This window comes from Archocentrus centrarchus, chromosome 15, assembly GCF_007364275.1.
Source record: "Archocentrus centrarchus isolate MPI-CPG fArcCen1 chromosome 15, fArcCen1, whole genome shotgun sequence".
NCBI lineage: Eukaryota > Metazoa > Chordata > Actinopteri > Cichliformes > Cichlidae > Archocentrus > Archocentrus centrarchus.
In genome coordinates, this window is record NC_044360.1 from 26,521,285 (window position 1) to 26,665,463 (window position 144,179).

Sequence of the window (144,179 nt, forward strand, 5' to 3'; positions counted from 1 at the left end):
TGGTTTGTTTGTTTGTTTGTTTGTTTGTCAGCAGAATTACTCCAAAAGTTATGAACGGATCTCGCTGAAATTTTGTGGAGTGGTTGGAAATGACAAGAGGAAGAAGTGATTAAATTTTGGCACTGATCCGGATCACGATCTGGATCCAGGAATTTTTTTAAGGATTCTTCACTATTGCAGGATGGGTGGTTATTGTTGTCTGGGAAAGATGAAAGATTATTTCACAGGATTTAGATACACATATAACAGCGTCAGTGACCCTGTGGCCTTGGCGGAGGTTTGCGCTCTCTGAGTGCTTCTAGTTAGTGTATAGAACACAAACACTAGATCCATGAACATGACCATCTTGTCTGTTTGTTGTCAGACACAAAAAAAAAGAAAAAAAGAAAAGGTATTATAATTTTCTCACCCACTATGAATACAAGGTGAGGATGCTCCTGAGATGTCTTAGCAGCAGAGAGGCTCATCTCCACTTCTGCCTGAGCTGAAGGGGTGTGCAGTCTGTCCTTTTAAAAAATCTGAGGAAAATGAACAAGTGGAGGACAAAAGAAGAAGTGGCAGGCCTAAAAAAAAAAAACTATCCATAGCAGATGAGCAGTAGCTGAAATTCATGGCCTTAGGAAACAGGAAAAACAAATCCTGACACAGGGCCTGAAAGATGTGTCTGGCCCTTTATTTGAGCCATCTACTGTTCACTGAAGTCTCATCAGAAATGGTCTCAGTGGAAGTGTGACTGTAAAGAATCCATTCTTAAGGAAGGCAAACAGAGAGAAAAGACTGAGGTATGCCACATTACACAAGAACTGGACTGAAAATCAGTGGCAGCAGGTCAGTGATCAATCAATGCTCAGTAAGTAGGGAGGAGGTCAGGATAGAAGTAACAGTGAGTGTCTACAACCATCTGTAAAACACACGTTGGGAAAAATGTCAAAATTGATGGAATTATGAACACAGAAAAGGACCATCAGATTTTGATCCATCATGTAATCCCATCTGGAAATGGTCTGATTGGCAGCAGCTCCATTTTCAACATGACAATGATCCCAAAACCACTGCTAATACAGTAAAGCATACCTAGATAGAAAAACAGTGTGGGATCATCTGGACAGAGAATGAAAATAAAATGCAGCCAACATCCAAAGAAGAGCTTTGAATGTCCTTCAAGAAGCCTGGAGAACTATTTCTGAAGACTATTTAAAGAAAATACAAGAAAGCTGCCTCAGAGAGTTCAGGCTGTGCTGAGGAATAAAGAAATGAGGGGTGGCTCAAGAGTTTTGCACAGCACTCTATGTTGTAAATGCAGTTGTGCATAGATTTATGTATTCATTTTTCATAATTTTACTGATGTGCCTTACCCAAAAATAGAACCAGTAGGGTGTCCATAGTCTGAAATGTGGTACGAATGCGCTGCCGTTCAGAGATAATTAAGAGCATCCTACAGATAATTCTGTAGAAGCAGTGTATCCATGTAGTGATGGAAATGAATCAATAGCTGTCTGCATTCCCGGTTTAGTGAACTATGTAGCAAAAACTATGCAGTAGATTAGTGGGTAAATGAATTAATGGACAGTTCACACACAGCCATAGTTTATCCATTTGGAATACCATTTAAAATTACATACCATACCCAAAGTCCCATACAGAATCAAATACATTTGTAATTACAAAACACTCCTTTGGGTTGGTGGTAAATGTTTCTGTATTTGTTGCCACCATCTTTAACAAAATCCTTACCAGCTGTTACTTTGCGTATGAGATTAATAGCTAATTATGCTGTAGTTTTTTATCATTTAAAGTTGACACGATCTCATATGGCACATTTAATCAGCTAGTAAAAAGCAGCAGGAGTTAAAAACAACGATCTTCAGTAATTTTCTCAATATCACGTCAAAAACACGAACACGCACATCAACATGCCTTCATTCAGCTGTTTACGCACCCAGTAAATTAACCACAATGAGCTCGTATTCAGCTCACAGTAAAAATCAAACTGTTTACTGGAACAATATTAGCAAGTGCACTGCCAATGTGCTTGTTTTCCTTGACAAACAGGCCAATTAAACACTATAATAAACTGAGGCAAATGCACAATTTGCCGATGGTCTATGTAGGATATCTTTTGTTGCCGTGGCAACATTCGGAATATTCTGATCTCTGCAGGGATATCGATGAAGAGGATGTGAAGATGCTTTAAAACAAATTGCCCTCGCTCTGATCTTTGTACAGACACTCCAAGCACCATCAATAAGAAGCAAATCGCTGCAGTAAGAGCCTCCGTCAGCTCCACGGGGCCGTCTGCTGTACCTGGACTTCTGTTTAAGCAGCATTTGCATTTGAACAAATTTTGGCACCTCCATAGCATTCGTGTGACAGAGTGGAAATGTTTTCCACCTCTTTCTATATTTGCTTTATTTACACACACACACGGTCTCTCTAGGCCAGTTAAAAAAAAAAAAAAAGCTAAAAGACTACGGGAAACAAAGATGCCAGGACCACAGGCTCACAGGTGCATACATTATTCAGCCAGGCTGCAAGCCAACCACACACCTCCAGCTACTCAACTTGAAGTTAAAGCCCCTTCAAGTAAATAATAAGCTGCCAAACAATAAATATATATATATATAAAAATCTCCAGTCATCTCATGCTGCATCTGTAAAGAAGTCAAACATTTCTCAGGTTGAAAATAAATATTTCAACCTAACAAGCCTGTTCAGGGCTTAAGTGTAAATAACTCTATTCTTAGTGACTGAAAGTTGCAGCTGAATTGAATGCATAGAATCAAAGACCTCACAGCTACTTGGCACAGAAAAGTTTGGTGCATTTATATTCTCCTTGGGGAAGGGGGGGACAACTTTTTTTGATGGGCTTCTGGCACATACAGCAGGATAGTTTGTTGCAGGCACACTGGTTTTCTGTGAGATAAACAGGAAGAGGGTACCAAGAGACGTGTTTAACCAGTGGTCAGCTACAGGGTCAGCTGCAAACACACACTCACACATGTTGGTTGCATCATGCGCTGGCTACACATTGTGTTTTTGAAAACCGAAAATGAAAAGTTCAGATCGGGTCAGAATAACAAGAGACTGCTGCACAGCGATTTGCTTTGGCAGCTAACCAACTTAAATGTTGTAGAAAAACAGAAGCTCAAACCACAGCCTTGACATAATGGACCCGTCTCTGCATTAGCCATGCAGAAAGTTTTACAACTCATAAAAGCTATTGTTTTGAATTGCATTATGGAGTAATATCCTCTTGCCTGCTCAAACATTCAACCTAAGGTCACACAGAGGTGCAGGTAACACCTGTGCAGAATACTAGAACCTCCATAGACTTTAATATACCTCATAAATCAGGAATGGGCCATGTCTTACACCAGGGATCATCGATCTTTTTCTTGTACTAGAGGCTGTGTTTTATAATGCGCAATAGGTTTAATACATACTATACTGTAAAACAGTAGCCAGCAAACTGAAATCTTTCAAAGATATCTGGTCACATGTGTGAACAAATCCTTACCCACATTATAAAACAAACACAATAATAATTTGCTGAAATCTTAATACAGAGTGAACATCACAAAGCACATGCATGGCTATTCATTTCTGAGTGAGGCAACTTTGAAATGTGAGCATAAATCAGATACGGGTGTAATTTTTTTTTTTTTTTTTGGGGGGGGGGGGGGGGGGGGGGGGGGGGTTGTCCAAGTGCCTTGCTCTGAGAGTCTTTGGGAAAGGTGCTGGCAGACGTAGTTAAATGAAATCATTAAATGATTCGATACCTGATCTCACCACTCCTGTGCCAATTCCATATCCACCTCTACACAGATGAGGCAGTAATTACTCCAGCGAAAGCACATCATTCAAAATTTGACTTTCTCCATAAATTCTCCAGCTTACGCTTCATGTCAACTTATAAATTATGCCGTAAATGCTTATTGTTTTTTTGTGCATTCAGTGATGGACCACGACCAGCAATCTGATATTGGCCACTCATGATCTCATTAAAAAAGGCTGCATTGTTCCTGGTAGCTTGTTTGGTATGACTGGTAGCTTGAAGTGGATGGTAATCTGGTGCTATAATGCAGGTGACTGAGAAAGTGTCCTTACTTTACAAATGCCCACATTATTCCTTAACTGTCACTTGTAGCCATTGTTAATATATTTTCTATAATGGAAGTTCTAAAGTTATAAAAACAAGTCTGTCACACAGTCGAGAGGTGACACAAATACGAGTGCTTGTCTATATGTATTAGTGCTGTGACAGACAGGTGAGCTGTCAAGAGTGCTGTGACAGACTCTTAATGGAAGTAAGCCACTAAAGAAAATAAATAGATGGCTGAGACACCGAGGAAATTAAAGAATGTGATATTATTGACACAAACAGAAATAAAGGATCCGGGCATAATGGACGAGTAGTTAATCCTTGACTGATGGTTGATGATGGATGTTGCAGCTAAACCCGAATTATTTACACACCTCTCCACAGTCTGCTTCAACCGTGTTAGGGGAATTTCTGCTCTACATTTTTACGGCTGTAATTAGGACACGGTTTTGCATAAAGTGTCACCATGAGGGAGGATCCATCATTCTGTCTCTGTCACTACGCTGTCAACACAATCACATCACGAGAAAAAAAAGGAGGGAAGGGACAGCCGAGAAACTATAGAGAAGTGTCCCAGTGCAAATAATCCCATGCATCTGGGATACGCATATGCCAAATTTAGTAAACCGAGTACAGTAACAAATCTCAGAATGTACATGCGTATGTTTACATATAAGTGAAAATGAACTTATTGACAGGGGCAGATTATAAGCTTTTAAGGGTGACCTGAAAACATTTGATGAGACACAGTGAAATGGAAGCAAAGGTGGTGACAAGAGGGAGACAATTAAAAAGGGAAACACTTTTGCCTGGCGCTGTGTAGCTCACTGGTTGAGCAGGTGACCCATATGTTGATACGCTACTCCAGAGGCCCAGGTTTGACCTGGGTGATGTCCAGCATGTTGTTCCCCCTACTCTCTCTCTCGCAACAGATGCAACTGAATGCTTTAAAAAAATCCTAATCAGGGGGCAGGTTAGTCTAAAATACTGAGTTGAATATAAAAAAAGATTTTACCTTTTGACGTAACTCTATGTCTCATTATCTTTAAAAAAAAATATGTGTATGCTATTTAATTTATGTTTCTTGCTCGCTACATTTGCTCTTCATAAATTATATATTCCCAGCAAGTTTAGGCTATTACGCCAGTAGCCATAGCATAGCCTTTAAACTGAATACTCAGGTAGGTTTGCTGGTCACCACCAAATTATTGGGTTATGTTTTAACTCTGCTCTTGAGCTAATCATTGTGGACAAATTTATAACTAGTTTTGTACCCTTTACATCAACACATACACACTATCGCCCAAAGTATTGGCTTGTCTTTCTTCAATCACATATGAACTTGAGTCACATCCCATTCTTAATCCATAGGATTTAATATGATGTCGGCCCACCCTTTGCAGCTGTAACAGCTTCAGCTCTTCTGGGAAGACTTCCCGCAAGGTTTAGGAGTATTTATGGGAACTTTTGACCATTCTTCCAGAAGCACATTGGTGAGGTCAGACACTGATGTTGGATGAGAAGGCCTGGCTCACAGTCTCCACTCTAATTTATCCCAAAGGTGTTCTATCGGTCAGGTCTATGAGGTCAGGACTGTGCAGGCCAGTCAAGTTCTTACATACCAAACTCATCCATCCATGTCTTTATGGACCTGCTTTGTGCACTGGTGCAAAGTGCAAAGTTCCTTTCACTAGAACTAAGGGGCTTAGCCCAACTCCTGAAAAACAATCCCACACCATAATCCCCCCCTCCACCAAACTTTACATTTGGCACAATGCAGTCAGACAAGTTCTCCTGGCAACCACCAAACCCAGACTCATCCATCAGATTGCCAGATGAAGAAGTGTGAGTCAGAAAACAGAAAAAACAGCTTCACACCACTGCATCCAACACTTAGCACTGTGCTTGGTGATGTAAGGCTTGGATGCAGCTGCTCGGCCATGGAAACCCATTCCATGAAACTCTCTATGCACTCTAGAGCTAATCTCAAGGACACATGAAGTTTGGAGGTCTTAAGTGATTGACTCTGCAGAAAGATGACGACCTCTGTGCGTTATGCACCTCAGGATCTGCTGACCCTGCTCTGTGATTTTACGTGGCCTACCACTTTGTGGCAGAGTTGCTGTTATTCCCAATTGCTTTCACTTTGTAATAATACCACTAGCAGCTGACTATGTACGGAACCCCACAAGAGACATGGGGAAAAAAAAACATGAGGAAAAAAAGCGCTATTACAAAAGTACATCTTTTTTTTTTTCCTCCCATGTTTTTTTTTTCTCTCATGTCCCTTGCGGGGTGCCATAACTATGGAATATTTAGCATCAAGGAAATTTCACAACAGGTAGGATGACACAGGTGGCATCCTATCATGGTACCACACTGGAATTCATTGAGCTCCTCAAAGCGACCCATTCTTTCACAAATGTTTGTAGACGCAGTCTGCATGCCTAGGTGCTTTGGTTTATACACCTGTGGCCATTGAACACCTGGATTCAATGATTTGGATGGCTGAGTGAATACTTTTGGCAATATAGTGTAGGTTTATTCCACAAAATCTATGGCCTATTGGTTTGCATGAACAGAGTGGCCTTAGATAAGACTTCAATTCCCAGCCTGAATTATTATTTCAGTCCACCCCGTTCATTGAGGTTTGCATAGTGCACCGCTAATAAATAGCTAATAACCTCAAGACCCACAGCATGGATTCCTTCTCCAAAGCACACCACACAAAGCCTAAGAGTACGTTGTTTTTGCACCATGTATTTGAAGCTGCTTTTCAAAGTGGCTAAAAATGTTCAAAGTTGCCTAAAATAGTTTGTGAGAGTATAAATATGCTCAAAGCAAATGTGAACAATTAAAGTCTCATTGTAGAGCCTCTTGGTTTAATAATGTAGCACGGTCTCTGTTCATGTGGGTCTCTCTGTGGATGTGTAGAGATTTGAAGCCAAAAAGGGATCGGAAGCCTTTCAAAAAAAAGTAATTGTCTACATGTCTGTGAAGTATGATTAATACCCCACACGTTTATAGAATGAGGGGACAGGACTCTTTGTTGAGTGTATCTTTGTGACTTTGTATAGCAAGCCCTCCCAAAAGCTACACATACGAGAAAAAAACGTTTTTAATCACCAAAAGTAGATTATTGACCAAAACCATTCAAATTAACACCACTTAGTTACTTGGAGGCATTAGCAGTTCAGTAGAAGTTCACAGGTAGAGACTGTGATTGGCTAAGCTGTATTAGAATACAGTATTAAAATAATATCTCTTGACCTTTTCAAATAAGCCAACAAAGACTCTTCAAAGTGGTGAAAGAAGACGAATGAATCAGTGAGTCTTTTATACTGCAGCCCACTCAATGAATACTCCTCTTTTCCTGTCCTTTGTAGATGACACGTCCAATTAGAAAGATGATAAATTTAACTCAGTTGTAGTTTATCAAGGCTAAATTTGGATTCAAGAAAGAAAGAAAGAAAGAAAGTTACTTAAACTTGTTACTTCAAAACACTTCCCTCCTGTAGGAAAATGTAGGTTACTTATATACCATACATATATTTATATTATACATGGGTATAATGTCACCCAGCATTTTATTTTATGGGATATCATATCATAACCATAACAATGTCCACCATCTCTGTTGAGCATGTCCACACACTAACATTTGCTAATTAGCATAAAACATAAAGTAGGTAACAGCTGATGTCATGAGGCATTCGTTTTGCAGGTATTATGTCACAAACCAAAGCACTGGATACATTTCATTTTTGGCTGGATAAAAAAAATTAGAAAAATCACAGAAGTTTTTCCAAGTTTTCTTGAGCAGAACATGTGAAGAACCTTCCATAGCGAACCACGTGGCTAAAAGGTGACGGCTATTCGAGAAGATTTGGGAACTCTGTTGGGGGGTTGGTCAGTACAGGTGCAGATAATTTAATGACAGACTGAAGGCAAAACTGAACTGAGGACCCACTATTGTATAGCCATGCATTTACTTATGTTGTAGCTACTGAAGCATTAAATATGTGGACATGCCAGTAAAGAAACTCACACTGGCTACTGCTGTGTCATTAGCATACTATGGTATGCTAAGAGGAAGTGAACGCATGAGGAAAAACTGTGCTATTTTTCCTATCACTACTGTATGTCTCATTTTAATGTTGAAACCAATGGCACTGTGTCTTTGATGAGTAAAAAGATGTACACGAGTTTTCAATATATGGCAAACTGCACAGAATGAAAACACAAGAATTTTTCAAATTTCTTGATTGCTGGGGGGTGGGGGGTGGGGGGATCAGGCATTTAAGCCTAGCAGCTGAGTATGAAAGAGCTTTCTAACCACATTTCCATGCACGGCGTATCGCCTTGTGTCAGCTGTAAGGCTTTTCTGAGATGTAGAATTATTCTGTATTCAACACACAGCTTCACAGTCTTAATGAACCAAAGCGCATTCAATAGGAAATAAAGATCTGTAAGCATTTGAATTCTAAAGGAGGATGAAGCTGTACGTGCCCTTAATCTGACCTATGGAATGTTATGCACATTACAGAAAACACCCACCACACACATATTCTTAATGATTAAGTACAGAAAAAAATAGCATATAGGCAGATTTAGAAAAGAGCTTACTATAGCGATATAGTGCCAATGTATCAAGTATAGTAATTTACGCTTCAGATGACATACAGCACTGTACTTTTTCACCTTAATTTCAAAAGCGCGTGTAGTGTTCCAATGAACAGGTCCTGAACATGATTAGGGGTAAGCTGAATCAGAACAGTACAGAGCATGATGGCTGTGCTTTTATTTTATTTATTTTTTTTGCCTTTTTTGTTTTTGATTTACATGATAATATTTTCTGCACTCCCTTTGATCCATATTTCCAGAAGGTGCTACAGCTGCTTTGGGTATACCATTTGCTGTGTCTCCCTATACTATAAAGCTCAGTCTGCATCATTAGGGCTAATCGAATAAGATGACTGGCAGAGACTAGTTAGATTTGTGCGCTGTGTTCAGCTGGCTGTTGCTCTGGCTGTGATTATAACAGCTGTGAGTATGGTTAGAAAGCCTTGGCTGTGGCTGTAGCTGTGATTATGAGGGGACTGCTGTTGCTGTAATTATGGCTATGATAATTATAGATGAGACTGTGGCTCTGGCTTTAAAGATTACTAAAGCCATGACAGGCTTTGTGCAGGTGTAGTAAACTGGCATAGTTCTGCTCTTGTGAATTATTGTTCCGGTATTCCTCCCAATTTCTATAAAGAGAAGATATAGACATTTCACACCTAAGACATCACATTAGGGAGTGCTTTAAGTCTTAGCTTATAACCCCCGGAATACAGGTAGTCCTTATTATCTCAGTTAGCATAGTCAGAGTCATTCTGAAGCATAGAAACAGGCAGCAACTTCCCCAGAAGTGCCAAAAATGCATGGCTACTTAAGGCTGGCTCCAAAAGGCAGTCATCTCTATAGACTCCTGGATTAAAATGCACAAATTTAGAGCAGATATAAGCATAGTACAATAAACAGTTTAGGTCTGTGTAACTAATTTCATCACTCAAGACAAAAAAAACAAGGGTTGAATTTCCTGCTGGGGTTCCTATGAAGTGTTTCTTTTTCATTCACCTCTTTCTAGTTTGTTTTTACTCCACTCTGCATTTAATCATTAGTTATTATTAATCTCTCTCTCTTCCACAGCATTTTTCCACAGTCTTTTGTCCTGTCTCCCTCCCCTCAGCCCAACCGGTCACAGCAGATGACTGCCCCTCCCTGAGCCTGGTTTTACAGGAGGTTTCTTCCTGTTAAAAGGGAATTTTTCCTTCCCACTCAGGGCACTCTGCAACTTCCCTGTCAGTAACACGCATTTGGAACACCACAATCACAACAACCAGCTGATCCAAGAGCATAAATGACTAATCCATGACTTGTGACAATAAATCAAAATAATTTTTAAACTGCATTGTCATGTTTTATTAGTAAGGACTCATGACTATGCACAACAAATGTTAGGGAAATCTGTTTATATTAAGCTTGTGGGGAGAAAAAAAAAAAACGTAAGCTAATGATTTGGATTCTTAAAATCACCAAATATTGGTATCGCTCTTAAAAATCTGGCTCCAGGCTTTAGTCACACTCACAGACAGGCATACATAGTCTTAGCTCAAGTCACATCTACTGTCAAGCTTTAGCTTTTTTTAATATATGAATGAAAGGAAATTGAATATATATTGAAGTTAACACAGAAGCATATTTCAGGGTCACCTTGGAGCTCCAGCAGAAAAAAGTACACAATCAGACATATGGCTTTCTTTTAGAGGAGACTGTGCTGTTTCAGTGTTTCTCAGAAAAAATCAAATACATAAGAAGCTGTTACAGTATGTGCTGCTCCTATCTACAGATATCATAATCATCTCCCCAAACCTGGAACCTAAAAGTAGAATTTTGTCTCAGTATTCTGTAGAATCTATTACTTACTGTATATGAAGCATGAAACGTATGGTTTATTGGTTCAATCCAATGGGCTGATTTAAGTCTGCGTAAACCTGCATCAAGTGTAAAATGTATTGCCTTGCATTGCTCATCTATCATGCATGCACCATCTGTCTGGGGATTCATTCCATTTTTTTTTTCTCCCTCCTCAAATGCATTGTCTCTCTCTCTTTCACCGTCTGTCTCCCTCACATTGGGATGCTGTCTTTTTAATATCAGGATTCTGCCAGTGATCAGGTGACAGGGGTGTACACCGTGTCAGATTAGCAAGTCTGCCATATTATCCAGAAATGTGTGGGAGACTACAAAGCCCTGTCAAGTGCCAGAGAGGCGCACTGTATAATCTCTCAGTACAAACTCTGCCGCAGGACACGGCAGCTGCTTTTTCTGTAACGCCACCAAAAAAACAAAAAACAGAAGACAAACCATATTCAGATTGAGCTGGAGTGGTTTTATAAATGCAAACGACCATATATAACAGCTTACATGACCAGAGACATGACAAAAGACTAGTCATTAGAAGGGAAGGGAGATATCATGAGCAGGCGACAAATGGTACCGAGTCAAATGTCTCTCAGCTTCATCTAACTGGTGCAGCTGTTACTAGACAAATCCTTCCTGTGGGAAGGGAGGACAGATTTAGTTTAGACTACCGCAGCATTGCATAATTTTTTCATCCGTACATGTTGGCAAATTATGCGGCTAATGAGTTGCCCCACGATGGAGACAGTAACACCATTTCTTCACAGTGTTTCCTCAAGCAACATGCATCCTCCCTGCTGGGAGTCCACTTCCACAACAATTTCTGCACTTTGTGTTTCTCCAGCACCGTGAAACCCACTGAACACTTACTCCTTTAAAAACAAGGCCTAATCAAAGCCAAAGAAGGAGTGGGAGAACATCGGGAAAGTTCACGTTAAAGACACGCTACTGCTCAAAAACACCATAGCCTGACTCTTCAAAGCTCAATGGGTGACCCACTTTTGTGCAGCCAATTATATTATTTCTCCCTCTTGCATTTTTTTTTAAAGTGGGTCAAGAAATATGAGAAATCTGAAAATAACTGAACAAAGTTTGGGAGTTTGTACACAGAAGGTGCCGTATTTGTTCTTCTTTTTTGACTGATGATTAATAAATGTCTTGGGTTGTCAGCATCAATTAAATATGTTCACATAAATGGAAAGATGTCTGAAATGATGACTCACTGAGAACTGTAAGGATCTGGGATAAACTGAGGACATCAGCTCATGCTGTATATCTCTTTGCAAATGTATCTTCAGGTCATACAGTACAGTAACTACAGCGTTGCAAAAGACGGTGCTTTTTGGAGCAGTCTTGTGTGGTAACTTGTCTGTGAAATCAGATGAATTCACTTTGAATTTTCTTAAGGAGGCAACATTGGGATCCAGAGCACGTCAAAGAGAAAGACAGATTCGTTCTCGGATCATGAACGTCCATGATAGCGGAAAAGCTGGCAACCCCCAGAACAATCTGTTCTGAAACAGTTGCCTGGACTTGATTAATAGGGGTGCAGCAGCTGACAACAAAGAACCATCTGAATTTAATTGAACCTGCACGAGTTTTCATATAGAAACAACATATTTGGTGTCTGGGCTTTTGCTCATGTCGTTCATTGCCACATGAAAAAAAAAAACTCCCACCTGTTCTGTGTACTGCTCGTTTATCACCTGGTCTGCCTTGCCAGTCCACTCCAATACATACACTTCCCAATCAACTCCCTCAGGATTTATAACCGTGGTTCACTGTGCATCGGTTGACGTGTTGTTTAGTTGTGTAGTACAAATCTGGTCTCCATTTTCACCTGCTCCCTCTGATTTGTTTGCTTACCTGGTTCCTGTAAGCTTGTAAGAAACTGTTGTCTTTGATGATATGCTAACATGAAATAAGCTACCAAGCATGTTTTTAGGCTTTCTATAATATTTTGTATTATATCTTAGATAGTGGATAGTGACATGCACATAGATATTGGTATCTTCTTTCAGAGTTGCAAAAAAGAGTTATAAAAGTGTTCAAAGTTCCTGTTGGCATGCAGTAGCAGGCCAAAAGGAATCACCAAAGTGATAATGACTTCTTACTCTATTTGTCATTTGAAGTTGTATTTGTGGCCCTCTGATGAATTTAACTCAGCTGTAACTAGCTGTTAGCTGCTAGATGCTTCACTACAGCATGTTTGCCACTTTGCTAACTAGCTTTTCCAGTTGGAGTTGAGCAGGGGAAGCACTGTCGTTTCACAGCAAGTCTCCCTTGTTCTTTGGTTGCTCTTCCCCCCACAGTCTATGCTAGGTTAATTGGTAATTTTATATTAGCCATCGGTATGAATGTGCATTGTCTGTCTCTCAGTGTTAGCTCAGTGATAAACTAGCAACCTATCCAGGGTGTCCCCGGCCTCTCATCCTATGATAGCTGCGATAGGTCCAGCCTTCGTGCTTACCTTCAATTGGATAAGCGGTTAAGAAAGTGGATCAATGGATGGATGAGTGGGTGGAATTGAGCAAGTAATGTACAATCTGTTTATGACAAAGCTGACTGAAGCTGCAGGCTATAAAACCTAAAACAATTGGCTTAAAGCTCCTAAAATGTTGCAAAGACCAAGCCAGTATATCATTACTGCGGGACTGATCGCTGTAAAAATATAGTGCTTTGAAATTGTTAACACAAAGATTATGTTAACTGATAAGTATATATGAAACATTTTCATTAACTTTAACCATAAATCATCCAAAAAAACAAACATATGTCAATGTTTTGAAAGTACTTTCATCTTTTAGTAAGCTACAACAACCTGGTGTTAGAAAATAACATGTTTTGCCCATCCTAACACCCAGTTTATAATGCATCAGTGGCATTGCACAGTCATCGATCACTAAAGACTTGGTGTCTCTTCTTTATTAGAATCAGAATGCTGTTTACAATTGGTACAGACATCACTGCAACAGAGTGGAATGTGTGTATTATTAAAGTGGGCTAAGTGGCTTTCTAGCACAAGCCTAAATTCCTCCCTCTCCTGCTGTCATTCTCAGGCTTTGTAGGAAGGCATTAGGATAACATACAGTAGGACTACTGGGAATCTGCTAAAAAGGCCAAGAATCATTTGGCACCAAAGCAGTAAGGTTCTTTTAAAACTCCATTACTGTCCACAGCACCAAGAAGACATGAGACAAACAGAGGTCTGAGTGCTGAGGTGAGCTGTGAAATGGGATAAAGCTGCTGAACAACTTGGACAGCTTACCCCTCCCCCACAACAAACTAGTTATCCTAGTTTATGAGGCATATTGTCTCTATTCCAGCATCCACTCTGTGTCATCGCTGACTACATTTCCAACTTTTCTCTTCTGAGACAGTTTGACATGTAGCAGAAAATAGGTTTGAGACACAGGCACTCTTAGAACTGAAGCTGCTGAAAGTAATAAACCTGGCCATTTTCATGACAAACTACAATAAACTAGTAATACTTTTTTTTTTTTTTACTGGGGGAGTGGATGGCTTAGTAATTTGGGTGACCTGGCTGACTGGCTTGAGCCACCCTCATCTCTTTATATTTTCCTTCGAGGGCATTTTTGCAATTGTTAAAGAGGTTGTTGAGTTCTCCTTTCTGAAGGACTTTCAAAGGTTTTCTTTGCACATTTTTCACTTAGCTTCAGTCCAGTCCCTGTACCTCACCATTTTCTTTTTAGAGGAATGTTTTTTTGTTAGTTAAGCCACTTAACACTGACCTACGAATCATCCAAACATTAACAAGGTACCTAACTCAAGTGATGAGCCAGTGTTGTGTCTACATATAACAGACAACTGAGCAAAGAATAATTTTAAATTGTATCTTTAGGCACTTAGTTATGAGCAGTCTGTCACAAAAACACATCATTTGTTCACATTTCTTTAGTTGAATCTATAAATAATATCAAAGATAACACAGTTTGACAGGAATAAAATAGTATTTTTACACCAACAAGGTGCTTACCAAAGAGCTGTTAGCTTAAAACCTGATATTTCTTGGAATAATGTGCAGTGTGTCCTTAAAAAAAGCTGAGGAAACTGAGCAAGTGGAGGACAAAAGTGGAGCATCTAAAAAAACTATCTACAGCAGATGAACAGAACCTGAAAGTCATGTCCTTAAGAAATAGGAAAAATCCAGTGAAGACCCGACACAGGACAGAAATGGTCTCACCTTTTGCACAGTATTGTACCTTAAATAAATCTTTAATAATTATCAGGCAAATTTGCTGTTTGTAGTTTTGTCTAAATCTTTTTGACTTTAAAAAACAGCTGTGCCAGAGCAAAGGACTACATGTGTCACTGTCACTGTGTGTGAAGGCTTGCATATCAAAGGTATAGAAAAATAAAGGCTATGAGTTACTGTTCATGTCATGTCTATGATGGTAAAGATAAATAGATATGAATAACTAAATTACTGCTGTTGTGCTACATGTGTAAATGTGCTATGGGGACACACAGATCCTGTAAGAAATGAAGTGTGTGTGCTTGTGTCTGCACCTCTAGCACTTAAGCATGTAAACTGCATCCTCTGCACTCTGATATTTATGTGATATTCATTTTCTTAGCTGCTTATTCAATTGAGGGTTGCAGGGTGGCTGGAGCCTATCCCAGCTGTCACAGGCCAGTCTTGGTGGTGAAATGTGGAAAATCTTTATATTAATTCTGTGTTACTGTTTTTTTTTTTAAAAACGGTTTAACTTAGCTGTTTGTTTCATAAAGGAGGGGTTCTGAAGCTCCTTTTATTTGGTGTGCGGTCTGTTTGGGCAGCATACGAGCCTGGGACTGAAGGTGAAAGCGTGTATCACACTCTGGAAGCATGACAGTTTGCAACCCTGTTGTACCAGCACATTGGAAATTTGTCTCAGATGAAAAAAAAAATAGACTTGATAGAGAAAAATGGGATGTGGAGCTCTGGCAACTCCCAGAATAACTTGCCTTTCATTGTATTTTTTTTTTTTTCCTTACAAGCGTAGCAAGTTGCCCATGACTTTGAAATAGCTGGCGACACCACAATGCCCCAGTCTCACAGCCTAAATAGATCAACATCATCCTTTGTCCAAGAGTTTATCATCATCCTCTTTGCTTAAACCGACTGCAAATGACTGCAAGTAATAAAGCAAAGCTCTTATCCTCTTTCTGTTCTTTCACACACTGCAGCTCCAATTTGATGCAAATGCTAAAGTTTCCACATATTCCTCATTTTCCTCAATTTCTGCCAGTCCAGGTAATCACAGACTGTATCACTGATCCTAAACAACTTGGTGCAGCTCGGGGCAGTCCGTAAATGTCCCATCTCTCATCTCCAACAAGGCAGTCAGAAGAGATAACACTTTTATGTGGTTTGACCAGCTCTATCCAGCACATGGCCCATACAGTTGCCAGTACGAAAACGACACAAATTATCAGATATGCAGATGCTCTGCTGGATCAGAAGAACCAAATACACTCCAAACCCAGTTTTCCATGAGCCTAGCTGGGGTAAATGCGTGCATTTGTGTGTGTGTGCTACACAAAATCATGCCCATAAGCGCAGATTGCCTCCAGCATTACACAAGCAGTCTAGGCCACTTGGCAAGCAGGACTATAGTCCTTACCACCAGGAGGAACACACAGCAGAGCCGGAGGAGGGGAAAAAGTAGAAGGCGGCAAAATGCCAACGGACACTCTGAAATAATAACTCTCCCCTGTACACACTGAGTTCTGTCCGTACAAATACACCCACCCACTCACTGTGTCTTCGGGTCCTGCAAACGTTGCAGAGGAAAACTGACACAGTTCAGCAGGTTTTTGGAAAAAGCATATGTCTGGTAGTCGCAGTTAGAGTTAGTCAGTGTCAGAGTTTTGTGTGCAGCCCAAACAGGTCCCACTTAGCTGTGACAAAGTAAACAACACCAGTTTTTTAATGAGAAAAGTATAGAAAATATAACTTTGCTGTTGCCAGTTTCCTTATTAAGACATTTCCTACAAATACAGAGTCTGAAAGCCTGGAGTTTCTCTTAAAGGTGATTTTGTGACCAAAGCAACTATTAAGTTGGAAAAGTCACCACAGTTATAAATTCATGACTGTGCCGCAATAACATTTGCCTCAACTCTGTGTGGGAACATATTGTTCAAGTATGACAGAGCTGTCTCTTTGGCAAGACAAAATCATCACCCATACAACTGTCATTCAGTTCTGAGTATGGGTGACAGTTGTCTAAGTGGAAATATTGTATTTGATCGATGTTTTTTTTCAACACTCACCTTAAACCCTACTGCCAGACATGGATGTTCACATATTCTGGTGTTACATTTTTTTTAAAACAGACTCTTGTGTTGCTTGTGTCAAGGTGCACATGCTTATATTCAGACAGCTGGTAGAGGACACTTGACTTGAAAACCTAGGTGGTTACACCTAAACTAACAAGATATGACATGTTACCAGGTAAGAGCCGGCAGCACCGAATGACTGATTTAGTTACGTGCATAATATTAACACCAAGTAGGCCTTTGAAAAAGTATTTGTACCTATACGGGGTGTCCACACAGGAAGAAATTCACAGTAACATGGCATCCAGAGACCTTAGAAAGCCACAGACACTCAGCGACAACAGGTGAAATAACAGCCGGCAACGCAAAATGTGTGGGTCCCAAATGAAACTATTCTCAACTTGGAGGCAAGCAATTGAGTCAACTACCAGTGGGAGTGCAGAATACAGCTGACTGGCCAATGACAACATGGTAAATATATTAGAGGCTTACCTAAGCAACCGGGTGACCAACCATCAGCGACAAAGCAAATCGCTCCCTGTGGGGACACCCCTTAACCTACTAAATCTACCAAACTGCTTTGATAAATCGAAGCAGAACAGTCCTGTCCAGTCTAATCACTACTCATATAAACCATTTTAAAAAGCATGAAGTCAGCTCAAAGATCTCATCAGTAAGAAATTATTAGGAGGGAGGTAGATCGGTCTCAGAAAGAATGTGAAGCATTTGCTAAGGTTCTGTGAGGTTTGTATATACAGAGTAAGAGACATCAGCTTGGACAAACAGTGATCTTCCAAAATTCCTGCAAGGCCACGGCAGCGATGCATCCATGAAGTTATAAAATGAAGCATAGGAAAACATCCAAGGAACTTTTCAGGCCTCTGGACAAAAAAATGGCTTCGTCAGGAGAGCGGACCCACTGCAAGCCAGGAACAGTGTTTAGGTTTGTCTGAATTTTGTTCTGGGAATTATGAATCAGTTTGCTAATGCAAATCATTTTGTTCTCTTCACTTCAAAGGTTCAGAGCTGCTTCCTATGTAAATACTTAAGCAGCCTGTTATTCACGTCTGAGTTAGCTGCCACATGAGTTAGGAACTCCGCTGATTCAGTCAGTAAGAGCGGTGATTCACTGCTGTCAGAGACTTACGCTGCCCAGCAGAGCAGCAGTCATCACAGGTACCAGTTTGTTTGTTTTTTTATATGCTGTTTTTGCAAAACAGCATATTTCAGGTGTAATACATGTAGTAAAGAGAAAGTACTTGTTGCAAGTCATTGTGTTGGAAAGTCTTGAGATCATACATCAGCCACTGAGAGCACGCTGTTTCCCCTCTGGATTAGATGTAAATTAGAACGTGTAGAACTGTCCACTACAGAAAGTAATTTCCCAGGTACAGGGAGGTAGGGGGAGGAAAAAACACAATCGCAGAAATTTCCAGTGAAATGTGACGCCTTAAACATCAAAACGTAACCGCGCGTCTTTCAAAAGCGGCAGCAAGCGATGACTGTTACCGCACATGGCGTGTTTGTGCTTCACAGTCCAGCAGGCTGGAGACACTTCAAAGACACATCAACAAGAACAAGATGGCAAAAACTTTACTGTTTCAAGCCTACCTTGAAATTGCATGCCATGCCACCCAAGAGAGACGTTTCAATTAAAGCAGTGACAGGTTTTTGATACGAAATAGGTTTGTGAGAGATGTTGTTTTTTTGTGTTTTTTTTCCCCCGATTTCCTCTCGTGTGCAGTGTGTGATTGACAGCAAACAGAGCGTAGAATATTGCAGTTCTGATATGAAAATGCTCAACTGAAGAATGCTGAAATGAGATTAAAAATAGAAACGCTGACCAAATAAAGTAAAAAGCGCATTCTTTACAGTTGAAATCTTGCTCTGCCGAAGTTCTCGTCAGACTGCAGGTGAGAAACAGTTGACGTCACTGGAGCAGAAAAAGTCGTGTTATGTGCTGGGTCTTATCTGAAGGTGTGAATATTCTGATTTAGTTCTTTTATTGTTTGTTTTATTAATACATCAATTCTTCTCTGAAGGAGGAGCTTTAAAGAGTAAATTTAATGTGTGAAAGCATATCTGCCCTGTACAAGGAGAATGTTTAGAAAAGAATCTTAATTAAAGCTCAGTGTAATTAGTAACACCTGTATTTGCTCACTGCTTCATATTAAAATGGCTGCTGGGAAATGGGTCTAATATAAAGGAGAATGCCACCACTACATTCCTGAGTGGTGTGCATTTTTGTGTGTAGTTTTGTGCGCGAGTTCGAGAGGGACAGGCAGAGAGAAAAATGCTGTGTGAGTGAATGTGAGCCTAATGGGCAGGAGCTGAGATTCACTGCTCATTTTGGGATGCATGTGGTAGGAGGACAGAGAGAGTGGGTGGAGAAAGTGGAGGATGAGAGCGAGGAATTCTAATTTGCTCAGGGGTGCATGAGGAATATTTTTTGCTTATATGTTTACAGAAATTCAGGCTGGTGGAATATTTGCTGCTGTTTAAGCGGCATTTATCTGTGCTCTCCAAATGCAGCATGTGTCACAATGCAGTATGTTACAGCTTAGGCAATTTTTTATTTTTTTTATTTTATCTATCTATCTATATATCCATATATATATATATATATATATATATATATATACAGATATGTTTCTCAGCTGGAAGTTGACACTGAAGAGGGGTGCAAAGTTCCCACTCTTTGTCCTTCTAGAATAACTTTGGCTTGAGAGTTGATGCCTCAGTAGTGTCTTGATGTTTGTGTCACACATCATGTCCCACCATATTATGAATGACTCAAAGAAGTGGAGAACTTTGGCAACACTCATTTTGACAGTCTGCTATAACAGCTGCCATGAAAAGGGAGAGAGGACAGAAGAAGGGGGCATGTTACTAAAGTCTGGGTCTTAACGCATATGACACATCTGCTCCTAAAACTGCAACACTGTGCAAAAGTCTTGAGCCACCCCTCAATTCTTTATATTTTGCTTCCAAGAAGTCAGACTTTATTAGAATTTTTTTTTAAAACTGGTCTTGGACAATAATAATTCTTTACTAGAATCTATGAAAAATGCCAAAGATAACACAGTTTGACAGGCATAAAATAGCATTTTTGCACTAACAAGGTGACTCCCAGTAAGCTATAGCCAAAAACTGGGCATATCTCAGCATAAGTGATGTCTTTAGGAACCAGGAAAAATATCCAGCAAAGACCTGAGAGAGGACCTGAGAGATGCATCTGGCCCTTCAGTTGATCCATCTACTGTTCACCGAAGCCTCATTAGAAATGGTGGAAGAGTGGCTGTCAAGAAGCCATTTTAAAGCAAAATAAACAGGGAGAAAAGGCTGAGGTATGCCAAATTACACAAGAACCGCTCTGAAAATCAATGACAACAGGTCTGATGGAGTGATGAATCCAATACCTGGATAGAAAAACAGCCATAAAGGTGGTCATATTAAATTTTGACTTTCAAGCTCATTAAATTTGCACAGACTCTGTTTTTGTCTTATATACCATATTTCTATTTACCATTTCACGCGTTTCAATAAATCTCCGCATTCATTTTCCAAACAAGTGATTAAGAGTTTGTACAAAATTTTTTTTAAAAAAGAGAGAGAAATTACAACTTTCATTGCTTATAGCATGTTGCAGCATGTAGAGAAAGTGCTTTCACAAATTTAAATGGGCTTTTTCAGCATATTTTTGCCATATTTTGGCAAAAAAAAAAAATTTGACTGTTTGCAAACAGATGGCCAGCAGAGCAGTAACTAAGCTGCACATTTTCCCACTTCAAATTAGTCATGTTGTATTACACTGTGACTGACAGAATTCATCCTCTGAAACACTGAACAGCCATTCAACCATAAAAGGACAAAGTTTGCTCTGTCTTATAATCCTATCAGAAAGAAGTTTAAATGACATCTAGACAGTTGTTTTGGTGAAGTTGTGAAAACCAGCCTTGAGGAACAAATTGGATTGATGTAACGTGGTCAGCAGGATCCTCTGAGTTCACCTGAAGACCTATTTGGACAGTTGCTAGAGATAAAAAGTAGAGATGGGTACCATGACTGAAAAAGGCCTGAAAAAGCTCTTGCTAAGAAAGGCAATCATTTGAAGTCTGACAGCTCAGAGATGATTAAGTCAGAAAGGTTATAGTAAAATCTGATTGGGTGAAAAGTGCGAAAGCCTTGACAAGAAGAACCAGGAAAGATTTGATCTGGAGCTTTTTGATGGTAATAGCTTTTTATGTTTCTCTCTCATGAAGACACGAGTTTCTGCACCTTATTAAAAATGCACTTCCAAGAACCATATGCACCAGATCTCATCGTTCCAGATCTCGGCTCGGTTGTCAGTTAAAGCAGCAAGTTAAGCTTTCAGTTAGCTGATGCATATACATGTAGATTCCTTCATCCTTCTTCCCAATTGAACTTACGCTGAACTGAGCCTCATTTGTGATGTCAAACCTCACTGTATGCAAGCCCTCCTCACAATTTCCCACAGCAGCTCTACCATCTGCGCAGAGACACTGCAGAGGGCAACAATGTGTGCGTCATTATTTCAGCTATTAGCTGTTCACTGACGCTTTTACATTTACCGATGTAAACACTAGACGGTGGTAGGCCTTGTTGAAGTGTAGCATTATTTCAGGTAACCTTATTCCATCAAGGACAAATATTTCACAATACTGGACATACTGTTGAACTGAATGTTTCAAAGTTGTGAGGACACACATATATATTGCACCATTTAAAAACTTTGAAACTGCATATCCCTGTAATCTTATTTCATCGCAGCAGAAAAACACCTCTTTCCCAGTTGTGGAATTGGAGAACATCTGTGATGGCACCTAGTACAACATAATAAAAAAAGTACACATTGTAAGTTTAATAGGCTCCATAGCCAGCAGTGTTCCCAGTTTGATGTCTCTGCATATGCTGTACACAGCAGAGGGGCTGTCTGTTCACAGAAGGTGTCTGCAATATCTTTCTGCAACATCATACGCATCAAGCTGGGATCTAAGCTGCAGGATCTGTGGTTTTTGGGTGCATGTTTCACACTCTGGAATTGATCTGAACCTAATCTCAAAAGAAAAAGATTGCTGAATCGGTCTGAAACAGCTCTCAGAAAAAAAGATAAATGCTTTGCGTGTTTTTTAAGGGCCTTTTTTTAAAAACAATATTTCAGTTCAGCAGAATTTTAGATCACAATATGAACTGCAGATATAATATCCCTTACTGTATGTCTCTTTAATCTGTATCAGCTTTTAATTTTGCTGCCAAGCCTGTGTGTGCTCTGACTAATGGTAAAAAAGAAACTGGGGAATGTCTGGGTCATGACTGGACTTTTTTTGGCAGAATGACAGGACCGTGACAACTTGGCCAGAGCGGCCTTATCCAAGCAAGCACTGAGTGAAGCAGCAACAGGGTGACAGCCTGACCTTCAGAGGCAGCATGGGTGAGGGTTACCGGATGAAGCAGACAGCACTTGGCTAGCGAGGTCGTTTTGTTTTACTTTAAGAACATAAGGATGTTTTTTTTTTTTTTATAGGGCACAGGAACACTCATGCCCTACAGGCCTGTCAAATGAGGGACAGAATTATGGAGGGAGCGGATGTAAAAAGTGAGAGAGACAGCAAGGGACCGAGTAAGAGAGAGAGGGGAGACTGCCTGCATAAGTTTGAACTTGATGTCTTGGCTCACAGGGCTCACATTTTCAGGAGCATAACAGCCCATCTGTACCGTTACATAAAGTTTTTCCCTCTAGTGAGATTGTGAATTGAGAGGGAAATGCCTTAATCTGCACCATTCGGTGAAGTGGTGAAAGGAAAGCCCAGTTAACCATAAAAAATGCTGGGACTATCTTAAAGGCTGTGTGATGACAGAGTTATCACTCCTCCCTCCTTCCAGCTCTTCTGTTCTCTGTCTGATACTTTGCTGGACAGTAAAACCAACTGTTTGATAAACGTCTCCCCTGAACAGTAACTGTCCACACTCACAGTGTGTCTACCAAGTGGTGTGCATGGGGTGTAGGAATGAGAGATACTCTGCACTTATAAATATGATTTTTTTTTTCTCTTCGAAATCTAAGAATTCTTCCAAAAAAAGCACTATTACAGTACTGTATATCCATATTTCCAGGATGCAATTTGCTGGGGGTACCTCCCATCTGGTTAGCGTGTCCCTGCCTCCGCCAAATATTTTTATTCCTAGTGAAACAGTTTATAGTGCAAACAACGATCAACTCAGAAAGTGACTTTCACTTTCAGCGCTTGTGATCCCGTGACAGCAGGAATGATACTCTTAGGGAGGGTTCCAACTCTTCTTGAAGCATCACTGCTTCAATGTGAAAACTACTAACTAAATAAAAGAGAAATGAATCAGATTCAGAGTGCAAGGAGAGTTACAAAAAAAAGGAAAATTCTGGAAATATTACTTCTCAGCATCAACCTCCTGCATCATCATTGGCATCAGAATTCCCTACAAAGGTGAGTTGGACAGGTTGCTGCTATGGCGCTCCTGGTTGGGCAGGTGTCTTGTGTGCCAAATGCTGCAGCAGGTGTTCAGGGTTGAGTTTCCTGCATGTCATTCCTCTGGCTCTGTGCACTGGGGCTGCTGTCTGAGTCATTTTCACATACTAACTCTCAAATTGCAAAAGAGAAGAGACTGAGAATATTGTGTGTATTAATTTCATTTTAAAAATATGCTACAATATTCTTGATAAAGGTCATAATTATTCTATAAATGTATGGGCTGCTATGGTTCCTGAATTATTCTTCTCTTGTCAGAGTCCCACAGCTTTGGAACAAACTGCCCGGGGAAATGTTCTCTTGAAAAATCAGTGACTTCTTTCAAATCACTTCTGAAAACACATATTTATAGAATTAAGAGGAAGCCTTTTGCTCATCACAGATTGCTTCGTAGTTGATGGTTGGTAGCAGATGGTCCAAATTTGAGTGTATTCACGACCCTGTCGAAGTTGAGAAAAGCATAACCCAGGACCAACTTTGTGTCACCGCCAATTATTTCACTTGTCATTGCGTGAAGTTGCTAAATGTCATTGACTTCTTATGGTCTCTGGTCACCATGCTGCTGTTTGCTCCTGGAATTGAATAGGCTGACATTTATACGGCACTAGAGTCTCACTGACCTCGCAAAGTGCTTTGCACTACAAGCCACTTTCACATTTTTCACACATTTTCATGCAGCACTTTATTCTACAGTGCTTCAGCTATCGCACATCCACACCTACAGCCAATCTGCAATCACCAATTAACTATGCATGTCTTGCTGTGGGAGGATTTTGGAGGAAACCCACGCAGGCACAGGGAGAACATGCAAGCCACTGCACCACTGTCATGTTTTGTTAATCCTGTTTATGGCTTGCACTGTTTTTCAGTGTACCTATATATTGCTTTTACTGATGGTTGTTTGATTCTTTTATTAATATTTATTAACTTTACTGACCATTGGTGTGTTGCCCTTTTATGTCATGTTTTCTGCTATCCTTATTAATAAATTTGGCATTGTTTATGCATGTCAAGGATTAAAAAAATACTAGAGATAAATTTGCAGTAGACATTGATTGCACATCGATTGCACTGACCTGTGCAGAGTAATGTCATCTGGCAAGATACCGGAGCAAAATTTCAGCCCAATTACCGCACACTGTTTTACCAGAGCCTGAAAGAGCTTCTAAAATCATTATAGAGAACTCATGAAGTCAGTGTTTGCTAAATTAGCCCTGCAGAAAGACACTGTGCACGCTTCAGTCAAGGAATAAAAAGGAATTTTAAAGAAATAGCAGTGGAAAGTGGTGAGGCTTAAGTTTATTAGAACTTACATCAATTTTCTTTTTATTAAATCTCAAGTTGCACTATTTTGAATAATACATGAAATGAGGACCAGTGGGATGCCTTATTTTGGCGTGTTCCCCGAGGCTACAACCAATCTGTTGGGCAAGTGGCCAAAGAGCAACTGAGAAAAGATAGAGCAGCGGGCTATATTAAGAATTATATATTTAGAAAAATAAAATGCATAAAAAAATACTCCCACAGTCTCATGTGAAACATGTAACTCTAATTTGGGCACGACCCAAATTAGGCTCATTTAAATGTAGTTTATTTGACACATCTGACTTCTTTCCTTTTTCAGTCCTATTGTGGTGGCGTAGCAATCTGGGTTTTTTTTTGTTTGTTTTTTTTCCGAGCGCGTTACTTTATCATCAAAGAAAAAGAAGAGAGGATGAGTGAAGAGTGAGACGGCGAGGGAGAGGGAGCGAGTGGCTTCTGCAGAAATTGGTTTCATAACGCGACCGCGATGTGAACTTTGTCATCAGCGTAACATGTCAATAGTTCTGTGGTAAATGTGTGCACTGTAAAATCAGCCTGATGGGCGTGATGACCTGTTACTCTTATTGCTTATGTATTTTTACAGACAAATAGAGTTTTTATGGATGGGAATAGGGGAACAGAAGAAGGGGAGATAAAACGGGAATGAGGAGGGAGGTAGGTAGGTTCTGGCTGGTTACCATGGTACCTCAGCTTGGCGATGTTGCAGAAGTATTAAATATCACTGAGGGTCCTTTTGCATTTGATCCAACTCTTCCAAATGCAGGCTGTTCCTCCTCCACATCCTGGCAGGACTGACGCCTGGCTGTAGAGACACAGGAGCCACCTGAGAGCATAGATACATGCATACTCACTAGCACATACACACTTAACATATAAGAGAGGTGATGAAATACAGTTTCTCATTAGCCAGGTGTACTGCTCTGTGATTGACAAGTTCCTCCTGAAATATTCATAAACTGTATTATTTTGATCTCTTTTTGAAAGGGTGGTGTCAAATTTTGTCACTGTTGATAAAGTCGAGGCAGACATCTGTGGAATTTGGAAATGTCACACTGTGCATAAAGCCACATGTATTTGCTGCTTACAATTTATAAAACATTACCTGCTCTACTTAAAAAAGACCAAGGAATGTGTTTGACATTTCCAGCTGTGAGGAATTTGTAAGCAAGAAGGATCTGCCATTGTTGGAAAACCAGCAGAAATGACACGATTGGATATGTAAAGGTGACATGAAAGCATGCCATGTTTATCCAATTTAAAGCAAGGCACTTTGAATCATACAGACAGATTCAAACCAGCAAAGGCTGGTCAATGGAGCCAGAGGAGGTTACTCTTCCACTATCGATTTTTTTTTTTTTTTTTTTCTGAGGGAGAAAAGTGATATTAAATATTAAAGCATATTAAAAATAAGGATAATTGGTTGAAATCATTCATTACCACATTTCTGCATCCCTCATAAAATATTTTCTTTCTCTTTTGGAAACAATCTGTTATTGAGGCTCTGATTTAAATGCCTCAACAGTGACACCTGAAGCCAAGAGATGACAGGACATGGGGGTGTAAGGGTCTGGAGACAGAGAATGCAAAACTTCTTATATTAATTTAACGTACATCAGTTTTTGTTTTTGTTTTTTTCAACCTGATCTGTTGGCCAGAACACAAACATAGGAAGGACATAGGAAGGACACAGGGAGGATGTCCTCCCTGACCAATCAATAACCAGAATACATTACTGACACTGTGTCTGTCCAATCATGTCTCCAAATCTCCACCACTGCATTCGGCAGTGTGATGAACTTGTGATAGCGTAGCTTATCATTAATATGCCAAATACTTCTAAACATATCACTAAAAAATTGCATTTTTAAAATGTCTTTTCAGCAAGTCCAAAATGTTGTTTTTCAGCTGTCAGGACTGAACCCACAGCTCACCTGGCATACTATACTGAAGCATGGAGGACATTTTTATTTGTCTTGATATTCAGTTCAATTTTATTTATATAGTGCCATATCACAACAACAGCCACCTCAAGGTGCTTTATACTGTAAGGTAGAAACCCTACAATAAAACCCCAACAATCTGAAAACCCATTTGGCGACAGTGGGAAGGAAGAACTCAGCTTTAACAGGAAGAAACCTCTGGCAGAACCTGGATCAGGGAGCTGCAGCCATCTGATTTGATTTACACTACAAAAGTGTGAAAGTGTAAACAGTCACCTGTCTCCTTCCTCTCACCCCCCAACCAGTAGGGAGACAAGACAAAAGATACACTGTGGAAGAGAGCCAGAGATCAATAATAACTAATGATTAAATGCAAAATGGTGTATAAACACACAGAGAGTGAAAATAGATGAATGAAGAAGAAACACTCAGTGCATCATGGGAAGGCCCCAGCAGCCTAAGCATAACTAAGGGAGGGTTCAGAGTCACCTGATCCACTATAAGCTTTATCAAAAAGGGAAATTTTAAGTCTAGTTTTGAAATATTTACTCACTGGACGTCTTCTCGCCTCACAAGATCCAAAGATGAAAGACAACCTTTAATTCTATCTTTCACTTAAAAGACTAGATGCAACAGAATCGTCAGACAGAAGAAAATTTTTGTTTGGCTTTTAATAATTCAGGAAGTGTTCTCAGGGTTGGAAACTCACATTAGAGAACTGCACAGATTTACTTCATTAATTATTCAGAATTATCAATTAGTTGCGACACTGACAGGATCAGTCAGGAGCATCTTAGACAGCTGAGCTGTCATACAGTCACAGTTTTTACACTTAAATCATTTGTTACACAGAGGCTGAGCTCCATCAGACCTGTCAAATATATATTTCTTGACAGGTATAAAATACCCCCCCCCCCCCCCCCCCCCACACACACACACACACACACACACACACACACACACACACACACACACAAAAGACTGTGGTTAATATTATAGCGTTGGTATTATGTGCATGGATGTCCTTCATAAAAAATGTGAGTTCTGTAAACACTGATTTATTGGAGGCATTGTTGCATCTTTGAACCTTTCCCCTCAAATATATCGTGTTATCTCTCCCTCTGGACTATTTAAAGAGCCGGGTCAACCAAATTACCACAACTGACTATAACCCCCCCCCATCTTCCTTACTCTTTAAAGTCACCAGACAGTCCTGATTTAACCAAAAGTGTAAGAGATGCACTGTCATGTGACACTGCTTTCATCATCATTAATATTAACAATTCTTATGCAGAAGCAGGTAAGCTCAATGGGGTAAGTTTAAATTCTGACATGAAACAGCATATAGAATAATATGATGTATCATTCAGGCGCCACTGCTAACAACAGCTCTTTGAAGCTACAGGCCTATGAATAAGAGGAAAGCCATCAAATCTGGTTAAAGTCCAGCCTACCTCAAAACAACAATTACCCTTCCAAAAGACAGAAATAATAATAATTTTATTCCATTTTGGATGGTAGCACGTGCTTTCAAAATCTACCTTTTTAACTGGCTATTAGTTGTACTTCTGTATAGCCCAGCTGGGGGCGATTCTCACTCCAATTAGGTCAGTGCTCCCATCGCCATCATTTATGAGAAAACCTGTTATGAGTAACTTGCTCTACACTCTCACACCGAAGGTGTGAACTACTAAATATAACAAGAGGAATATTAAACATCATTATTCAGTCAAATGGTTTGAGCTCAAGTCCTTAAACCGTATTAACCTTTACAATTTTAACACCATTATGTCATTTAACAATGAAATTCAAAGATAACAACTGTGGGTCCTGTTGCGATACCACTGATATTACCCAGCAATTAAAAAAGCAACAGGCTGAGAAGCAAAACTGTTCAGAAACGGTTGTGCTTCTCAGCCTGTTGCTTTTGTCACTGCATGGGCATAAATGGCAACCCCCAGGGTGAAGTTACTAAAGGTGGAGTTAAGCCTATTAATATATAAGATATGGTTTATATTTAAGTCAAGATCCTGAAGATGGGAGGAAGAAGGTCAACCACTGTGTGTCTTTGAGTGTTTTATTGATGGCTGTCAAATGGCTGTGAGATGCTGGTACAGGAACTTGTGAGCTCAAGCCAGCCGGACATTAGGGCTCAGTTTTCCAGACATGCATTGAGCCTTGAGCTTGGCTAAAACCAATTTTACACCAGAGATCTAGATTAGATCAATGATTTTTGTTTTCTTCTTTTAGTATTGACTAGTCTTAATCTGTGTCTTGTAAACATCTACTGAAAGTGTAGATGCTGCATGGATGGACGGATGTTTGATGACCAAATGAAAAAACAAAACAAAAGGGAGGATGGATGAAAAATGGAGATTTTAACTGAATTTGGTGAAGAAACATGCAAGTGAATGTATGATGATAATACGTAATTCTATTATGGCTTATTCTTACGGCTTATTCTCTAATGGGGAGAATAAGGATGGCAGCAATTAGGCTTCAAGTAGAGGAAAATAATGTTGAAAACATCCAAATACAACATTCACCTGAGTGTTTGTTCCATGTATTAATTTGAGGATAAATCTCATGATTTATCCAGTAATTCAATAATGATTCATTCATTCAGTATTAATTGTACTTTGTGGACTACCATCCACTTGTCATCAGTGGTGCTGAGGTGGAAAGAGTGGACACTTTCAAATACCTGGGAGTGACCATCTCACAGGACCTGTCCTGGACTCATCACATAAACATCACTGTGAAGAAGGCCAGACAGCGTCTCTACCTCCTCAGGTGGCTGAGAGACTTCAAGCTCCCACTCAAGGTGCTCAGGAACTTTTACACCTGCACCATCGAGAGCATCATGCGTGGGAGCATCACCACCTGGATGGGAAACTGCACCAAGCAGGACTTCATGGCCCTAAAAAGGGTGGTTCGTTCAGCTGAACGGACCATCAGAACCACCCTCCCCAACCTGCAGGACATTTACACCAAGCAGTGCAGGCTGAGGGCCATGAAGATCCTAAAACAGCCCAGCCACCCTGGACACTCTCTCTTCTCCCTGCTCCCATCAGGCCGGCGTTACCGCTGCCTGAGGACTAAGACTGAAAGGTTGAAGAAGAGTTTTTACCCACAAGCCATCCGTCTGCTCAACTCTGAGCCCTAACTGGACCATTATTGCACAATGTAAATATTATAATTTATAAAAGTGTGTATAGTGTATAGTATATAGAGTATAGTGTATAGTGTGAATTACTTTTTCTTATTTTTATTCTTCTTATTTATATGTGTGTGTATATATGGTTGCAGGTACAAAATACATTTCACTGTGCATTGTACTGTGTATAACTGTGCATGTGACAAATAAACACTATCTTAATCTATCTTAATCTTACATTGTCATAGATGCACAAAACTGTAGTATTTCCAGCAGATACTGTAATAACGCTTGTATTGCACATAGTGTTCTCAGCTCATGTCCTCAGCGTGGGATCTTGATTGCTGTAGTTAGAAGCAAAAATGTTTTCCTCTTCATGTTTGCTACAGTACTTCAGCTGCTCAACAGCTATGGGCCTCTGCCGAATTTTTGGCACTTCATAAAGTACCATAATCGCCTCTTCAAGCAACAATTTTTCCCCATTCATGCTCGTTGTAGGACTCTAACCGCTTAACAGTCAGGGGCCTCCTCTGTCATATTTTTTTTGTTTCATAATGCACTGCAATCACCTCTTCAGTTAATAATGCTCTGTAAGTGTTTAGAAACTGAAGCGATCAATTGCTGTAGTTTTAAAAGCAAAATTTTTTCCCCTTTCCCAGTTAGGTGCTGCCTTCATTGTACTTTTTAACTCATAATGCCCCATAATATTCTGGGTGACAGGTCAGGATTGCAGGCAGGCCTGCATAGCACCTGGATTTTACAGAGACTTCTGCACTATGTGCAGAGTGTGCTTTGGCAGTGTCTTGCTGAAATAAGGAATCATATCATAGACTGCAACATGTATTGCTCCAAAACCTGTAGGTATTGCTCAGTATCAATGTCAAGTTACCTGTTCTGTCTTATAAAGCACCTCACTGCCATCACAGATATTGAATTTTGAAGTACCGTACTGTATGTAGTGATAACAAGCTAGATGGTCCATTTACTCTTTAGCATTGCAGAGTTTTAACTCACATTTGTGGATGCACACAGGAACTGTGAGACTGACAGTGGATTTAGAAGTGTCATGATTTGATTTCTGCTGCAAAATAGTGAAAGTGTTTCCAGTTTGTCGCATATTCTTTCATTTTTAAATAATGTCCTGAAATCCCCAAATTCTTTGTGATTTTTCCAGATTCTCAGAATCTTTTGATGATATTGTGCACTGTCAATGATAAATTGTTAAAAGCCTTCACAACTGAACATTCTCCTGAATGTCTTCCACACTCCACACAGATGCTTTTTTGCATATTGATGAGCCTCTGCCCCTCTTTACTTCTGAGAAGCTCTGCCTCTCTAAGATGTTCTTTTTAAAGCCAATCATGTCACCGACCTGCTGCCAGTTAAGTTAGTTGCAAATTGTTACTCCAGCTGTTTGCGCTCTGCTTTTGTTTACATTATTACTCTGTGTGGAATTAGGGTTGTATACTTCACACAATATCCAAAGATCTTTTTTATGAAACAGGGTTGTATGGTATGTGTGCTACATAAAACCTCACAGCAGACTTAATGTCAAAATCTGAACATTCAACCAGATTCAAATGCTTACTCAATATAGACACACCTGATATAATTTTTTTAATGATGATGGTATCATTTAGCTGAAGACAACATGTTCCAGGTACCCCACAAAGGTCAAATGAAGCTTTGGCGGTTCTAAATTGAGACTGTCCTTCTTGAATTTGTACAATTTCATTCTTGAAGGATTATGAATCAACCAAATTTGGTGGCAGTCTACTTAATATTTTTCCAACATTGATAACTAACGCATAAGCCTGACTGGCAGACCAGCAATAATTGCAATCATGAGAATCGCACCTCTTCTGTGACTAAAATTACATCTGGTGAGTGAACAGTATCATTTATCTCCCATGAGCTTAACTGATTATTCACTTCACAGTGGATCCTGAACCTCCATCAGATAGGCTACATTAGGGTTTTTTTTTTTTTTCAATCAGTCTGTTGATCAATTGCAATCAAATTAAACACTGAAACTGTGGTGATGAACGTTATTTCTGCAATAGCTACAAGATAATCACATCATAAACAGTCAGATAAGCATAGTGCAATACTTTGGTTTCTTGTGCGTCGTTTATGAAATGTGGAGCACAGTAATCCTACGCAAATCATCAAAATGTAAAAATGCATATAGCTCATGTATCACAAATGTATTACATGCATTCAGTCTGCCTTAAAATACTACTTACAGCATATGTGTAAAATATATGCAGAAGGGTAATGCCAATCGCGCCTGTTCAACTTGATATAAATGGCTCTGTAGAGTGCCACCAAATCAGCAAATGCATGCTGTGAGGGATTGGGCATCGTGTCAGTTATTGCCGAGCATGCATCCAGGGTGCCATCAAATCCAATCCCCACGCTGATGATGTTTAAACAAATCAGCGACATCCGTCATCTCCAATGAGAGCGTGAGCAGTGAGTCAATACCCTCATTAGCTGTTAGAACACATGCTCATGTAGATAAGAAACTGCTCATCTGACAGTCCAGCTCTGACAGGCCAGATTATTTTCAAATGTTGAACTGTTTAAGCTAGCAGATTGGGAAGACATCCTGAATGTGGATGTCTTTTGTGCATAAAGTAGTACACTCAAAGAGTACACTAGAGACAAACTCCTGGGTACACATGTAGGGGAGATTTGACATTAACCTTTTCAGGGAGGCAGAATCAGATTACTAAACTCTTGAGCGAATGTCCAAGCAAAGAACCTGTAAATGACTTATTGCTCGTCATGACTCATTACTACTGGAGTAGACTCGTATTCTGTGCCAAAAGTCCTTTGAGGTGTAACAAATGGATGCAAATGCTTCCACAGCATGAGTCACACAACTAATTACCCCTGTCTAATAGAAAACCTCAATGCTAAAGGGAAATGAACATTAATATACACTGATGTATGAAAGGCACAAGACATCAAAAGAACATAATACATTAGTTTAATACATTTTTGTTTGGACAACACTTGATTTCATATTAATAACCAATTGATTAACCACCAGAACGAATCTCAAATGGGCACTTGGGAAGGGTTTAGAATTTAGCCCGGGGGTTATTATTCAATCTATGATTCTTCCTACTGTATGCCTTTAAAAAAAAGAGGGCTTTGGTTCATAAGAAAGTAATTATACCCAGATCACTGTGGGCTTGCTCAGCAAATACACAGTGAATTTTGGATGCATTCTTTTAAATTACACCTACGTCTGTTTAAAATTCGGTGCAGACTGAGTTATATCTTACACGTAGGAGGTCTTCCTGATTATTTGCAGACAACTCACTGGAGCAGAAAACACTTATGGGTATCAGTCTGTGGATATACATGTGGGGTATGTAGGCTTGTGTATGTTTTAGCTATATTCGAGTCTGTGGGGTGGTCATTAAAAACCAGCATTTTAGTCAAGATTCACACATTGCAACACCTGCAATGAAACTGCAATGAAAATTCAGTACAAATATTCATTTTCCACAAATAAAGCCAACTGACTTTGATCATCTTCTGACTGAATGCTCTCAGCAGGTTAACGTTTTGCTCTTAGTAAAATATCTTAATAACTCTTAGATGAATATCTGTCAAACAATATGCATAGTTCCCAGAAAATCGTGCCCGAGGTTTCTTACAGTGATGGATTTTGAATAAAAATTGTCAACTACCCGGTAATGTAGTTGGATGGATTAATATGACCACAAACATCTAAAATGAATCCATTCAGCCTCAGAAGCAGAAATGCTAACATTCAATTCAATTCAATTCAATTCAATTTTATTTATATAGCGCCAAATCACAACAAACTGTCGCCTCAAGGCGCTTTGTATTGTGGGTAAAAACCCTACAATAATACAGAGAAAACCCAACAGTCAAAACGACCCCCTATGAGCAACATGTAGATAAATGCACAGTTTCACTCATTACAGATGCTGCAGTGATGCTCCAAATCCATTTTTGGATGTGAAGACAGGGTTAATTCTACACTTAAAAATATAGATTATTACAACTGCCAGTATCAGTGGCAATGGAAACTTAAATGAAATAAAAATTCAATTCATTAAAATTGATTGCAGGTTTTTCTACCAAAATACTTTCTCTTTCTCTCAGTTTCCATAGAAACTGTAAGACAATAAAATCTAACAAAATTGCTTCCATTAAATAATTTAGCTCACAATTTAGCAATAAAATGGAAATGAAAAACCATAATTAACAGCTGCTAAAGTTTAAAAATCCACATTTTGACATGCTTCACAGTTCAGTTTGGAGTTACAGCTTCAGTTAAGCTGTGCAAAGTTCCAAGTTTCATATTCTGATGAACCAGTTTTATAATGTAAAATAACACTTGACAAATAAAATATTACTTTCACAAAAAGCAAAGCATTACCTGTTAGATATCAAAAGCCACTCTTTCTCCAGCGTGCTTAAGAGTATTACACTCTTACAACCCTCACATTCAGAACTGTAAAAAAAAAATGATAAAACAAATGTCATCTCGCCAGTCTCAAAACTGCTGTTTGGGAAATCATTTCTCACCTGGGAAATGCTGTTCCCTGCTGCTTATATTTGCCACTTCTTTTATGCAGAAACTGTACAACATTCTAAAACCCCAGACAGCTAGAACCCCGTTGCAACATGGCAGCAGCACAAATGCATCTCCCAAGACGGATGAGGTTATGTAAATAGTACTTAGCAAATATTAGCATTCTAACACACTGAACCATGATGCTGAACATAATAAACACGGGTCATTACTATCTTGCTCAAAGCGCTGTTGTGTTTTGTTTAAATTCCTCAAGTGTTTTTTGGTAATGTGATGTGCAGGGTAACGCTAGACGGACCACCGCACCAGTTTGAATTCACACAAATGTAAATCTTAGCAAAAGTTGCACAAGATTTTAATGAACATATCAAAGATACAGCACATCTTACTAATAAAATATTGATAACATTTTGCCGATTTTCTATGAAATTCACAACAAAGTTGTTTCTTGTGTGATTGTGTGCAATATTTTTTAATAAAGACATCGTTTGGATGTATTGCTCTCTGTTGCAGTATGCTTTGCTGAAAGTGTTGCTTTAACATGCAGTTGGAAGCATCTCTCTTTACAATCATAAATTAACTCTAAGACATTCTTTTACTTCAATATGCATCCACATAGTAAAGCACAGCAAGACATAGAGAAACATGCAGTCTGTGTAAGTTGCCTTAATGTATTTACTGGGTGGCTGCTACTATTCTTGTGCATGTGGGTTTCACATGTGCAGAATGCTCAATTATTGATAATAATTTGAGAGTTGATCAATATTTTATTGGATCCCGCTGATTAAACATCTTAAGGATATGCTAGTGTTGTGGGGGATTTTCAGAGATGTTCAAAGTTATCCCATCGGCGGCTGGGGTGGGGTGGGGGGGGGCTACATAATGCAAAGAAGGGTATCGTACACAATGGCTTTGATTCATTTTGAATGAGAGAGAGATGAGCTGCACACGTATGAATCATTTTGATGCAAACAAACATGTTTATGGAAGATTTCATATGTTAATGTTTGATAATAAAGACACAGCCACTCTCAGAGATTTTAGCTTTGATTAATGGTAATGCAATATATTATAACTCCAAAGTTTGTCAGGTGAAATGTACTCTGTCAAAACACTGAGCAGAGAAGCATCATCTCTGGACAATGTAAGATACCAGCTAGCAGCTATGAACCTGGATTGTTAAGGATTTGCCTCACTGGCATGCCCCCATGCCTTCCTCATTATTATAAGCACTTAATATTAAAAAATAAATTATAAACAGCTAGAAATCACTTTTGACTTATCTTGTTTATCTGAATGCATGCTTACAATGAGCCTCCTGGTGTGAAAAACAGGAGCTACAGCCTTTTAGGGCTCCCCCCCCCCTTCTATTCATGTTCAAAAAATGCTGGCGATTAATTTCACTACTGGTGGTGTATTGTTTATCTTTGTTCTCCACCTTGGTGTGCATCAGCGCTGCTGACAAGATTGTGTCGTGCGGTTATATCCTCATTAAATGTGTCTGGTGTCTGTGCACTGGTCCACAGATAACTCACTGCTCATGGATCATCGCTTAATGGCATTTCAATTTCCTTTCTCAGTTTACAAGAGACTGTGATGCAAGCATGCCATGCTTCAGCTAAACTGTATTCATGATGGGGTGCAAACAGAAGCTGAATGGAAGTAAAATCAGCTGCTGCACCCTGACTGGAGCTTTTCGTTTATTCATTGGATTGGACTTCAACTCACTCTTCTGTGGCTTAAAGTAAAATATGCTAAAAGAAAAAAAAAAAGTCCAGGCTTGTTTTTCATGTAATTCATGGTTCTTTGTCATTATGGACAATTCCTAGAGCAGCCCCAGTGACAGTAAATTAAAGTCAGATATTGTGTTCAAGATGAAAATGCCCTGGTTGATTTTTTTTCCTGGAATATTAGCACATTCAGTTTGTTTTTTTTACTTTTATATTACTCTTATTTAAAAAGCTCTTGGGGGTAGGCATTTCCACTGCCTGCACTGACATTAAATATTGAGGTCTTGGTCCAAAAAACCCTAACTTTTATTAGGGTTTTTTGTGTTTATTTTTCTAACATATGTTGGCTGAATGAACTATAATAATCTACAATAACTATAATAATGTTTTGCATAATACTTATTTATCTTCTACTGGGCCTTATTGAGTCCTTCAGTTTTTCCTCTGACTAAAAGAAGCTCCTCTGCTTTTACAGCAACTCTGTGTTTAAGTCAGCTTTCTTCTGATCTTCTGAAAGTTTGAACAGCAGGTGGGTGGTGCTCCTGTACTCACAGCTAGCACGACATGATCATGCTGCACATATCTGCTCACTAACATCAGCCAGTGGCAAGAGTAGAAAGCCCATCAGCGATAGGGATATCCTCCCACGATTAATGAAAATACTAAATAAATGTAGAAGTCAGGATAACATTACATCCCCATTTCATAATAGAAAACCTTCTGCAAAACTATTTTGCCCTAATTTGGAGGCCTTGCCCTAAACTTTAATCCAAATACGTTTAGTCGCCCCTGAGTTAGTAAAGATATAATACATATTCCAGCAAAAATGTGCTTTCAATATGAACAGTGCTCATTAAATCAAAACTTTTTTAAGCATGCTAGGAGACTCATATTCTGTGATAATCTTTAACATTTCTACAAATACTTTTTGGTAACTACATCCTAGAATGGACACAAAATTTCCATGGCAAACAAATTAGAGAAAGTACATACTGCAGTCTTGTACAAGGGTGTATATGACATAATGTCTTTCTATTTATATAATCTATAACAATAAGCCAAACATAATGTATACTTACAAGGTATTCACATCATATTATACTCATGTGTGTACAGTTATATTACTACAAAATGCACCCATACTACATAATCTGCTGATATCAATGCATTATGAATAACATCACTATAATTATAAGGCAACCATGTAGTTTACATTTGAGCAATACTGCTGAGCAGTAGGTATGGCTTTAATGTTGAGTCATAGTCTGTATTATTTATGGCCATGAGTCATCCCTGACCAACATGTTAGACAATGCTCGGCCAATCAGAAGTTGGCATCACAGGCTAATCAATAAGGTAGCAGCTTAGAACTGATGTTACTATAAACAGACTGGCTCTTTACCTAGAAATGTGGGACTCCCTCATTTCTCACTGTCTAGTTACTGCCAGCTGTTAGATAATTGGTAATTGGAACACTCGGGGCAGTGACCCCCAAACTGGGAGAATGGAGATTCCAGGAACGAAATCCGAGATCTTTGTCCAGAAGAGCGCAGTCCAGGGAACAGCTACTATAAGATACTGTGCAGGACCCGAGCTTGAAGGACAAACGAATGTCCACAGGGCGAGCTGGGCTTTTTACACATATATATATATATATATATATATATATATATATATATATATATATATATATATATATATATATATATATATATATATATATATATATATACACATATACATACACACACACACACATTCATATGGTAACGAAATAGCAAAAGGAATAAGAAGTAAAATGTTTTGATTCAGCATGTTTAAAAAAAAAAAACTTGTAGTATGGACGACATAAAACTGATAACTGATGTTTGGATTTGGCGGAGATCTTGATCATCACCCCCTCTGAAGTGTCCAGTATTTCAGTGTATTTATAATTTTCTCTCTGTAACTCAATCATAGAGCATAAAGTATAAAACACACAGTCACAGGCAATAGCACTGTGGCATGACAGTTGTGAAATTTTAACCAAAAAATAGAAGCACCAACTCGAACTATTAAGTAGGTCAAGTGACAGAGGAAAAATCTCTCCCAGAAAATAATTATATATTTCACACTTAAAGCCATTCCAGAAGCTTTGTGTGTATTTTAAGACAGATCCTCACGATGAACTGCTTAACAAATTTGCTTGAGGGCCACCGAGGAGCTATCAATGCTGCTTTGAACTACTGGCAGGTAATACATGTTTCTGTCAATTAAACCTCAAACTAGGAATCCCAAGTCATTAAGAGTAAAGCCACAGACGTTTGCACTGCCTCTTTACGTTGTCCCCTGTCACATCAGCAGCAGTATGTGGTTTGTCCAAGTAAATTATATTTGCACACTGAGTGGCCTGATTTCTATAATGATGCACTTTGAAGTAAAGAAGGGCTTTTTGTACCCCTGTGTGTGTGTGTGTGTGTGTGTGTGTGTGTGTGTGTGTGTGTGTGTGTGTGTGTGTGTGTGTGCGCGCGCATGTTTTCATAAGGGGGGGCAGGGGGGCTATTCTGGTTTTGTTATGTGCCATCTTTTCATTTTTATTCATATCTTTTGACGTAATGAAAATGTATTGTGAAAATAAACCTCTAGTGTTAAAGTTCATGCCAACACAGCCTACTTGGGGCACCAGGATAGCGCTGAAGATCTGCTCTGAAGTCGGTTAGCAATATAGCTGCTGTGTCATATTGTGTTTTTGGTTTTTTGTTAGCTATAAATGACCATATTTGGACAAGCGCACGAAGGTCTTAGTCATCACAATCACCTAATGCTAGCAAGCTAGATTTGCAAAGTGCATTAAACAGATACTGATTATTTTATGAATTTACTTATTTAGCCAGGTAGAAATCTTATTTAGATAAAAATCTCTTTTTTAAGAGCCACCAGGCTAATATGCCAACAAACACTGTTACAAAAATGAATACAAAAACAAAGAAAAAAAAATGCAACTCTCACACACTACAAAGAAATGAATGCAGTAGTCATCTGCAATAAAACATCAGGGACAAGCAAAACAATGCAGAGGCCCAGGTGGTAGAGTGGGCCGTCTACCAATCTGAACGTTGGTGGTTTGATCCCCGGCTACTTCGGTCTGCGTGTATCCTCGGGCAAGATGCTGAACCCCGAGTTGCCCATCCACTGGAGCATGTGCACGAATGTTAAACACTTAAGTACAGAAAAAAGCCCTTGTATGCATGTGTGTGCCATGAGACTTGTAGCAAAAAGCGATCTGAGTTCTCAGAGTAGAAAAGCTTTATATATCATGCTGTAACCATAGACAGTATGAACGATGGACCACTATAACCATGAAGTCAACCGCTGGTTTTGGACTTATTTTGAAGCTTCAATACTAGTGTTTTGGCCACTGACATGTTGGATTTTTAGAGCCAGAGGTGACCATTTTGTATAGGAGGATAGCATGCTACCAAATTTGGTTAGCAAGCTGCATCTACGTATAAGCTGCACCTGTACAATGCACACACACAAGTATCTAATAGTGCTCCAGACTTAATAAAATGCAAGAGTTTAACTCATTAATACTGGAGCACTAACTTCATAAGTGGTCTGAAGCACATGGTAGTCACATAAATGCCTTCCTATTCTTACCAGAACCCACAAGACGGCACATATCTCCCCTGTTCTGGCCTCCCTTCACTGGCTTCCTGTACATTTTAGGATTGAGTTTAAGATTTTATTGCATGTTTTTAAATCCCTTGATGAATCATATCCATTATATCTTGCTGATCTCTTAACACTTATGCTCCTTCAAGGTCTCTGAGATCTGCTGACCAGCTAGTCCTCCATGTTCCAAAAACTAGACTTAAGAACAAGGGGGACTGAGTTTTCTCAGCCAAAGCCCCTAAACTGTGGAAAGAGCTGCCCCCTCATGTTAAGTTAGCCTCCACCTTGCACGGTTTGAAAGCACACCTTAAAACTATTTTTTTATTCTTTGGCTTTCAACCCTCTAGGCTGTTGTATTATCTTTTGTATTTTTGTGATTTCTTGGTCATATTCATTGATGTGTGTATGCGTGTGCGTGTGTGTGTGTATTTCTTATTTTATTGTGTTACACTTTATTTCATGTCCAGCACTTTGATCAACTTTACTGTTTTAAATATGCTTTATAAATACATTTGAATAATTCCATCAAACACTCCATAAGGAACCAACAGCTGACATGGGAGTGGTTCATTTCATTAACTCTAGTTATCAAAGGTGAGGCCTAAACTATCCACAGAGGCCAAAGTTTTTTGAGTTTTTTTTGAAAAGGCTATAAACATGTTTTTAACTTTAACTCCTTTTAACATCAAATTCTAACAGTGCTGAATGGTTTTTGGAGCCTGTTTTCAGGACTTCCCCGTTAGCTTTTTTTTTTTTTTTTAAGCCCTGGTTGTTGCTGCTTGACTGCAACATAATAATACAAAACTAGAATTTTATTCACCAAAACTGCACACTTCTTGGGCATTAAAGCACTAACACCACTGGTGGAGTAGTCCAATTACCTGACTGTGATAAGTGACATAAGCTGAGAGCTTGCAGAAAGCTAGGATAGTGTTAGTTTGATATTTAAGCCACAGAGGCTGAAACTTCTATTGAATACAGCGACAGACAAGGCAGCGTCGTGACCGGAGGCGCTGAGCCAGAGCGAACCTTTTTGTCCCATCCGTGTACCGTAGCTCAAGCCGGGTTGCTTAGCAACGCTCCCAAACTGAAACCCACTGATGGATGGAGTAAAATTCAAGAAAGTATTTATATTTCCGTAGACACTGGGTTGCTGTTTATTCAAGAGATTAATAGTTAAGTAGGGTATTTACAATAACCGCGTACTGGCTAACAGCCTACTCCTTTCACACCTTTTAAACGGAGTGGATTAGAAGTAAATTGTTACTAGTTTACGTTTGCTAATCGACATGGACCTCGATATTCGTCAATATCTGACTAAGGCTAAGGAGCACCAAGGTTTGTCATGCAACAATTAGATAAGTCAATGAAGAGCTGTGAAAGTAAGCTTACCGTGTTTATTTCATTCATGCAGATTGTGGCGCTCTGCAGTCAGCCTACGACTTAATCAAGGGGGCGACAGTAGTTGGAGGCAGCGGGCGAACTCCACGCATTGATCCGGAGTGGTGCGTCCTGTGCGCTGAGGCTGGGCTACAGGTGAGAGAGGACGGGGAGTTACTGTAGAAGCTGCTGATGGAGCGTTTACGTGATAATCGATGAGTTGGAGTTTTAGATTAATTTAATTCCTAATGTGGCAAAGGATTTTATGGACAGGGCTGTTTCTGTCTTTATTGTTGCTACAGTGTTATTTACAGTTACCCATGCAATGCCAGTTTTAGCATCCGATTCAGTAACAGTGCATCAATTACTCTTAACTTAGATTCATTAAGAAAATTAATAAATAAATAGAAGCGGACGACCTCACTTAATCCTGGTTCTGCTTTTATTGTCCCTGCTTTTTGATTTGTGCAGATTGCAGTGTTAAGCATTTATTACCCGTAAGCTTTTGTGCATTGATTGAAAGTGGCGCAGTACGTGGGGTCCACCCCTGGATAATGTGTTAACGTCTTAAGCTTTATTGAGCGCTTAATTAGTCTGAATTAGCGTGTCATTACTCTTCTGTTCTCCCTTCTGTTTGTCTCCTTATACTAGTCAGAGTGTACCGAGGTGATTAATTCTGTCTGATATCAAGCTATTTATCTATCTTTGGTTTGGAAAAGTAACCTGTTTACAGGTTGCATCTGTTAATGCCACTGATAAATATATTTAACTTAATTTATGATTCCCAGGACTTAATGCATGTGTAACACATCTGTATTTTGGATGAAAGGCTGAAGAGCAGGCAACATCGTCTTAACACGACTTAGCAAACTACCATTACTGCTTCTAACTTTGATTAAACCATGACACACACATTAATCGGTTTAAAGACTTTAGAGAAAAATAAATTAACCTACTTCTTGTCTTGTTTCTGTTTTGGCTCCTCCTCCATGCCTGGATATACATGGCACCATATGAGAGGTTGTGCATCAGCTGAGCGAGATTGCAACACTATGTGTGTGAACATCTGTTATTTACATTTCACAAAAGTACATTTCACAAAAGTACATACATATGTACATGTACATATGTATGTACATATTTATATATATATATATATATATATATATCAGTCTAGCATCAAGTCAGTTAAACTTCTGGGATACTGATCTGGTAAGTTAATTAGCAGAGGGGGTTGTTAATCAATTTCAGCTGCTTTGGTGTTCATGAAATTAACAACAGGTACACTAGAAGGGCAACAAAGAGACAACCCACAGGAATGGTTTTACAGGTGGAGGCTACTGACATTTTTTTCCCCTCCTCATCTTTTCTGACCGTTTTTTCAGTAGTTTTGCATTTGGCTAGGTTCAGTGTCACTACTGGTAACATGAGATGATGCCTGGACCCTGCAGCAGTTGCACAGGTAGTCCAGCTCCTCCAGGATTGCACATCAATTTGTGCCATTGCCAGAAAGTGCTGTCTCCCAGCACAGTCTCAAGAGCATAGGAGAGATTTCAGGAGACACACAGTTATTCTAAGAGAGCTGGACAGGGCCGGAGAAGACCCTTAACCCATCAGCAGGACTGGTATCTGCTCCTTTGTGGCGGAACATAATGAGCACTGCCATAACCCTGCAAAATGACCTCCAGCAGGCCACTGGATCCCCCAGGACACAACCGTCGTCTCATTAGGAGCATGCCCCAACATTGTCAGGTGTTCATACAAGCACGTGGGGGCTATAGAAATTACTGAGTACCATTTTGAATTGTTTCAATAAAATTTCATCAGAATGGACTAGCCTGCTGGGTCATTTTTTTCACTTTGATTTTAAGGGTGTCTTTGAACTCAGCGGTCTTTAGGTTGATAATTTTCATTTTCATCAAACAGTATGGCATCATTTTATTTCTAATGACACTGAAAGATGGCCACAGCCATCAGGGAATACCGTTTCCATTAAGGGTGTACATGGTCTGTAGCAATGCTTAGGTAGGTGGTAGTAGGGTTTCCCAACAGAACAATGGCCAAAGCATCACCTTGCCTCCGCTGGTTTGTTTTCTTCCCATTATGCATCCTGGTGCCAGGTGTAAGTGACACATACACACCCGGCCATCCACATGATGTAAAAGAAAATGTGATTCATCAGACCAGGCCACTTTCCTCCATTGCTCTGTGGTTCAGCTCATGTGCCCAATGCTGGTGCTTTCAGCAGTGGAGAGGGGTCAGCATGGGCACCCTGACTGGTCTGCAGCTATGCAGCTGTAATGCACTGTGTGTATTCTGACACCTTTCTATCAGAACCAGCATTAAATTCTTTTTCGGTTTGAGCTACAGTAGCTCGTCTGTTGGATCGGACCACACGGGCCAGTCTTCGCTCCCCATGTGCATCAGTGAGCCTTGGCCGCCTGTGACCCTGTTGCTGGTTCACCGCTGTTCCTTTTGATAGATACTGACCAAGATGCTCTGACCCAGTCGTCTAGCCATCACAATTTTGCTCTTGTCAAATCCTTATGCTTGCCAATTTTTCCTGTTTCTAACACACCAACTTTGAAGACAAAATGCTCACTTGCTCCCTGATGTATCCCACTACTAACAGGTCCCATATATATGATCACTGAAAAACTCACAAGAATCACTGAATCACATGGAGATCTACAATGACTACAAGAAATGTAGATGTATATGCATTAACTTACAGTCAGCATCAGACAGGCTGAAATCCTCTGTTTGAAAGATTGCAATGAGAAAACATTCTCTGAAGGTGCCTGTGAGCTCGCTTTCCAAATGCAGAGAGAAGTGTTTTTCTGATGTGAAGAGTTCCTGACTGCTGAGATGTGGCATAAGACAGTGCTTCGAGCCGCCTCCTAGAATAAAAGATTGGCATCAGACTGTGAAGATGTGGACTTTAAATTTTATAAGTAAATGCCTGCTACTTCTTCTTCTGTGGAAGCTCGTGAATTCTTAAAGCTGCAAAATAAAGCTAGATGTTTGGCAGGTTGTTTGTTGATTGCATCAGTGTTTTGTTGCTGGTGGTGTCTGCAGGTATTAATATAGAAAAATCAAGGTAATAAAAAAGCCACCAGGACCTCCCTGCTGGAGGACTCATTTCGTTATGTCACTGTTTTGGTGCAGTAACTTTAGTTCGTCTAATCAAGCTATTTTCCCATTAGGGAACGGTAATGAATATTCAGTAATGCAGAGTGAGTTGTCCTAAGGCAAGGGAAACATATTTGTATAATGAAACACAGGGATATTCTATAATGTGATTTGTTCTCTCTTCTTTATATCACACAGCAAGTTTTCTGTGAAAGTGCAGCTTAGCCTGAAGTCTTAAGCTTTAGTGAATGCTGAATTAGTCTTCATTCGCGGTAAAGCTACATTGCTGTATTCTTCAGTTTTTCCAGAGAAGCATGAATATTCTTATAGCCAGCATTCAATAAATATTCTTGTTGCATTATGACATTTGCTAACATACTAATCTGTTGCTCATTACTGTCAGGTTTCACTTATTTGATGATCTTCCAGTGTGAGAAAACAGTGAAATATTTGCTGTTTTTCACAACACACACAAAAAAAAGCTTACAAAGCAAAATGGCTCTTGCATGATTATCTTCCATGATGATACTGCAAATCCCTGAATATAAAGCTACCAAGTTTGAATTCCTTTTACAATTAACAGGAGACAGCTTGCAACGCAGCATGGAATGAATTTGTCTTGCATAAAATAAATGTGCACCTCCCATGCATTAAGCCCTTTCAGAATAGTTTTAAACGTGCATCATACACAGCAAATTGCTGGTTACACAATCTAACTGCAGATGAGACTGAAATATTTATTTTTCTTTGGCCTTTGTGCCGCTCTTTCTCTGTGTTTTCAGCTGGGCTGTGTGGAGATAAGCACAGCGTGTCTAAAGATGTACTTTGAAGGGAATCCGCCGGCTAATCAATTTTTGTGTCGAGCCTACCTCTGCCAGGGCCAGCTGAAGTCTCCGCCGGCCACTGGGAGTGTGGTGAGGACAGTAAATTGGACACATCTCCTCAAGGGGTGTTGTGTGTGTTTGTGTTTCTGTGGCCTTCAGATATATATGCATGCAGTTATTGTAGTGGCATACTGTACTCATTTGCATTAAAAATGGAGCAGCTTTGTACACCAGCTCCACATTTCTTCAGACTCAAATAAATATTGGCCTTTGCCACATCTGAGTGCAGTTTAAAGCCTTTTTACTAAACTATTTGTCATCGTTTTTATGTTTTGTGTGTTATGACAAGTTCTCACGTCCCCTTTTTGCATTATTTTCTATTTTTAGGAGGACTTCGAAGAGGCTGTGATGTATTTTCTGAAGGCAATTGAAACTTCAAAGCGTGAACCAAGGTATGCAACCTCTCTCGAGCGTGCTTGGCTTTGTTGTTACAGTGTCAAGAAAGATGACCATTTTCTGTTGTGTACAGTTGATCATCTCTGATATTATTTGTCAGTTGCTGCCACAGTGCTAAGGTGCGCTGGTAAAACACGTGATGAAAGCCAGATATTCTCAACAGGGAGTGCTGTTTAGCTGCGATAGGTTAGGATCGGTGTGATGTGCGGAAATGTGCTAAGAATCAAATATAACACGATTCTTCATGCTTCACCCCAACCCCTTATTCACAAGTGGATCATATTCAGTGTGTTTTCTTTTCATTTTAAACAGCTGACTGGAAGCATCTGTGAGCAGGGTGAAACAGGTGATACATATATAGATGTAATAATAGAAATTGTGAGAGATATATTCCCTTGTTATTTACTTTGATGGATATGTTCGGAGATACTGGTGTAGCCTTTGGAAGCGATGAGCACTGAATTTCTTTGCTAATGAACCCATAGCCTGTCAATAAAAAGGCTGAATGAGAAATCTCAATTAGCACTAAAGGGAATACATATCTAATATAAGCAGCCCACGCTAATGCGCAGTCCACTCTCTGGTGAATAAATTAGCAGCACTCAAACAGTCTCTTTGCACAATTTTCTCTAAAACAGTGGCTTAAATTCATAAATTCCACTTATTTCACATCGAAAAGATTCTGCGGGCTGCTCTCCTGTGGCTCATTGGTCGATTGTTAATCCACACACATTTAAAATTCACAGGACTTCCTCATAGAGAGCTGACACTTGGTTTGAATTGATTTGTACTAAGAGATAAAATGGCTTGCATGTGTATCACATAAATAATTCATTGTTGAGTGTTTACTTTCTTCTGCATTTTGTTTGTGTCTTACAGACACCACTTCATGGTGTTCAACGCCTCAGTGCTGTACTTCCAGACAGTGCATCCTCTCCTGCAGCCAGGGCGGAGCCTCCACCTGGTGCCCTCTCTCAGGCAGGTGGTGCAAAGTCTGGAGGAGGTGGCAGACCAAGACCACAGCTGGAGGGCTGAACTTATGATGCAAGTGACCGTGCGGTGCTCTCTTACTTAGCCTTCATTAATATGTCCAGTTGTGATTTGGTTCAATCTCATTGTAAATTCATAGAGATAATGAACTGAGTTTATTAACCAGCAATTTATTTATGACCACAGCGAGCTGCTGCCCCAGTTATTAGGCTGCCCGTGTTCTCTTCTATAGAGTGGAGAATCTGTTCTATTCTGAGCTGTTTAATCGTGTTTTCTCTCGAACCCAAATGCTAGTTTTTATCTTTGTTCAGAGGACAAAATGTACCATTCATTGAGAATGACGGCTCAGTGATGGAGCAAATCAGATTATTAACAGGATGGGGTGCAGTATGTCTATTATAAGAATAAGGTTTTTTTTTTTTTTTCACCCTTTGTTGTATAGATTTATCCATATATGGATTTATCCAGGGGCAGCACGGTGGCGCAGTGGTTAGCACTGTTGCCTCAGAGTAAGAAGGCCTGGGTTTGAATCCACCTTAGCCGGGCCTCTCTGTGTGGAGTTTGCATGTTTTCTCCAGGTACTCTGGTTTTCTCCCACAGTCCAAAGACGTGCAGTTAGTGGGGTTAGGTTAACTGGTGATTCTAAATTGCCTGTGTCTCTGTGTTAGCCCTGTGAAAGGCTGGTGACCTGTACAGGGTGTACCCTGCCTCTCACCCTGTGACTGCTGGGATAGATTCCCGACCCTGAAAAGGATAAGTGCTACCAACCAGTCACATGGTTGTAATGCCGTAGCTTTCGGACTTAAAGGAAAAAGAGTGGGAAAAATATAAAATGCTTAAGCTAATGAAAAAAAAAACATTATGAAAATTGTGCCTAATTTAATGAGTTACACAAAGCAGGTTAGTCAGACTGTAGATGTTTTGTGTGCATCCACAGATAAACACATCATCTTTTCCTAAACCAAACTCAAAGTGAAATAATACAAATATTATTGAACTGAATACAAGAAAATAAAAGTAAACAAAAAGTCTAAAAATAACGAGTCAACACTGACTTTTTGTTTTACACAGGACACAAATCCCAGTCTGTCAGGTGAAGTGGGTCCATACATCCACCACAACCTGCTCCTCACACTGACTTTGAAAGCCTTTCTGCTTTAAAGTGTTTTTGTCAGAGAGCTTTTCTGCCAGAAAGCCTTAAAGGCAGCTTCACCCACTGCTGTCTTTTTACCCAAGATGGTCCTGGAACAACATGAATAACGTTGTAGGAACAACACCAACATATCAGTTACATCTTGCCACACAAAAGTGAACATGACAGGCTCCAGAAAAGAAAGGCTATTACTGTATTATTGGCATATTAATTACATTGACTGTACATTAGCTAGGTGTACATAGAAGAACTGGGAACTTGGCTAATAGTACTGTGAATACTGTGAAACTCACCTAGTGACAGATGCCCACATGCTTGCTCTCTGTTTCTATTCAGGCACCTGATCAAATGTCTTATGGACTCCAGGAAAGTTGAGGATGCAGCAAATTTTGCAAAAGTTACAGAAGAATTCATCAAGTCACACATTCCACATCTTTATCCAAGACTCTTTGCTTTATTGGTAAACACAGTATGTTGCTTTCATGGCAGTTATTTTTATTGCTAATACATCCAGTTAAAAAAAATGTATGTATATCCTCAATGTCAGCTTTTAAACAAAGTCCTTCCAGAAGCAAGTTCTGCCACACATCAGCCATCTTGACCCCAGGCAGTTATTTTGAAGCTCTTATCTGAAGGCAGAAAGAGAGTCATGAATTCATTTTCCAGTTAAATCTAATAAAAGCTGCTTAAAAAGTTTGTAACATTTCCCTAAAATAAAGTTTAGAGTTGTACTTCTCCCATGCATGCACAAAGCAACACTGCACTATGGCAATTAACAACCGCCTAATTACTTCACATTATGGATACGGTGAGCCAAGAAAAAAAATGAAGGGCACTGATACCTGCTCAACACAGCAACATGATTGGCTCATATGTTTCCTGGTTGAGGTTTTGAATGCCACGCATCAGTCCTTATAATGTCTCTGCTTTTAAGTGGGTAAGAAAAATTGTTTTTGGCACACATTTTTAACATTTTTTAGGGTATTTAGAATCATAACCTTTAATACAAATTGTATAATATGAAAATACACGATTCAGATGTTATAATTAAAAAATAATATAGAATTTTTATGAGTTTATTAAAAAAAACTCAAGGTTGATGATCAAGTTACAGAAAGCCAGTAAATGAAGTCTTCTTTGCACTACATACATACACAACAATCCAAACTCCATAACTAAACTCCTAACGATTGACCATATTCATAAAATTCCCCCCTGAACTAACCTAATGATAAAGCATAACTTCTGACTTCACTCTTGTTAGGTACAACACCAGCTGTCAGAGAGTGACGTCCTCCTGGAAACGAGCAGGCAATGCACTACCTTAGCAGTCATTTACGAAATGCAGGAATTGAAAAAGTAAGGAAACTTTCTTGTGTTCCATTCATGTAAATGTTTTCTCTCTTCTGCTTTGACATTACTGGAGGGTTGATTTTGTTGAAAGCATTGTTTTTGTGCTGTCAGGATGAAAGTCCTTTGCATTTTTATCTGTCTCTGGGAAAAACAAGATGTACTGTAGCTGCGGTTGTCCACAAAAAGAAGCCACTGATCTGCCGTAATGATGTTTGTTTTAGAGATAAACCTCTGTTTGAAAGTGTGCTGTTGTGATTGAGTGCATGTTTTTTTGCTTTGAGAACGCTTCTTGCTAACAATCGAGGCAATTTGAGTCATAAACTTGATCATTTATGACCTTTTTTAAGGTCTTTTTTTCTCGTCTAGGATTCTGTGTTTCTAACCTGCAGTATGTCTTTATTTTATTCTCCGCCATGTTATTTTAAGCTGTTGGACTTGAAAATGTCCTCCAGATATGTTTAAAACTTGGGCAACATAGGCCAGTGGGTCAATGATCCCTCTCGGCATATCCTGTGGCATCCTGTAGTGGCCGGGTTTTTCTGCCTGCCTGCGTACATTAATAGTATAGCACCATATCTCCTGGTGTGGCATACTGCATCCAGTCCCATCCCCCAGCCCATTTCTGCAGGCATGTACTCAACATGTCACAGCTCCTTATGGCTCCTCATTTCAGCATGACAGCATGACTAAGTCAGACTCAGCCATCGTCAGCACCATATAGGTTATTCTGCCTAAGGCTTATGCACTGTTTGGTGTGAGTCTGTTAAAGGGCAAATGAAAGTATAAGTTTAGTCCTGGATGCTTACATGCATGTACATTAATGTAAAAAGCGGTTTACTGATGTTTGTAGCAGGTTGGAAGGATTAGACAAGGACAAGCTGACAAAAGAGAATTCTGCCAAGCTCGAGGAGATTTTCTGTCTCTTGGTGGATTGTACCAAAGAGCCTGCTACACCTCTGAACTCTAGTCCTCTTCAGAGCTCAGCGCCCATCCAGCCATCTGACAGGTCCGTGACCGAGCGTCTTGATCATATCTCCCACGAAATTACCTTTTATTGCTCCCTGTTCTCTTCCTAAACCGCTCTCTACCATAAACCCACACATGGCTATCCCAGGGCAGTACATGTCTCAGATTACTGTACTGAAGGGTTGTGAATTGTATAAATTATGTTTTATCTGGGATTTGCAGAGTTGCCTTCCTCCTGGAGTTGGCTCTGCTGGCCTTGCAAGTGAAGCATCAGAAAGTAGCTGCCGACTGTTTGAAAGAGCTGAAGTCGTCAGGAGAGGCTGTGAGTGTCCGATATTCTCTTAAAACCTCAGGCAGAAGATGTAACTGCACACATTTTACAAATATGCAAATTTATGCATGGAGTTTGACATTAACTGTGACCTATTACGCCTTTCCTTATTTTCTGTCATAGGTACAATAGTGAGTGCTCTTATATAATGTGGCCAAAATTTAAATAATGAGGTCAGCATACGTACAAGTAATCCCTTTAAACCAAGATTCAGACCTCAGACTGCTCTGACTGCTCTGCTCTGTCCAGTCTCACTCCCTATGATGTCAGCGAGAGCAGATTTCCCTAATATCGTCATCTCGGACACACAGCTTTGGCTGTGAGCACGGCAGCCCCGCCCACCCGCTGTTCAAACCTTCTGTTTACAAGGAGTGGCCAATCAGAGAAAAGTTATAATAAAAAGGAGGGGTAGGGAACTTAAGCAGCTTTTTTCAGAAGGTGGATAAACTGAGCAGAAAGCACAGGATAAATAATAAATATTTTGAGCTGTGAATCATGCAAAACCACTCTAGTAGAGGCCAAGAATATGTCAAGTGCCCTTTAAGTAGGCACTTGACAACACATGAGATGAACTGCCTAGGTCAGCCATTCCCAAACTTACTGTAAGTCTGTCTCTGCCTACTTAGAAATGTGAAAATCTTCTTCTGCCCACCCAAACCTTTGATCGCAACTCTGATCATCAAACGAGCCTAAGATGAAGTGTTTTTGTCTTTGTGTTTTCACTCATTTAACTTTCATCTGCTGACTTTGTTTAAGGTCAGGATCAAAAATTTCACTGTCTTAATTTTTTTTAGCTAAATTATTGCAAATGAGTTCTCAAAGTATACACCAGGAGGCTTATTAATAAAAGCTAAATAGATGCTGCATTTTTACTGTCAGCAATATAGAATGTATTTCACATATGCAAACTAATTCTTTCAGTTCTTTGTATTTTTTCTTATGCGGCATGAAAGCACGATCAGTGCCACTGCATGTGGAGGATCTTGTGCTGTAAAAAATTTAGTGGTACTAATTTGTAGATTTTTCAGCCCATCCATCTGGTCCCTGCTGATTTCTGACTGAACACGTTCTTTTTCTTTCTAGAGTGTTGGCCAGCGCATAGTAATGGAATGTGTCCACTGTGAAATCAACCTCCTGAAGAAAGAGGCGAAGATGAATGAATATTCCAAAGCCAGTGTAGAGGTGCATGAATTATCAGCCATGTGTTTTAAGGCTCATATTATAGTGAAAGCACTAGAGCCACTAGCAGATATTTCATTTAATATTTTCTACAATAATATTGTTTTTTATTGTCATTAAATCCAGAGATCTGACTTGGGTAGTTTTCTCTGCCATCTAGAAGGGTTACATCAGTTAGAGATTCAGTCAAGCCTTTGAATCATATATAATCACTTTAATATATATTCTGGAGTTTTCCCTCTAATGAGAAAAAATATGTTGGGAAGAAGGATCACATAATCATGTAATCTCATTATCCACAACTGAAAACTGTTGCATTTAAGAACTGGCACATATAACATATTCAGCCCACTTTAATCCAGACATGCTTGCCAAGTGACAGAAGTGTTGTGCTGTCACTGCTACAGGAGAGATTCTCAATCTGTAGCTGCTGTCCCACAGGCCCGACTGAAGGAAATAGGCAAGCTGGATCAGTGGCTGCAGACTGCAGTGAGGGAGGGGGGCCCTCAGGCTGTGCAGGCAGTGTGTGCTACCCAGTGGAACTTCTGCCTGCCGCTTTTGCAGCACAACCTCAGGAATCGCATCAAGACACCGCTGCTCAGGGTCGCCCAGGCACTGGAAGAGATGCAAAGGTTTTCATCTTTTTTCAAAAATCATCTCGGTCTTTATGTGTATGTCTTGGAGGTTTTCAGGCTGTTTTTCATCGTTGTACTTGCGTTTCACAGAATGTGTGTTTGGGTGAGTGTTGCACTCTTACAAAGCCCCAGTCTAGCCGTGGTTTGATATGAGAAAGTCGTTCTTTCCTCAGAATAACAGTCTGATTTGTGGCACATTGATATGCCATGATTCCCATTATAAGCAAAGCTGGGCTCAAAATTTGAGGCACAGTCATATTTACAACACGTGAACAATGGCAGAAAGACTGCTGAGAAGCTGATCAAATCAGCCTGTGCTGAGTGTCACTTGAATACTACTTAAAAGGAAGGGAGATAACTGAAGTTAACACAGTCAATGTCACACATTTGCTGCAGCTGACCCGATTGCTGAGCAGAATTTAAATTTAATTTAAAGGGTTTAAATATCTGGGACTCCCCACCTTCTGAAGAATCGTCTTGGATGAGAGGGGAAACGTCTTCAAAAAACTTAAAGAAGTTTGGTCACCTTCTTTTTCAAACTCTTATGTCATGTATTGTTCATGTGAGTCTGTATTTACCAAGTTGGAACTGTTTATGCGCTACTGTTACAGCATGTTGCTGGAGCTGCGCTGTCAAGTCCACTCAGAGCTGGCAGTAACTGAAGAGGAGGAGGGGCGCCTGGAGGCTTCTTTGACTCACCTTCGGAAAGCCATGCTGCTGGATAACGGGACACAACAAGAACGCCTGTCTTCAGCTTTCCACCTCCTGCAGCTTAGGCAGACCCTCTACCAAACCCCTTCCCGCATTCAGGATAAAGCCGCAATGCTTATGCAGCAGGTTTTCTGTCCTTCTGTACTGTCTAAGATTACACAATATAACAACTCATTTACAGTAGGCTGCAGAAAACAAGAACTTTTGGTTATAACATACAAATAGGTCAGTATTTGGGTGTTGGAAGGGCAAATAGTATGCCCAAATAAGTTCACTTTTAAAATATATACTGTGTCTGAATGTGGCTTGAACAGTCTGTCTAGCCTCCAAGTAGATTCTGACATGGACTCTTTCCCTTTCTTTCTCAGGCTAGAGACATGCACCCCGAAGATAAGACAGACTTTCGACCCATCCTGGTCGATGTGGGCCTTCTTTTGGCCCCTGATGATTTTCAGATGGTGCTGGATGCAGATGACACTTCAAAAAGTACAGAATTCCCTTCCTCATGTTCACACTAAGACATTTTTTTATCTTAGATTTGCTAGAAGATGTTCTCTTGTAGAAAAAACCTGAAACACACATCCAAATTAAATGACACATTCATTTGAGTGGGTGAGTGTGTCCAAACGTTTAACTGGTACTGCACAGCATATATACTAATGTTTCACAGCAGAATGTCTTTCTGAACTACTTGATCTTAGATAAACCTCACTGATCTGTGCTGACAGAGCCCTCCTTCACTTATAGAATACATCTTCAAGGCACGCTCATGCAGCAACTGCATAATCATAAGCAAAGTTGGTATTCATTGCATGCAGACTGATTGAATATCATAGACCTACACTGATATGCACTGTGTTGTATTTCCCTCTGTCTTTAGAGATACTTCCTGAGGTCACACTGAACTTTATTATTCAGTGGTGTGCAATTTCTCAGAAAAATTGCTTTGAGAGAGTGTTGCGGTGTTGCTAACCGTGAAGCCACATCGACAGTGTGCGATGAATCACGGAGCAGAAGGGCCAGAGCTTGGGGAGAGCCTTTGATCTCACACTTGTTCCAGGCTCCTTGCTTCATAGCATCAAATGAACATTCAGCAGTCCTAATGACCTGGGGAAAAACTGACAGCTTGTCAAAGGGCTTCTACTGCAGGCATGGGTTAAAAGCTTTGGTCCCTAGAGGCACCTCTTGTTTTTGTCCATGAGCCTCAAGCATCCCCTAGATGAAGCCACTTAATCATTGTGTTCTGAGCTTCAAAGCCAGCACATAAAGTAACCCTTTAGACTAGAAGAATTAATTAACTGCACCATGCTGCCACAATTTTTTATCGTTCCTAAGATGTTCACCAATGAGAGGTGTGTGCATGAGTGTGTGTGTTTTTGAACTTTCAAAGTGAGCACACAGGCACTTGTGCATTTCGCTGCGCTACACACAGTCTGTGTATTCATGATTCAGCCCAGACAACAAGTGCTTGAATATTTGTGTTGTTGCAGATGCATTTCAGTAAAAATTTAGAATATGCTACTGTCTAATCTGATTACAGTGGAGTCAACGGTGCTCCTGTTTGAAAGAGTTAGCAGTGTAAATAGGTCGTTTTCTCTTCAATGCCCTAAGTTGTGTTTCCTTTTGCTTTCATGGATGTTGCATAAAAAGGATAATTGTGCAGCGTCCTCAAAAGGATGTCATTATTACTATGCAATTGTTCTAAAAACTAAAATGTAAGCCTGAGACGCTGTGCATTAGAATAACTAGCTTTCTAATAATGTGCAATAGCAGGAAACTTGTATTGATTCATTAAAAAAAAAAAATGCAAAAGCTTTCTGGTATTAATAAGGTCGACTTATGCAGTGCTTCAACATTTGTCTAGTTCCCGCAGGCGGTCTTGGATCTGGACCAGTGGCTCAGCTCGCTGCAAAGGCTCAGCATCACTCTGCATCTGTACAGAGGGTGGAAGGACACATGGCCAGACAAAGAAGTGATGCAGATCACACAGAGATGTGCGTGTTGGTAAATTCACATGTATTAATATTGACTGCACATGTACTGTTTATGTATGTATGAATCTTCCTGCCAGTGTTAAGTTTTCTCAACAGTTAGTTTTAGTTGTCACACTTCCCAGAAACCCAGTTGGAAAATTGCCTGTATAATCAGACTTTTATAGCTTGTTGAATTTATTACTTCTTGCTTTTACCGAATATTAGATACTAATGAATGTTTGATCTATTGGTCCTCTCTGCTGTTAAGGTTGTTGCGCGACTATAAGTCTGCACCCTTCCATTTCATCTTCCTATTCAAAGTGCATAGTTGATTTCCCCATGTCTGCCCCTGTCATTACTGTTAAAGAGATGTGCACGTCAGTAATGGCGGGCTTAATGCTCAGGAGACAGCAGAACCATCACAACTTGAGAGCAGATTTTTATTATTCATGACCCTGTAAACATACAATATTTGATCATAAACAATATGTAGCTGTGCCCTTGTCACAACCGTAACCTTTTCAAAGTACTTATATGTACATTTTCTTTATTTCTTGGCTGTTTCAGGGTGAGGTTGTGGGCAACATTAGCAAAGACAGCCAGGAAACATGAAGTCTGGGGCGTGTGCCGAGCTGCTTGTCGATTCTGTTTGCTCTATGATGATGGGAGATGGCAAAAGTCTGACAGTAAGATGATGAATGATCTTAAGAGTAACAGTAAAATAACAGAAATATTGGTATTGAGCTTCAGAATACAGAAATAATAAAGAGAAGCCAGGCTCATATATGAAACTACTATAGCTGTTGTGAAAGATTTTGTGCTGTTGGTAAATACAAGAGGAGCAGCAGCGCTTTCATCGATTGTAACATATTGTGTTAATTCTCTCCAGCTTTCAGCTGCTCAGAGGGAGAAAGCTGTGGAAGCCAAAGCTTTGTGCGACTGCTGCGCCTTTTAGCTGAAATTCACTTCATCAGTGCTGAGGTTTGTTCTTGCTAACTGCTAATCCCAGCCACTCTTTTCAGCTGTTATGTTCCTACACATGTACGCAACACATTACAGCAGGTTTCTTAGAACTCCAATTGTATAAGATTGTGACAGATAAGTATATTAGAAATATAAAAAGATGGAGCAAAAACGTATTGCACAATGGCCAATAGAGCGAGAGGAGATTGAAGGATATAGTGATCAAACAGACCCCCCCCACCCCCCAACTCCCCACATACACTCACTAGCCACTTTATTAGGTATACCTGTTCAACTGCTCATTAATGTAAATTTCTAATCAGTTAATCAAATGACAGCAACTGAGTGCATACAGGCATTGTCAGTGGGAGTATTATGTAATGATAGCTGACGCTATTATTTTTATTATTTATTTTTATGCTGTCCTTTTGAAATACGCTTGCAGCAGTAGACATGCATTATAGGATTTTTAACAAGCCTGTGAAGTATTTGTTGATTAGTAGGAGTCAGAGACTGCTGCGCTCGTCTCATGAACTTGTCTTATTGTGCAGACCTGCTTGCCATCAGTTGTGCAGCTCCAAGTGTTTATTAAGTCTATAGAGACGTTCACTTGACAGCACTTTAAAGAAAATGAAGACAACTACCCACACCCATGACATGACCTTGCCAAAACTGACACACGCTGTAGCCTCTCTTCTTACACCTTTGTTCTATGACACGGGGATATAGTTTTTGAAAATTTGGTTAGATTTCATTAATTCAAAGCTACGTGATGAAGACTGGTTCCTCTTGTCTTAACCGAGTTGTCCACCACTGGATAAAATGTTCGCCAGTCATTTCCTTTTTTCTTTGATCTGCATAGCTGAGCTTTAATACTTTTAAAGAAGCTGTCATCCCCGTAGCAGGAGGCTTTTTCTCTTTTTATTATAAAGTTGTCAAAACAGGAAGTCATCTTTAATATTATGGTTTCTGAAATTAATATATTCTTTCTTGTTCAGGCCACCATTCAAAAGCTACTTGAAGAGGGGGTGCAGCTAAATAGCCCTGCTGTCCCGCCACAGGAGAAATGGCTTTGTGTGTCAGAAGAGGATCCACACTGGATTATTTACAGGTGGAAACACAATATGCACACACACATCACATCACACACACATAGCATCAGACAACCAGACAGTGTGATTGTTCTGTGTGTCTTTGCCTGTGTACTTGTATTTGTTATTTATAGCTTTAAAACTGTGATTGACTTAATGGGGTAGTGAATATGCTTTTAAAATTTATACATATGTATAACTCATTGGAAATGATGCCGGACAGAGGTGGAGGGGTTCAGTCTGTGTTGTGGAAGTGTTATAAGATATAAAAAAGAAATAATCAATTACTTTTCAGCTTTACAGCATGAGAAAAGTACGATTTGAGGATTCTGTGTTACCAAAAAAGCAGCCTTTGCACTAAGTTGCACATTTTGATTATATTGTCCCAAAGGTGTGTTGCCTACTCTGTATTTAACTTGCAGTTGACCAGCAGCAGTCTTAATTAAGTTCCATTGTCGTGACATTAGCTCAATTAACAGTTAGTGGTTGCATAGGAGGGAATCATGTGGTTTGTAAAAAGGGTTCAGACATCTTCTGTAATGAGGTTAAAGACAAAGTTGTTGCAAAGGTTAGATGCTCCTCATGTCTTCTATAGTAGGATCAGGGTCATTATTATAGTAATTCATTATGCACTGTAAACCCGGGTAAGTTGCATCTACTTAAAAAACCAAGGTAACTCGTTGCCTTAAATTTTTTAATTAATGAAACAGTTGAATAAGTGCAGTGGAGTATGTTCAGTGTAATTGAGGCCCTTTTGGAATGGAATGGAAGATCTAAGTTGAATGTACTAATAACAGAGTTTCAGTAACTGAAGATACTTAGTTTAAGCAATTACCACCCATTTATTTAACTCAGCTTGTTAAGTAAGCACTACTCCATTACCAATTGAACTAAATTGTATGTTCTAATTGACCAAACTTCAGATTGTGGGAGGAAACCCACACAGACATCACGCAAACTCCACACAGCAAGAAGCCTGGACCAAAGCAGAATCGAACCCAGATTATTTGCTTCATCTGTGAGGCAGCAGTACTAATCACCACACCATCGTGCTGCTCAGCACCAAAACTATTTCTTACAATGTTGAACTGTCTGTTTAAATTTGGTAAATAAACAAACATGATAAAACTCAGCCCTGCTGAACGCTGGTACATTAACATTTACAAATAACATTTGTCCATGGAACAGTAAAAAAAAAAAAAAACTGTAAAAGTAGAGAACCAGAGGGTGAACAAAAAACAAACAAATATACCAAATATCTGCTCTTTCAAACTCCACACAGTGAGAGGCTTGAGCCAAAGTGGAAACAAACCCAGACCTTCTAGATGTCATTCTACCTGTGAGGCAGCAGTGCTAACCGCTACGCCACCATGCTGCTGCTCGTTAAGCCAGTCTGTTAAAACCAGTATAAACTACATTTTTAGCAGGTGCAAAACTTGATGATATTAAGTTGTTTGAACTCAAACACATAATTACAATAAGATAGACCATCAAAAAGTACAGTCTACTCAGCATTAACAAGTAATGTTCACATTCTAGGTAATTTTAAGTAATATGAACTATTTTTAATATGAGTATTTTTAAGTTGAATCAAATTCTGGGTTTACAGTGTGGGACTGAGAAATGGACACTGGACATAAGGACAAATTGGACAAATGGATATCTGCATCCATTTTTCTTTCTTTTTCCTGAGAGTTTTCTGTCTTGTCCTCTGTCTTGAATTGCAGCCATGGTTGTATTCAATAAAACACAACCCTCAGCAGCCTATTTTCATTATTGACTTGTCAAGGCTCGACACATGACATTCAGCATTGGAACTACTGTACCATCGTACTGTGCCTGAAATTGGCCTGAAATATACCTCTGGTATATTGTAAAATTATGAGGGCTGAGCGCTATTACTGTGAATTAAGGAGCTCAAAAAACAAATTGCAGATGAATACCTCATTAAATAGAATGTATTTGACATTGTCAAGGGTGCCGCTTTTCTTTGTGCATCATTTGTAAAAACTTGTTGGAGCAACTTTTATTTAACAAATGAGCCTATTTGTGTGAAAACAAGTTTAAACAAGAAACCTGAAAATACTATACTGTTCTATCCCGCACGCATACACAAAGAGTACTTTTTTCTATCCCTTTTCACTCTCTACTGTATTTCTGTACCTCTCTCACCCAGGGACTGGATCCAGGCTCTATGTGCCTACACCACCTCCAACTTCTTGCGGGCAGGGGAGCTCGGAGCAGAGATCAGAGAGTCGTGGGTGGTAGCTAATGCAGCCATTTACCTGTGGAATTATAATAGCCATTTGCTTGCAGCTGGGGAATACATACTCCTGCTTCCCACCTTCCAGAGTCTGGTGGACATGCTGCAGAAGACGGGGTACATCGGGTAGGCTTTGTTACTGAGTTACTCTAACTTCTAAGTTGTGGGGATTGATCGATCTAGCAACCCACCTTATCCGCAGTGTCACAGCTTCACTAATTTAACATGAAGGTAATTAAAGCACAACCTAAGCATCAGAACTGTAAAAATACCACATAACACCTCATTATGACATTCTAGATTTTTGTTTTTTGTCATGTGTCTCCTTCTTTCGTCTCTGTGTTCAGCTCTCTGGCGTTTGTGTGAGTTTTGTCCTGGTCCCTCTTTCAGTAACTTTCTGTTTTATTTTGAAGGTTAGATCTGTATGTACTTTTCTAGGATGGCAACCTCTATGCAGTACACTCACCAACCAGGTTGGCGAGTGAATTGCATTAAATTTTTTTTGTGTCGGGGACCGGTTGCAAGAAGTTGAAGGTGCTGCACCCTCAACCTCTGGACACCCACTTTTGGTCTCAAGGCGATTGCACAGATCACCTGGTGGGAGGCAGCCTGTCTCAGTCCAACTTGGACTGACTGCATTCACTCTCAAACATACTGATGAAGGTCTGCAATTAATCACCATCTAATTTATGAGCATGAACAGATTGTCAACATGTAATCAATCAGTCTGCACCAATGAGCGCAAATCAGATTATGAAACACACAAATCTGAGTTACTAAGGTTTGTGGTAGGCAGTTTACTGTCAATTACACTAAATTTAACAGTGAAAAGCATGCCTTATTTTGCACCCAGTATGTGTGTGAGATATTTGCCATTATGTGAAATGAGAAGGGGAGAGAGTGTGCGGTTGGCACTGCTGAATGGCTCAAATCTGTGAGTGCTGTGCCAAAACGGTTCTGTCCTGTCGCTCTTACTCAGAACGGAGCTTTTAACGGGACTGTGTTAGTGTGTTATATTCATGTCTGAATGTTATAATATGTAAGGATTAGAGTTAGTTAAATTAATACGTACAGTATTCCCAGTCTCATGCCTTCCTCTTCAGACATCCTCCTTCCACTTGTTGCTATTTGACCAGCTGTTTCATTTAACGTCAATATTTAACATAAAGTAATGTTAAAATGCAACAGCAAAAAATGCTGTCGGTCTAAAGAAATAATGAATATTACGCTACGGTACAGTAGTTTCCTGAGAAAACAGTCTGCTCTAATGATAGATTTTTTTTTCTCCTTCCCGGCGCAGCATCATCTGCAGTCCTTTTTTTCCCCTTTTCCTTTACTCACATCTGTAAATCACCATTAAGTGAAGGAGGCATCTTGCTCCATTTACTGAGATCAGCAACAGACTTTTGGAGTTTGAGCGCTAATAAATATGTGAAAATGATTCGGCTGTCTAATGTGCTTTATAGCATCATTCATTGCAAGTTCTAACTGTGAATAATGCAGTGAATGACAGTCAGGTTAGGGTTGATCTTTTGATTTTGATAGTTATCTACTCAGTATCTATTTATATGTATACACAAATATACATAATAAATATACATGGGTAGTCTGTGTACATTTTCCTACATTGTAAATTAATGCTGAAGTCATCCAGACTATGAAGGAATACATAAGGAATCATGTAGTAAACTTAAAAGTGTTAAACAAACCTAAATATCTTTTAGATTTTAGATTCTTCAAAGTCGGCTCCTTTTGCTTTGATTACAGCTTTGTACACTCTTGGCGTTCTCTCAGGCAGCTTCATGAGGTCATCACCTGAAATGGTTTTCCAACAGTCTTGAAGGAGTTGACTGAGAAGATACTAACATGTGCAGAGCTGTCACCTAAGCAAGAGGCGAATACTTTGAAGAATAAATAATAGTTTGGATGACTTTAACATTAATCTACAATGCAGACAATTTTTAAATAATAATAAACTACTCAATAAGAAGGTGTGCCCAAACTTTTGACTGGTACTGTACATGCATAATGCAATACTCAATTCACAAACCAAAACAACAGTCTACATTATTGAACTGACATTAACACCCCTTGCATGGAAAATTTGTGTCAGTCAGGGGATTAACACACATTGTTTTTATGTGGAGGAGGAATAAAATAAGTTTGTAATAAAGCAACTCTCTAGATAAGTCTTGTGCTCCACCTGAATCTCAGTTCCTAAGACCACACACACCAGCAAGTTCTAACAGAAGAATTCTCCTTATATCAGGTACATGTTGATTCTTCTTCAGCCCCTCATTGATCTGAACTGCCCCTATGTTTTCAGGGACTTGCATTAAACCTCCACTTACGCTGTATTATTTGTGAGGATACGCCCCAGTTTTTGAGCCTCAGATTTGCACTGCGATTGGTAGAAGACTGGTCATTAATAAAATGAATTAGCTGTGTCTGTTTGTATTTAAATTTATAGATTATGAACTTGCCCTTTTAGAACTGGCCCAGTCTGTGGCTGAGAGAGTCGCGCCTGATGTGTGGGCTGGTGGCGAATCCTGGTCGATTTCTCAAAATACTCACAAAAAGGTGGTTCAGTGCTTCCTTTATAACCTCCTTTAGAACAGGATACATCCTTTATGGAAGGAGAGCTGATAATTTCATCCCAGAATTCACCATCTAACAGTTCATGAAAACAATCACTGACAAAATGGCGCAGATCATAATTTAGTTATTAAAGTAACACACTTTGTAATTATGTTGAATCAGTAAATTACACAAGATAGAATTTCTTGCTTTGGTGTAAGTTAAACGATCAGTGGAGATTACACAAATACTGTGTAATCTTCTACTATTTTGAGCTTTAGTTTTTATTTAGATTATTTTTTAAATTTGTTTGTATTGTATAGTGAGGAACACTCATAAGAATGTCATAAGATTCAAATACTTTTATTGGCTAATAAGTTGTGGAACACTGGACCGCCTCTTCATTCTCTCAAGGATTTTCGAGTGTGCGTGGGAGTTTGCCCATCCAGTCTATATGTGCTTTGTGGACCTGGTAAAAGCATTCGACTGTGCCCCTCAGGCTGTCCTGTGGGGGGTGCTGTGGGAGTATGGGATGTCTGGCCCATTGCTGCGGGCCATTCGGTCCCTGCAAAAACTGCACCGAGAGCTGGGTCCATATTGCTGGAAATAAGGCGGACTCTTTGGGTGTTGGACTTCGTCAGGGCTGCCCTTTGTCACCGATTCTGTTCATAATTTTCATGGTCAGTATTTCTAGGTGTAGCCAAGTGGCGGAAGGGTTCCACCTTGGTGGCCTCAGAATCTCATCTCTGCGTTTTGCAGATAATGTGATCCAGTTGGCTTCATCAGGTAGTGGCCTCCAGCTCGTGGTGGAATGGTAACCTGACAGCCAAACGTGAAGCAGCCACCTCCTCCCAGGTGGCTGGGGAGAGAGAGGTCTGGGCTTCTCTGCTTAGACTGCTCCCCAACAACCTGGCCCTGGATAAGCGGAAGAAAATGGATGGATGGTCAAAATTACACAGAGTTGCACTGCACTGCCCAAAATTTTGGCTTTTTTTTTTTTTTTTTCAGTGAAATGGACCCAGCTGCTTAATCAATAATTAATTGTGCATTTTGTACTTCTTTTTTGCAGCTTCTGTCAATAAACTCAGTCTTTATTCATCAGTACCTTATTTACCATTTATCAAAATTTTATTTACCCTCAGTGAAACACTGCACACAAAATAAGGTAAAACTCACAATATGCGCATTTGTCCTTAGAAAACTATTCAAAGCTTATTTATTTTGTTCCTCACTGACAGCAGAGGAGAAGGTTTATTCTTGGCTATGGAAAGAAGCAGTGAACGCTCATGAAAACAGACCAAACTCTCCTTGGGCATAGCAATAATTGCACAAATTTTGGGATGCTCTTGCATTCTCATTTGACGTGTTACCAAGGGAACTTCTTCTGCCCAAATCTGTGGTGGGGGTTTCTCATTTCAGGAAGAGCTAAAACAAAAGCTGTTTGGCCTTCAAGACAAACTTTGAGTTCTTACCCTTCCAGAAAATGTCACTTTGGAACATGCTTTATGTTGTATTTCTCAGGAACCGTGCTCTTTTTGTGCTGCTGTGTGATGCTGTGGCCCAAGGGTTGATTCAGCCTCTGTCTGGACCAGACAACATTGTTCCAGCTCCGGCAGAAGACAAGGGCAAAAAAAGAGCCGAGAAGGGCATAGCAAAGGCTGCCAGTGCCTATGGGGTTTTCTTAGACCCTGCTGGTCTCCAGGATGTCCACAAGGCATTAGAGGTGTGTCTCTTTGTGTGGCCGTGCATTTCTATATGTTAAAGCAATTATAGTAAAACTTTCTCGCCTAACTATTTGGAAAGTAATTTGTTAGGATATAGAGATATTTCCATCTAGATTAAAAGCATTTATCTTGGGATTTCTTTAAAGCAAAGCTATCTCGAGAGAACGGATTTTGCCTGATAATTGTGGAGAAGATAAGATATAATCAATCCTGGTGAGGCTGAAAGAAGAAATTAGAGCACTGTTTCTATAGGGAAATGTTTAGAAAGGTTATGTAACATGTAATCATGACAAACAGGGGCTGTATGTATGATACATTACAAAAAATCAAAACATTTAGTTAGAAATCTGTTGACTTCTTGGATGGCTGTTGTGGAAGCACCCACGATTGGTCCTGTGTCTGGGTGATTGGAGTGTTTTGAGTGTTTTTTGTTCAGTTTTTTATCTTGTCACTGTGAAAACAATGTGTGAAATCCCAGCACTGAGAGCTTAAGAACTGATTGGAATCTCTGAAAAGAGTTTAGTGCATAGTGTGTACAAACTCTGTTTGGAGGACATGTTCAGAAATTCAAGCGTTAATCTTTTGTGCAGATAATACGCAGCTCACAATATGAATGTAACATTTACTGACGGACAACTTTTTTTTTTAAAGTTTGAAACTTTCAAATCCAGATTTTCACTTTCCAAATCACAGCTTAAACTCTCGGGGTTTGGATTTAACCTTCCAAATGTTCCCTTTTTATACTAGCTATGGATGTGAACCTACTTTATACAAACAGTGGCCTGTTTCATAGAATAACAGACTCTGAAAAAGATGAACTTCAGGTTACACACTGATTACATGTGATGAGCAAGAAGCACATTTTGTCTATTTCTGTTATGAAAAAATGAGAAAAAAATCTCCTTTTCTCTGTATGTTTTATTAATCGTACAATATGGTCAGATACAGTGTCTGACTTGAACAAAGTCTTACTGAATTCTGACTCCTTTGTAGCTTGCAGTAGCCCTTGGGCCACAGAAAGTAGTTAGTATATGGGTTCTTGCAGTTATGCATCATGATGTATAATATTTGATTGACACCTGTTGAGTGTCTCAGATGTGTTTTTTTTTTGTTTTTTTTATCTGTACCAAGTACTAGCTGATAGAAATTTAGCTCATTATTGTTTTCTACTCCTCGTCCCAGCTGTGTGAGTACGCCCTTCGAATATCAACCGTCCCAGGGGAGACCGTCCCCATCGCAGCAAGGAAACGGGTTTTGGCCACGTGGGTGCAGATCAATGGACTCTTGCATCAGGAGATTGGCTCAAAGATCGATATGCTCAAGGTATCATTCTTAACAATTGTCATTAGTTGTTTTTTGTTTTTTTTTAGATTGCTATTTCATGTTTAGGGCCTAATCATTCATAAGAAACCAAGTATCACTAGTATTTCTCCAGTGAGTCATACAGGCGAGCAAACAGCAGTTAAACTAGCAGGCACTGGGTATAAATACTGTGTATGGCAACATAAGCAGTAGTTTGTGTAATGCTGTCTGTTTTAAATTTTCGATTTTCCATATACATATGTCTAGAAGGGTAGGGAGGACAAAGAACAGAGCCATATCACCAAGATAGAATAACAGTCTTGTTTTGACTAAACTTGTCCTGACAGAATCAAATTAAGTTAAGTTAATGCTTCAGAAGTTGCGTTCGCTACATTGCTGCATTTGCAGTTTTAGGATGCACTTGATATAGATACATAAAAAAAACGTAAGAAAAGAAAGAACAAACTTGTGATGTACAGTAAGCCCTCAAGCACTGCAGTTTTCCTCATGTGACAAGAATGATTAAGAAGAACAAAGCTGTTTTCCTGCCTTCCTGTGCATGCATTATTTTAATCTTCTCTTTAAGGGTCAGCGATGCTCCTTTCATACTTCATGCTAAGCCAAAAACAGCCCTTTTAGAAGCTTTTTATTGCATAACAAAATACATAAGAGAGGATGGATTTGTGCTGAGTCATCCGTACGGCTCAGTGTCGTATAATAATGTCATTTTCATAATGTAGCCTGTATTATGATCTTAATGTGCTTATGATACTGTGAATTTATGACTGCTGACATTTTTATGAATCTTTTTGATGTTGTAGGTGTTGCCTCCGCCCTATCCGTATTAGAGCTTTGTATCCACTGCTGTGTGTGATCATCTCCAGATGTCATGTGATTGTACTGCTTCAGAGCGGGACAAAACCGTGGGGAAAGCACTTACACAATTTGTCATTTGAGTGGACTGTTCAATTAGTCACCATAATCCTTTAACTATTCATCAGCCAAGAATCTCCTGCCCTACATTAGTTCCTTCAGCCTGATGTGTTTTTGAGTCACAGCTAGATGAGGTTCACTTCATGCCATGCAAATTACGAAATGCACCGTTAATATAACAGCGGCTCATCTCTAATTGCAATCAATAAATCATTTGTCGACTCATTTTCCGCACAATGGGAAGTTATACATTATCAACAAGGCCATCTCTGCAAGTGTTTGGAACACTATGTTATGTTAATTATAGAATATATCTATGTATAATTCATACACAAATAGTAATACATCTATATGGCTTTGAGTTAATTAAACTTTAGGGATATGGCTATATTTAGCAGCTTGCAGCTGAGTAGATGTCATTCTCCTCTCTGTTTGCAGAGTGAGAATGAGGACATGTCTGCAATGACGTGTGTGCTGGCTGGAGTGGAGATGCTCCAATGCAATAGGAACGGGCGGCATATGGAGTTCTCTGTTCCCAGTCTTTCCACAGTATGTATTTCTTTGTTTTCCTACAGTAGCTGATGGCCAGATTGTAACAACAGATGTCAACATGACCCTTAAGCCCTCAGAGCCTGTCTGCATCTCATCATTTGTCAGTAGTGTCAGTATATTACAAAAAATACTGTGCCAACCTTGATCATCCAGCTTTGGTAGGATTATGGTTGTCAGAGACGTGTTTGATATGTCGAGCATGTGTGCATTTCTTTTTCCTCCTGTGGAAAATTGCTCACTCAGACAGTTTGGCCTCTTTCCACAGCTATATCTTTTTTCACACTGTCTCTTATTTTTTCTATCAGTAAGGAAAAATCTTCATTACTTCTGCTTATTTCATTCACATTTTTCTGCTCTGGCTTTTTCTGTTCCCAAGTTCCCCTTTTTCTGTCATTTTCTTAGTTGTCTGTATGCATCAATTTGTCCTTTTTATTCCTTGTCCTTTTTCTACCTCCTGCTTCATTCTGAACACCCATGTATTCACCTTCTCATCTCATCTTTTCACCTGCGATTCCTTTCCTTGTTTCTGACCTTTCTTTTTCTTGTGTTCATTCACTTTTTTGGCCCTGCTCCATTTTCCCACCATCTGCCTTTAACCTGCCTTAACTTCATTCCCTTCCTGCTTCCAGCCCTCCTCCCTTGTATTCCCACAAACCCTCCTCTCCTCCTTTCATCTTCCCTCACCACCAGCACTACCACCGCCATCATTTTCATTCCCTCCCCTCTTTTCTCTCTTCACCTAAAGCTGGTGAGCATGGCCTCTGAATGCAGATGGTCTGATGCCGTGGTGGAGTTGCAGGTGTGGTGCCAGCTGGCTGCCTTCTGCCACGATGTCAAGGACTACAACTTAGTGTGCAGCTGCACCGACAGGGCTCTGCAGCTGGAAGACGCAACCGCAAAGAGTCTCAACACCATGCCATGTGTTCTGTAAGTGTAGTTGGTTTATTTAGATGTTAAGGGACTTTAAGTACATAAGTAATTTTTTAAAAAATGGGCATGCTTTATGGCAAATGTTTCAGCTACTGTAGGAGTATTTGACACTTTGACCATAATTCACTAATAATTCAAGAAATCTAATTCTGTTAGTGCGCCTGTCTGTTTGGCTGTTCCTCGCCTACTTTAACAACTGTTCATCCAGTTCAACCATCTCAATCCTGCCTGTGAACTCTTTAAAAAGATAACTAAGCAACTCAAGGCGGGCGCCAGCGTGGCTCAGCGGTTGAGCAGGCGACCACATATGCTGCGTGGTAGTGCTGGATTAAGTTGCAACCTAGTCACCAACCTTCTCCCACTTTCCTGTCTCTCTCCACTGTAAAAACACTATCTAATAAAGTTGCAAAAGGCCAAAAACTAAATTAACTAAATCTCAAGGTGATTGACTTAAATGAGTACTTGATTCCAGCAGAGAGTGCGCTGCTTTTGATTGCCATCTTCATAAATGTAGTTATCCAGGTATGTACTGTGAAGGTCTGAAAGTTTGAGTCAACACACACATCTTACATTTTGATTATTGTAAAACAGTCTTATGACTATCTGTATTTGTAAAATAATGCAGTGTGTTTCATCAGTAAGCTGTAGACCAGTTTAATTGGCCTCTGGAAAACACTCCTGCTCTAGACTGACTATTTTCTGCTCCCCTCAACACCATGCCATGTGTGGGCAAAGGGAAGTGGGGCATGTTTGTTTGGATATCTTTGTGAATATATTCACTGATATTAAAGCTGCAACTCTGAATCTGCCTAATCTGCACGTCCACTTTTTGATCAGGCACAATCATATGCATAGCAAGCAAATCCTTATAGCTGTCTACTTAAAACAGTAACTTAATGACTGCCTACATGTGATGAGTTTAAAGGATGTGTAAATTGTAGGTAATGAAAAATGGGTAACACTATACATAAGCACTGTACTAATTCAAGACAGGATCGCACTGCACAGCAAGAGGGGCTTTCTGTGGGGAGTTTAAATGTTCTCCCTGTGTCTGTGTGGGTTTCCTCTGGGTACTCTGGTTTACTCCCAGTTCAAAGACGTGCATCCAGCCATCTCAGGTCTCCAGCCTCTCATAGCACTAACACACACACACACACACACACACACACACACACACACACACACACACTCTCACATTCACACCTGTAACCTGTTTGGAATTACCAATTAACCAAGCAAATATGTCAAAGACAGGCAGCACGGTGGCGTGGTGGTTAGCACTACTGCCTCACAGCTACAATAACATCTAGAAGGTCAGGGTTTGATTCCACCTTGGCCCAGGCCTCTCTCTGTGTGGAGTTTGGATGTTCTCCCTGTGTCTGCGTGGGTTTCCTCTGGGTACTCCGGTTTCCTCCCACAGTCCAAAGACGTGCAGTTACTGGGGTTAGGTTAGTTGGGCATTCTAAATTGCCCATACAGTAGGTGTGAATGTGAGTGTGAATGGTTGTCTGTCTTTCTGTGTTGGCCCTGCGACAGGCTGGCGACCTGTTCAGGGTGTACCCTGCCTCTCGCCCTATAACAGCTGGGATAGGCTCCAGCCCCTCCGCAACCCTGAACAGGATAAGCAGAAGAAAATGGATGGACATGTGAAAGACATGTATGTGAAGGTTGTCTCTCTTTGATGCCCTTTCATGGGCTGGAGACCTGTCCAGGTGTACCCTGGCATCACCCAGTATCAGCTGAACAGGATAAGTGATTAAGAAAATGGATGGATGCATAAATGAATAAGAATTTCTTTGCTTTTCTATTTGAAGTTTAAAATTTTGAATTAGTTTGCTAGCATATTTCACTTCTAAAGTTCTTACAGCTTGTTTGGTTGATGACGCCTGTTAAATGTACTCACACCTGCAGGTATGGCCCGACTGCAGTGAATGAAATGCTCAGCATTGCAACCTACTTAAGAGGCTTGAGCTTAGTCCACGAGTCCAGTGGAGATCTGGACTCTTACAGGGAGGCTATGAAAGTGCTCCTATCAAGTATCAGGTACTTTTTAGAGTAAACTGGTATATTGAGAAATACTTTAAGCTGCAAAATACTTTTGTCACTTAGTCTGCACTTTGAGGCATTTTGAATTTCTTTCCTTAAATCAGAGTTCTCCCTTCTTTTGTCCATAGTTATGCAGAAAAAGCTGGCAGTCCAGCGTTGTGTGTCACAGCTGCCAAGCATTACTGGAATACTTGTCTACCTCTGACACGGAGTGCTGAGGAAAGACGGAAGCTCCAGAAGCACCTACAGATGATCCTTAATGCCCTGGTTCATACCACCAAACAGGAAAATGTATGAATCTTTAACTATTTTATTTGCCACATATACTCTCACATTCATCCATATAAATTCTTCCCATTCTACCCAAACTGACCCTATATACTGCATATACTCATTCTTTGCAGCTTTTCTGCACCTGGCCAAATACAGATATAGGACTGCATCTTTTTCCACAGCTGTCACCCTGGATTCACCCAGTGATTTTTACAGTGTGGTGGTACAACTTTACACCCAAACAGGGACAGGGGACAGCAGCAATGAAAACCTCAGTCCCAGAGCCTCCATGCTATGGAAAATGGTTTAGACACAGCATCAGAAAGCCTCTCCCAGAACATTTCATTTTCTGTTATATCAACAGCTGACAAGGCAAAACTTTAAAAAGTCAACAACAAAAAGAGCAGCTAATAAGCAAAAAATAAAAATAAAAAATCATGACTGCAAAACTGGCCTTTCATGACATTTTTTACTTCTATCTTTTTGAAGGTTTTATTCTGGTTGCTATCGAGCTTACTAAGATAGGTGTCAGAGTTCTTAACTTCCTCTGTTATCTATAATTGATGAGAAAATCAGTGCAGTTTTTTTTTTTTTTTCTTGGGGTCCTAAAGGGGAAAACTTGTGGGTGTGTTCAATTGTGCAAAAACATCTGCCCAGCTCTGCCTGTGAGCAGCGATCCAGCCACGAGCATAAACAGCCGTTCAACTGCAAAATGAATTAAAATCTATAATTAAAGAGCAGTTCAGAATGCTGCTCATCTGTGGTGCTCTTCCCTTCTCAGCACTGTTCTTAAGCAGTGCTGCAACACGTAATAAGTGGGGATAAATATAATCTAGCTTATACACAAATCGTTATGCCATGTCTGGACTTGTGACTTTTTTCCTGAATGGGATTCCTAAATTGTCTGGAAGAGGATTCACAGATATTGGGACAGAGTAATATAAAAGGTCAGACAGCATTTGTTTTATATCTTATCAGTGAGCTTCCAATATGATCGAATACCCACCACTACTACAAACACTCAGTTTCCCGCAAGAGTTCAAATAAGGTATTAATCCTTTTTCTCTTCTGTTTCAGCAGCAGAGCAAAGTGAAAAGACCGCTGATCTTGGCAACACTGCCTCTTGGGAGATTAAAACATGGAGCAACAAGTAAGCACCAAAATGTGTGGTGTCAAATGGTTGAAATATTTCCTGTTCCAGATGCACCGATGTAGCAGTAGTTTCTGTCCCTTCTGATGCAATCTACACAAATGCACCCTAGGGATAATTATTCGACCTCAGTGTAGCTGCGTGCACCTTTTTGAGGGCCAACAAGGTGCCTGTGGATTCCTAAGCAGTGAAAGGTGCATATTTGCACAGTTTCTTCTAGATTTTAAGGTTCAGGATCATTCCATGTTTGTCCTAAACAAATCTAGGTAAAATGATAGCCTTTTTAAAGACATACTGTTTATTCTTTTTATTTATTAGGGTGGTGGTGGTGCACATTGGTCCAGTGGTTAGCACTGTCACCTCACAGAATCCAGGTTCATACCCAGGCCAGGGCCTTTCTGTTTTGGAGTTTGCATGTTCTCCCAGAGTTTCCCCCTGGTACTCTGGCTTTTTCCTGCAGTCCAGAGACATGCGTGTTAGGTTAATTGGCATTATGTAGTGTGCAAAGTGTAGAAAATAAAGCAGTGTACTGAATGTGTCTTCAAATGTGGCTTGAGGCTACATTGCTTTGAGTGATCAATAGATCAAGAGCTGTATAAATGCTGGTCCATTCCATGTATTTAAGTGAAAAGCATTTAAAACTTTCTGCCAAACTGCCAAGCTTTATTCTGTATCTGTCTTGTATGTTGGCGGTATGTATGATGATGCAGTAATTAGCACTGTGTCTACACAGCAAGAAGGTTCTGGGTTCAAACCTCTGTTTCCTCTGTGTGTAACAAAATGTTGAACACACGCTTGCTTACTTTGCATTACAGATGAAAATTTAAACTAAATGTGCTCCTGTGTGTCTGTATATTTGCATCTTTGAAAGCTGAAGAGGTCCTAACGCTGAGAGCAGCCATTTACTGTTTGTTGTTCCAAATCTGCATCGACGAAGACGACTTTGAAAGTGCTCTGCAGCTGCTAGACAAAGCTACGAGAGACATGCCTCGCACCAGACATCGGCTGTGAGTAAAACCAGTAACACAAGGACATGAAGAAGGTGTCATACGTAGACAAGGAGACATTTTGCTCGTTTTTGTGTTAACCCAGACCTCTGCTCAAATACTGCGTGCTGGTGAAAGCACGCCTGGGAAAGAACATACTGCTGGACATGCAGAAATTAGAAGATGAAGGAGAGCAGTGCTGTTCATTCATGTGGCATCAGGCAGCACTGTGTGCTGACACTGTAGCCAAACAACTGACTTACTACCAGAAAGCCATCACTTCTCTCACGGTAATATACCTCTGCTCTGGCATCATCACCAAAATGTAAAACACAGTGCACGTGGATGATTTAAAAACTTTTCATATTTAAAAACTTATTTTATAAAGTTCATAATATTAATCCTGTGCTGTTGATGTGCATCGAAGTAGTGCAATATTTGTAGCAATGGTTATAGCACCATCATGTGGAGCTGACTTGCCATTACAACCCATTTTTCAAGTACCACTTTCTATGGCATAGGACACAAAATTAGAGGCCCATGTGATACACATTTAGAGCAAATAACATAACAAATTGTTTTTTGACTTTTGTATTTTTAATGGCATCTTTGAACAGAGCACAGAGACTCAGTGGCAGAAGGTCAGCTTCCTGTTAAGTTTTGGACAGTGGCTGTACAGTCACAATTTCCACAAAGAGGATGCCCAGCACCAGGTTCAGTGGGGAATAGATATCCTTCTACACTTGGAACCTGAGCAGGCACATGGAGTAGGTAAGACTCACTAACACATCTTGTTCATTGTATCATGTCAAAAATGTGACACTGACTAGTTAGTTTTGCCAGTTATGCTACTGTGCACTCTAAAATCTCTGGGGGAAGGTAACAGATTCTGAGAATTCCCCTTGAGGTTTGCATCTCAGGAGTGCTTTTCCACTTGGATTAAGTCTGTATGTGTGCTTGCACATTAGCACGTGTGCTCGCATGCTTTTTATTGCCCCTGATGTTTTACACTGCGTTAGGTAAACACAGAAAACAACTGATCAGTCCGATCCTGAAATGAGCCTTGCCACTGCTTTTGTCCAATTACTTAAGGATAGGAATCATGTGTTCCCCTGTGCAAAAAACCAAAACAAACCCAAACTGGATCAGACAAAAACAAATTGACCATTCAAGGAAACAGATTTCTAAGAAACATTCAAGGAAACAGTATCTATGTGGATACCCACTGAGAATAACATAGCATACTTTAAAGACAGCTGTGAGAAGTCTTTTTAATCTCCTGCTGTGAGCACATTAGTATTCTGTTAGAGATAAATTGCCCACTTCAATAAAACCTCTTTATTATTGGCTTAATTTGTAACTGTGTTTCAGTTCTTCTGACAGATTATTTTTGTTTCATCTGAACATTTTTATGTCTATTTTTTTCTCTAGAGGATGAGACTGTAGAGAGGGATTTGAGCCCTGTGAAAAGTGAGCACCTGCTTGGAGTCCAGGGTTTGTTATTTACACAAAAGGTGTCCAGTGTGAAGGAGGTGCGTCGCCTGGACTACTTGATACAAGCACACACTCTGCTTGCCATCATGGAAGACAAGACTTCACCTGAGCACCAGCTTAACCTGCTCAGAGCCTACACTTTTGTGCTCCAAATATGGCAGGTACTGCATCTTCACCAGCACTGCTCCTGACAACTTTGACAACGCCGAAGCGGCTTCAGATGCAAATTGGGCTCAAGTTGAGTGTGGAATGTGTCGCAAAGTGTGCGTCATATCTCACTACAGGTTTCTATGGCGGTGGCATGTGAGATTTCCAGTGAGATGGCAAAAAGTGAGGCACTCCAGCCTCCTACCTCTGCTGAATCCAAAAAAGGCAAAGACAGGGGCAAAGGCAAAAAAGCCAAGGAGGTAAGTTTCTCAGCTCAAGTTTGTGTCTTTGCTTTTGAAGTTTAACACAGTTGCTTGACTTAATTATGATGTTTTGCCACACAGTGTTCATCAAGTCTACCTGTCTGAGTTAAACATTTCACTGATCCTGAAAAACAAACTGACTAGTTACACGCTGACTGCACACTGATATTAAAAACAAAAAATCAGTTCTGTGTGTCATCTGTTTGACCAGCCTACCCCCGCAGAAGAAAGGCCTAAATCTGTTATCTTGGATCAGACACCTCCTTCCACCCCGAGGGACTGGGCCTGCTTTGTCTGTCCTCACCAGGCCAGGCAGATATTCAGAACCAGCAGCAACCCCCACTGCATCAGCACTCACAGCATTACAAAGCAGGCAGGACTACAAACCTCTCTCATATATTTCTCTCTGTATCATAATGTGTACCATCTGTGGTATTGTCTCTGATTTCACTTTTTTTACTAGAGGTTGTAATCTCCCAGCTTTATGGGCTCAGAGGCTCAGCTACATAAAAGCAGTAACAAGTAACATAGTCAATGTTGCTTTGAAGCTTTGTTGACAAGAAAGTGCCCCTATTGATCTTTAAGGATCAAATTAAGTTGTCAGAAGTAGATAAAGCCCCAGTTTTCTAAATTAAATATGTATTGTAATCCATTCATGGATCTACAGCCTCAGTAGGATGGAAGTATATGACAGGACTGCATCTACAGTAACTGGTTTGAAAAAGGAGCAAACAGCCATTTTCTATTCTGATATATCACTGAAGAGTATTGTTGTGTACTTGTTAGTGAAAGTCTTGGAATCTTTATGTTTCTCTTTTTGTTTGTAGAACCAAAGCCTATTTTATCTCAGCCTGCTGGAAGAGGAACTGCATCTGCTCTCACTCGACCACCTGACTCTTCCTGTCATGCATCTAGCTGAGACCATTGCTCATGATCTGTTGGATAGTAAAAGCCTCTCCGACCTCTACAGGCTTCGGTAAAAACAGTGAAGTACATCTCAGAGTCAGGTCTTGTGGAGTACCACTGCATATGAGAACAATGTTACTTAAAGCACTTCAGGTGCAGAGGGTGGTACTGTATGAAAATAAGATTAATTTGCACTTTGTTCACTAAATCCGTTCTAATTATCTCTGTGTGCCGTTTGGTGCTGGGAACATAAAGACAGCTGCCTGGTGCACATTTTCCAGTGTTCTGTTTACAGGTGTTGGGGTGCAACTATACAGTGCGGGAAATTTTTTCCCGGCTGAATTTGTAAGTTTACAAAGAAATGAACAGTCTCAAAGTTTTATGGTAGTTTCATTTTAATGGAGAGAGACAGAATATCAACCAAAAGTCCAGAAAGAACACCTTATGTAAAGGTTATAAAACGATGCTTTTGAGTGAAATAAATATTTGATCCCCTACAACCCAGCCAGAATTCTGGCTCCTACAGATTGGTTATGTCCATGTGGTACACAGATTATATTAAATCATCCAGTCAATCAATACTACTGACTTCAATTCATTATGTGTATAAAGCACACCTGTCCATAGAATCAATTTCTTCCATTCCAACCTCTCTACCACCATGAGCAAGAACAAAGAGCTGTCAAAGGATGTCAGGGACAAGATTGTAAACCTGCACAGGGCTGGAATGGGCTACAAGACCATCAGCAAGAAGCTTGGTGAGAAGGTAACAGATGTTATTCAGAAACTGGAGAAATATAAAATGACAGTCCATGCAAAATCTTGCCCCATTGGGTGAAGATGATCATGAGAAAGGTGGTGGATCAGCCCAAAGCTACATGGAAGAAGCTTGTTTAATTATCTGAAAGCAGTTGGGACCACAGTCACCAAGAACACCATTGGTAACACATTACACCTACAGCTTGTAGCCCCACCAGCCCCTGCTAAAGAAGGCACATGTACAGGTCTGTCTTAAGTTTGCCAGTGAACTTCTAAATAATTCAGAGAAGACTTGGGAGAAAGTGCTGTGGTCATATGAAACCAAAATCGAGCTCTTTGGCATCAACTTGACCTGACTTGTTTGGAGGAAAAGAAATGCTTAGTGTGACCCAAAGAACGCCATCCCCACAGTCAAGCAAGGAGGCCAATGGACAGGGTCGTGTACCCTAAAATCTTGGACAAGAACCTCTTTTCCTAAGCTAAAGATGGCAATGACCCAAAGCACACCACCAAGGCAACAAAGGAGTGGCTAAAGAAGAAGCGCATTAAGGTCATGGAGTGGCCTAACCAGTCTCCAAATTTCAGTCCTATAGAAAATCTGTGGAGGGAGCTGAAGCTTAGGGTTGCCAAGCGGAAGCCAGGAACCTGGTGACAAACTACAAGAAACATCTTACCGGTGTTCTTGCCATCAAGGGGTTCTCCACCAAGTACGACAGTAAGTCATGTTTTGCTTGGGGATCAAATACTTATTTCACTCAATGACATGCAAATCAATATAAAACTTTTGTGTAATGTGTTTATTTTCTGGATCTTTGGTTGATATTCTGTTTCCCCTTAAAATGAAACTACCATCAAAATTAGAGCCTGTATGTCACTTTGTAAATGAGCACACTCACAAATTCAGCAGGGGATGAAATAATTATTCCTCCCACTGTATATGTGAAAAAGTTGTAAGGTTTATGACTAAAGGAGATGCTGTGTGAAGTCTCAGGTCTTATGAGACCTGTGGTACCGTGAGTTGCTCCGTGATTCAGTTTCATGTACTTTTTGCTGTTCTTCACCTTATTAGAATAGTCAGGACCTGTGTTCAGCTGGGTTTGGAGACACATTCACCATATCAGAAGAAGCTTCTGACTCTGGGTGAAATCCCAGAACGAGAACAAATGGGGTACGTGAACCCGACTACAAAGATTTAATGTGTGTACATCTTTAATAACCTATAATATAATATTCAGGTGCCACAGAGCCATAGTGCTTTCAAAGGAGAGGAGCAGCCTTCGCAGAGCTTGTAACCAGGTCAGCTGCTTCATCTGTGCTTTTATTTTGCTATACATTTATAATGTTTTGCATGTAAAAGAAATTACTATTAAAATATTTATTTTTTCTTTGTATTCATTTTATTGCTGACAAGAGCCCCACTGACTGATGATTTTTGTTCTTAGAATTATAAATAGTTACCATTTTTTTTCCTTCTTCCTCTTCTGTCTTTCGCGATAACTGCAGCATGTTAATAATGTCAATTTCATAATGAATTTTACACAGCTGATCAACTTTCACACTATAACACTGCGATCCCAGCAGAGCATGTAAAGATTTTTCTTGTTACATCCTTTTTTTTTTTTCCACATGGTGGTGTATATATTTGTGTGTTCATATTCTTTTTGATAGTGTATGTGCATAGACAATATCTCATTTGTATCCACCTGTTAACAACTGAAAGCTTAAAAGTTACTTTGAGTCAGTTTATTAAAAGTTTATTGTGCTATATTTTTGTGATTTTTGTCAGAAAGGAGAGATGGATGAGAGTACGCCAGACATTTGGCTGGACAAAGCTGGGGTTTGCCTCAGTATGGGACTCTATCAGTCAGCCAGACAGCTCCTGGCTGAGGCCCACATGGTGTCTATGGTAAGGTTAGGAAGAACATCACTGTCAGTGTCTATCAGTAAAACCAAATCTGAAAATATTACCCTGAATTCTTTTTATCATTCTGACAAACTCATTGTTGGTCTACTCTTTATAACCACTGTCATGTTACGCTAAAAGACTCAATAGTGACAGTGAATACTGGAACCTGGGCAAAAAAACTTGGCATGAAACATTTGTCCAGGATGCATCAGTGACATACAACATGCAAGCTATCAAGTTACATTACCTCTAGGAAGTGTTAAGTAATATGTTTCACTACCCTTTACATTAATTTTGTGTTACCCTGCAACATGGCCTGATATGCATTGTCATAACAGTACAAACCTTAGGCTGTACGCTAACATGCTGGTAAAAATCCCTAACCTACTGAGGAGTACATGGAGAAGATTTGTTTTTTAGTGTTTAAATTGACAGAAATGTTGGTGCAAATAGCATTTCACAGAAAAATTATATGGCCAAAGCAATTCTATTGTAGTAAAAGTTACAGCCAGGAGTGAAAGTGGATGGTAACGATCTGGAACAATGTCAACACATCCTTTTTTTTCATTCTCATTGTTGTGATGTGATCATTCTGCAGATGTCAATAAAGTTGTTGTTGCAGAACTTCTGCATCTAGCTGAGGGCTCTGGCCAGCACTGCAGAAGAGGAGCGAGCATAAACAGAGTAAAGTTTGTATTTGGCAGGCAGTTTCAAATGTTTCAAACAGCTCAACATCTGTAATTTCCCCATTGTGGGACTAATAAAGGTATTCGTATAACAAATATCACCAAACAAAAACTGTTTGTGTGCAGTATGGACCAAAATGTGTCTGCGAGCTAAAGACACAGGCTCCATTTCCCAGGGAGAAAAAAAAAATCTTAACGTGTGATAAGTTCACAGAGCAGAGATGAAAGATGAGAGATTATTTTCACATTCGTACATCATTCAGAGATTTTTTTTTTTTATATTGTGAAAGACTTGAAGTATATTATTTTTTTTTAGTAGTCAAAGGAAGCATGAGAATCCTAGTAAAGAATCCTAGGCATCCTTTACAGTTTAGTGCAATTCAATTCAATTCAATTTTATTTATATAGCGCCAAATCACAACAAACAGTTGCCTCAAGGCGCTTTATATTGTGGGTAAAGACCCTACAATAATACAAAGAAAACCCAATATTTAAAACGACCCCCTATGAGCAAGCACTTGGCGACAATGGGAAGGAAAAACTCCCTTTCAATAGGAAGAAATCTCCAGCAGAACCAGGCTCAGGGAGGGACAGCCATCTGCCATGACTGGTTGGGGGTGAGGGGAGGGAGACAGGACAAAAGACATGCTGTGGAAGAGAGCCAGAGATTAATAATAATTAATGATTAAATGCAGAGTGGAGTAGAAACAAAATAAAGTAAAGTAGTGCAGGCTGAAGAGGTTTGTTTTTAGTATTGTGATGAAATTTACAGTAAGGCACTACAGTATGTTGGACTGGTGCAGGGCAGGCTGTGGCGTTCATGTTGGGTTACATCAAGGGTAGCAGACAACCATTTAAACTGATCTCTCTCCTTTTATCTTGTTCAATTCAGTTAAATCCACAGAGAGCAGTAAACCTGAGAGCAGCAGCAGCACAGCTCAACTGATCACAGCCTATAAGCAAAGAACACAAATTTACTGGAGCTCACAATACAGTTTTACAAGTCTTATGTCTAAGTGATTTTTTTATCCCCACACTATGGCTACACCGGATATTAGGGTTCCCCCCACCTGCCAAATCTCACTTTAACCCCTGATTATGGCTTGTTGAAAATTAACTTTTGGCTGCTTGACATTTAGCTCTGGCACTACTCAGGGACCAGGATTTTTCACTGCTAGCTTTGTCTTTGCAGACACTTTGAAAGAGTTGAGCCCTTGTTTGCAGCAGTGGGCAGTTTATGGTCTGGTCGCAATTTGCACTTTACCATCACATTTTTGTCCTCTTGTTCAATTATCAAACGAAGTTCAATGAAAGTGATGTTCACATCTCCACTCCTCAGAAGTTGTAGACTGCTTTTTTATTTTGCTCCTCCTGCCTCACAAACTGAAGGTAGCTGATGGCAGCACGTGTTCTTCTCCTTTATCTAGCTGCTTTCTTTAGGATTCGCCATAGCTTCCTCCATTTCACATTATCCCTTTCATCTTCCACTGTCACACCAACCCTCTGCATGTCCTTCACTATATCCATGAATCTTTTCTGGGGTTGTCCTCCTTTCCTCTTCCCTGTCAGCTCCATCTTCAATATTCTTTATCCAATATATCTCTCCTCTGTAAACTTCCAAGCCATTTCAACCTTGCCTCTAACTTTGTCTCCAAATTGCTCAACCTGAGCTGTCCCTCTAATTTCTAACCCAAAACAAAAGTCTTAGCATCAACTCTGCCACATCCAGCTCCTGTCTTGTTGTCAGTGCCACCATTTCTAAACTACACAGCATACCAGGTCTCACACCTGGTAAACCTTGCTTTTCACTCGAGCTGCTATCCTTCTCTCACAGATCACTCCAATACTTGTCTCCACCCACCTCACCCAGCCTGCACTCTCTTTTTCACTGCCCGTTGACCTGAGGTATTTAAATGTCACTTCACTACCTCTAACTTCAAAAGTCTGCTCCAGGTGAGACTCGAACTCACAACCTCAGCATTGCTCTCCAGTGTACTGCCATATAAGTACTGCGCGCTAACCAATTGTGCCACTGGAGCTGTGGTCATGTGTGCACAAAGCTTTACACCCGTCGTGCAGATAATTGAAGAATTTCTATAATGCAAGTAACATCTTAATTATATAATTGTAATGTGATTACTGAAATTAATTACAGAAAAATGTAATGCGATTACAGGTGTGGGTTACTTTGGAATCTGTTACATCCCATATTGGTCCATATTTTCAGCCTAGGTCCAGAAGAAGAACTTTATATTTGATAGAAATCAGTTGAAGAGTGACACATTTAATGGAATATGATGTAGTCTTTAACGCTGCAAAGAAAAAAGACACGTCTGACTGTTTTTAGTTGGCTCTGATTTTGAAATGCACAGTGGGTCATGCCTGGACAGATTGCCAGTCTGTCGCTCGGCTAACACAGTTTGCACTTTGAACCTGAGTTCCTTCAGGTCCAAATTGCATTTGGTTGCTTGGACCCTTTTCTAAATACTTACATTTCTAATTCAGACTGTTTCTATTCAGGTGCTCGGAGACCAGAATTCTATGTCAAGAAGTTTGCTCTATCTGGCCAGTCTGGCTTGTAAAGAGCAGAACCATGCCCAGGCTCTGATTCTGCTGGACAAAGCTCACGCCCTGGGTGGGGATGAGGACTTCTGGTACCTCTTCGCCCTTACCAAGGTCACGGCTGTGGTAGGCCAGAGACACAAAGATTCACAAACAAAGGTACAGAATTACAAGCTTCTGATGACTCTTTAGGCACTGTTGTGTTTGTAGAAGTTTTCCCTCAAGCTTTTTTTCTTTTATAGGTAGATCACATTATAAAACAAGGCTGTGAGGCTCTGAAGCTGGTCCTGGATCAGCGGGTAAACCGAGCCCCAGAGCTCACATTCTTGATCATCTCATTAGAGAAGAGGTAAACATGAACCTTTCTAGTTGATTGGGTTGAGTGTTTAGTTTTTTCTTGATTAAGCTGACTTTTATACACTGCTCAAAAAATAAAGGGAACACTTAACACAATATAACGCCAAGTAAATCAAACTTCTGTGAAATCAAACTGTCCACTTAGGAAGCAACACTGATTGACAATCAATTTCACATGCTGTTGTGCAAATGGAATAGACAACAGGTGGAAATTATTGGCAATAGGCAAGACACACTCAATAAAGGAGTGGTTCTGCAGGTGGGGACCACAGACCACTTCTCAGTACCTATGCTTTCTGGCTAATGTTTTGGTCACTTTTGAATGTTGGTGGTGCTTTCACACTTGTGGTAGCATGAGACAGACTCTACAACCCACACAAGTGGCTCAGGTAGTGCAGCTCATCCACGATGGCACATCAATGCGAGCTGTGGCAAGAAGGTTTGCTGTGTCTGTCAGCATAGTGTCCAGAGGCTGGAGGCGCTACCAGGAGACAGGCCAGTACACCAGGAGACGTGGAGGAGGCCGTAGGAGGGCAACAACCCAGCAGCAGGTCTGCTACCCCTGCCTTTGTGCAAGGAGGAACAGGAGGAGCACTGCCAGAGCCCTGCAAAATGACCTCCAGCAGGCCACAAATGTGCATGTGTCTGCACAAACGGTTAGAAACCGACTCCATGAGGATGATATGAGGGCCCGACGTCCACAGATGGGGGTTGTGCTCACAGCCCAACACCGTGCAGGTCGCTTGGCATTTGCCAGAGAACACCAGGATTGGCAGATTCGCCACTGGCGCCCTGTGCGCTTCACAGATGAAAGCAGGTTCACACTGAGCACATGTGACAGATGTGACAGAGTCTGGAGACGCCGTGGAGAGCGATCTGCTGCCTGCAACATCCTTCAGCATGACCGGTTTGGCAGTGGGTCAGTAATGGCATTTCTTTGCAGGGCCGCACAGCCCTCCATTTGCTCGCCAGAGGTAGCATGACTGCCATTAGGTACTAAGATGAGGTCCTCAGACCCCTTGTGAGACCATATGCTGGTGCAGTTGGCCCTGGGTTCCTCCTAATGCAGGACAATGCTAGACCTCATGTGGCTGGAGTGTGTCAGCAGTCCCTGCAAGATGAAGGTATTGAAGCTATGGACTGGTTCGCCCATTCCCCAGACCTGAATCTGATTGAGCACATCTGGGACATCATGTCTCGCTCCATCTACCAACATCACATTGCACCACAGACTGTCCAGGAGTTGGCGGATGCTTTGGTCCAGGTCTGGGAGGAGATCCCTCAAGAGACCATCCGCCACCTCATCAGGAGCATGCCCAGGCATTGTAGGGAGGTCATACAGGCACGTGGAGGCCACACACAATACTGAGCCTCATTTTGACTTGTTTTAAGGACATTACATCAAAGTTGGATCAGCCTGTAGTGTGTTTTTCCACTTTCATTTTGTGTGTGACTCCAAATCCAGGCCTCCATTGGTTAATAAATTTGATTTCCATTGATGATTTTTGTGATTTTGTTGTCAGTACATTCAACTTTGTACAGAACAAAGTATTCAATGAGAATATTTCATTCATTCAGATCTAGGATGTGTTATTTGAGTGTTCCCTTTATTTTTTTGAGCGGTGTATTAATTTTTTTTTTTCTTGTTAAGATTTTTTTTTTTTAATTCTAAGCTTTTCTTTTCTGTTTAAATTTTAAATATAACCACAAAAAAGTAATATTTATGGAGCTTTGAGTAGTAAAAAATGCTTTGAGTGTACCATCCATTTACCATTTATAGATATATTTACAACACACCAGTGCTTTGTCCCAGACAACCAGTGCATTGTTTTAACCCCTTAACTGGCAGCAAATAAAATCACCTGAAACAACTACATAACACCCTCTGGTTATTATTGGCTCTGAACAACCCATTTCAAAGCCTATTAATCGGCTGCGTCTGGTCCGCGGGCCGAATGAAGTGCATTTATATGGCAGGCTAGACCCGCCCATTTTGACTGACACCTCATTCGGCCAATCATGTTAAGAAATGGGTTTCCCAGAGCCAATAATACTCAGAGGGCGTCACGTAGCTTTGTCAGGTGATTTGGTGCAGCCAGTTACATGATTGGCCGAATGACGTGTCAATAAAAATGGGAGGGTCTAGCCTGCCATATAAAAGGGACTACAAACGGCCCGTCACCGGGCCCTTGCCAGTTAAGGGGTTAAATCTAAGGTTTATTTAGTTGTATAATATGCTGTGATTTCAGATCTGTTAAGCTACACAATTTCAGGATGTTAAAATGTGGCTTCACTACAGACTTGTGCTTAAACTTTAAGAAATGGTAAATGGACTAGTTCTTATATAGCGCTTTTCTACTCAGATATGAGCACTCAAAGCGCTTTCACAACACGTTCACATTTACCCCATGCACACGCATTCATACAAGCACTTCCATGATTAATTAATTAAGCTAAGTGCTTTTAATTGTCTAACATTCACTCACATTCATACTCCGACGGAACAGTCGGAGGGCAACTTGGGGTTAAGTATCTTGCCCAAGGACACATTGGCACACAGCCTGCAGTAGCCAGGAATTGAACCACTGACCTTCCAATCAGTAGGTGACCTGCTCTACCTACTGAGCTACATGTACAGCCAATGAAGAATACTTTGCTTGTAGGCAACTTTTCTAGTTACTTTACATGATGTACATTCAGTGTAATTCATTTGAACATCTGTTACATCATATTATAAATGTTTAAACACATGACAAGACTCATAAAGTATTAATATCTACTCAGTGTGCTGTGTCATGTTTCAGAGGAGCCTTGGAATCTATGTGTTCCATTGGGAGTGGGGAACCTTTGGTGACACTCCACAGTGAGGCTTTCCAGAGGCTAATGGCTGCCTGTGACACACTCAGAGAGTGTGCCACTGGCTTCACTAAGCTCGGCTATAGACAACAGGCAGCAGAGGCACATGGAGAGTGTGCACAAGGTCTGAGGTTAGTCAACCAACAGTTACACCAGACCTAAATTGAACAGTATGTAGCCCCTTAACTGGCAAGGGCCCGGTGACGGGCCGTTTGTAGTCCCTTTTATATGGCAGGCTAGACCCTCCCATTTTTATTGACACGTCATTCGGCCAATCATGTAACTGGCTGCACCAAATCACCTGACAAAGCTACGTGACGCCCTCTGAGTATTATTGGCTCTGGGAAACCCATTTCTTAACATGATTGGCCGAATGAGGTGTCAGTCAAAATGGGCGGGTCTAGCCTGCCATATAAATGCACTTCATTCGGCCCGCGGACCAGACGCAGCCGATTAATAGGCTTTGAAATGGGTTGTTCAGAGCCAATAATAACCAGAGGGTGTTATGTAGTTGTTTCAGGTGATTTTATTTGCTGCCAGTTAAGGGGTTAAAAAATGGAATACTCCTGAAACATTACAGTAAATTAATTTAATAAATAATACTAAATTCAATTCAAGGAGACGTCCGTGGGTTCTAGACGTAAGTCATTGACTGTGAAGGATTTTGATCCAAGTATTAAAAACAGTATATTTAGCATTATGTTAGTTTGTCCAATTACTTTTGAGCATCTGAAAATGGGGGGCTGTGTATTAAAACTGCTGTAATCTTCTTGCTCCAGCCTCTGACGGGGACGGTCGCATTCTATCTCTCTCCCTGCCCTCCCTATCTTTCCTGCTTGCTGCTTGCTGTGAGAGCGTCTCTTGCACACTGTTCGAATAAGAATAAGATTGAGAGCAATATGGATTTGGCAAACTGGGCCTTCAAGACCATTGATCGAATTTTTTCCACTATGAGATCTGGGAAAGGGGAGCCTGCGTGTCCGAGTGGAACAGACCCGGTTGGATACGTCATCGACTCTTGGAGCTCGTGGAGACCTGTGTGCTTCTCGGCCCTCGAGGTGGAAGACGTGGAAGACGCTTACATATTTGGCTATCTGGTAGCGGTATCTTTTCTGTTTGGGCTTGGAGGATACCTGATTTACCGAGAAATCAAGAAAACCTGGACGGCAGTTCAACATCTGCAGAGGCTGCCGACCCAGGTGGATGGGCTGACCAGAATGGTACAGACTCAGACTCAAAGCCTGATGAACCTGAGCCGTAGACTTGGGGAGTAGCAGGTGAGAGGGGTTCAATCTGGAGATAAGGTACGGTTCTGCACAGTGAGGACGGTAACTAATGAATTTGGATTATTGGATTTATTGAATGGTTTCCCAGTGAGACTGAAGGCTGTTGAAAAAAACAAGCAGCCTGTTCCAAAACAACATCTGCATTATCAGAATTCGGCTCCCTAGCCGGCCTTGGCTGGTAATGATATCTCTCCAGAGCTATGCGTGACGGCCGCACTCCCCCTCAGCCCTCTCTGTGATTTGTGAAGCTGGATCTGGTGTACCAAGGCCGCTGATGAACTTCCATCACTATCAGCGAACTGTTTGGCTAGGAGCTGGCATCTGGGCTCCACAATGCCCCCACCCTCTCGTCTCCGTCTGCATCTCCTCCTGACCCTGACCCTACCCACCATACTGCTATCCCGGCTTTATATGTGCAATATGCTTTTTGCTGAGGTGTTTTTTGGAACCTCGTAAGGTGTTCTTTATGAACACAGTATGAGATGATTTTTTGAACCTAACTATCCCAATGTATCTCTTTCTGTCTCTCTGCTAAAGGTAGCGCCGTTGTGAAACGGTTGCATGACCTCAGACATCTGTCCCCCCTGTCTGTGTTATGTTTATGTTTGGATGGATGTTCTGTTAACTGCAATTTCCCCATTTGTGGGACTAATAAAGGCATTCTTGATTCTTAATTCCTAAAACATTTATGCAAACATTTTATAAAACCCATTAAAGCTGAAAATCTACACATAAACCATATAGTGATTATTTGATTTAAAATCCACTGTGGTGGTGTACAGAGGCAAAACAAAAATGATCTCTGTCCAGCAAATTATGGACCTAACTGTGGGTGCATTTTAGGTGCAATGTGATTTTAACCCAGTATACATTGTTGCGGATGCTTATTAGTAGTTCATATTTCTGTTGGAGAAAGCTTGCACCTGAATTTCTGCCTTACCTCTTATTTAAGAAGCCCTGCAGGAGCTGCAAGTGGCACCTCACATTACGGAGTGGGGGGATGTAGAGGACAGATTGGAAATGCGCCTACATGTTCTCTGTCTTTGTCTACCTTTTATCTTGTACATGTACCATTATCATTTTTTTTACTATTATTACAGGATCCTAGCCAGCCATACTACCGAGAGAGAGTTAAAACAGCGCTTCCTGCTTAATGGGCTCTCCCAGTTGCAGCTCGCTGTCACAGTGCAAGAACACGTGGTACTGAATGCTCAGAGTCTGCTCCCCCCACAGGAGGAGGTAAATACAGTGTGTGTTCCTTGAAAATTCTTTTGTCATTGTGATGATGTAATGAGGCTTTTCATCTCTCATATGTTCTTAGTACAGTAAAGAGAACACATACAGTTTCTAAGCTGTGATCGTACATTTGCTTGGCTGGAACAGTCAGAGCACAATAGCCAATCACTCTGGCTAAGATTGTTGGCTGAATAAGGATATGTGCAGATGGTGAAGTTTTTGATTCTATTTAGAGAAGCTCCGAGCCTGTTCTGACTGAGGAAGAAGGGATTTTACTTGGAACATCTGAGTTAAAGGCTCTGTTTGTGCTCTCTGATTGATAGAATCACAGTGAAGCTTCTACTATTATGTCACTGTCATATTCTGGGCTTCCTTGTTGTATGATATCTCAACTAAATATTAGTGTGTGTGCATATGTGTGTTAATAATTTGTTTATCTGCCTCCATTGTTTATTCTTTAACGCTACTTGAGTAGCTTTGTATGATTCACATGTCAAAATAATCCCTTTTTTTTTAAACCTTGTGCCTCGTGTAGCCCCTCACACACTCTCACACAGATCAGGTTCTGTGAGAAAATTCAGGGGCACAGATGGTTTGGCATAATACTGAATGCAGCTCTGATTTACATGGCGAAAGAATCACAAAAGACTGATCAATCCAACAATTCTCACACCTGCTGCAAATCCTTTCAGTTCCATTCAGTTGGGTTTTTGATTAAAACTTCAATAAATGTGGGTGCCAGGGTGGCTCAGCGGATGAGCAGGCGACCATATATGATGTGTGGCAGTGCAAACGGTGCATGTTCGCGGGTTGACCTGTCGCCATTTACTGCGTGTCTTCTCCCATCTCTCTCCTCCTGATTTCCTGTCACTCTACACTGCTTGCTGTCAAATAAAGCTGTAAAAGGCCATAATAAAAAAAGCTTCTATGAATGTTTGACTCAGCCAATGGAGGCTGAAAGCCCAACTGTAACACTGCGCTTTCAGCAGATGGCGCTGGTGCCCAATACAGGATGTGTTTTGACACCCAACACTGGAAACTTAGCACAAAAAGTAATTTGTGTTTGGTCGATTGTTTCTTTGTTCTCAGCAATAAATCTTATACTGTTGGAAAGCCTGTTTCTGTCCCCTTGAATGGTGCCATATTTGTTCAGAAAATGCATTATTCATCTTTATGATCTGGGCACACCTGTTCAGTCAGATGTTTTTAGATTCAGAGTGCTCCCCAAGTTTCTTGATATCCGCATCTCAGAATGTGATTTTTTTTTTTTTTTCTGTTGTGCCTGTGAACTCATCGACACAACCCAGTACTGTACCCACACAGACCACTTGAGAATATTGCTTTTCAATTGTCTTTTTAATGATTATAAAGAGAAGATATTACTTAAAGCTATTCATTCCTTCCTTAAGTCCTCTAGTTTATCCCATGCCTCATACACAACAACACGTATGTGCGGTGCCAGTTTAGTGTACAGGGTGAGCAGGTGCCCATGTGCCACCCGGCTAAGATGTAGTTGCCCTGAACTGAGGCCCTTTATGTTATGTGTATGTTACCATTTCCATTATAATTTGTTACCTGCACTCTTATTTTGTGTGTGATTTTTCAATTTTCTTTTTATGTTGGTGCTGTTTTTATCCCTGCCAGAGACATGGACTGTCACTGGCAGCCACACAGAGGTTGCTGCGCCTCCGGCTGGCCCTGGCTGAATTTTGTCTGTCCATGCTGGAGGAGCGCTGTGCCGAGGAGACACGGCAAGCTTTGGCCCGCCAGAAGAAGACCCCAGCTGAAATAGCACTGGAGGAGATTTCACGCTGCACACCTGAACCTAATTCTACAGAAGAGGTTAGACAGTGGACAAACACTGAGAAATGTGAGAGCTATTGTCAAACATGCCTAGTTTGATACAGTCTCGTCCTTTAACACCAGTTATTGTAATATCAGATGATCAGATTCTGCTAAAGCATGGATATTTTGCATTTTTTTAAACACAGCACTGCTTTTTACTGTAAATAAATCCTTTTAATACACTTTTCTTGTTTCAGTTTAGGTTTATAAAACATGTTTACACTCAGTTTATTTTTGATTAGTTTCTGTGTTAGTTTTAGTTTAACACTGTTAATCATTCAAGAATAAAAAAGGCACCTAACTCAAGGGATGAACCTGTGTTGAGTCTATACATAACAGACAACTTAGCAAAAAAAACCTATTTAGGGCCCGAGCACGAACTGTGCGAAGGCCCTATTGTAATTGCTTCGTTTATTATTATTTTTTTTTTTTTTTTTTTTTTTTTTTTTTTTTTATTATTATTATTATTCAGGCAAATGAATTGGCTTTTTGGGGGCTTTATCATATTCAAAAACTCATGAAACTTTGCACATGCGTCACACCTGGTGAAAATTTAAGTATTTTAATGGGCTCGGGCAAGGGCGCGCCCAAATGGCTCGCTAGCGCCCCCTAAACTGGAGCCCCACCGCTGTGTTTCACGTACATGAATGAAACTTCATACACATGTATATCATGTCCAGGCGCACAAAAAATCCTCTTGGAGCCATGCCCTAAACCCAACAGGAAGTCCGCCATTTTGAATTAATTATGCAAATTTGGCGATTTGCAGCCCTCACACTTTTTCTAATAACTCAGAGGTTTTAGACGTTATCATCTTCATATTTGGTTTGTCTAACCTACACCCCCAGGGGAATCTAAATCTCGAAAATGGTGAGTTTTTGCCAAGGGGGAGGGGTCCTTATGCCCCTTTGAACTTTGATCATTCGCCATGAAAATTTGATTGCCTCTCATTCATACCTACATGATCCAATGTGCATCAAACTTCTCCAGTAGGATGAGGGTGCCCCCCTGAACACATACATATGACAATATTTAATATCAGTCGCAGCGCCACCTAGTGGGAACAGGAAATGTCATATTTTACACTTGGAGGTCCAGCTCCAAGGTGGTTTAGCAGAACCATCTCAAATTTCACCTGGAAAGCCTTAAGAAGTTGGACTTACTGTGTTTTCAAAACTGTGACTTTTTGACAAAAGGGCGTGACCCTTATGGGACGGCAAAGTTCGATGATTCGCCATGAACACAAAAATGGCTGTAACTCTAAGCCAACTTGCCCAATCTGGCTCAAACTTCAGTGGTGTGATAAGCATGCTGCCCTGAACACATTCATATGCATAAAGTCCATAAACGTTAGAGCGCCGCCTAGTGGCAGCTCGGAATATCTTAAAATAGCATGTTTTTTGAGTAGCCCCGGAGCTACGTTTTATCTACATGTATGAAAATGTACAGGCTCATGTAACATACTAAGACGTACAAAAAAGTCTCTTGGACCCATACCCCAAACCCTACAGGAAGTCGGCCATCTTCAATTGAAGGTGTCAATTTTTGCGATTTCCACGCCTGCTATTTGAACGAACTCGTCCTAGGGCATTTCACCCACTGACACCAAATTGGCTCCAGATCATCTACACAAGTAGCCCATCAAATATTGTGGAAATCTTTAAAAAATATTAAACGGCCTTGTCACACCAGGCCATTAAATTTGGCCTTTGTTTTTCTCCCTCACCACCAAAATTGTTTGTGCACTTGTTCGCACATGCTTTGTCTGATCAGGCTGAAAATTTAATCACTCATGTACACACCCAGGCTGAATCCATAACTACAGATTCAAGACTGTAGGCGCAATAGCGCCCCCTACAGAAGCAAATGAAAATTTGTATGACCGTCCACAGAATTAGTTTTGCTCTGAAATACATGAAATATCTTTCACCATTCCTTACAAAATCCTCATCTATTTGATAAGCCTCCTGCCCTGAACACATTGATATGCATAAAGTCCATAAACGTTAGAGCGCCCCCTACTGGCAGCTTTAAATATCATAATATACCATGTTTTTTAGCTAGCCCCTGAGTTACATTTTATCTACAGCTCTGAAATTTTGCACACTCATGTAACATCCTAAGACATACAAAAAAGTCTCTTGGAGCCATACTCCAAACCCTACAGGAAGTCCAGCATCTTCAATTGAACGTGTCAATTTTTGCCATTTTCAGGCCTGCTATTTGAATGAACTCCTCCTAGGGCATTTCACCCAGTGAGACCAAATTGGCTCCACATCATCTAGACAAACAGCCCATCAAAAAAGTCAATCAGACCCATGCCCTATTTTGCATGCTGGAGCCGTGACCACACCCCCAAATATTCCATTGCGTCTATGCCGAGAGCAAAAGATACCTTTTCCTATAAAAGAATTCAACTTTCTAGAGACCCATCACGATCACAAAACCTCCGAGTGCGGCACGGGTCGACGAGCGCCACAGGTCGACGCGCGCGGAGTGCGAGGGCCCGATATCACCGCTTGCGGTTTTAATTTAAATTGTATCTTTAGGCACTTTGTTACTAGTAACCTGTTGAAAATACACATCATTTGTTCTCATTTCTGTAGCTGAATCTATGAAAAATGTCAACGATAACACAGTTTGACAGGCATAAAATAATATTTTTGCACTTAACCCTTCACCAGAGGGAATCACTTTGTTAGTGGTCATGAGCTTTGGGCAGTGACCGAAAGAACCAGATCACGGATACAAGCGGCAGAAATGAGCTTCCTCCAAAAGGGTGGCTGGGCTCTCCCTTAGAGATAGGGTGAGGAGAGCTGTCATTCAAGAGGGGCTTGGAGTAGGAGCTGCTGCTCCTCCACATCAAAAAAGCTAGATAAGGATGCCTCCTGGGTGCCTCTTGGGTGAGGTGTTCCGGGCGCATCCTACACGTTGTAGAGCTTATATCTGTCAGCTGGCCTGGGAACACCTCAGTGTTTCCCCAGGTAAGCTGGAGGACGTGCCTGGAGAGAAGGAGGTGCACCTGGTCTTTGAGTTGATCCATCTGCTGTTCACTGAAGCCTCATCAGAAATGGTTTCAGTGGAAGGGCGGCTGTCAAGAAGCCATTCTTAAGGAAGGTAAGCTGGGAGAAAAGGCTGAGGTATGCCAAATTCAACAACCGAACATCAGGTCTGATCAAGTGATGAATCCACATTTGACATTTTTGGTTCAAACTGTCATCGATATGTACAGAGGAGGTCAGGAGAGAGGTACAACAGTGAGTGTCTACAGCCATCTGTTAAAGTGGAGTGGAGGCTCTGTCATGTTTGGGGGCTGCATTTCAGCCAGTGCTGTTGGGGATCTTGTCAAAATTGATGGAATTTTGAACGCAGCAATTTGTCAGATTTTCATCCACCATGCAAAACCATCCGGAAAGCATCTGATTGGCAGCAACTTCAGTATGATAGTGATCTCAAAGACACTGACAGGGCAGAAAAAACACGCAGTGGAACGCTATCAGTCATGGATTGGCCTCCCCGCGACCTCAAGATTACTGAAGTAGTGTCCAGCAACATCTTGACAGAGAATAGAATAAAAGGCAGCCAACATCCAAAGAAGAGCTTTGAATTCAAGGCTTCGAGAAGCCTGGAGAACTATTTCTGAAGACTACTTAAAGAAATGACGAGAAAATTGCCTCAGAGAGTTCAGGTTGTGTTGAAGAATAAAGGTGGTTGCACCAAATATTGACTTTCAAGCTCATTAGGATTGCTCATGCTGCAGTATTTTTGCTTTATATACTTTATTTCCGTGCTTGTTCAGTAAATCACTTTACCTATTTCCCATTTTCCTAGCAAAATACAAAGGAATGAGGAGTTGCTCAAAATGTTTGCACAGTACTGTAGTTAAGCACACATGAGCTTATTTTTTAAACAGAAATACTCTTTTTGACTCTGAAATAAATTTTAAGCACTGCAATAAAATAAATAAATGAACTACATCAGATGCAAGCAGGCCATAATCCCATAAACCCTTAGTTATATTTGTCATGTTTTCCAATGTGCAATTAAGGTTTTGGACAATTAAATAAGTTCAAGATCCTTTTTTTTTTCCCCTACCAATTAGGTCAGAGGATTGTGCCGGTTAGCTGCCACTTGGGGGTGGTAACATGCAAAGTACTAAGAGCATCATCTGTGAGCACTGCTGAGAGCAAGTCCTCTGTGGGATCCCTTACTAGAATGCTGGGCGAGACATTTCTAGTAATGTATGTGCAAAAGATGTTTGAATAGCTGCCAACTTTCGTGGGCCGGCATAAACTTACTCCACTCTGCTTTATTATGATCCTCAGGTGTGCGAGAGCCTTATATCGCAGTTAATACTAACATGCATTGCTTCTGATTACATCCACATTTGCAAAGGCTGCTCTAAAGCTTTGCACTCTCTTGGTTATACTGCACTAGAATGTTATCCATTCTCAGTGCGCTGATTGACATTGAAAAGTCCAATAAGATGTCAGCAACTGCATCACCCAGAACTCTGAAGTGGAAATTGCTCATTTAATATTGATTACTGATTTACATTATGAGGCTGAGAAGGGCTCACAAAGCTATGAGCATGAAAAATGTTGTTGACCTTAGCCCTTCTATTGTTCTCATAGAGCAGACAGAATACTGTTATTTTCCAGTGAATGCAGATTCCCCATTCTTTGTCTCTGTCTCATTCTGTCTTGCCTGGAATCAGTTTATTTTTTGATGCATTTTATAACTAGAGTACTTCATGTTGCCCCCACACAGGCCAGTGCTGCCTCCTCTTAACAGCTTTTAGAAAATCTTTTCCCATGAAATGAGAAAAGCAGATCAAGTCAAATTTGATCAGCTAAAAACAGATCAAACCAGGGTTTGCATTTGCTTCCAAAGCTAATCTCTCTGCAGCCAGCTCCTAAACATCAATGAATGAAAGAATGCATCCAATCAAATTTAGAGTCTGTTTATCCAAATAGTTTGTCGATGCAAGTAAGTACTTTGTTTGTGATCCATCTCCTCTTCTGACCTTAATTTCCTTGTGTCTTGTCCAGGAATGGATGAGTGTGGGAATAACCTTGGGGCAGATTGCTCTAGGCCAGCTGGCTGCAGTCAGCGCTCGCTCCCTGGACAACGTGGAGAACAGAGCTCGCTTCCTGAACTTAATGGGAAAGTATATGAGACTGCTGGCTGTGCTGGAGGATCCCATTTATCTATATTCTCTGTGGGACACAAATAAGCAGGTGCATAACGCAAAAGTTCACCATGAGCTTTACAGGTAATGCATGTGTCTATATGCAGCCCTTTCAGCTGTGGAACTCAGGCTGACTGTAGAAACTTTATCATTGAAACTATTTCTCTAAATTAGTGGAAGTCAGAAATCACTTAGGCCTTTTTGGATGCAGGCCCAGGTACACACATACATGCACCGGTGCACAAATGACCCAACACAGGGTTATAAGCTTGTAGTGATTAGAGAGATGGATGTTCTTTTACATAATTCAAGACAGAAAAGCTTAAAACTTGAAGGTTTGTGATCATGATGGGATTTTATAGCAATCGTGATCGTGTTCCGTGATCTTGAAATAACTTTGTGCAGAAGGAAGCCTGGTCTGATCCTAAAGTTGTTTCCATGGCTGAGGAGGATTCAGAGAAAGATGGAAGATCAAGCAGAAAAAGGCTGCAAATGACCTCTGCCAAAAGTTCTGAGCTGCAGGTACATACCTTCTGACAAGTGACCTCTTCACTCCAGACTTGTCTCTAATCTGTGGACTTTATACTAAAGTTCTCCTCACTTCTTAAATCCCTCAGCGGGAAATCTCTGGGCATCCAGCATAGTTCTCATATTGAAAGGGAGCACAGAAAGGTCTCCTGTACACATCAAACTTGCAGAATATAAAGGGAGGATGTGTATTATTTATGTGGCAACATTTTGGAATGTTAAGTAAGATTCAGTTTTGACATGCATGTCTGCTTTGAGATTAATGATACTGGCACGAAATGTATTATTACTGAAATCCTGGTGCCATTTGAATTTGATCAGAATTAGATAATCACCTTCACAGACAGCTTTAATCAGTTTCTCTATTCTGCTGTTATCATTGGGGGACTTAAAAAAGATTGTTGCCAGACAAAATGACTTTTTTTAAACTAGCTTACAACTTTGTAAGCTTCTGTAGAAATATAGACTATAAAAATGTGAACTGTGCTTTGCCTGCTAAACTACTTCTCTGTTGGGGAGAGTAAGATGAGTTGTTTTGTTTTCATTTTTATACTTAAGTCGACCTGTAGTTAAGGGTATATGAGAATTATGCGCCTAACTAAAATCTGCAATTAAATATAAGGTCCATAGAAGTGATCATGTTGGTCTACTTGCCCAACACCGCAAGTCAGAGGCAAGTTGATCTAGCTTAAAGGGTAAGATGAGGCATCAGAAAAACTGGCTGCAAGCTGTTTATAAACCAGATTTGAAAGTGCATCCCTAAATGTTATAATTTTTAATTAAACCCCTTATAATGCTCATTTTATTGATGATCAAGAAATAACACAACAAATTTGTGTCCACTTATTAAAGATGAGCATGCATCAGCCATACTAAATAACTGTTTACCTGATAAACATCAAAACCAACATATTATAAATACATAAATATCTGTCAGTCACATGTGAGTGGATTATGCAAAAATGGCAGGGAAAACTATGATTTGGAAACACTAAAAAAAAATGTGGGAGCCTCGAGCTCATTTTGCCCCACAGGTAAATATATTTTTATGTGAAACTAATATTAACTGTGACATCAAGAAAAGTTTTAGCAGGCAGAAACACTGGAAGCATGGGATGAGCATGTCAGAGCTGGCGATTTGGAACAAGGTTAATCTAACATCAGCTGCACATTATTAACCGTTTGATGACATCACGTTGGAAGCTCGAGTTGTTTATGTGAGTCTCTGCTGCTGCTCTTTCCTTCACTGTGCTTACGTGTGTGGAGCTCCTCCACTCCTCCTATGCTCTGTGCTGCATTTGTCTCGGTGTAAAAGACACACATGGAGCAAAGTAGAGCAGACACAGATGAGGTACAGTGAAGTTTGCGTTACCTCAATTGACAACATGTTAAGTTCCGCTAACTTAAACACTGCAAGTCTAAAAATGCCTCCTAACAAATAGTATTCCTTTGGCAGTTTTGTTAAATTTTTAACAGCGAGCCCCTCAGCAGTTTGCAGTGTGCTCCGTGGGCCCCGTGTCTCTTCTTTGACCTGCTGGAACAGCATCCTCTCTGTATGACAGGACCTCTAGATTTACATATTAAGCCCTGGGTTTGCCTGTCTTGCCTAAAACACTCACACCATGTAGCAAGAGAACCTGTGAGTGGTGGGGCTCATGGATACGAAGCAATAGTGGAGGCGCAATGTAGGCAAGCAACAGAGTGGTGAGGGGGGCTAATTTGCATATTTGTAGAATCACAGTTGTGGAGCTCGATCTAAGCCATACTGGGTATGCAGGGGTAAGTATAAATTTTGGTTATGTTGGTTTTAAAAGCTATTTTTCAACAAGGAGTGATCATTAAGTGTGACAGCATGGGAAAGAGGAAGTGATGTAAAAAAGACAAGTAGCCAAACACCTGGGAAAGTAGGCAGATGAGTGATTACAGATCTTCCTAACTGAACTTACACCTAAGCTTCATTTTATCATATATGGTTGCAACTCTCTGATTGTCATGGGTGTGTGTGTTTGTCTTTATGTCTCGTTATTGTGCAACAGAAACGCCAGAAAGCTCAGCAACTGTTGGCGCAAGCCACCAAACCATTGGCTGAGGCCATCAACCTGTGTCTCCAACACAGTTTATCCCCCTCCATCTTGGCTGGTGCTTCTCTAAACATGTTGGAGTGTCATGGCCAATCTGACCCTGCAGTGGCAGGTCAACATCTTGCCCTGTTTCAGGTACAGCACTGCATTCTGTACTTCACTGTTAATTATGTAGCATCTGTAGAATCTATAAAATTATATGCAAAACATATTCCCATTGTATGTGTGCTCACATCATCTTTACTTACTTAAGATGTTCTTTAAGAACACTTCAGCACCTTCATCCATCCATCTGCTTTATTCCCAGAGCTGCTGCACTGTTGCTGTGATGGCTGAGGTCCTAAGTTCTGTCTGTGCTGACACCGGTGCATCCCAGCTCTCAGCTCTGCTCAGCATCCGCAGGAGTCTGCTCCTTTCTCACGAGGAGAGACCCAGCAGCATGATAAAGGGAGTGGAGGACTCCCTCAGCAGCCTGTCTAAGGTAGCAGGTCACCAAAGACTCATACTCATGATTTATGGATGCTGTCATACCCAGCTCAGTAAATTCCCTTGATGGTGGGCATAATATCAGTGCTGTTATGGCCTCTGTTCCAGTTGCACTGTAGAGCTCCAGAATCACACAGAGCAGCGAAGCTGTAAACAGTTTTTGGACTTAAAGGGTTTTATGTCAAACCAGCAAGTCCAGCGTACATCTTTGTAGAATTCCAAGCCTTCTGGGTGAAAACAGGAAAGAATCTGAATCATTGATATTAACAATAAAATGAAAGCAAAGTTAAACACCTGCTTTTAGCTTTGAAAAACTGCAGTTGAGACTTCCTAAACATGTGCATTGAAAAGCTGGTGACAGAGAGGCATGGACACAGTTATAAAAGAATATTTAAATTACTATTTAAGGAACAAGGAGAGTATTAAAATTAATACTTCAAGATTTACAAAAACTTACAGCAGTTTGTTTACTAGTCATTGCTGTGTTAGTTGATGACCAGAGTTGTTATTTCAGAATAACCTATCAACTTTCTTTAATTGCTGTTGTAGTTGCTTTTAGGAGGTTTGAGCCTTGTCCTTGTGCACAGAGATTTCTCCAGATATATTTTGATGATATTATTTAGCTAATGAGATATTCATAGTCTTTGCCATTTTATGTTGAGGGACATTGTTCTGAAATTGTTCTGTAGATGGACCTTTTACAGATTGGTGAACCTCTGTCCATCTTTACCTCTCCAAGATGCTCTTTTTATACCCATATACCCCTTCTTACACTCATTTGTTTCTAGTTATCCTAATTAGCTGTAAAATATGCCTTTAGCCGTTTCTTGTGTGTACCACTTTTCCAGCTTTTTGTTGAAGCTTTTGTGAGGCATGCTGCTGCTATCAAATTATAAATATTACTAATTGTTTTTCAAAATGTTGAACTATTTTTGGTATTCACATTTTACACAGTGTTACAGTTTTTTTGGAATTGAGGTTGTAAAATACAAAGGAGAATTTCACTGCTCCCCGACATGGTGTATCTTAGTAGGATCTTTTGTGTGAGAGAAACATACATTTTTGCTGTCTGATTTGCAGACCTTCAGCCACCTGACAGTCAACTCCAGCCACCTGAGCATCCTGGGAGAACTCCCACCCACACTGAAGATCTTTCTGCTTCAACACTCTGAAAATGGGTAATTTCTGTTTTGTCCTTTTCCGTTTTATTTCCTTGGTCTCTTTTGTTTGCTGGGCTGTAACTGTTGTCCCCTATCTCACTAGTGTTATAGTAACTGAGTGAATAATCACAGGTTGCAATGCACACTCAGTGCAGTCCTACCTGGAAGGAGCAGAATGAGCCTGCTGTGATTGTAGTAGCCAGAATAGAACAGATAGAATTCTATGTTGCTTGCAATTATGTTTTAAGCAGAGGTGATGTATAACATATTTAATCGGTTAGAAAGGATTTCCCTTTTTGTAATTTTTTGTAGGTCCGAACTTTACGGCGCTCTCTATGAGGCAACCAAAGCTCAAAAGGGAAAGACAACACAAGTTACAGGTGTGTTACATTTTTAAACTCATGCTTTTGAAGACAGATCTCTAGGTAAATACAAGAACACATGACATGGCACACTGTGTCCTTATTTATTTAACAAAAACTAAACCAAAATGCAGAAGCACCGTGTGAAAAACTAATATATCAACAATGCTTCCATATGAATTAAGACGATGACTAGCAGCCAGGTACTGCTAATCAGATGCTCTGGATTAATTGATCATCAACACATGTGACCACCTCTGGAAAAGCAGAAGTTTTGTTAATTTGTTGGTCTCGAGAATTCAGGTGTGTGTTAACAAAGCCAAGGAGGAAAGACATAGAAAAGCACTTTGAAATCCATCATTCTGCAGTGAGTGATGATTTGGGCTTGTGGTGCAGCCACAGGACCTGGGCACTTTGCAGTCATCAAGCCAACCATGAACTCCTCTGTATACCAAAGTATTCTAGAGTCCAATGTGAGCCCATCAGTCTGACAGCTAAAGTCTGGCCCACATTAGGTCATGCAACAGAGCAATGATCCCAAGCACAGCAGCAAATCTACAACAGAATGGCTGAAACAGAGAGCTGTGCATAAAAGGATGTCTGCAAACCTCAATGCACTGAAGCAACGTTGTAAAGAGCAATGTGAGAGACGGAGAAAGTCAGAAAACAATGACTTTGAGTTATTGCTGCTAAAGGTGTTTCTACAAGCTAGTAAATCATTTGGTGAGCTTAGTTTTTTGCACACTGCTTCTGTATTTTGCTTTAATTTTTATTAAATAATCAATGGTATGGTGTAATATGTCATGTCTTGTTCATCTGAGGTTAAGTTTACCTAACTTTGGGAGCTGCTTTAAAAACCAGGTGATATTTTATTTTGTCCTGATACATAAAAACTTAGAGTTGAAGACGGTTTGCTTTGTTTTTCAGAACCCTCTTATGTATTTTTATATTGCACCTGATTTGTTTCATAACCCTGGGGAATATAGTCTTCATCTCACATACATGTCATTGTTGTTGGCATTTATACATAGCAAGATGAATTTAGTATTCCCACGTAACATTTATCTGAAAGGCAAACGAAAAGTTCAGATTTAATGAGAACGAGGAGTGAGGATAAAATCAAGAAATGGGGGGGGGGGGGGGGGGGGGGGGTCCTCTCTTTGACCTCCTTGCTAATGGCCTGGCATGAAACACCAGCTTTCATAAGTCATTACATGATATTAACATACAGGTTTACTTGTTCACATGACCTTTCGTGGGACTAGTCTGACATAAGAAGCTGTAGGAGAAGTGCAAAGGGCTGGATGCACTGCCTGAGAATGTGGACAAATTCATTAAACAGCAAACGGTGAGGAAAGAACAAGACGGAGCAGATCAAAAGAGCAGGAGGAGGAGGGTGCTGGAGATGCTCACAGGGACCAATTAAAAAGCCAGTATGTACTCAGTATCTGTGAGTATGCATGTCTGATTGTGTGTCATCCTGTGGTTTCAGGTAGCTTGACCTGCACTAGGGTGGCCAAGGTTTCAGTCTGCCCGCAGGCTCTGGTGGCACTGAGGGAACAGACTGGGGCTTTTTGCCAGGAGACAAGACTTGCTCTCCTCAATAAAGACTCATGGCACGGCGCTGAGGACGGGCTGGAGGCCTCTGAGGAACATCTGGTTTTCCCCCATGTCTGTCCTGTTAAGACCACTACTTGCCTTTGACTCTATTACTTGATAAATACACTCACTCCACTGCAGTTATTCCTACATCAGGTCTATTTCTTGTTTATTGGGGAAACTTTTACTTTAAAGCAATGTCTAGCTGAAAGAAGAGTACGTTTGAAATTTATCAGTGACCTGAAACACTTCACACTGTATAACAGCTACTAAAGCTACCTCTGCTTTCTCTGCCCTATACAGAAATCTGCAGGAGAAGAAGAGTTAGCAGGTCGCTTCAGAGAACTTGTAAAAGATATGGAAGACTATTTAAATCCACTTCTCACACAGTTTGACTTCTCTTGCTTAAGGTGAACATGTCAGATGCTCTGTTTTATTTTTATATTTTTATTTTATTCTTTACAATTAGTTGACAAATTCCATTTAGCTTTCTTCGGCCAGTGGAAGAGATTTCGTGGCTTCTTTAATGTTTAGAACTCTGCATTTATAAAAGGAGCTATTGAATGGTATGGTTTGAATGATGGACAATTCAAGTCGTCTGTACAGTTTATGCCCTCATTTATATACACAAGAGATCTTTCTCATCTCAGGTTCATAGTGCAGTCGTGCTGATCCTCACCTGTCTTCATCTTCAGGTCAAATGCTGTGTCACTGCCAGTACCTGAAGCGGAGAAAACCAAAGAGAAAGAAGAGAAAGGGAGCTCAGGTAAAGGTACAGTGAGTTAGGTGTGATAACCCAAGGTTATTATGGTTATTTTTGCAATAAATCAGGCTCATAAAAAGCATTGAACTGTACAAAAGCCAGGGTGAATGGGTTTCAGGTCCCTTTAGTCATGTCATTCTGAGAATTCTCAGAACATGACATCATTTTCATCTCCTCTGCACATTCAGAGGATGCAAAGTGACTGCCTAAAAAAATCCACAGTTTAAGCCCACTATGAAGAAAGGCTTGCTAGCCAGCCTGCACATGAGCCTGTGCAAATAGGAAATTGCTTGAGTAGTCAAAGCCAGTGCTTACAAAGCAAAGTGTGCTGTGTGTTGAAGGCATTTCATACTTGGGACAATGGGGTATTGTTTAGACCAACAATAGTACCTTAGTATAGTTTTGGTGTTGATGTGTATTTCCATCGCCAGTCTGGACTTAAATTTCATTTAAATCAGTATTAAAAAGGTGTTAAATTTGACTTACACTCAAGAACACTCTGGAATAGCGGTTCATATGGTGCATAAAGTCTGCTGTGACTTTTAGCTCGGCTGTTTTGAAGAAAAGGTCGAGGTATTGTTGTAGCCTTGGCGTCAGCGTCGTCAGCTTTTCCACAAAAACTTTAACGTTGGCCATAACTCGTGAACGATGTGACCGAGGATGTTCAAATTCAAACCATAGCTGCATCTACAAAAAATCTCAGACGACTTTGAATCTTGGCAACCTTGAAATCAAGCTAAAGGTCAGAGGTCAAGTTTTCTGAACATCTTGTAAATGTGATAACTCAAACAATCTCACCACCCCCCAGTTTTCTTTTCAAACACATTTGGTACTGCTCATGTGGTTAATGACTGATATTGTCTGTACAGTTGGGAGTATACTGCTGTATGACATTTATACTGTCATGAGATATGTGATGCATGTGAAAATCATTGTATTTTTATGTGTATGATATACAGTTAAAATGCCAACTGATCCAGGGGAATATGTGGTGGTACTGGCAGACAGGAATTTGCTGGAGCTGCCTCTGGAATCTCTGTCCATCCTGCAAGAAGAAGGCCTGAGCTCTGTGACACGAGACTTTTCCCTTCAGCTTTTTTACAGTCGCCTGAAGAAGGAAGAACAAAAAGGTACAAAATTTGCACATGTATATATTTCAAAATATGTGTAAACACCATCTAAAGATTCCTAGCCTTTCCTAAGAACCTACGACTTTAAGACCACTAGCCAACTGATGTAAAAAAAAATATATATATATATATATATATATATATATATATATATATATATATATATATATATATATATATATATATATATATATATATATATATATATAATATATATGACATTTATACAGTACAGCTAAGCATATTTATTATACTCCAGCTTTTCAATGTGACATAAGTTTGGCATTGGTAAGTAATGAGTATGAGCTGAAAAATATTCATTTTAAGTGACCACACTGTAGCTCCCAGGCCTTTCTATGATACCCAGGCCCACCCATGCATCACCGAAGGTTGGGAGAAAAAAGGTATACGATTGGATGTTTGCCTCACATCACATAATTCCTCATTATCTGAGTGAAAAATGGCTTACATTTTACAGAAGTATCTTGACATCAGGATGTAGACTGCAAGCAGCCATCCATAGAAATGAAATTTGTTCAGGGGAGAAAGGTCGTTTCACATCCTGCTGTCATGCAGAACTTTATGAAGACACCTGTGAACGCCACAGCATGTTTTTTTTTTTCAAAGTGATGTCCATTAACTGTGTCTGCTGTTAGTAATCAGCAGACACAGTTAATGGTCCAGGGGCAGGCGGTGTCCAAAGGTGGTGTCCAAATCATACTCAGCATATCATTCTTTAAATAATTGGTACAAAGAGGGCTGAGTTGAAGGGCAGAAGAAAGGAACACCCTTAACCAAAGCTTTTCTTTCACTCTTTGTAAATGTATCAGCTTTGATCTTGTTTGAAATAAATCACTCGAGATAGCTGCAAAGCTGTAAGGCAATTACAAGGAAACAGGGACAGTAAAATCACATTGTATTTTTATTTTTAGTACAGTAAAAAAAGAAAGGCCCATTCCACTTGTTTCTTTATCTTTTCTTTTGTTTATTTTTTCATTTTGGCAATGGTGTTTCAGGCCTCGGGGGAATCGTGCATTTTATATGTTGGAAAGGAATAGGTGGATAGAAAGGGTGTAGAAAGAGCATTGGATGGGATCCTGCAGACATCTGTACCTTTTTAAAGGTTGAATCATTTGCATCACTTGAGTCAATGTTCAAAGGTTACTGTTAAACTACTGCTCGTGTATGTGTATGCGTGTGTGTCCCTTGACACTTGTATTGCCACAGGAGGGAAAATATTACAACAAGCTTTTCTGAATCAAATACATGGGTGATGATCAGACCACAGAAACAGTGCTTGGGGGCTTTTTTTTGTTTTTTTCCACAAGACCATCATTACCATAATTTTGACCTCTATAGTTTGCCATTGTGTCAAGAAGATTTATTGCCTGAAACCACTTTTGAAAGGGCTATTTGTTATTCTGTGCAGTGCTTCACATGAAGTACACGCAGGACAAATTAGCACAAACTATAAAAAGATTGGCCTCAGGGGGAAAACACTTGCTTTCGCATGCATGTCTGTTCTTACTGCCTCAAATTCTGCTGTGTCTGTGTTACTGAGTAATAATCATAGTGTGATTTAAACTGTGCAGATTTCCAAATGGACCTTCTACGAAAAAAGCATGGTGACAAGCTGTTTTAAATATTAGCATGAATATTTAATCCCAAAAAGTTTTAATTGATATGATTGACCACGGGAGCCACAGCAAACTGTGGTGGGTGGTCTAGATTAAAGTAGAACATACTGATTTCATGTAGTCGATGATGCTGTGTGATCTTTAAAGAGCCGCAGTTTAAAACACATGTAGTCAAGATGTTAACAGGACACTGTTAATGCCTTTTTATTAAATAATACCAAAATTACCAATTTAAGTAAGTTTCATTTATCCAGACCCAATTCACAACAGCAGCTTTCTTAAACCAATTTATATTGTAAGCCTGTTACAGACGAAGCAGAGGACTCGAATGCAGACCGGGTTCAGACAACGGAGACAGTTTTAAACATTGATTGAAAACACAAGAGCAAAATAACTTAGTGGAGGTAGAGTCTGAGTCACGGGCAGAAGGGGAACTCACTGACAAACAGGAAAAGGAGGTCAGTGCATTTACACGACCAGACAGTGTCCGAAATGACAGGGAGCTAGAGGAGACGAGAATATTTCCAGCTTACTTGAATGGCTCACGAATCCCACGTGGGGGAGAGCATGCTGATTTGTGTGGAACAGTGAGAGGTAACCAGGAGGGCAGGCAGGTGAGATCTAGTGAATAGTGGTACAGAGGGTCCTGCCCAGCTGAAGCATTATCCATGAAGACCGTGGAAGGAAGTGATCCGGTTGCTGGATCCTGAGGTTGAGTGGCTGAGAACTGGGAAACAAGCCCGCTGCTCCTTAAGTACAGCTGGTGAAGATCTGATGGAGAGCAGTTGCGCCAGCTGTAAGGAAACAACCCAGACTCCACCTTGGGAGGTGGAAATTCCCAGTGCCACTCAATCTATTACAGTGGAAGAAAGCAAGAAACCAGCAAACAGCATGATCATAACAAAGCCACACTGTTTGAGAGTGAACTCCAATGATCAGATAGTCGCCTACGAGCAGGCATTTGGTGATGATGGGAAGGAAGAACTTCCTTAGAACAGGACAGGACCTCTTGCAGAACCACACTAAGGGAGGGGCAGCCATCTACTATGAATGCTTGGTGGGGTGAGAGAAAGGAGACAAGTGTAGAGACAACAGACAACAAGGCTAAGACAGGACAACATGGAAACATAACAGTAGTGAAAAGAGGTGAGTGTTGAGGGAATCCTCAGTGCATCATGGAAGTCCTCCAATAGACGGAGCCTGTAGCAGCATATCAAAGGGAGGGTTCAGGGTCACCTGATCCAGCCCTAACTACAAGCTTTATCAAATAGAAAAGTTTGAAGCCTAATTTTAAAAGACAGAGGGCATTCATTTTCACAATCCAAACTGGGAGCTGATTTCACAGGAGAGGCGTCCGATAGCTGATAGCTCTGCCTCCCATTCTACTTTCAGAAACTCTAGGAACCATAAATCTGCAGTCCAAGAACAAAGTGCTTATGGGAATGATACGATATTATGAGGTGTTTAAGATACAATGGAGTCTGATTACTCAGGACCGTGCATGTGAAAAGAAGGATTTTAGATCCTGGCTTTCATGGGGAGCCAGTGACGACAAGCTAACATGGGAGAACTCTGATCTCTCTGTGTTAGTACTCTTGCTTTAGCGTTTTGGCTGAGTTGAAGGCTTTTCATGGAGCTTTAATCTGATAATAAGGGATTACAGTAGTCCAGCCTAGAAGTAACAAGTGCATGAATTAGTTTTGTCCAGAGACACAATGTTTCTACATTTGGTAATAATGAACTGATGTTCAAGTTAAAGGGCATATCCTGAGAAAAATCAAACACAGTATTACTGTTGGCCAAGATAATGCAGCCCAAGGTAAGTACGTGGTGAGACATTGTTTTTCTGAGGTCACTGGGAACAAATGTGATTACTTTATGCAAAGAACATGTGATTTTAATTACATGTCTGAATACATACTGGGCTGCGACATTTGTTGACAGGGCTGCTAGGTTATTAAAATGTGTATCAATGTGTTTGTGGGTGGTTTAACTATCTGAGGCGTGTTACTGTATTACAGTTGGAAACGTAAACTACTATAAAGAGAAATCTTTCTTATTCTGTGTTTGTTAGGTCACACAAGATTTTGTTTTCTATAAAATGAAAGTTTGGGGTCTACTAATTTAATATGTTGCATTCAGGTTCATTGCAGCATTTGAACAGATTTCACTTCGGATCTAAGTATTGGACCGATGGACTAACAGATGGAGGCTTCTCCTACAAACCTGCTGCTGCTGCCGGCCTGACACGAAATTCAAAAGAATACCAGAAATAAACTTGAAGATTGCTACCTTATTTTGTCTAAAACATCAATTTTGAATGATTGCATTTAGATTGATAATACATGCTAATAGTGCTTTTATATTCAGAGGGTGATGCGCGTTGCAGCGAGAAGGAAACTTTTAGTTCTTCTGTCAGCAATAAGTGCCGATGACTTTGCCAAGAAAGTTTTTATTCCCCATTTACCGATTCAAAATCTGTGTAATCTGCCCTGCAGACAACTATATGTATTAATTCTGCTTCCTGTTTGTGCCAGTTGAAAGCGACAACAAAAAGGAGACCAAGGGTGGCAGGGGAACTAAAGCGAGGGGAGATCAAAGCCAAGCCATCAAAGCGGTGAGTTCAGTAAATTAATCTGGGCCTGCCAGATACAGAAAGCAATATCACTTTTACCTGCTGTCAGCACTGGCAATTATTTAAGTTGCTCCCCGCCTCTCTTTTAAGTGTGGTTTTTCAATCAATTACATAATGTTTTCATAAAGATCCTATTTCAAGCTTCTGGGCATTGATCCCCTGTCGTACATCACTTCTGTTTTTTTTTTTTTTTTTCATGAAACCCTTTTTTTCTACTTCTGTTTCCTCAGTCTTAAAGTACACTTGCATGTTCAACTTTGTATACATCACATCTGTAGCTGCCATGAGCTGTAAAACCCAAAATTTGTTTCCCCAGGTACCTGCCAATCATGTGCTGCCTTCTAACACCTTCCCATTGGACACACGTAACTTCAAATGTATCTTTTTCTTTTTGAGGATGTCCTTTTAGAATCACTTTTGTTAAATATAAGTATTTAACTTTACGTATACGACTGGATATTTAATTCAGGTCCTGGAATCATTTCCTTAACGTGCCTTTAAAAGATCTTGTTGACCCTTACAATAAAGGCCACTTTGGTAAGTAATTTGAACTGGTAATATTATATGCAAAGACATCCACCTGTCCATTGTGAGGTAGCTACAGGGCTTAATAATGTACACTATATGACACAGGACGGACTAGTCTGAGCATGAAGATGAAGGAGATTTTGGAAACCCACAGCCAGCATTTAACCCATCTGTGGGAGGGCTTCATGGGCAGCAAACAAACACCCAGGTCTGAATCTTAGAGTAGAGCAAATCAAAGCAATACAGCATTTGTTTTTCTCCCTTGGCTTTGAGCATACTGTATCTATTACATCATTTCTACTGTGCTAACTCGTCTTCATGTTTGTTAAGCCTGTCGGAGATGGAGCAGATGTTGTGCAGATGCAGTGCCTTTCTTTACCTGGGGGTGGAACACTTCACGGCAAACGTTCCACCCGCCAAACTCGCAGCCCTCAGTTTGTCTGGTACGTTTACGCTCTAACACCACATTTGAACTCCTTTGATTGTAGTGCTTTTATAGGCATGTAAAGACAATGCATTTACTGCTGACATTTCACACTTTAAATCACTCCCAGTATCTTCATCACTTTGATATGGCTACTACTGCATTTGAGCATTAAAAAAATATTCAAGACTGCAATGAGTAGAATGACTCAGAACTGAAGAGAAACATACCTGGGGAGAGAGGTAATAAGGCACAGTTGACGAGGTTGGGAAACGAGAAGGAGCAAAGGAGGGAAGCAAACCCTCCTTTGCTCCTTCTCGTTAGAGACTAACCTTCAAAATAAGAAAGAATTAAACTGAAAGAAGAACGAAGAAAAACCCACACAAACACATTTTGGCAGGGTTTTCCAGCTACACTATTGTGTGTGGCTGGGGCCATAAAAACAAATAGAAATTTGTGATGCATTTCCTTCAGATTTCCAGCAGAGGTCAGTCCAAAGCAAATACTGTCCAAGCATGCGCGCATGTGTGTGTGTGTGCCTGCAGTACATTCAGACAAACCTCAAATGAAGGGCTGGGTTAAAATTGAGAGTTTAGAATTATAATTTGGTGTTTTTAATTGCGTTATGTTACTGTTTCTGTTTCCTGTGGCACACTACAGAAATTAGATATTTGAGATTAATGTGAAACAGGTGGCCCAGAATTTTGGTGGGGGAGCACTTACAGTCATGTGAAAAAGAAATTTTCCAGAGCTCAGACAAATTGCAAAAGAAATCCAAGAACTACATCTCAGACTTTAGCATGTTAAATGTTAAAGTTCATGACAGCACAGTTAGAAAGAATGGGATGTTTGGCCATAATGCGCAGCGCTATGCTGAGTGAAAACTTAACACACCATATCTCTGTTAGATCAAAGTCCACCTTTAACAAAGAACAGTCCACACAGAGAAACAGGAAGACGCAGACGGGGGAAACACACAGCACATGGAAGAGGAGCAGACTCAGCAACATATGGGGAACTCCTACAACAAGATTACAGCAGAAAACAAGGATCAGAACCAGACAGTGACGGTGACAGTCATATGTCCTCATAGGTCTTGAGTTTTAGATGGGAACTCGGGGTGAAAAATAAGAGGCGAAATACTGTAATGAATGAATGTATGATTAATATTTGCAGCAGCTTTGTAGATTATGTAAGCAGTAAATGGAGCAGTGGGCTTAATCTCTTTAAACACATCGATGTTTCATTCCCCGAGTGGGTATATATAGTAATATCCTTGTGCTGCAGTGAGAAATCAATGAGGTTTTACTAGCTAACACTTGGCATAACATTTCCTCAACTTCACCGAGTGCCTGTAAAAATAAAGTAACAGCAAAAACCTAATGAGGATTAATGATTTTGAATTTAATACTGGATCATACTCACTGAGAAGGCTGTTGTTAATTGATTAACAGTGCAATGATGTCTTGTAGAAATAAATTTAACAAGGTTTGTTTACAATTTGCTCTTGTGAAGCTGAACATGTGGAAAAAGGGTGGTGTAATGCTAGGAACCAAGTTTTTCTGATTCTTTCGTTTTAGCGCCCACCTCTTCTTTTTTTTTTAACAACCATCTATAAACATCTGGGCACTGAGGAGAGCAGCTGCTGGACTTTTGGGAGAGGAATGCTGTCCCAGTCTTTTTTTGCTTCATGATGCTCCAAATGTTTTCAGTTGGTGAAAGGTCTGGACTGCAGGCAGGCCAGTTCAGCAGCCAGACTTTCAGCTGCCGTATGCAGTTTAGAAATATTCTTCTGAAATTTGTAGACACAGTTTTTCTGCAGACTGGTGAACTTAAGTCAACATAATTAGCTGCATGTTCATCGTACATGTTCCTCTAGCTGTTTATTGGTGCATTTACATTTCTAGCCTTTTGTTGACTCTCCCCACAGTTTTAGAGATGTTTTGCTGTCATCAAATTCAGAATGCCCCAATAATTTTCATGAAATTTCAAAATGTCTTAGTTTAAATATTTGATATGTGTTCTATGTTCTGTTGTGAGTGGAATATGGGTTTATGAGATTTGTGAATCATTGTGGTAACCTGAGTTGTGTTTAGAATGCTGTCTAAACCCTTACAAACACGTGTGCTGAATAATTTTAACCAAAGATACTTTGCTCTTAGTTGTCTAGCCCAAGAATAAATGGGTTTATTTTCACTGCAGTATATTCTTTGATAAAACACAAACCAATCCTTGGACCAATCCTTTTTTTCTTGGAAAGGGCTGAAAAGAACTTGTGGATGCTGTAATTTATTTACCATCAGGAGACAAGGCTCTCCATTCTGAGTTATTATAAAAGGTTTCCTCCCTTCTTCCTTTCACCAAGTTTTAAATAAATGATAACTGGCCCTAAAATCGCTTTTCACACCTTCGGAAGATATTTTAAAAAAACAACTGTGGCTCCGTCTTCGTGGCCCCTTTCATCTCCCTCACTGGCAAGTGAAGGTAATCTGTGATGGGCTTTTTTCCCCAGTGTGACTGGCAGAGTGGCACATATGTCCAGCCCCGGGGCCGGACATATGTGCCACCCACTGGCCTGACATTAGTGCTGCTAACTATAGTGTGACTGACACTGTGGTCTGAATTGCAGCTGTTATTTACACACTGGATTGTTCCTTCACTGGCCAACATTATGTGCTTTTTCTTTTTTTTTTTTTTTTTTTTTGGGGGGGGGGGGGGTCATTCAGACTGTGCAGCACCATCTGCTCTTGTATGTTTTCTGGGTATTGTGTTACTCTATCACAACAGTTTTGTCCTACAGCCATGATTATAAAACAAGTTCTAAATAAGAACAGAAATAAATTAGCTGCAAATCATTGAAATTGAATTAAAAATAGTCCAAAGTCTGGACCTCACTCGGGCCAGTTGAGCACCTTAGACTCTTTTACTGTGGAGTGATGCTGTGGAAATATGTATTGTGTTGCTAAAATAAGCAAGGCCCTCTATGTAAAAAATATTCTCTAAGAGCCCCTGTGTGTTCCTCCAATACCTTCATATAAAACTGCAATAAAAATATATCACACGCTTTACTCCCCTCTTTCAGCCTGAGCCAGTGATGCATGCTCTGTTTTGTATTTGGGTATGAAGCACCAGTTTTTCCACACCTACAGGTCAAGTACCTGTGTGCTCATACATAAATGGACTGTCCAGCTAGCATGTGCTGGAGAATCCTGCTAAAAGCCTCTTTGGCTCTTAAACTGACGTTCTGTCATAACATTTCCATATTTCATCTTGTGTTTCTGCTTTTGTAAAGCAGCCTGAAAGCTGGTCTGATGTAGACTCGTGGCTAAGATGTTACGTTTTAGTTAATGAACACATGCTGACTAAAGTGTGTTATTCATGGCAGCTTTAATCAGTTACCTCATTCCCTCAAATACATCATACAGCACTAAACTTTATGTAAACGTTTAAACATGTGAAACACAATCTGAATGCTTAACAGTGTAAATGAAACAAAAGCAAAAAGATGCCATATAGTAAGCTATGTCTCTTATCCTATAGTTAGCAAGCAATACTCACTTTATTATTCGTAGTATATATTTCAACAGAACACATGTAATGTGGCCACTGTTTTACACAGTTGGCTTTTTTACTATTCTGTAAATATTCATTATTCTCTTGACAAATACTGATGATGATGATGATGATGTTTGCTTTCCTTAGAGTGTCGCATGGCTCTGCTGTTTGACCAGGTTCACAACAAGGCCAGTGTTCTCCATCAGTCAAAGCGTGACATGCAGCAGAGGTATCAAAGAAGTTATAACCAAATTTCTCATGTCTGCCTTCCCTTTCGCTTTCCTAATGCATTTTTCTGGACTTCCTAGCCTCGTTAATGTTTTTTTGTTTGTTTTTTTGTTTCTCATCAGTATGTTTGGCCTTTTGCTTGGTAGAGGTTTATAGACCGTTCTTACTCTCTTTGTGTGTTTCTAAGCTCACTATTTCCCTTGTTTCCAGTGCAGGAACGTTTGTCCTGGAGAACCCCTACGAGACCGCTCTGTTGCTGAGTCTGAGTGGTGTTGGCTGTATTGTCCTGAACCAGTGGCACAGCAGCTTTCACCAGAACACTCGTAATGTGGCCGCTGTTTTAGACAGTAGGTTTTGGACATTCATTTAAAACAGTGATGCTTTCTCTGTATGCCTTGCTGCAAACCTAGATTGTAAATTAACATTTTAAAATATTTACGTTATGCCTGTGGTTATTATTAGAGGTTACAGTAGCACAATCTGTGTGTGTCATGTGTTGCAGATATGCTAAGGATCCGACAAACCTCTGGCCAGGCCGTACATGCCCTTAGAAAAGGGGACAATACAGAGATGCCACATCACAGGGTCAAAGGATCATATGGTACTGTATATATTATGGAGCTTGCATCGTATTTCTATTTATTATTAATGCATTCAATGGGCATGCTTTGCAAGAAGGAAAGAGAGAATTGCTGTCTATCAGTCCTGTTTGATGCATATTGAGTAGAATCATTACATAAGTGAATACAGAGCTGGCAGTACTGCACAAAAGGAGCACAGTTTAATAAAACTTAAAGGTAATTACTCCTTTCTCTGTAGATCAGGAGCTCCTCAGTGACTCAAATGAAGGAAAGGAAGATGATGATCTCACACCATCAGCCTTCAACTGCATTCTTTATGGACTTCCTAACTTAATTCTTATGTAATAATCTGGATATTGTCAATATCTCACAGTTCAACACATGCAGGCAGCTTTGCAAACAGTGCTTTATGCTGCAACTAAAGCTTCTTCATTAAAAAAAAAAAAAAAAAAAAAAAATTCAGTGGTTTCAATAGTGATTTCACCATATATAGTAGTGCCCAACTCTGTAGGACTGCAGCCTAGCAATATATGAAGTATGTAGAATGCACTGTCCGGATTGGTCACCGTGATTACCAAACAGGGGTCCAAAGAACCAATGGTTCAGTAAGTGTGTTTGACAAACAAGCTGCTGGTCTGTTTGGGTCAGCAGGCGTGTTAACACCATATTTTTAGCTGCTCCAGTCCACCGCTTGTTTGTTTTGTACAGCAAAGGTTAAAGTAGATTAGGAAGCTAAAATGAAAGTATGCAGGTAAAATTGACAGATTGCAAACTTTGCGGCAGGCTGACAGCAGCCGTCCTCTATTTCTAGCAGAGATACCTGCAGCATGCATATTATTTTTTATTTATATCTACTAATAATTAATGCTATATCCTTTGTTGTCCTGGTGCAGAAAAAATGTTATGTCACTAACTACCAAAGTATCATTAATGTCTTTACATTAGGCATATAGATCTATTAAATGTGAGATTGGGTGGTGCAGTGGCTAATACTGTCACATCATAGCAAGAAGATCCTGCGTTCAAATCTGCTGTCCTCTCACAGTCCAAAGACATGCATATTAGGTTAATTAGTGATTTTAAATTGTGAATGATTGTCTGTCTCTTCATGTTGGCTCTGCAATAGACCGGTGACCTGTCCAGGGTTATACCCTGTGAAAGCTGGGATAGGCTCCGGCACCCCCGTGACTCTAAATTGGATAAGTGATTAAGGAAATAAATGGATAGATGACTGTGAGAAACCATTTTGCACAAGGACAGAGCTTAAAAACTACGGCTTGTGTAGTATTGATTGTAGTGAAGCAGCTTCATCTTGTACCTGCAGCTACAGTTCTGTTACTGCTTTGTTTTCTCAGGATCTTTTCTGTAAACTGCAAGCAGTCGATGCTGGTTTAGTCTGCTCTACACAGTGTTTGCCAGACTTCTTTTGTTTTCCCATGTCAAATTAAATGACCCTAGTTTTACCCGTTGCTAACAGGTTCTGCCAAACTGTGTAAAAATGAAAGCTGCTTTTAGTTGATCCTGACAGAAGCAGAAAGTGAGACTTAAAATAAATGTAAATGTGTGCACTCATTTCAGTTTAGGGAGTGTCTTTATCAGATATTGTAGGACACTAAATGTTAATTTAGCAAATTTCCTAAATGGTAAATAAAAGAAATAAAAGAAAAAATTAAGACAGTATATTTATTTTCTCTGTTACCTGGTTGTTGAAGTTTCCACACAACAGAGTATTTCTGCACCTGGGAAAAAAAACAGTTATGTACTGTATAATGCTCTATTTGTGTCTGTGTCTGATAAATTAGTTAAGTGAGCTTTGTGCTGATGATGCATAAACTTAGCACAAAAAATAAGGAAATTTATGTTTGGTTGTTTTTTTTTCTTTGTTGTAAAATGCTTCTTGGCAATAAATCCTATACACACAGGAAAGCCTGATTATTTCCCCTTCAATGGAGCCGCATTAGAAAGGAAAATGCATTTTTGTGGGTTGAGCAGCAGAGTTGAGTATGTCAGTTGCGCCCATGAAAAAGCTGGCAAATCTTCTCTGCCAATGTCAAACAGCTTTTTCTGCTGTTGACTCTTGTTTTGAGCTTCTGGCATGCCGGGTGCTGACAGCCAGGCCTCCAGATCTCCACAGTCTGGGATTGAACTCTGTCCTCTCAGATGACAACACTCACCCACACAAAGTGGGGTTTATCAGAGACTACCTCCAGAATTTGGGAGTGGAGAGGATGGAATGGCCTGCCTCCAGTGACGACCTCAATGAATATCAAGGCTGTGTCATAGTTCTGGGGTCTGATTATATGTCTGTCCTTGTAGTATTTGAGTGAATTCTTTATTTTTACCTTGTACACATAACTGTTTCTCCTTCTCTCTGTTTCTTATTGATCGTGAGCAAAGGCCTCAACTGTACAAAAAAATCAGGAGTACAGCTTTGTAGGCAAGATCAGCCTGGAAAAAAGATTGTTGGAAGAAAAAAATACCACATTTGAGCATTTTTTTTTGTTCTATTTTCTGCATGAAATATTTTGACAACGAGCACAGTGAAAGGCCCAAGTGTCGTCTCACTGCCTTATCAGATGACAAATTTATGTAGATTTGGCCAGTGTCTGACACTCAGCCCTTAGTGACATTCAGACTGATTCCACTGATTTATGTCAAGCTCAAATGTTGCTTCATGATGTCCTCAATCAGATATTAGCGATGAGATTACAGCGTTTCATCTGCGATGACACGACGGGATTGCAGTGCCGCAGTAGTCCTCGTAAACACAACACTGTTAGAACAAAATGCTGATTTTTACATAACATTTAAGAAATTATTGTTTCAGCTCGTGTGTTGCTGATGTCTAGACAGTTTGTTCTTTTGCTGATGACATTCAGAGTAATTTGCTAGGATAAGACTTTTCTTGTTCCTCCAATTCCGATAAATAACTGCTGCCTTACTGTCTGTCTCTGCTGCCTGTTTTTGACCTTTCGCCCCTCGGGGCAGCCAACAGATGTCTCTCTCAGTGAACATGTGCATGTAAACATGTAAATCTCTAAGAGCTTTAAGAAGTCATCTTTACACTCATTTCTAACCTAGTTAAGCATCATGAATGTTAACACACAGCAGCCAGAGGATGCTCTTCTACAGTTTGTTGTTTGACCTTTACGTGCTGTATATATGTAACTAGGTCAGACAGAGCTCTTCACTGGGCAGCAGATTTGTAACACAATAGAGGGAGGAAAGTAGACACACTACTGCAAGTGCTACTACATAGAGTAGGAGCAGTGTGTCTGCTGCACTATGAGTCTGAGTGAAGTTTTGCTGGGGTAAATACAAGCGTCCTCTTCATCAATCACGGTTGGCTGTAGATTCACCAGCAAGAATAAGAATAATTCATTTTAAACTTGATCTGTAATACAATAAAGTGACTATTTTTATGAAGTACGGCCTGCTTAAAACATGCTTTCCATGTCTTGTTGCAAATGTTTTCACAGGAGGGCAAATGGCAGACCTTTACTTATGTTTTCAGGGGGGAAAAAAAGTGATCAGCAGTTTCCTGTTTTCATTAGAAACATTGTTACCAAGCTTGTACTGTTCAGTCAAGGCCCTCTAATGGCCTTCAACTCTTCATAGCAGGACTAACTCATTCAAACTGGAGCTGCATCTAGTAACCAATTACTGATTTGCCAAAAGCAAAAACAAGCAAGTAAGCAACATACAGTAATTACAGTACCCACTGTGAGTGTGTCCAAACTTTTGACTGGTACTGTATCTTTAAATCTATTTCTGTATCTTGGGTCACTTTAGGAAAAATGGTGTGGACAGTGAAAACTGTGCAAGAGTTCAAATGTTTCAGTTTTCCTTGTGCACGAGCTGCTGGACAGAATGGAACAATCACGACACCCAAATTGACTTTGTAGAAACAGACTAAGTTGCACAATGAATGTTTCTAGGTTTATCCTCCATATCATGCCCTTGCAGCCAACAACAATCAATAGTACCTGAGGGAGATTGAAGTCCCACAATTTCTCTTAAAACTGCAGAGCACTAGTTGCTCTTGTCCAGATTGACCTCTTTGTGGATAGAATTGAATGAGATCCAGCTGCATTGCGATCTTTCATCTCTTCACTATTTTTAAACATTGTGCTCATCAAAATGAGATGATGCACAAAGGAATGGATAAAGAGTAAAACAGAAATCTTTTGCTAATTAAAAAAAAAGTACAGCAGTCATTAATGGGGGGGGGGGGGGGGGGGTCAGTATACTAACCCAAATCCCATTTTTTTGTCCATCATCATTTCATTTAACACTGAAATGGGAGAAGAAGTGTTGGTAAGATCTTGCACAGATTTAAGCATGGGTTAACTGTATGAGCCACCTGTGGCCCTCTATGTTGAGACAGTGGGACTAACCTCTCTCAGGAAGTGCTGATTGTTGTCACTTTAGTTCATCGTCAGTCTTTGCAGCCATTAAATTAATCACGTGTGTCTTCCCACAATATTTCAGATGTGTGTGATGCAATGGCATAACATAACCTGGCTTTGTCCAGCGGTAACAAAACCTCTTTAACAGCACCTTTAAGACCCAGAAAATAAACATCTTGTTTGTTTAATCTGTTCGTAAATGAAACCATAAAACTGAGCCATAACTGTTTTATACAGGGGACTGTGTGGGGGGACTATTTACTGGAGTAACCATGATAAAGTTACTGCACCCAATCAAAAACTATTCTGGAGAATATAAATTGTGACTATTAGCGGCATTACATACATCTGGCCGCTACTCATAGCCGTGTGGATTTTGTATAGACAGAGCGATTTCACACTTAACTCTCGGCAGAAGACATAACCCCTCAGTCATGTCAGTTCTTTATCCACTTATGATAGGCACTGCAATGTTTTTAGTTAAATGCCAACAGCAGCATGGTATGCTTCCCATGTGCATCTTGGTTTAGCATATTTATTATTTAGCATTAAACAGACCATACGGCTTGGATGTGTGAGAACGGCAGTTGCTCTGTAGGTTAATTGGAGAATAAGATTTAAAGCAGCAGGTGAGGGTTGATGAAAAGTTGGACGAGCCTGCTGTAAATGCATAAGAATGATCCCCTAAGGACTATTATTGTCTGTTCCACCCTTATATCAAACAAAAGGAAGACTGCCATCACTACAGCCAAAGCAATGGTGCAGCTGAAAAACTGAAAATATACCTTATAAATACTGTTTCCTTTAAAACATTTCTGAAAATAAGTTAGAGACAGGAGTGGACTGCCCCCTCCCAGATTCTTAATGCACCATATGTGAGGAAAGCAGACAGATGAGGAGAAATGAGGTGCACATGTTTGTTTAACCATGGGCTAGTAGCAGAAAGATGTTTCATGTCTGGCAGTTGGTACAAGGTCATGGACAGCGAGTAAAAACTCATCATCCTGTAATTTCAAACAGCTGATGGATGCAGTCCCTGCTGCACCATTTACCTGTTTTGTCCCAGTTATTATATCACTATGAAGGCAACTGACTGAATACTATAGCTGAAGTTGAGCTCCAGAACTGTGACACCCACCGTTTTTTTGGCAAGGTTGATTTATGCCTTTTTTTTTTCTTTTTTTTTAAATATACAGACATCATGAAAGTCACTTTGTTTCTTGTGATTTTCTGGGAAATCCCAAAGCTGGTCTTGACTGCTCCACTCCTGAAGTGTAAGGCTTAGTTAAAAGTCTTTGTTGGTTTTACAGCTTTCCTGCAAAGCTTCAGACGTCCATTCCTGCTCTGCATCAGTTCTTGTGTTTCTCTGTGTTTAGTCTGCTAATGGCAATTCAAATTGCAATCCTTAAACACAGAAATCTGCTCTCTGCACATGTACACACATTATGGACTAAAAGGTAAAAACTGAAAAGTGCTGTCCTGGTTGAGTGAGAGAGCTGGCTGGTAATTTGGGTGTAAAAACAAATGGTCTAACCTTCTTCATATAGTTAAAGATTTAATTTGTCTCCTTTCATGGCCCAGAAAGACAAATATCTGCACTTCAGGAGCCCACTAAGGTTTCTTGCCTGCTGGCTCAGAGTAAGCTCTAGAGAATTTAATATTGTGGTCAGTTCCTCTCTATGATCCTAGGAACATATAAGTAAAAGTTTGTGCTTCATCCTGGCTCTGAAATTTTGTGATGTCCAGGCACTGTTATCTAAAATCCATCTAAACAGACAGCGCAGATTTGTTGCCATTTGAACAGGGAGGGAAAACCCAGCCAGCAATCCAGCATCATTTTTATTACCAGCACTTCCCCCGTATAGTTTCATAGCATGGTGAGATTTAGGCTTTTCACAGTTGGTCTCCAGAGAAATAATGATATTATCCTCTCTTAAAAAATGTGATTAGATGTTGTAATCATATCAGAAGAGCCGGGATTGACGCTCGCTCTCTGAGCATGTTCTCATTGACTTCCAATACATTAGTGTAGAGATGCTGTGCACAGTAGATCTAGTTTTAGGTGTGGCTGAATAAGCTCTACTTTTTTATGCATGAGATCACATTTCAAGGACATTACTGCACTACAGATGTAATATCATTTAGACTTGTCACATAACCTTCTGCTCACCTCCTCTTCAGATGCCACAGAAGCTGCAGATCCACAGGAACATGATGAGATGGGAAGAGAAAGCAAAATTTCATTACCATCAGAAAATGCTCAAGGACGTAATGATTGTATAGATCATTTACACATTATACATACTGCACAGCATATTATTAGAATTCTACTTAATTTGTTGTCAACTGTCAAGTGAGGCTGTAAATAAAATCTCAGGTTTCCAGTGACTAAAGTAATAAGGTGCAATATGATGACAGTATTTTAATGTTCAGATTTGCAGATATTTTCTCGGATTATCTTCCCCTTGAATGAGTAGAGTTGCTGATGTAGAATTTCTTGTTGCTAGATGAGCAGAGAAATGACGTCTTCACTCAACACAAAATTAGATATGAGTTGGGTCTAAAATGCAAATAAAAGCACAATGTGATTTTAAGTTGTTTTAAAATGTATTTATTAAGAATTTATTTACTGAGAATGTATTTCATTGCTTAAGAATATACAGTATATAAAGTACAAACCTTTGACTGGTACTGTATATCCTCATTTTAAATTTGATGCAGGCAGCACAAGTGGGACACGTGTTGTTATGATGTGACAACTCTTGTTTTTACCCCGTTTGGAAACTGTGGAGATCAGTTCTGCACTTTTAAAAGCCAAAGGTTTCTCCTGTCCCTGTTTTTTATATAGGATTTCTGCCACTCAACAGTTTGAGGCTTTTTTGTTTTGTTTTGTTTTGTTGTTGTTGTTGTTGTTTTGTTTTTTTTATGATCCCCTGAATATCTTCATTGGCTGGCAAATACAAACAATAAGGCAAACCATTTTATCACCCCGTTAATATGGAGCCACACTGTTGGAATTCAGTACATGCAGAAAGTGGTTTGGCATTGTCATTCTGAAATAAGTAAGACTTTGCCAGAAAAAGACTGTCTGTGCTGGAAGCTTATGTGGCTCCTAAACCTGTATATACATCTGAATTCACTTGTCTGCCTCGTCTGCCTTGAGTAACATCCCATTCTTAATCAATAGGGTTTAATATGATGTTGGCCCACCCTTTGTAGCTTTAACAGCTTCAACTCTTCTGGGAAGGATTTCCACGAGGTTTAGGAGTGTTTATGGGAATTTTTGACCATTCTTCCAGAAGCACATTTGTGAGGTCAGACACTGATGTTGGATGAGAAGGCCTGGCTCACAGTCTCCACTCTAATTCATCCCAAAGGTTGAGGTCAGGACTCTGTGCAGGCCAGTCAAGTTCTTCCACGCCAAACTCACTCATCCATGTCTTTATGGACCTGCTTTGTGCACAGGTGTGCAGTCATGTTGGAACAGGAAGGGTCCATCCCCAAACAGTTCCCACAAATTTGGGAGCATGAAATTGTCCAAAATGTCTTGGTATACTGAATTAAGAGTTCCTTTCACTGGAACTAAGGGGCTGAGCCCAACTCCTGAAAAACAACCCCACACCATAATCCCCCCTCCACCAAACTTTACACTTGGCACAATGCAAATTGTGACAAATACCTTTCTCCTGGCAACAACCAAACCCAGACTCGTCCATCAGATCACCAGAGGGAGAAGCGCGATTCATCACTCCAGAGAACACGTCTCCACTGCTCTACAGTCCAGTGGTGGCGTCCTTTAGACCACTGCATCCAGCGCTTTGCATTGAACTTGGTGATGCAGCTGCTCAGCCATAGAAACCCATTCCATGAAGCTCTCTGTGCACTGTTCTTGGACATTGTGTGCATGATTTCTGGAAATAATTTTGGATTTTGATTGGTCACTGTATATTTCTGAATTTGACTACTGTTATTTGCACTGTAGAGTTTTAACAAATGACAATGTTTCTCAGAAATGACCCCACGCAGTGATTTCTTGCATGTAACGCTGTCTTTTGGTGGATTGTTGAGTATCCTTGCACACAGAGATTTCTCAGTCTGTTAGTGATATTTTGTTCCACAGATGATGAGTTAGCAAACAGTTAAATGCAACATAAAGTGCATCAATGTAAAACTGCACACTAGTGAATCCCTCCACATCTTTACTTGTGACAGACTCAGGCTCTCTGGGATGCTTTTTTTATATCCAGTCAGTTACTGACCTTTAGTAAATTACCCTAATTAGATATGAGATTTTCCACCAGGTGCTTTTCTTTAGCCTTTTTCACTCTTTTATTGCTCGTGCCATGCAGAGCGGACTTTCTGTGACCTTCTGTCTGCTGTCAAAGATCTGACATATATTCACTGTTTTCAGAAGAAAGACTGGGGCAACTGAAATACAGTAGTTCCCTTACTGCTTTCTCTACTTTTCTGTCCTTCTTTATTTCTTTCTCATATTAGCTTTACCCTTGTACCACTTTCACCTCATCTGCTTCTTCCCTCGTCCAGATTTTTGATTGTATAAAAAGCACGGTGTTTGGTGGGGCCTAGCTTATCACTCTATCCTAAAATAAAAATGAATCAACTATGTATCTAATTTGCATTTTCCTATCAGCCTATGAAACTTTATCTTTGGAGATTTCGCTGGGTTTGTCTGAAAGTGATGGGGGGGGGGGCATTGTTTTATTATCACATCATAATAATAAAACTCATTTTACAAGAATGTTTTCTTCTTTCTGCAACCTTGGATGTGACATTCCTGACGCGGGTATTTATGAATGTACTGCCTTCAACCTACCTCTGTGCTGATAACCTGCTTTACTTAGAGGGTCAGTTTAGCGCAATTGGTTAACTGAGCTGATTAACTGATTACAGAAAATTAATGAAAATTAAGATATGGAAATGTATACACAGAACTTTTTCTTCTTTCTTCTGTGACATAAAGTGAAAACCTTTAGATTTTGGACAGCTGACTAGACTAAAGCTACTTTAAGATGCCATTTTGAGGCTCCAGTTATCCTCTAGATATCTTTAATATCTGTAGCATTTGTTTATTTCTTGTATTTTTTTCTAGTAGACATATTTGTTGACATTTCAGTTGACAGGACTGGCTGATAACTAATCAGCAGCTGCTGCTCCATATCTGAGCCAATCACTAGCATAATTCTAAATATAGTAAAACAAATTAACTCTACTGAGCAAGTCAGTCCTTGGAAGTTGTGACTAATGCGCCGCTCCTTCTTTCTCAACATTCAAGGAAACAACTGATGGCCCCGATAGCTTTCTTTGATATTTTCAAGGCCAGATGTCCTATTTATTATCAATACTGTCGGAGCTCCATTTGACCTCAAGGTTACATAAGCAAAGTTGTCCAAACAACAAAAAGGAGTTCAGTTACAGGTAGTTTAATCATCTATGTGCTGAGTCATGGAGCCAGTCTGATATTTCCATGTTCCCGATACTGATACGGCATGCAATGGGAACATGACCAAAGGTGCCATGTTCTTTATGTGCGCTCTTTCGGGGTCCTTTGTTTCCATTCATGAACCTGACAAATAAGTTATGTACTCAGTTAATGTGACATGGTTTATTGTCAAAGAGGTTGGGGTTATAACATAAGTAAACACACCAGCTCAATTCCTAAAAAAGAAACATGCAAAACAAAACAGCATCCCAGTTAATGCTGGTAAAGGTGAGTGGGGTGAATGGTTTTTTCCACCACTAACACACCTTTCATTCAGCTAAACACTGAATTCCATTTGATATCCCCAGGTTAACATGCAGAGGTGTAATCTTTGCTTACAAACAGCACGTATTTCCACAATATATGGACTGCAAAGATAAAAACACATATACACAGAAATGCATATTTTATTGATTAGTCTTTTTTTCTGTTGTTTCCTTGTTGGCAGCCTTCCAGCTAGAACTGGTGAAGGCCTACTCAGGTAATTAAGGAAATAAGGGTCCCCAGGCATCCAGAGCACCTTTTTAAGGGTTACAGGGAGATTGGGAAGTGGATTAAATGCTTAAATACAATTTTATTTAAAATTATAAGTTGCAGACTAAGGCGGCAAGGTTATTTTAGTGCTGATTTAACGTTAATAAATTTTACCATCTGTTTGCTCAACAGTTTGAATGACTGGGTTACTCCACACAATGGTTTGAGGCTATAGTGTTGGTAGTCTATAAAGGGCTGCAAGTGAACATCAGGGGCTGCTGAAACCACATCATCTGTGATTAATGATGAGTTTTAGTTTGTTTTATTATGTAATGTTGACTGTTAGTGAATACTGTAAAACCCCTGATTGCTCTGCAGGTCATCTCTGCCTCAAAGCGTATTTATGTAATATAACTTTAAACAATGTGTGCTGGGAGAGTTATTTCAAAGTTTTTCTATAAGTTCAATAAAGAAAAAGCTCTTGTGCTTATTTCTCGGTGAAATGAGCCGTTATTAAAGCTCTATTTTCTTCATCACTTCTTTTTTCCCTCGCTGTCAAATTCACCGCATTCAAAAGGTCAGTTTAAATTCACTGTAATCTGACACTGTGTCTTTCAAGCCACCTACAGTACTGCGCATCCCTCCTCCTCAACATCTTCATCTCATCCAGGCTGTCCCTCTCCTCTCCATCCAGGCTTCCTCCGTCAGCCATCTGCTTATTGTAATCCCTCAGCCCCAACATGCAGACTCTGTGGGGTCCAGTCACTGTCTGCTACTTTCATCTAGCATTCTGCTCTGCACATCACATCTCATCAGAATCTAACAGCTATACTGATATTTTCCATGTTCACATTTTTGTGATAAATTTTGCTCTTTTATTCCAAATGATTTCTCCTTATTTAGTCCTCTGAGGTCTGAGTCATCATAGGTGGTGACCCCAACCATAGTCTGACCCTATGGAGAATGAAATGTGAGTATTTTTTTTTTTTTTTTTGTGATCATTAGAATGATCATTTTCTTTGTTTACCTGATTGCCAAGAAGAGAGCTCAGAGGGTTTAATAAACCAAGCAGTAACCTCCAGGGCTGCAAAAATAAGCCAATGCAAAGTGCCAAAAACTGCCCTCCAGATCATGGAGTGGCCACTTGAGGCTGGCTCCAAAAGCAAGTAAATCCCAATGTGTCCCCATGTTAAAATGTTGCCCAACTTATAATAGCTTTGCTTACTAAACTTGCTAGAATTAGTTGATAATTGAGCACTCCACCCTGTTTCATAATTTTCACCAAAAATAATGGCCCCAAACAGAAATGCTGAGAGCAAGTTTCAGCATGTTTATTACAAAAACCAAGAATGTGTCTGCCAGGTGAGGAGAGGAGCAGTGGAGGGGGCAGGCAGATGAGTTTCTTTGCAGGCGAGTTTCCAGGCCAGTGGGAACTTTCCAGAAAGAACAGCTGGAACAGATGCCAAAGGAGGACAGGCTGGCACACAAGACATGATGAGAAGTCTAAGAAGTGTCGGAGTAATAATCAAGCACATAGAAATCATACACTAGTTACCACTGCTCTAACTGTAACTGCCTGGCGGGGGAGGATGAGTTGATGGGAGACAGTCAGAGTTTCAGCTGGAGCAGGTGAGGTAAGTTGTGCAGTTAAACTGGGGAACAGTGTATGCTATTGTTTGAGTAATCTGCTTAAGTATGCTTAAGTAATCTGAAATGATGGGAAAATGAAATATTACAAATGAGGAGAGAAACACAACACAGATGGCTCTCACATCCACCATGTCTCACCCAGACCGGCCTCCACCAGTCAAGAGACTTGGAAGACCTGGAATTGGGAGTCAGGAGTCCTCAAACATTTGTGAGTCAGACAGTTTCCTTCCATGGGGAGGGAGCATTGCCAAACATTACAGCAACAACACTAAAACAAAATGGGAACAGTTCCTGTCATACATGAGCTCAGCAGAGGTTTTCTCAAGATATCCCAGTATATCTGTGCTGCAGAGTGACAATGAACCAACAGCACATAATAGTATCACTGACTTTTTTCAGGACCATCTGATACACAGTGATACAGCCTGCAACAAAGCTATTAGATTCATAATCGTGTTCTTTCTGTAGACCTGTTTTCACTGCCTTATCTAATACTGCATGCTAGCCTCAAGGCTATTGTCCCTCACATTAGACAATTCATCCATCGTTTGATTGCCTCCATCAGCAACCTTCAGCTCGCTCACCTTGTGCTGTCACACTTCACTGCAGTTGTGTTTAGGAAATTATGTTTCTGATTGAGAAGGCTGAGTTAAACAGAATGTGCTGGACTCTCATTAACATAGTAAAATAGCTACTTAGCCAAGTAGAAGAATTTCATTTACTGGAAGTGGGTTTCTGCAGCCAGTGCGATGATTGCTTCCTTATTTTGGTAAGTATTCCCCACTGGCTGCAGTAATCTGCTGTTTTTCTCCCTCCCTTTTATCCATTTGATCACTTGATTGCTGGTGTAAGCTTGTGAATCCTAATGGTTGTAGGAATGATGTTGCTGATGAGACACCATATCTGCCATGTGTGTCTCTTTGGTGCTTTCCATTCATTCATCAGAGTAGCAGCGGGGCAGTTTTTTAAATTTCTCTGTAATGTTCTACAGATGCTTATCTGCAGGGTGCGTGCCACACTGATCATAAAAATTACAAATTAACGGTGATTTATAAAGACTGACAGACATTTACCTACACCACACAGTGCAGATCGACTTTTATAAGGTTCCAGCGAACGAAACAGGAATCGAATACAGAAAGAAGGGCTAAGGTGTGTACTCCACACAAGGATGAGACCTCAGCCACTCTTGAGCATTTAACAGGAAAAATCAAGCACTGCTTACTGGCATGCTGAGTGAGACTCAATGATTAACCTGCAACCAACAACATATCAGTACATTTAAGGTGTTCTAGGCGAGATTAGGATTTGCTGCCACCCACCCAGCCAAAGATTCTGTTTTGTTGTTTTGTTTTTTTGATGAAAATGTACATCTTGTATGATTAACATATGGAAACAAATGGGAAAAGGTAGCAGTTTCATCCTGCTGAGGCAGGCACTCTGCGTTCTTCATTTCCGTCTACCCTTCTCCTTCATTCTTTTCTCCGTTTGCCCAGTTCTCTTACCCTTGAGCAACTGAGTGTGATGATAACTGTGCTTCAAACAACCAGCCCCAAAAAGCAGCAGCAAGAGAATCACACGAATTACAGAAGGCAATCCTTATACCTCCAACACCGCCTGTCCCAAAGCAGTAAAGATTTTGATAGGGGAGTTATGAAAAGACACTCTGTCCCTGTAGAGAGCAGGAAGGCCTGTCTGTTGCTCCTACTCCAAAGAGTCAGCATGGAGACAAACTCTTAATCACCTGTACTGAGATCTCAAAGGAGACATAAAAGGTTGTCACTATTTACTATAAGGCTTGAATATAGATTTAACAACACAACAGCACTGGAGCCATGGCTTTTGTGGTGTAGAAAAATGTCTTATTATTAAAGGGACAAATCAATATTAGTCTTAGGGTTTATTAGTGTATCATCAGGATTACGACGTGACGCGTGTTCAGTTTTACACTGGAAATGCTGAATGTTTCTCTGGGCTCCTCTAATGTAGATGCTGGTGAAGTTGGTGAAGAGCCAGATTTTTTTTTTTAATCTATTTACAAAGTCAAGCATTTGTTTATGTGTTTACTTGTAGTTGGCTATGCATGTAAACTTGCCACAGTGGCAACCATGTGCATGCATGTGCAGGCCTGTCATCAGTACTTAGTACAATAGGAAACAACTGCTGTGGTTGCAAAAAGACTTCCAGCTGTGTAGAAGGAATTAAAGATCTTCAGCTCCCTGCTCTGACACTTCACTAAAACTCTCTGGTGAGTTTATGGACTCACTCAGCAGTTTTTCAATTATTAGTACGTCAATTATTATTCAGAGGAGGTTATTTTCATCTCTCTGCAGGGGATTTCCATCGTAACCACACAGACAAAGTCCTGTTGTTCTGGGGGGAGAAGACTGATGTTTTCATCTGTGAGAGTCTTCATTGTAAATAAATAGCTTTTTATGACTTGTAATAAGACATTTGTATAACAGTGTTCAGATAGAGGAAATGCAGGAATCAAGAGTCAAGCAAAAACGTCAAAGAGAAGGAGGAATTTAATGAACCTCACTGGGGATAAAAGGCGCTGCAGTATATTGGAAGTATAAACCAACAAGAGCCCAAACAAAAGTTCATCCAACAGAAACAAATACAAGGGTAAGAACAAGGGTTTACTGGGGATAAAACAGAGGTAGAAGGAGCTCTGCAGGGAAAGATGCTGGTAGGTGAAAGGGTTGGCAAACAAACTGACTGCTGACAAAGGTTACGTATGCACAGAGACTTAATAGGCAGACTAAATTCAGGTGAAGCCAAAGAGAGGAAGCAAACAATAGCAAAAAGGATGGAAAAAAAAAGTCAAACCAGCTGATTGTCTCAGCGAGGCACACTACTACAGCAAAACCTAAATCGCGACAGATTTGATGTGTCCATTTGTTTGATCCAAACACCTGAGGCTGAAAAAACTGAAGTACTACAAGAAACTGAAAGTGAAACAAAAGTCAGTCAAGTAAATTTAGTGCAAAAAAACAGTTTTATCTCTGTAGCTATTTCAGCCCTTCATAACAGGAGTAAAGGGGTGGAGGTTAGGCCTCACTGATTGACAGCTGGATGCTGACCAGTGTTGGGTGTAACGCGTTCCAACGTGTTACTGTAATCATGTGACTTTTTTAGTAACTCAAAAATGTAACAAGCTGCTGTACTGAATTCAGTAATCCCATTACAGTAACAATTATATCATTACTTGCATTATGAAGGTTCTTCAGTTTTCTGCACACCAGGCAGATAGGAAAAAAAAAACCATCAAACTTGTCTTTTTTCTTTTTGCACACTTGCGCTACAATCAGATTTTGATTTGTGTGCAGGGAGGAGGACAGTGGATGAGGGGTCTACAAGTTTTATCCTCACAGACAGCAGATAGCATGGGTCAGTACATTTCAGGTTATTATGGAGTAACATGAAAGTAATGTAACAAGTGGTGTAACAAATTACTTTCTCCTGGGAGTAATTAAGTAACATACTGCATTACTTTTAAGAAAGGTAAGCAGTAATGTGTAATACATTCTAGGCAGAAACTACTTAAACTAGTATAGTAACTGTGGCAGGCAGGTTTTAGGAAACCAGGACTGAACTTCAGCATCAGCTTTATTTGCTGGAAAGCTCAGGACAGAGCTGCACGTGAGCCAGCAGAACAGACTAAGAAACTAACAGACAGAAGAGCACAGAGCAGGCAGGAGCCAATGATGACAACAGACAACACAACAGCGAACAGAAGAAACTCAGGGCTTAAACACCAATACAGAAATGAGAGGGTCGGGAACAGGTGGAAACATAGCTGTGAATAACTAAACTAGATAAGACAAGAGGAAGCAAGCTGGACATGAAGCACGTGAGACGAGGAACAAGCAAAGGAAAACAGGCTTTGTTTTATTTCTATGACCCAGATGGTGGGGAAGGAGTCTGAGCTGGTGTGTGAGGTTGAGAGATACTGGCTATAGATATAGGTGGGGTCACCTCAATGCATGGCCTGAGCTCTGGGACGAGTCTCCTGGAGAAGGGCTGGACGCTTCCAGTCTGGAGTTGCCCTCGGTGAGAGGCGGCGAGCTAGGGTGGGCATTCTTGTGCATTCTCCATCAGTGGATGAGAGGGTTGCTTCCCTGTGCCTTTGAGCAGGAGAACGGGTCCTGAGTATTGTTTGCGCTTACGTGCCAAATGACAGTACAGAGTACCCAACCTTCTTGAAGTCACTGGGGCAGGGTGCTTGAAGGTTCTCCATCTGGCAACTCCATTGTCATACTGGAGGACTTCAACGCGCACATGGACAATGCAGTGTTAATTTTGACAGCAAATTTTGATTTAGTTTTAGTCATAGTCTTTGAGTTAAAAAAACTGCAGTATGGAAGTTAAAATATGCAGATGAACTTTGATCCAATATGCCATATCATCACTGTCTGGTTTATATGCAGCGTTTTTATTCAAATTTTTATATTGCTAATGTCTGAATGAACTGCAGTTTAGCTTAGCTGATTAACAGCCTGTGCAATGACTTCTATGTGAAAGACTCCGGATGAAATTTCTGTAAAATCCAAAGGAGTCCCTTGTCTCACTGTCTCTCTTCTGCTCCCAACTTTACTAGAAATTAAGACCTGCTGTACTACTTTGCTTGATTTTTTGTTCCTTAGAAATCAGCACACAGGACTGCAGAGTGCTGTTGAGTAAACTGATGCTAGAAAGACTGTACGTGTCAAAAACGTACGTCCTGGACTCTTAAAGTAAAAAGAAGAGTACTGCTGTCAGAAATGGATAAAATGTTTGATTGTTCATATGCAGATGCCTGCTTATCACTGCTAAATAACAGACTAATAAATACTAGAATTTCGCCTCCCAGAACTGGAGCACAAATTTTTTGAATGAGCCGTACCACAGAGCACGTCATATTATTTGTCAGATAATCCCATTAAAAATACTATAACACAGCCCAAACACTGCTGAGAAATCCAGCTCAGTGACTGGAATTAGCAGAGGTACGCAGAGAGCTTCTGGTTAAACGTACCTGTGTTGGTGCACCTCTGCAGCGACTACACTATATAGACTCAAATACTGGGCCACCTGCACCTACAGCAGCTGCTTGGCTGTGGAAACGCATGCCATGAAGCTCCCAGTGGAGCCGTTGTGCTGATATTAATGACAGAGGAGGTTTGGAGCTCTGCAGTTACTGAGTCTGGCAGCTCTGATGCAACTTTGAACAAGCAGCTTTATTCAAGTCCGAGTATTAAAATCTCCATTTTTTACATGCTTAATTTAAAGGGTCACATCATCATAGTGTGGTAAATATAGCGCTTTTCTACTTGAACACTCAAAGCACTTTAAACAACAGGGATCCTCAAATCCAGGCATTGAGGTCCGGTGTCCTGCAGGTTTTAGATGTTTCTCTGCTTCAACACACCTGAGTCAAATATAGAAGTCATTAGCAGGACTCTGGAGAACTTGACTGCATACTGAGGAGGTAATTCAGCCATTTGAATTAGGTGTGTTGGATCAGGGACACATCTAAAAGCTGCAGGACACCAGACCTCGAGGCCTGGATTTGAGGAGCCCTGTTATACAACATGTTTGCATCCACCCGCACATTCATGCAAGCACTTTTTTCTACACCTACAGTAAGTAGGTGTAGAAAAAAGTCACACACAGTCACACACAGTCACACACACATTCACATGCCAATGAATATATTGGGAGCAACTTGGGGTTCAATAATCTTGCCCAAGGATACTTCAGCATGCAGACTGGAGCAGCCAGGAATCGAACAATCAACCTTCCAATTAGAAGATAACCTGCTGAGCCACAGTCACGCCAATAGCCAACACGAAGCAGCAATGATGATGGAGTTGCAATTTAGATAGTTTAAAACAGAGCTTGAAAGTCAGTATTTGGTATGACCAGCTTTATTGTTCTTTATATTAAAGGCAAATTAAAGAGAAAATACAGAGAAAACCCAACAATCGGAATGACCCCCCTATGAGCAAGCACTTGGTAACAGTGGGGTGGGACATCTCCTTTTAAACAGGTGGAAACCTCCAGCAGAACCAGGCTCAGGGAGGGGCAGCCATCTGCTGCGACTACGGTGGCTGATGCAAAAACTCAGGTGTGGGAGGAGTTCAATGAGGCCATGGAAAAAGCAATTCTCGCAAATCGTCAGGTGACTCAGGAAGGGAAAGCGGTGCTCTACTCACACGGTCTATAGTGTGGGTGGGACGCTGCTGATTTCAACCGAGGTTATAATCAGGTGGTGGAGTCTCTGGCCTCTGGGGACTGATGGCTGGTATGGGAATCAGCACCTCTAAGTCTGTGGCCATGGTTCTCAGCCAGAAAAGGGTGGAGTGCCCACTCCGGCTCAAGAGTGATTTGGTGCCCCAGGTGGAGGAGTTTAAGAATTTTGGGGTCTTGTTCATGAGTTATGAGAGAATGGAGCAGGAGACTGACAGACAAATTGGGGCTGTGTCTCCAGTGATGCGGACTCTGCACCAGTCTGTCGTGGTAAAGAGGGAGCCGAGCGTGAAAGCGAAGCTGTCGATTTACTGGTCAGTCTACATCCCTAGACCTCACCTATGGTCACAAGCTTTGGGTAGTGACCAAAAGAACAAGATCGCGGATACAAGCAGCAGAAATGAGCATCCTCTGAAGGGTGGTGTCATGTAACGTCTGTGTGGCAGGCAGGAAGGAGGACCCCAATGCAGGACACGTCAGGCACAGGTAAAAGGTAACTCGTCTTTATTTTTAGGTGCACAACCAGAAGGCCAAACTAGCAGAGCTAGTGACAAAACACAGAGCAAAATATGAAGGCAGAACAGGACACACAGCAGGAGACATAGACGACGACGCGACAACAGGCACTGAAAACACTGGACTTAAATACACAAGAGGCCTGATGAGGGAAGAGGAAACAGGTGGGAACACAGGTGACACTGATAACACTGACAAGACCAGGGGAAGCAAAACTAAACACAAGAGACCAGAACTGGATGACTATCAAAATAAAACAGGAAGTAACACGATGGAACAGAAACGCAGACCTGACACAGAATACAGAGAGAACACCAGGGACTAGAAATAACAATTAAACCTCACAACCAAAAGAAATCCCAAAACAGAACAGACAAAATGAAGCAAAACAAAAACACACAGGGTCCTTTGGACCCCGGACCACGACAGTACCCCCCCCTCAAGGGACGGCCCCAGACGTCCCAACCGAAACAAAACACAAAACAAAACAAAACCAGACCAGGGCGGGAGGAGGGGGAACCGGACGGAGGGACCGAAACAAACCAAACCCGGGAGACAAAACAGAAATCAAAAACAGTTCAGGGGGTCTGCCAGGGAAGGGATAAAGTCCAAAACAAAACAAAAACACAGAGCGAGAACAACAGGCGGCAGCCCAAGGCCGGATAAAGCAGTCCAAAACAAAGTCCAGGCGATTAAGGTGGAGACAGATGAAGCAGTTCAGGAGAGTCAAGGAACCAAAACAAAAAACACAAAAAGCCAAAAACAAAAAAAACAGGGCCCAAACAAAAAACAGCACAAGGCCAGAAAACAGTCCATAATGTTCAGGGGGCCGCCCCGGCCAAGGGGCAAAATTCACAGGCCAGGAAAAAGAAGGGTCCTCAGGAGGCCGACCACGCGCCCAGCGACTGCGGCTGCGAAGCGACAGGACTGGAGGCCGACCGCGCTCCCAGCGGCGGCGGCTGCGAAGAGACAGGACTGGAGGCCGACCGCGCTCCCAGCGGCGGCGGCGGCGAAGAGACAGGACTGGAGGCCGACCGCGCTCCCAGCGGCGGCGGCGGCGAAGAGACAGGACTGGAGGCCGACCGCGCTCCCAGCGGCGGCGGCGGCGTAGAGACAGGACTGGAGGCCGACCACGCGCCCAGCGACTGCGGCTGCGAAGAGACAGGACTGGAGGCCGACCGCGCTCCCAGCGGCGGCGGCTGCGAAGAGACAGGACTGGAGGCCGACCGCGCTCCCAGCGGCGGCGGCGGCGAAGAGACAGGACTGGAGGCCGACCGCGCTCAGGGAGGGGCAGCCATCTGCTGCGACTACGGTGGCTGATGCAAAAACTCAGGTGTGGGAGGAGTTCAATGAGGCCATGGAAAAAGCAATTCTCGCAAATCGTCAGGTGACTCAGGAAGGGAAAGCGGTGCTCTACTCACACGGTCTATAGTGTGGGTGGGACGCTGCTGATTTCAACCGAGGTTATAATCAGGTGGTGGAGTCTCTGGCCTCTGGGGACTGATGGCTGGTATGGGAATCAGCACCTCTAAGTCTGTGGCCATGGTTCTCAGCCAGAAAAGGGTGGAGTGCCCACTCCGGCTCAAGAGTGATTTGGTGCCCCAGGTGGAGGAGTTTAAGAATTTTGGGGTCTTGTTCATGAGTTATGAGAGAATGGAGCAGGAGACTGACAGACAAATTGGGGCTGTGTCTCCAGTGATGCGGACTCTGCACCAGTCTGTCGTGGTAAAGAGGGAGCCGAGCGTGAAAGCGAAGCTGTCGATTTACTGGTCAGTCTACATCCCTAGACCTCACCTATGGTCACAAGCTTTGGGTAGTGACCAAAAGAACAAGATCGCGGATACAAGCAGCAGAAATGAGCATCCTCTGAAGGGTGGTGTCATGTAACGTCTGTGTGGCAGGCAGGAAGGAGGACCCCAATGCAGGACACGTCAGGCACAGGTAAAAGGTAACTCGTCTTTATTTTTAGGTGCACAACCAGAAGGCCAAACTAGCAGAGCTAGTGACAAAACACAGAGCAAAATATGAAGGCAGAACAGGACACACAGCAGGAGACATAGACGACGACGCGACAACAGGCACTGAAAACACTGGACTTAAATACACAAGAGGCCTGATGAGGGAAGAGGAAACAGGTGGGAACACAGGTGACACTGATAACACTGACAAGACCAGGGGAAGCAAAACTAAACACAAGAGACCAGAACTGGATGACTATCAAAATAAAACAGGAAGTAACACGATGGAACAGAAACGCAGACCTGACACAGAATACAGAGAGAACACCAGGGACTAGAAATAACAATTAAACCTCACAACCAAAAGAAATCCCAAAACAGAACAGACAAAATGAAGCAAAACAAAAACACACGGGGTCCTTTGGACCCCGGACCACGACAGTACCCCCCCCTCAAGGGACGGCCCCAGACGTCCCAACCGAAACAAAACACAAAACAAAACAAAACCAGACCAGGGCGGGAGGAGGGGGAACCGGACGGAGGGACCGAAACAAACCAAACCCGGGAGACAAAACAGAAATCAAAAACAGTTCAGGGGGTCTGCCAGGGAAGGGATAAAGTCCAAAACAAAACAAAAACACAGAGCGAGAACAACAGGCGGCAGCCCAAGGCCGGATAAAGCAGTCCAAAACAAAGTCCAGGCGATTAAGGTGGAGACAGATGAAGCAGTTCAGGAGAGTCAAGGAACCAAAACAAAAAACACAAAAAGCCAAAAACAAAAAAAACAGGGCCCAAACAAAAAACAGCACAAGGCCAGAAAACAGTCCATAATGTTCAGGGGGCCGCCCCGGCCAAGGGGCAAAATTCACAGGCCAGGAAAAAGAAGGGTCCTCAGGAGGCCGACCACGCGCCCAGCGACTGCGGCTGCGAAGAGACAGGACTGGAGGCCGACCGCGCTCCCAGCGGCGGCGGCTGCGAAGAGACAGGACTGGAGGCCGACCGCGCTCCCAGCGGCGGCGGCGGCGAAGAGACAGGACTGGAGGCCGACCGCGCTCCCAGCGGCGGCGGCGGCGAAGAGACAGGACTGGAGGCCGACCGCGCTCCCAGCGGCGGCGGCGGCGTAGAGACAGGACTGGAGGCCGACCACGCGCCCAGCGACTGCGGCTGCGAAGAGACAGGACTGGAGGCCGACCGCGCTCCCAGCGGCGGCGGCTGCGAAGAGACAGGACTGGAGGCCGACCGCGCTCCCAGCGGCGGCGGCGGCGAAGAGACAGGACTGGAGGCCGACCGCGCTCCCAGCGGCGGCGGCGGCGTAGAGACAGGACTGGAGGCCGACCGCGCTCCCAGCGGCGGCGGCGGCGAAGAGACAGGACTGGAGGCCGACCGCGCTCCCAGCGGCGGCGAAGAGACAGGACTGGAGGCCGACCGCGCTCCCAGCGGCGGCGAAGAGACAGGACTGGAGGCCGACCGCGCTCCCAGCGGCGGCGGCGGCGAAGAGACAGGACTGGAGGCCGACCGCGCTCCCAGCGGCGGCGGCGGCGAAGAGACAGGACTGGAGGCCGACCGCGCTCCCAGCGGCGGCGGCGGCGAAGAGACAGGACTGGAGGCCGACCGCGCTCCCAGCGGCGGCGGCGAAGAGACAGGACTGGAGGCCGACCGCGCTCCCAGCGGCGGCGGCTGCGAAGAGACAGGACTGGAGGCCGACCGCGCTCCCAGCGGCGGCGGCGAAGAGACAGGACTGGAGGCCGGCCGCGGGACAGGACAGGAGGCCGGCTGTGCTTCCAATGGCGGCGGCGACAAACAGACGAGACAGGAGGCTCGGACTGAGCGGGACCCTCCAGCGTGGGCTCTGGATGCGCAGGCTGGGGCTGCTTTGCAGGGCGCGCAGTCGTCTCCTCCGACGGCTGGGGCTGCTTAGGGCATTGTTTGGGTGAGTCCGATGGTGAGGATGATGGTGACAGGGGAGCTGACTGGGACTCTGACTGGGAGACTAGAGACTCTACAGCAGCCGACGGGAGAGACTGGGGCTGAGACAGGGAAGCTACTGAGACTGATACAAGGGGTGCTGGCAGAAGCTGAGGGGTAGCTGCAGCTGGCCGAGACTGAGGGGAGACTGCCACAGCTAACACTGAAGACTGTGAGGTACCTGGTAGTGCTGACACTGGGGACTCTGACTGCGTGGAAGCTAACAGAGATCTAGGGAGAGCTGACACTGGGGAAGCTGACGTGACCGGAGGTACAGAAGGAGCAGGAGCTGACTGAGTGCGAGGCAGAGCGACTTGACCAGGAGCTGACTGAGTGCGAGGCAGAGCGACTTGACCAGGAGCTGACTGAGTGCGAGGCAGAGCGACTTGACCAGGAGCTGACTGAGTGCGAGGCAGAGCGACTTGACCAGGAGCTGACTGAGTGCGAGGCAGAACGACTTGACCAGGAGCTGACACTGTGGTGCGAGGCACAGCGACTTGACCAGGAGCTGACACTGTGGTGCGAGGCACAGCGACTTGACCAGGAGCTGACACTGTGGTGCGAGGCACAGCGACTTGACCAGGAGCTGACACTGTGGTGCGAGGCACAGCGACTTGACCAGGAGCTGACACTGTGGAGTGAGGCACAGCGACTTGACCAGGAGCTGACACTGTGGAGCGAGGCAGAGCTACCGGGGCTGACACTGTGGAGCGAGGCAGAGCTACCGGGGCTGACACTGTGGAGCGAGGCAGAGCTACAGGGGCTGACATTGTGGTGCGAGGCAGAGCTACCGGGGCTGACACTGTGGAGCGAGGCAGAGCTACAGGGGCTGACACTGTGGGTTCTGACTGAGTTTGCTTGGGAGCTGCTGGAACTGAGTCAGACTGCGGGGAAGCTGACAACATTGACTGAAGTGGAGAGAAAGCTAACCCTGGGGGAACTAAGGGAACCAAAATTACAGAGGGAGCTGAGACTGAAGATAGAGAGACTGAAGATGAGGAGACCAAAACTACAGAGGGAGCTGGAGCTGAGGGCACTGGGACTGAAACTGGACTGACCGGAGGAACCAAGGGGGTTAAGGAGCTAACTGAAACACACAGTGTGGACCGAGGGAGAGCGACTGGAGCTGGAGCTGACAGAGCGAGGGAGAGCGACTGGAGCTGGAGCTGACTGAGAGCGAGGGAGAGCGACTGGAGCTGGAGCTGACTGAGAACGGGGCAGAGCGACGGGAGCTGGAGCTGGAGCTGACTGAGAACGGGGCAGAGCGACGGGAGCTGGAGCTGGAGCTGACTGAGAACGGGGCAGAGCGACGGGAGCTGGAGCTGGAGCTGACTGAGACAGGGGAATAGCTGCAGCTGTTGCTACAGGTGGCTTGGAGCGTGGCTGTGGCTTGGGGCCTGTTGCTGCTGCTGCAGGCGGCTTGGTGCGTGGCTGTAGCTTGGGGCCTGCTGCAGCAGGCTGTAGCAGCGGGGGCTCAGCTGCTGCAGGCGACAGAGACTGAAGCTGGGGCGGATGCTTAGCTGCTGCAGGCGACGGAGACTGAAGCTGGGGCGGATGCTTAGCTGCTGCAGGCGACGGAGACTGAAGCTGGGGCGGATGCTCTGCTGCTGCAGGCGACGGAGACTGAAGCTGGGGCGGATGCTCTGCTGCTGCAGGTGTGGATGGCTGAAGGCGAAGGGTGGTGATCAGAAAGTCCTTTACTAACCCGTGTAAGGAATCCAGAAGCCAAGGAGAGTTATCAACCAGCCCTTGAAGCTTGGCTGCAATGGCTTTCTGTTCTTCCTCACACGGGTCAGACAACAGTTCAAAACACAGAGTGTCCACTCTCCGAATGATTATTTTTTTCTTTTCCTCAAACAGGGCAAGAGCCGCTGAGTCCATAGCTTCACGGTATGATATGGTTTCGGGTTTGTCCATGTGAGCCTTGCTAACAGTTTGTGGTTTAATAGTTCCTTTTGAACCCAAAACAGACTGACTCTCTGTGTTGGTGGGCTGAGATACTGGTGGTGCAGACGGCGGGGAAATCTGCGGCGGCGATGGTGGCGATGAAATCCGCGGCTTTATACCGCACGGCGCCGGAGGGGATCCTCTCCACCGCTGCTGGGAGTCTAGCTGCCTGCCCTCCGGAACAGGCTGAGGCAGCAGTGAAGAGAGTGAACTGGGTGGCCAGGGACCTTTATATCCCAGGTACCGGGAAAACGCTTCCTCTGGCGTCATCCCACTTGGCTCCGGAGAAAACTCCCTCCGCTGCCGCCGAGAATTCCTCTTCCTCCGTTGTTGCTCTGACTGCGAGAGGGAAGAGGGGCGAGTGAGCGGAGAGGCAGGTGCGGGAGCGGCTGGAGCCAAAAACAGTCCGTCCCCACGATAAACCTGCGGCTTAGGCTGTAGAGGTGAGCGGCGTTGTCGGGGACCCTTCCAATATCCGGGTCCCCCCAGAGCCAGGCGAGAGCCGCTGTACACCTCCATATCCGCGGGGTCCATTCTGGTTGCGTCGTTCTGTCATGTAACGTCTGTGTGGCAGGCAGGAAGGAGGACCCCAATGCAGGACACGTCAGGCACAGGTAAAAGGTAACTCGTCTTTATTTTTAGGTGCACAACCAGAAGGCCAAACTAGCAGAGCTAGTGACAAAACACAGAGCAAAATATAAAGGCAGAACAGGACACACAGCAGGAGACATAGACGACGACGCGACAACAGGCACTGAAAACACTGGACTTAAATACACAAGAGGCCTGATGAGGGAAGAGGAAACAGGTGGGAACACAGGTGACACTGATAACACTGACGAGACCAGGGGAAGCAAAACTAAACACAAGAGACCAGAACTGGATGACTATCAAAATAAAACAGGAAGTAACACGATGGAACAGAAACGCAGACCTGACACAGAATACAGAGAGAACACCAGGGACTAGAAATAACAATTAAACCTCACAACCAAAAGAAATCCCAAAACAGAACAGACAAAATGAAGCAAAACAAAAACACACGGGGTCCTTTGGACCCCGGACCATGACAGGTGGCTGGCCTCTCCCTTAGAGACAGAGTGAGGAGCGCAACTTTACCACACACACACACACACACACACACACACAACTGCTGCTCCTCCACATCAAAAGGAGCCAGTTGAGGTGTTCAGGCATCTGACTAGGATACCTAGGTACCTCTTGGGTGAGGTGTTCCAAGCATGTCTGTTTCTGGCATGTCAGACCCAGGACATGCCAGAAACATTATATCTTTAGGCTTGCCTGGGAGTGCCTTGGTGTCCCCCGGATGAGCTGAAGGAGGTGGCTGGGAAGAAGGAGGTCTGGGCCCCGGAAAAGTGGAATAAAATAGATGAATGACTTCCAGATTTACTTAGTCTGTTCTGTTCAAATGTTTGACTGTCCAGTCAGTCATTATCCCAACTTGACCTTCCCATTGAGTCAGTCCTTAAAAAAAGAGTGCAGAGGGTTTTTAATACTATTTTTGTCTTTATATTTTAAACTTTAATATTATGGTACATTTTCAAGGATAGATTCTTGCAATGCTGCCTGGGCTCCTCTCTCTGAAATAACTCACAACAGTTAATACCTAATACCTGTGTGTGTGTGTGTGTGTGGGTGTGTGTGTGTGGTAAAACTCAATACTTGCAAAGATATATTCATACAGCCCTGGGCATTATACATTCAAGGACAAAGGTTATGCAGATACTTCAGAACTGTACACCTTGAAATGGAGAGTGAACCCAATAGAGCCAGACAATCAAACAAAACTGTGACAACCCCTGAGCACCCTGCGCCCTCAATTTAATATACACCCCAGGCAAGACATTCACTCCATTCAAGAGGAGGCTGAAATGTTACCTTTGTTGCATTTACATTTTTACAGGGATATTTGTGTGGTCCTACTGTAGCAGAGAAAAGGAGGTCATGTAGGATGCAGTCATTTCCAACATGCTGCATATGACAATGAGGTCATGATTTCGTCTAAAAATGAAGTGTCCTCATCTGTGGCCACCAGCCCTATCAGATTAGGTTACTGGACTTGGTTTTGTCTCTAAATCAGGTTTAGTAGGAAAGATGAGATATGAAAATAATGAAAATGTCCCCCTTTGTCCCATTTTATTTCTTTTTTTTGAAGGTGAAAATTACAGTTCTTAAAGTTCTGTATTTTTCATTAGTCTGTTTTTTTTTTTTTCACACAAGAAAGACTCAAGTTTGGTCTTATTGTTGATTTTTTTTATTAGTTACATTATTATCACTTAAGAAGTTCAGAATAGGTTTTACAAGACAAACTAACAATAAGTAAATGGTTATGGCTGTTTTTGAATTACAAAAATAGATGCAGTACTGTCTAAAAGTCCTCCTTTATTTCTTTATATTTAGCTTTCAAGGAGCCAGACTATGAGCAATAATTCTCCATCTTTCTGAAGGTCTTTCAATAATTTTCTTTGAATACTGGCGGTCATTTTCAATCCAGAACTTGTACCTGACCATATTCAGGGGAATTTTTGTTTGTGTGTTGGTTAAGCCACTTAACACTGACCCATGAATCATTCAAGCATTAAAAAATGCACCTTACTCAAGGCATGAACCAGTGTTGTGTCTGCACATAACAGACAATTTAGCAAAGAACCAATTATAAATTGCATCTGTAGGCACTTTTTTTTATGAGCAGCTTGTTGCAAAAACACATAATTTGTTGGGATTTCTTTAGCTGAATCTATGAGAAAATAATGATAAAACTGTCTGGCAGGTATAAAATACCATTTTTATACCAACAAGGTGATTTTAGACAAGCTATTAGCTGAAAACTTAGCATATATCTGCATGGTGTGCAGTGTGTCCTTAAAAAACTGAAGACACTGGACAAGTGGAGGACAAAATAATTGACAGGTTTAAAAAATATCTACAGCAGATGAACAGTATCTGAAAATCATGTCTTTAAGAAAAAAAAAATATAGCTAAGATCTGGCACAGGACCTGAGAGATTATTCACTCACCATCCAAATCATTGAATTCAGGTGTTCCAGTCACCGTGATAGGATGCCGCCTGTGCAACAAGTCCAGTCGTGAAATTTCCTCACTACAGTCAAGTGTTAGTGGTATTATAACATAGTGGAAGTGATTGGGGATGACAGCAACTCAGCCATGAAGTGGTAGGCCACATAAAATCACAGAGAGGGGTCTGTGGATGCTGAGGCTCATAGTGCACAGAGGTCACCAACTTTCTGCAGAGTCAGTCGCTACAGACCTCCAAACTTCATGTGGCCTTCAGATTAGCTCAAGGACAGTGCACAGACAGCTTCATGGAATGGGTTTCTATGGCCAAGCAGCTGCATCCAAGCCTTACATCACCAAGAACAATGCAAAGTGTTGAATGATGTGGTGTGAAGCTGTTTTCTGGAGTGATGAATCCAGCTTCTTCATCTGGAGTCTGGGTTTGGTGATTGCCAGGAAAACGGTACCTGTCTGACTGCAGTGAGCCAAGTGTAAAGTTTGGTGGAGGGGGGAATTATGGTGTGGGGTTGTTTTTCAGGAGTTGGGCTCAGCCTCTTAGTTTCAGTGAAAGGAACTCTTAATGTTTCAGCATGGTGTGGAAGAACTTGACTGGCCAGCACAGAGTCCTGATCTACACCTGATAGAACACCTTTGGGATGAATTAGATCAGAGACTGTGAGCCAGGCCTTCTCATCCAACATCGGTGTCTGATCTCACAAATGTGCTCCTGGAAGAATGTTCAAAATTTACCATAAAAACACTCCTAAACATTGTGGAAAGCCTTCCCAGACAAGCTGAAGCTGCTCCAACGAGTGGATTAAACCCTATGGATTAAGAATGGGATGTTACTCAAGTTCATGTGTGTGTGAAGGCAGACGAGTGAATACTTTTGGCAGTATAGTGTAGCTTCAGTTTTCCTGACACTCTTTGATAGTACTCTTTTAATTAAGACATGTGCTCCATTGTGCCACTTAATGTTATAAAATTAATTCATCACTTAGGTACAGTTTTAATTTTACACAGGCCAACACAAGTAGTTACTGCTATGCTAATGCTGTTAAAATAAAAGGTTACTGCATACCTACAACTGCTAATAAAAATTTGTTTCAGAACAGAAAATTAGCTTGTGTTTTTCATTTTTTCTAAAAACAAAAAGAGGCAAATAAGCAGCAAGAGAGCTAAAACACCTGCTAATGCTAATGCTGGCACCAGCGGCCAAAGTGAGGATGAAAGCGAGATGTTTGACTAATAAGCAACCTGTAGACCTGTGTTTTTTGTTTATAAGACCTATATGCAGACATGAATTATGTTGGTTGTTTTGCTGTCAACAGTTAGTTTTCATTTGGTATCATGTACTGTTTCAAGTTATGCTAACTCCAACAGCAGATTTTATCAAGCACAGCATGACAGTCAGTTTAAGTAATAATTTTGTTATTATCATTATTTTTTAGCTCTTTTAGCTCTGGTTGTTTCATTTACTTCTAACATTATACCATGATATGTCAGTGATATTGTGAGACTGATGGAGCTGCTGGTAAGGAAAGTACAGAGACACTTCTCCGCTTTCTTTAGCAAATGCGATAATGAAAGAATGATGCTGTGAAAAAGAGAAAACAGGCGGCAGAATGAAGAGGACACTGAACATTTTGATGCACTGTGATAGGGAGGGCCCATTTAACATTTTTACACCTGGGCCCAGTGCAGACTTGTTACGCCACTGCCTGTCAAAGTAAATATAATTAAAGTACAGACACTTTAAGGAGTTTGCTGCAGGTGTTTGAAGCACAAATTACAAACCATCGGCAAATCAAGCAGCCATAGACAGTAAAGGCACCGGCATGGAGCAGCTGTGCACACACTGAAATGACAGCAACAAGCTGTTAAATAGAATTTAGAGCTGTCTGCCTTATTCAAGCAAGATTCCTGGAAGACAGGAAGCCTGAGCAGTTAACCAGTTCACGTAATAAGTATGAATGCCATAATGTGAAATGAAGGAAGTTAAGAGCTTTTCTGCTTTTCACTATTTGCATGTCTGTAATTAGATTAGATTGTTTGCAAATACATCCAAAGAAGAATGTAATTAACCAAGCAGAATATTGTGCCAAAGGGACTCATCTCCAAGCAGGTGAAAGAGAATATTTTAATGTCTCAAGACTAATTATTTTAGAGCCCAATTTAGCAAGTATTTAAATCCATTACCTATTCCAGCCAAAATCTATCACTGACATTTGGATTTATTTTTAGCCTCCGTCTGAATCACCCAAAAGGCACCAACAACACGGAGCCTTTTCTTTCAGGTCCACTTCATCAGAATTCACAATCTTCTGCCTTTGCCTCTTTTTCCTCTGCTGAGATAAAATATTAACACTGAAACCTTGACAAAATGATGACATCTTATCAATTAATGATGGGTATAAAAGTGTGGGGGGAAATAGAAAGCCCTAATGTCCTTTTTCATCATGTGACAAAAAGACTTTACTTGAGGAATATTTAGACACCAGCAATTAGACCAGGCCCTTTAAAGAGCAGCAGCCTTGATAAATGACTCATCTTGGTACACTAAAAACACTCATACAGTTATGTTGTTTTGCACAGCTGTTTTAGTCAGTAGAATTATATAATTTGCAAACAGAGATTCCCAGGCTGACTTGATAATAATCTTTTAGTACTGAATGTTAATCTGAATGTTTAGATAACACATCAGAATGGGGGGAAGGCCTATCTTAACATGGCATGACTGCTGGTGCCTGAGGGTTTCTGAATGTGCTAATCTCCCTGAAACAAAAGATGTGCAGTGAGCTGTTCTGTGGATAGCGACACCTCGTTGATGAAGAGCCAGGCAAGAATGGCAAGGCTGGCTGCAGCTGGCTGGAAGATGCCACTTTACAAATGTTTTACATTAACCTGTGAACTCTGATGGGTCATTGACGTTCTGTTTTAAGCATCTTTGACTGTAAAGTTACTGTATATACATAAGAGAGATTAAAACAACCAATCAACACGGAGAGAGAGGGACTCTTTAGTAGCATCAAAGAATAATGCTGCTCTATTTTCTGTTAATTTAAGAAGGCTGACAGGGAGCTTATGCCAGCTTATTTTATGGGTGTTATGTTTTCATGTTCTGTGACATATGACTGTCAGCAGTGTCTCAGCTGATACACTATAATGCAAAAGTTTACTTGGGTGCAATATTCCTTTAGAATATTGAATTTTCGTGCATACTATCTAAAGAGTAAAATTAATGCAAGAAATTACTGATCAGTCTAGATTTAAACAGATATCCTGTTTTAAAAGGATCTTAAATGTGACTGCATAAATTTCCCTGTTAGCTGCACAGTGTCTGTAATTTCAGGGAACAATGAACCTAAACACAATCTGTAGGGGGTGGTAGAATAAATGCAACAAGTCTTCACCTCTCCAGCTATATATACAGAGATTTTTTTTTTAAACTGTAGTTTATGGTGGAACCCATTAAATAGGTACTCTACTTGAAGTCATACAGCAAAATGAGTTAAATGCACTCAGATATTCATTTGAAATATTGGGATTAATGTTTCAACTTAATGCTTATCTCATGAACAGGTTTAGGTGGATGTCACACTCACCCATTTATACAAATACGAATTTGATGTTTGCTCTTAGTTTGTCATTTCTTTCTATCTGTCCATCTGTTTGTGAGCCACATTACAGAAAAACTAACAAACTGATGGTGAGCTGGACATAAGCAGACGAGGAACCCATTAAAATTGGGTGAGGATCTGGGTTGCCTTCTTTAAAAATGCAAACTAGGGCATTGGCCTTGAAGGATGCACTCTCCACGTGCCCTTGTTATTTTATGCCTTCATATTCATTCTGTTAAGAGGCCAGTCTTCTGATCTCAGGGGCCTCGTGTGTAAAACTGGATAGGCTTCAGTTCAAAAGCATACTTGTCACACAGCATACACATTAAAAAAAAAACATTTTAAAAAATCTTTGGAGAGTTCATTGTCCTTCAGCTATATTCCCATGTACTGTAAATGGCCTTTACAAACATTGTATGAATATTTATGAACATGTTGTGCGTGTAGAGAATGACTGCAGTGTTACGTGCTCTCTCTCTCTCTCTCTCTCTCTCTCTCTCTCTGGAGTGGGAGGCAGGAACTAGGCTGTCTTGGTTCAACCTTTACACTTGCCCCTCATTTACTTCTCACCTCCCTGGATTTAAGGACCAGCTCATCAATTCTCTGCCAGACTCATGTTGTGGTGGTAATTTGGCTTGGTAAATGTTTGCCTAACCCTTCCCAGTTTCTCATCTTGTTTGTTCATTATTCTTCTTAGTTTGTCTCTCTGGTTCGTGCTTGCAGTGAATCCGTCCTCTCTGATGGCTTTTTCAGTCGTTTACATTTCCACCTCTAGTTTCAGCAGTTCAGCCGCTTTGTGAATGATGTCCCTCTTGACACGTGAGCAAGACGTGGTCTCACTGAGCAGGCAGTGAATGATTTGTTGTGTGGAATATATTGAAAATGAATCTGTCAATTGTGTCCATATTCCAGAGGTTTTGCCTCTTTTCAGGATATAGAGTTACAATTTAAGTGTTAGTCCATAGATAATATAGACCAATAGATAATATAGGCTGACAGATTTAGCTAGTATAATATCAGAGGTTTTAGAATTTTATTGGATAGATCAAATATGTTAATTCCACTGATAACCGGTTTGGCTTGAAGGAAATTGTCAACAAATAGAGAGGAAAAAATTCAAAAGATTTTATGTATGTATGCCTCCAAAGTTTTGATTGTGTCAGTCACAGAAAGCTATTTGCTAAGTTCAGTCAAAGAGGGGTGCCAAAATACATTGTGAGGTTTCTGTTTTACTGGTATGGCAACCAGCGCTTGCAAGCAAACTGAGGAGACAGCATTTCAGCCCCGTTTGGGGAGCACAATGGAGTTAGACAAAGAAGAATTTTGTCCACAGTTCTTTATAATCTTTATGTTGATTCTCATGGTCCACGGACCTCCTGGACCAACTTGCCCTTTTTCTATCTTTCTCTTCTTCTGCTCTCTCTCTCTCTCTCTCTCTCTGCTTCCTCTATTAATGTGAGTCTGTCTGTGTGGATGTGTGCGTGTGTGTGTGTTTTTGTGTTCAAGAGAAGGAGCGTGCCTGAGGTCTCCGCCCTGGTGATCACACACCAACCCCAGTCACTCACCTGTGGGCTGTTGAACTAATTCCCTTCTGGCTACAAAATGCTGGAGCATCTTCTCAGTCACTGCCAGATTGTTGCGCCGCTTGCAGTACAGCAAGCTCGGCTTTAAACTATTGTTAGTGTGTTGCTTAGTTATCACTGTGCTTTTACTCACCTTTGTCTCCCTTTCATCCAGGGATCCAAAGGAGCAGAAGGAGCAGTGGAGACAGGAATTACTGGAGAGACATGGAAAGGAGAGTAGGGCTGAAGATTGATAACTTGCCAACTGTCATTGTGCTTAAGAAAAGACTACTGTTCTTTCTGTTAAATAAACTTTCTTTTCTGAAACTGTACCCCTGTGCACCGCATCTGTGTCCAGGTTTCCCCTCTGCTTGACACGATGACTCTCATTGCAAATGAGATGTTTGTGACTGCTTTATATATGATTTGATCATATATAAATAACATTTCTGAAAATGAGATTATAGTATGCTCAATAGATA

General features: G+C 41.2%; 1 protein-coding gene and 1 non-coding gene across 5 annotated transcripts; one reads left to right on the forward strand and one right to left on the reverse strand.

The window, feature by feature from the left end:
* Positions 1 to 40,827: 40,827 nt before the first annotated feature.
* cfap46 (cilia and flagella associated protein 46) lies at positions 40,828 to 112,688 on the forward strand. Of its 4 annotated transcripts, none has more exons than XM_030747415.1 (59): positions 40,828 to 41,100; positions 41,177 to 41,298; positions 45,057 to 45,188; positions 45,486 to 45,550; positions 46,434 to 46,598; positions 48,034 to 48,157; positions 48,962 to 49,056; positions 49,901 to 50,056; positions 50,239 to 50,338; positions 51,431 to 51,529; positions 51,968 to 52,158; positions 52,773 to 52,998; positions 53,241 to 53,358; positions 54,737 to 54,866; positions 55,413 to 55,531; positions 55,735 to 55,826; positions 56,807 to 56,919; positions 59,076 to 59,288; positions 63,261 to 63,462; positions 64,646 to 64,786; positions 66,137 to 66,247; positions 66,996 to 67,177; positions 69,092 to 69,223; positions 69,355 to 69,517; positions 70,577 to 70,649; positions 71,521 to 71,656; positions 71,742 to 71,925; positions 72,253 to 72,406; positions 73,067 to 73,290; positions 73,414 to 73,536; positions 73,751 to 73,912; positions 74,367 to 74,515; positions 76,274 to 76,372; positions 76,440 to 76,500; positions 76,991 to 77,110; positions 80,317 to 80,517; positions 80,601 to 80,707; positions 83,520 to 83,702; positions 85,958 to 86,096; positions 87,738 to 87,935; positions 92,990 to 93,178; positions 93,535 to 93,651; positions 95,694 to 95,873; positions 96,046 to 96,219; positions 97,305 to 97,402; positions 97,697 to 97,764; positions 99,239 to 99,417; positions 99,649 to 99,755; positions 100,041 to 100,111; positions 101,068 to 101,238; positions 105,413 to 105,492; positions 105,827 to 105,887; positions 106,015 to 106,047; positions 106,144 to 106,246; positions 106,369 to 106,481; positions 110,165 to 110,246; positions 110,456 to 110,592; positions 110,748 to 110,846; positions 111,065 to 112,688. In XM_030747415.1, the coding sequence occupies exons 1-59, from the start codon at positions 41,052 to 41,054 to the stop codon at positions 111,169 to 111,171; spliced, it is 7,722 nt and encodes a 2,573-aa protein (XP_030603275.1). In that variant the 5' UTR covers positions 40,828 to 41,051; the 3' UTR covers positions 111,172 to 112,688. The 4 variants fall into 4 exon arrangements, with proteins under 4 accessions (XP_030603275.1, XP_030603277.1, XP_030603278.1 ...); XM_030747417.1 differs by having other exon boundaries at positions 70,580 to 70,649; XM_030747418.1 differs by having other exon boundaries at positions 59,076 to 59,279.
* On the reverse strand, positions 79,742 to 79,835 carry trnai-uau (transfer RNA isoleucine (anticodon UAU)). The gene is made up of 2 exons: positions 79,798 to 79,835; positions 79,742 to 79,777 (listed from the first exon to the last, which is right to left on the reverse strand). It is a non-coding gene; the product is annotated as a tRNA-Ile (tRNA).
* Positions 112,689 to 144,179: the final 31,491 nt, after the last annotated feature.

Excerpts from the sequence above, each read along its gene's own strand:
- cfap46 (XM_030747415.1), top strand. The coding sequence starts at position 41,052 with ATGGACCTCGATATTCGTCAATATCTGACTAAGGCTAAGGAGCACCAA. Across the intron at positions 54,867-55,412 it reads GATGCAGATCACACAGAGAT|GGTGAGGTTGTGGGCAACAT; the intron begins GTGCGTGTTGGT and ends TGGCTGTTTCAG. Across the intron at positions 106,482-110,164 it reads CGCAGCCCTCAGTTTGTCTG|AGTGTCGCATGGCTCTGCTG; the intron begins GTACGTTTACGC and ends TGCTTTCCTTAG.